The sequence below is a fragment of the Vigna umbellata genome, chromosome 1 (genome assembly GCF_029865625.1).
Source record: "Vigna umbellata cultivar VRB3 chromosome 1, Vumbellata_1.0, whole genome shotgun sequence".
Classification (NCBI taxonomy): Eukaryota; Viridiplantae; Streptophyta; class Magnoliopsida; order Fabales; family Fabaceae; genus Vigna; species Vigna umbellata.
The window spans coordinates 61275874-61420052 of record NC_142165.1 but is presented as its reverse complement, the minus strand read 5'-3'; the positions used below and the strand labels follow the sequence as shown (position 1 = coordinate 61420052).

The 144179-nt window shown below is 34.0% G+C and overlaps 6 protein-coding genes and 2 pseudogenes across 21 annotated transcripts; 3 read left to right on the top strand and 5 right to left on the bottom strand.

The window, feature by feature from the left end:
- Positions 1-12510: 12510 nt before the first annotated feature.
- Positions 12511-14521, bottom strand: LOC148205969 (uncharacterized; annotated as a pseudogene).
- An 11727-nt stretch (positions 14522-26248) lies between these two features.
- On the bottom strand, positions 26249-34557 carry LOC124826976 (Endomembrane protein 70 protein family). Its single transcript, XM_047299948.2, has 7 exons — positions 34337-34557; positions 34077-34117; positions 33090-33678; positions 32837-32974; positions 32556-32712; positions 31960-32444; positions 26249-26769 (listed from the first exon to the last, which is right to left on the bottom strand). Exons 1-7 carry the CDS (start codon positions 34486-34488, stop codon positions 26550-26552), a joined length of 1782 nt encoding a protein of 593 aa, XP_047155904.1. The 5' UTR covers positions 34489-34557; the 3' UTR covers positions 26249-26549.
- A 4590-nt stretch (positions 34558-39147) lies between these two features.
- On the bottom strand, positions 39148-40841 carry LOC148205968 (uncharacterized). Its single transcript, XM_088105916.1, has 3 exons — positions 40166-40841; positions 39940-40121; positions 39148-39699 (listed from the first exon to the last, which is right to left on the bottom strand). The coding sequence occupies exons 1-3, from the start codon at positions 40839-40841 to the stop codon at positions 39148-39150; spliced, it is 1410 nt and encodes a 469-aa protein (XP_087962042.1).
- An 8739-nt stretch (positions 40842-49580) lies between these two features.
- Positions 49581-50030, top strand: LOC148205967 (uncharacterized). Its single transcript, XM_088105906.1, has one exon. The coding sequence runs from the start codon at positions 49581-49583 to the stop codon at positions 50028-50030; it is 450 nt and encodes a 149-aa protein (XP_087962032.1).
- An 11297-nt stretch (positions 50031-61327) lies between these two features.
- LOC124826977 (uncharacterized) lies at positions 61328-68344 on the top strand. Of its 11 annotated transcripts, XM_088103997.1 has the most exons (7): positions 61328-61624; positions 61753-61823; positions 62128-62241; positions 62654-62760; positions 63197-63272; positions 63522-63584; positions 67976-68344. In XM_088103997.1, exons 3-7 carry the CDS (start codon positions 62128-62130, stop codon positions 68102-68104), a joined length of 489 nt encoding a protein of 162 aa, XP_087960123.1. In that variant the 5' UTR covers positions 61328-61624; positions 61753-61823; the 3' UTR covers positions 68105-68344. The 11 variants fall into 11 exon arrangements, 8 of the variants coding, with proteins under 8 accessions (XP_087960123.1, XP_087960121.1, XP_087960122.1 ...); XM_088103995.1 differs by lacking the exons at positions 63197-63272; positions 67976-68344 and adding an exon at positions 63771-65379 and having other exon boundaries at positions 61765-61819; XM_088103996.1 differs by lacking the exons at positions 63197-63272; positions 67976-68344 and adding an exon at positions 63771-65379 and having other exon boundaries at positions 61765-61819; positions 62116-62241.
- Positions 68345-75002: 6658 nt separating this feature from the next.
- Positions 75003-111584, bottom strand: SOS1 (sodium proton exchanger, putative (NHX7) (SOS1)). 5 transcript variants are annotated; one of them, XM_047299949.2, is made up of 23 exons: positions 110895-111510; positions 109664-109714; positions 109379-109470; positions 108902-108979; positions 108674-108831; positions 108408-108509; positions 108214-108331; positions 108048-108100; positions 107911-107976; positions 100148-100192; positions 99920-99972; positions 99399-99583; positions 89122-89169; positions 88851-88958; positions 88060-88291; positions 86714-87016; positions 84987-85084; positions 84657-84788; positions 84362-84571; positions 84072-84278; positions 83471-83738; positions 75762-76066; positions 75003-75529 (listed from the first exon to the last, which is right to left on the bottom strand). In XM_047299949.2, exons 1-23 carry the CDS (start codon positions 111130-111132, stop codon positions 75248-75250), a joined length of 3432 nt encoding a protein of 1143 aa, XP_047155905.2. In that variant the 5' UTR covers positions 111133-111510; the 3' UTR covers positions 75003-75247. The 5 variants fall into 5 exon arrangements, with proteins under 5 accessions (XP_047155905.2, XP_087960113.1, XP_087960112.1 ...); XM_088103986.1 differs by lacking the exons at positions 75003-75529; positions 75762-76066 and adding an exon at positions 76073-80990 and having other exon boundaries at positions 110895-111584; XM_088103988.1 differs by lacking the exons at positions 75003-75529; positions 75762-76066 and adding an exon at positions 80788-80973 and having other exon boundaries at positions 110895-111578.
- LOC148205966 (uncharacterized) lies at positions 100687-101917 on the top strand (annotated as a pseudogene).
- A 24052-nt stretch (positions 111585-135636) lies between the features above and the next one.
- On the bottom strand, positions 135637-140232 carry LOC124826980 (putative potassium transporter 17). 2 transcript variants are annotated; one of them, XM_047299950.1, is made up of 8 exons: positions 139971-140232; positions 139648-139879; positions 139136-139357; positions 138977-139027; positions 138232-138492; positions 137504-137556; positions 137033-137402; positions 135637-136665 (listed from the first exon to the last, which is right to left on the bottom strand). In XM_047299950.1, exons 1-8 carry the CDS (start codon positions 140100-140102, stop codon positions 135809-135811), a joined length of 2178 nt encoding a protein of 725 aa, XP_047155906.1. In that variant the 5' UTR covers positions 140103-140232; the 3' UTR covers positions 135637-135808. The 2 variants fall into 2 exon arrangements, with proteins under 2 accessions (XP_047155906.1, XP_087960111.1); XM_088103985.1 differs by having other exon boundaries at positions 139648-139873.
- Between the last annotated feature and the right edge of the window lie 3947 nt (positions 140233-144179).

Below are 144179 nucleotides of genomic sequence, written 5' to 3'. Positions count from 1 at the left end.
AGCCGGTGAATGACGATGAGGGCGTTCCTGGTGGGAATGCACAAACTAAAGAGTACTACTCTGATTCGAGTTCTAGGAGGAGGAAGAGTCTTGATAGGTCTAATTCGGTTAGGAAGAGTGTTAGTTTGGAGGTGGATGAGTTGACTAACAATGGAAGTGGTGGTGCGAATGGGAATGGGAATTTGAATGTCAATGTGAATGTGAATGCTAAGGTGGCTCCTTCTGGAGTGGATTATGTGCAGGGGTGTGAGAATGGGGTTTAATGAAAGGGAATTCGGGTCAAATTCAATGCGAGAATAAAAAGATTATGTGCTTGGTGGAGGAGTGCTTATTAATCTGATTTCAATCAACAACTCGTGCCACTTAATCTCATCAATAAAAAGAAAACTAACATGGCAGAGAGTGTAGAGCGCAGTTGGAATCAAACCTGGCTTTGCCGTTTGCCACATCTACTAAAACTTAACGTCATCCATTTTTAAGGATTAATACTAAGAGTTTCAAAACTACGAAGACTAAAAATCATCAAAGTTTTGAGTAGGGACTAAAACCAAAATCGTGTGATACTTAAAGGACGAAAAACATATTTAACCCTAAAATATATTGTGGATAATTAATATTTGTAAGTATTAATATCTATCTATAAACGGGTCAAGTATGTGTATCATATTATTCGTATATAGTATCATTCTTCGTAAAAAATAAAAATAAATATTTAATTTATATCGCATTAAGTTAAACTTAATTAAAATTAAAATTAATTTATATTTTATTAGGTTAAATTTAATTTATATTATATTTTATATTTTTTTTTGTAATTTTATTTATATTTTATTTTAAAATATTTATTGGTATCTACCCTATCCATAAATTTTAAAATACTCGTAAATATCTTTTAAACTGATATTTGAGGAATGATAACTGAATTTTTCGCCAATATTTTTTAAACTGATATTTGAGGAGTGATAGCTGAATTTTTCGCAAATATTTTTTAAACTGATATTTGAGGACTGATAGCTGAATTTTCAAAATAAGTAGACACTGTTTGTATCCGTTTCCACGTATCATCATATTTTTCAAGAACAAAAATATACAACATTCAAATTTTCTTGTTCTTCCTTAAGACTATTAGAGAAAGAAAGGAAAATTTTGACAACCATTTTACTATTTAGTTGTTAAATGGAAATTCACAAACATTTTCAAATAATCGCAATTATTTCGGAAATTTAAGGGCAAAGGGTAACGTAATTTAGGATTGTATATTAAGGGAGACTTATATTTAAGATATGTCTGGGGAACATTTCCAAAAGAAAAAAGAAAATTAGTTTTTTATAAGCTCAAGTATAGCTTTTGCATGAACTAAAAAATATTTTTTTATAAATTAGTTAAAAATAATTTTTATAAATTAATTAAAAATATTTTTTATAAATTAATTAAAAATAATTTTTATAAATTAATTAAAAATAATTTTTATAAATTAATTGATAAACATAAACTAATTTTCACTTATGAATAAACTATTTTTCCAAAAGTAGCTATAAAATACTTTATCTAAACCATTCTTATTATATTAACATTTTGGACCACTTTACTTACCAAATTATTGTCGTGGTCTTAATTAATATTTTCCATCAGTTTGTCTTTGAAGAGGAATTTAAATTTTTTTGGTTGAGATTCTAAAAATATATATGTTGTCATTACAACTCCACGCTGTTTGGAGAATTTCCTCAAAGGTTAATGGAGCCACCACGATATTATCATTTTGAAAATATTTGCCTCAACCTAATCCAGTTATTCTTTAGCAGCAAGATTTAAGAGATCAGCAATATGATTACTGTGTGCTCCTGTAGGGTAATGCAACTATGAATTGTTCATACCAAGACAAGGTCAATTAATACTATATTGAGAATGTTTTCAGCTATTCAGTAGAGACCTAGGAAAGGAAACATTATTGTCTTTCTCTTTTTTTTTTCTTCAATTTTGAACAGTTTTGTATAACAAAAAGTGAATAGTGTAAAGTAGCATGATATTTTAACAATTTTTTGACAACAGACTATGTATTTCCATTTTATTGGTCCATATATTTGAAATGAATTGTTTCGGTTATGGGGATGAGTCACCAAACTCCTTCACAATTTGCCTTCTTGTCGTCCGGTCACGCTCCAAGCTCTGTTGTCTTGCTCTTCCGTTCGGGAGGGAACCTGTCAAAGATCCTCCAATGCCAAAGTCAGTATTCGAACCGTTCGACAATTCAATAGAACAGTAATAAATGTGCATTAAATGCAACCTATTTATCACTTACCTTTGACTTGTATTTATAGTTTTCGCCATGGGTTTGGGAATAGTGAAAAGTTAATCACGGTGCAATTCTAGTCCAATGGCTCTAATCACTATTTACTTTAATCATGGTTTTAATGACCCAGTTCACCTACCGGCCGATGTTGTACAACCGTCCAGTTAAATCCATTCAGCACTGCTCCCTTTGGACTGCTCGGTCCGCACGGTTCATGGTTATTACTCACCTGAGTGGAAGGATGAATGATCGAGTAGAACCGTACGCAGTGAGTGTTTATGCAAGTTGTCTAGCAATGCTATGAGAGAACCAAACTCGAAGAAAAAAGAAATTTGAGTGTCGTGAGTGAGAGACAGAGAGCGCAGTAAAAAAGATTGAAGAAACGCTGGCGGTTAGGTTGATGTCGGCGCTGCTCTCTGGACCGCCCAGTCCGTACAGTACACGAACCAATCACAAACTATCACGTAGATTATTGTAAAGATGTTGTTAAAACAAGTTGTTAAAAACACATACTAAAGAAAGAGAGACTATGAAAGAGAGAGAAAGTTTTAGTCTTACCGTGATATTGATGTTAAAGGATTGCTTTTTGACCAAGAGAAGTTTATGCTACGGAAAACTGCGTGATATTTCTACGTATAAGACATAACTTTGGTATGTAGAAGTGAATTATCTTCAGCAATTCCATAAAGACCAATGTAGAAGTGTGAAACTCCTTCACATGCACCACATAAGTTCCTTTATCCTACATCTTCTCTACTATAGTGTAATCTCATTCTAATCTCTTAATTTTTTTAAAGAATTTTGATGATAATAAGTATTCAACTAATTATATACAGTTTACTTTTACATAAATTTTATATTATGTGTTTTGTACAAATTGAAACTCACGGGAACTATTTAATATTCTATACCAGTGTTAGACTATATGGTCTAATAGAGACAAAAGTAGGCGAAGGACTTTTTTTGAAAGAGCAAAAGATGGCCAAATATGTAGATGTGGTGTGAAAAAATATTTTGAAAGTCGTGTTTATGACGACATATACCCAAAATCAAAATTATAGTGTGTAGTACCTGACTTTCTTTTGAAGTCTTGGTTATTGGAAATGACTTCCAATATTTAATCTGGCTTAAGATAGCCTCACTTCCGTGGGCGTGTGTGAAGTTGATTTTCATTTTCAAAGAGTATTTCGGTAAGGTCTTTTTTGAAAAAAAAAAAATTAATAACACCATGTCATGGGTCAATATGTGGTTCTTTTGAAATAAAAAATAATTAATTCTTTTGTAAAAATTCTATTGTCATGTATCAAGTCCATGGTGTGACACACATCACTCTCAATGCTATGTGGTATAGTACTCTTAGATGTTAGTGTTAGTATCAAATGTCATTATCTTTGATTTCAATTTAGTTTTGATTCAATTTAGTCTCTTTAATTCTCTCCTTGATTCAATTTAATTCTAATTTTTTTGAAGAACATTATTCTCTCCAAATTGAAACAAAATTTATTATTTGTATAAATATTATACTGGTATTTTTATTTAAAATAATTTTTTAACATTTTACATTATTATAAATAATACATGTTTTGTTAATCTACGTTTTTTATAAGATTAAAATTGATTAAGTATAAATATTTTTATATAAAAACAAGTATTTAAAACTAATATATTATTAATCCATTTGTTTTTATAAAAATAAATTAATTAATATCATTGATATAAATAAATATCTATTCTTCTTTTAATTATGACCAAATTTATTATTTGTATAAATGTTATATTAATATTTGTACTAAAGTTTCGTAGTAACAATCATTATCAATAAATAATTGGTTAGTAAAAATATCAGTATAACATTTATATAAATAATATTTTTTTTTAATTTCAAGAGGAACAATATTATTTCATTTTAAGAAAAATAGATTAAATTAAATCGATGAGACAAAAATAGGGATACTAAAAAAAATTGGATTTACCTACAAAAGGTATTTTTGTAATGGCAACAATATGTTGATAATGTAAGTTTTTTGACGGATTTTTGACAAGTAAAAATTTGATGGTAATGGTCTTGCTGATAAGAATTACTAACGAATAATGACGGTCAATAATTATCGACGGATATAGGTCATCAATAATTATTGACAGATTAGATTTGTCGGTAATTATAAAGATCATTATGAGTTAGTAAAAATATCAGTATAATATTTATAAAAATAATAATTTTTTTCTTAATTTAAAAAGGGACAATATTATTTCATTTTAAGAAAAATTGAGATTAAATTGAATCAGTGAGACAAAAATAAGGACACCTAAAAAAAGTAAATTTACCTACGAAAGGTATCCGTCGATAATGGTAACAATATGTTGATAATGTAATTTTTCTGACGTATTTTTGACAGGTAAAATTTTGTTGGTAATGGTCTTGTCGGAAACAATTATCAAAGAATAATGACAGTTAGTAATTAGTGATGGATATATACAGGTTTTTACCAACAGGCTACCAATGCATAAAGTTTAGAAAGAAATTTGTTTCCAAGATAAACTACCATAAATAGTATTGAAACTAAAACATGGTACTGGTTTAATCAAAACAATTTTTCAATCAAAACAAACAAATTAAAATTATTCAACAGAACCAAACACAACTCCACACTAAATAAATTAAGTGTTTGTTTATAAAATATAATCTAAGGAAGTTTCAAAGTCCACCCTTTTGTTATCACAACCAGTAACTAGTAATTAATTAAAGTCAAATCAAAATTAAGGATATATATTAAACAATAAAGGACTAGGTTTTGTGTTTTCTTTGTTTTATGACAAGTAAAGGAAGATAGTATTGAGGACACGTAGTTGAGGACACGTAGTAGTGGCCAAAACCTGACATTACAATATGTTAAAGTCTAAAAGGCCAAAATGAAGTAGAGACAGTATTAAGATCCAAAGTAGGAGACCCTTCTTTGGACCTTATTCTAATATGGTCTTTAATTACAAAATGAAGGTTACTTAAGTCTTTAATTTTACAAAAAAGATACTTTTTCTCTCATATGTGTTTGCTGCTTTAATTAATAACATATACACACACCTTCATATACATTAGGCACATTCATGTCTTACCTAATTGCTTTCATGCACACCTGTAACCAATAATGGACACATTTTCTTTTATTCCTTTTATATGTATGATGATATGTAAAATATAAATAGCTATAATATAGTACACAATCTATAGAATAACTAAACATGACTCAAATTATGAAGCAATTATTGCAAAGTTCAAGCTTCTTCGTTATGTACATAAATGTGTGTACTCTAAATTTGAAAATGGTAATTGTGTCATTATGTGCTTGTTTGTGGATGACATGTTAATTTTTGGTACATGCAATGAGATTGTCACTATAACTAAATTGTTTCTAGGATTCAATTTTGAAATGAAAGACATGGGTGAAGCCAATGTAATTTTAGGTGTTAGAATCATAAGGAAGGAAGATAGCATATTATTATCCCAAGAACAACACATTCAGAAACTTCTTAAGAAGTTTGGATATTCTGACTTTAAACCAATGAGTACCTCTTATGATGTTAACTCTTAATTAATGAAAAATAAAGGAGAATCTATCTCTCAACCTCAATATGTCTAGATAATTAGGAGTTTAGTGCATTTGATGAGTTTTTCTAGACCTTGTATTGTTTAAGTAGTGGGTACGTAGAGTGAGTAGGTACACTCAATGTCCAAATTAGAAACATTAGGATGCATTTGTAAGACTTATAAGATACTTAATAAGTTCAATGAATTATGCCATTACATATAGTGGATTTTTCATTGCACTAGAAGGGTGCAATGATGTTAATTGGATCTCTGATTCATATGAGAAAAAATCCACTAGTGGTTATGTATTCACACTTGGGGATGGTGCAATTCCATGAAGATCAATCAAACAAACAATTATTGCAATATCAATTATGGAATCTAAGTTTGTTTCTCGTGAGATGGTTCGTAGTGAGGTTGAGTGGTTGAAAAACTTCGTAGCGAACATTCCACTAAGAATGAAACCATCCACATCAGTGTCAATACATTGTGATTGTCAATTAACAATAACTATAGTTAAAAACAAGAATTACAATGGAAAGAGCAGACATACACAATTGAGACACAATTTAGTGAAGTAGTTGCTAAAGAGTGGAACTATTTTCATTGATTATGTGAAGTCAAAATGAAATTTAGCAGATCCTTTGACAAAACTCTTGGGAAGAAATATAATTTTAGAAACATCGATGGGAATGAGACTTAAGCCAATGTAGACAAACAAGTTATGGTAACTCAACCTTTATGATTGGAGATCTCATGAATAAGGTTCACATGGATAAAACAAGTCACTTGTTATTTTTGATAGTATTAAATTGATTTTTAATCAATTATGTTCATTCTTATGGTGTGTGTGAAAGTGCTAGAGACTATATTATGAGAGGTTAAACTTTCTAATTAAAATTTTGTATGGTGTAAGAATTTTAGTTTAAACAAAGTTTTAATGGTTTTGAGTGAGGCCACTTGTATAAGATCATGGCATGACCTTTAAAGCACATATGAATACAGGGCGTGTGCATGGCTTAGTGACCGCAACACAACGATAACAACAAGAATTTTGAAGGTGTATTGGGATTAACAAACCTCTAACACACACAAGTGTCCTTTGTTCATATAGCTTGTTATACCAACTATACTGTGTGCTAAACTTCACAATATAGAACTGGTTCATATAACTTGTTATACTAGCTCTGATACATTACATCTTATAAAACCCAGAAAAATTCTTCTTTTTTTTCTTTCAATCTTTCTTTCTCGTCTTTTGCAATATGTGGGGGATTGTTGTAAAACCTATGTATTGCAAAAGTCTTCTTCAAAAAGCAGCGGATGAACGTTGCTTAATGAACATTATTGGTCAAGTTTCGTGTCCAAGGCTCAGATTGATGAACTTTGTTGGTCAAGCTCCGTTTGCAAGGCTCAGATTGATGAATGTTGTTGTTCAAGCTTCGACTACAAGACTCAAGTTTTCTTCCAATGTCTATTTTTAGTGGAACCGTTTTCGCCAGCAGCAAGATGAGGATTCTTCTGTAAGTCTTGGAGCTTGGGTTGGTTTCACATCTCTCTCCAAACTCTATAAATATAGTGTGGTGCTTTCTCCAAAAGACATAGAAAATATTGACAAGCTCTCTCATTCTTGGAATACTTTCAAGAGAACGACATACACTTTCTAGTTCTCACTCTCACTACTTAATTATGTTTGAGCTCTCCCACATAGAAACATTGTCCGCGTAGAAATTGGTATCACTCACAGAATGTTTAAGCGTGTCCGGATAAAAACCAAGAGGGGACGGGTGAATTGGTTCTATTTAAAATTTTGATTTCCTTTAAATATTTCTTCGAAGTGAATAAGTAAAATAGAGAAGGGATGAGAAGATTCACACAAGCAATTTTTATACTGGTTAGGATCAACAGACCGTACGTCCAATTTTTAATCTCTCCAAAAGAGGGATTAACCTTTCCACTAAAATAAGTCAATTTACAATAAAGAAATAAAGATTGAGATTAGAAACCACCTCTCTTAACAGATAAGAGATTAAAGGCACCTCCTTTTGACGGACAAAAAGATTAACAACTTGACTTTGCTTTGTAGGTATACTCCACCACTTAGACACACTAAGAAAGAGCACTTCCTCATACAAGCACCAAGTAAAACAAGCTCCATTTTCACAAACAAACAATTTCCCTTAGGAACATAACTCTAATACTCTATATGAAAAGTTGTTTTAAAGTTACGTTTAAGTTAATTATTTATAGACTCTTGCATTTGAAAATTAGGTCAGAAAACTAAGAGTCAGGTTCGTAATTGCCACTAATAATCGATTATCATAAGTGATAATCGATTATCTGCGAACCTTGGTAATTTATGCTTTCGGGGATAATCGATTATCCTAAGTGATAATCGATTATCACATAGACTTTTATGAAAAATAAAAGTTTTTCTGAGTGCTTTACTTCTTGGGTTCTACCTATTGAATATTGAACTACTAAATTAATTACAATACATAGATTACAAGTCTTTAACAACTAAGTTATTGAGTCTTCATAATATTTTTAAAACCAAGCACTTCTTTAATTCTTCAACACTTCTCCATGAAACATCATCATCAAAATCCTTTATTGAAGCAAGATGTCCATCTTCTTCTTTTTGCTAATAATTCAAGCTTGTTTCCTCTCATCACCTTTGAAATGGGATAGCATGCTTAGTTAGAAATAAGCCTAAGACTAAGCAAGACAAATAAGCAATGAAATTAAAAAAGATTAAAAATGGAAGAGAGAAAGGATGGGAAACTTAGGAATTTGAAGGCACGCCACTTGAAATGATCCAAGATAAATGCCAAGGAGGATCGTCACTTGTTCTTCACAAGATAAGACCCAAAAGGAGACTAAGAGACAGAATTCTATCTCAAAGAAGTAATGCAATTGAATGCAAAACACTCTTTATATTCCAATTGGAAGGTGTTCAAGGTGTATACAAAGGAGACCTTAGGTTGCTTATATAGCCTTAAGAGATGAAGTAAGTGGAGAGAACTAAAGGATGTGGGACTTGAATGGCCTTCAAGTCTGGACAGCAACACCTAAAGGTGTTCTAAGTCTCACATCTCTCAATTCTTTAACATATTAAGGGTTTATAAGCTACCTAACTAGTCTAGAAATCAAAACTAAAACTATACATGAGCTAACTTGCATTACAAGCAATTAAAATGATAAAAGACTTATTTATTCTTTTTTCTTTTAAGTCCAAACTATGAGAAGTCCCACATTGCTTGCACTTTCAAGAAAAGAAGAGTATATAAGCTATTTTACAATCAAAATAGACGAAAAGAAATAAAAGAGGCAAAATACAAGCCTGGAAACCTGCTCTACTCTTTTTGTACAAAGGTATAAAGGAGCCAAGAAATAAGATTATTTCCTTTAGTCATGCTTCTTGTCATCCTTTTATTCTCTTCATCCTTTGCCCTATCTATGATCACATCATCCCCCTAGGTTGGAGAGGATTCGACCATGAATCTGGAAAATCTACAAAAGGAGAAATATCAAACACATTGAAAGTAGAATGAACATTATAAGTAGGACTTGAAAAGGACCATCTCCTTGAGGATTGAGTTTGGATTTCCTTTGTGAAGGAAATCTAACCTTTCTCAAATAAATCCATACCCAATCACCAAGGGAGAAAGTGACTTTTTTCCTATGGTTATTGACATTAGATGCATGCTCTTGATTGGTGTGCTCAATGCAAGTCTTGACTCTATTATGCAAATATTTAACAAATTGAGCTTTGGACACACCATCTAACCACATTGACTCAAAATCAGGAAGGGGAAGAAGGTCTAATGGAGTGAGGGGGTTGAAACCATAGACAATTGGAAAAGGAGAGTGAGAGGAGGTAGATTTGACAACCCTCTTATAAGTAAACTCAATATGGGGTAGCAACTCTTTCCACTAGTGTGGATTGCCCTCAAGACATCTCAATAATTGGCCCAAAGTTCTATTAGTCACCTCAGTCTGACGATCAGTTTGTGGATGACAAGTGGTAGAGAAAAGGAGTTTAGTACCCAACTTGTTCCACAAAGATCTCCAGAAATGATTAAGGAACTTTAAATCTCTATTAGAAACTATTGTCTTCGGCAAACCATGCAGACGCACAACCTCTCTAAAGAATAAATTAGCAATTTGGACAACACCATCTACTTTGTGGCATGGAATCAAATGAGCCACTTTGAAAATCGGTCCATTACCACAAAGATAAAGTCCATCCCTCGATGTGTCCTAGGTAAGCCCAAAACAAAATCCATAGAAATATCAACCTAAGGACTACTAGGTACAGGAAGAGGAGTGTATAAGCCATGAGGATGGGTGGTGGACTTAGCATGCTTACATGGAATGCATTGGCTACAAAACTTAGCTACATGTTTATGCATGTGAGGCCAATAGAAATGCTCATGAAGAATAGCTGAAGTTTTTGCAATCCCGAAGTGTCCCATCAATCCCCCCTCGTGTGCTTCTTTAATTAAGAGAAAGTGCAATGAACTCTTGGGTACACAATTTTTTAAAAGAAATCCATTTGCTAGAAAAAAAATCCTTGTGGGGCCCATGAGCACATTGTTCAATTAAGGAGGAGAAATCACTATCTTCTGGATACAATTCCATTATGTGATCAAACCCAAGAAACTTGGTTTCAAGAGTAGTCAAAAGAGTATGTCTTCTTGATAGAGCATCGACTACTATGTTAGAAGAACCCTTCTTGTGTTTGATAACATAAGGAAATTGCTCCAAGAATTCTACTCACTTAGCATGTCTCTTATTGAGTTTGCCTTGGATTTTCAAATGTTGCAAAGTTTCATGATCACTATGGATCACAAACTCTTTTGAAAGTAAGTAGTGTTAATTGCCAAGTTTGCAAGGATCGAATAAGAGCATATAATTCCTTGTCATAGGTAGAATAATTTAGGTGACTCCCTATTAACCCATTGGCAAATGTACCAAATCGTATCAAGTAATATAAAACTGGTAAGACCAAGTATCGTTTCCCAAGAGACTCGTGTTTACTTAACAGTTGTGTAATACCTTAATTAATCAAGACTTAAAAGCAATTTTGTTGGTGTTTATATGCAAATGCAACAAAAGTAAATATGAATGCAAATTGATCATTTGAGGCTTGACACAAGAATGAATGGATGAGATTGATAATATGAGATGATGATGTTGTTGGGGTTAGATTTCACCTAGTTCACTTTCATGCATATTAGAATTCATCTTTTTCATTAGAATGTTGATGTCACTTTCTAAATTACTTAGAACCCGATTTCTCGGCGTAAAAAGCCTAGTCTTGATTATTAGACAACAATCCCTTGAAAACCCTAACAATCAATTCCGCATTAAGAAAAGAAGCTTAAGACAACCAAACGTCCTATCCCTATCCCTAGGCAATATTCCCTTTGGGTGAAATCCTCCAAATCATGATTCATAAGATATTTCCCAATACTCAAATAAATCAAACATCAAGTCATGAGTGGCTAAAACATAGCAAGCATTAAGAAGAGGAGAAAATCACTAACATTCAATGAAAGAAGCATAACATGTTTAAATCATATTCAAATACATGAATGTTTAGAGGTTACATCATCCCCAACAACAAATGAGTTTAGTTCTCCATTGTCATGGAGAACCTTGGCTTACAATGGAAGAATGAATGAATGAAAACCCTAGAAAGTGAGAAGCAAAGCTCTCGCATGCCCAATCTCCTCCAAAGGGTCGAAATTAGCTTTTTTGTTCTTCAGTCGTCCAAAGATGTGAACCCTACAGTGTAGAAACCCTTAAATAGAACCAAATTAGATCATGGGTCAACGTTGTTGGCGCTCAACGCCCCAACTAAGGGCGTTCGGGCGTGATTGGGAAGAGACTGACCCTCAGCGTCCTATTAAGGGCAGCCAAGCGTCCTACGGTGTGGCTGGCTGGCGCTCCACGCCCCTAGAGGGGGCGCCTAGGCATGCTTACGAGGAGAGTGGCGCTCATCGCCCTAAATAGGGGCAGCCAAGCGCCCTTGCGAGACTTGTGACGTTGAGGGCCCCTAAAAAGGGCAACCAGGCGTCCTACGGTCCTTCTTCAGCCTTCTTTCCCAGTGCTTATGTTGTCCCTCCTAGGTTCCAACTCCTTGATACTTTTACTTCTTTTCCAATCATACCAATAACCTACAAAATTGAGGGAATTAGTGATCAAATTCATAAAGTATAACCTCTATTCACTTGTTTATCAAATTCAACTAAAACAAGAGTTTAAGACAACTTCAAAGTCAAAAAGGGTTAATTTATTATAAAATAGCATCACAAATAACGGTAAATTCAACCGTTATCATTCCCCTTAAGCTTCTCACTAAAGTAAGCAATAGGATGACCTTCTTGAAGAAGCACACCCTAATGCCTACATTAAAAGCATCACACTCAACTTCAAATGACTTAGAAAAGTTAGGTAAGGCTAAACTGGGAGCATGAGTTAAGTTGTTTTAAGGACCCTGAAACTCTTTTGTTGCTCACCCCCCACTTGAAACCCACATCCTTCTTTACTATGTCACTTAAAGTAGCAGCGAGAGAAGAGAAATTAGGCACAAAGCGATGGTGAAAACTAGCTAGGCCATGAAAGCTCCTCACATCCTTGATGTTTTGAGGAACAGGTCAATCCCTAATGCATCCATTTTGGAGGAGTCAACTTGAACTCTTTGGGAGCTAATGACAAAGCCTAGAAAAACTACTTGCTCCATGCCAAAAATGCACTTCTCTATATTGGCAAATAATGATGCATCCCTTAAAGCCTGAAGAACACTCCTAACATGCATGCAATGGTCATCTAAAGATAAACTATAAATGAGAATGTCATCAAAGTAGACCACTACAAACTTACCTATGAAAGGTCTTAAAACATGATGCATGAGATGCATGAAAGTACTAAGAGCATTAGTCAAACCAAAAGGCATGACAAGCCACTCATATAGTCCAAATTTGGTCTTAAAGGTGGTCTTCCATTCATCTCCTTCTTTGATTCTAATTTGATTATAACTGCTCTGAAGATCAATCTTGGAGAAGATGGTTGAACCATGAAGCTTACCTATTAAATATTCTAATCTAGGAATGGGATGTCTATACTTAATGGTTATATTATTAATGGTCTTGTAGTCAGTACACATACGCCATGAACCATCTTTTTAGGGACAAGTATTACAGGCATAGCACACAGACTCATGTTATCTCTAACCCACCCTTTAGATAACAAACCCTCTACTTGCCTTTGGAGCTCTTGAGTTTCCATGGGATTTGTTCTATAAACTGGACGGTTTGGAAGAAAAGATCCTGGTATAAAATCAATTTGGTGCTTAATCCCTCTAATAGGTGGTAAACCTTTTGGAGGTTAGACACTGGGAAGGAAAAACACAAAAAATAGACTCTCTTTTTTTAAGTACCTTTTTATGAGAAATGAGACAATTATGCTTGACCTTCTCCTTTTCTTCACTTCTCTTGGACTTTACTATGAGGTGGTCCTCATGTATTTCCTTTGGAGTTACAGGTTTCAATATAACTTTGCACCCTTGGAAAGTAAAGGACATCCTATTGGTAAGACCATCATGTTGAACATTTCTATCAAATTGCCAAGGTCGACCTAATAGGATTTGAGTTGCTTCCATGGGTACAACATCACAAAGAACCTCATCTTAGTACTTTTCTATGGAAAAGGAAATATGGACTTGTTTATTGACCATAATTTCACCCTCCTCACTTAACCATTGAAGCTTGTAAGGCTTGGCAGACGTGATAGTAGGCAACTTAAGTTTGTCCACTACATGTGTGCTAGCCACATTGGTGCAACTTCCCGCATCTATTATCATTGAGCAAACCTTGCTAGCTATAAGACATCTAGTGTGAAAAATATTCTCTTTGAGTTTGATCAAAGTCCTTGTGGACTTATCCCAATAGATGTCTTATAACTAGTAGGTCTCCATCAAATGGAACCTTGTATTCATCTTCACTAGAGGAAGAAGAGGAGTGAGAAGTGTGTGAAGGTAAAGAAGGAGGAGAGTCATCGGTGACAACCTCTTCTCCTCTAATGCACATTGCCCTTTTGTTTAGGCATGTAAATGGAATATGGCCATGACCTAAGCACTTGAAACATTTAATTTGACTAGAGCGTGAAGGTGACTTAGGCTTAGAAGAAGGCGCATTGTTAGTAGAAGAAGGGCGAGATTTATTAGTGTTCTCCCTAGAAATATCTTTATCCTTCTCCCTTGATAATGAACTTTTGTAAAAAAATTCTTTAGAAGAGTTTGAAAACTTGTTGCTGTAGGACTTTTTTCTTAAAATTTGTTTTTCCACTTTCATAACCCTATGTACCACAACATCTAAAATCTCATCATCATGGAGTTCCATAACATCTTGTATGTTTCTATTAAGACCACTAATAAATTTAGTTATCTTTGCTTGATCGCTCTCAATTGTGTTAGTACGATGTAGGAGCACTTCGAGCTCACGAGCATACTCCTCCACACTTCGTCTACCTTGAGTAAGTCGTTGGAGCTTAACCAAGAGGTCCCTAAGGTAGTGTGGAGGTACAAAGCGTTGGAACAAAATGTCCTTAAAATGTTCCCACGAGCTCGTGTGTGAGCCCATGGTGGTAATGTTCATCCTAGTTAGCCATTGCATGACCTATCCCTCTAAAGCTAATGTAACTAATTTTACATGCAAATAATTATCTATCCTATACAAATCAAAAACTTGTTCTACTTTAGCTAGCCAATCTGGAAAAATTGAAGGATATTTTTCTCCTTTGAAATGTGGAAAGTTCCATTTCGGCAATTGAAGGCATTGGTCAAAAGCTCTATTTTCTTGATGCTTTTTGAAAGGACCATGACCATGAGGAATGGACTTGCGCTCTTGATGTCCATATGCTTGCTTTCCTTTCCTCTTAATCTCATTGTCCATCCTTCTACTAAGATAGTCAAGTTGATGCTGAATTTGTTGAAGTGCTTTTGCCAAGTCCAATTTGCTAAAAGCACTTCCTTGATAGCTATCTCCATTGGAAGAGAATTGTCGTGAACCTACAAACATGTTACTAACACCAAACAGCAGCAAAAACTCACAAAAAACATATTAGAAACAACAGCAAAATCACATAAAAAATAGCAGCACTCTCCTTAGTGTTTACTTTCGGTTTAGGCTAGAAGAAAGGAAGGAACACTCCAACTCACTTGTAATCTTCACTCAAGATAGAATGGTGTCTCAAAGTCATAATTTAGAGCACTTAATTAGTGAAAAATACAAGTGAAAGGATGTACAATCAACCTCAACAAATACAAGGACACAAGAAGCCAAAAAAATCAAGTGAAACTACTAGACAAGTAATGTAAAAGGAACCTAGGAAAGCAGGAAAAATTGGCACAAAAAAATGGAAGAAAACTAGAGGACTACAAGAGACAAAATAGCAATGAAGGAATCAAAACAAAGGCACATGTGAGAGTACTGCAGCAAAAAAATATACACAAACAAGAGGCAATCACACCAAAAACTCTATGCATACATGAAGAGAAAGATCTAAAAATGAGTGGAAATAATTAGGCATGCTTCCAACCTATATGTTTTGTAAATTGATGATAAGAGAGGCTCAATTGAAGATGTCAAACACACAAAAATAATGAGCAAAAGTTTCGACCAGATCAGCAAACTTAAGCAAACATATTTGGTTTTTTTTTTTTTGGATCATGCAAATTTTTTTATCTAGCCAGTCTTGGCCAAGCATTGATAATTTGAGTATGTGTGTTTGACCAAGCTGTCGTTTGGTTTGTTTAATACCTCTACTGGTGCAAAACATACAAGCAAAGCATACACACTTAAATTCGAAGGTGATCCATCTCAATTCAGCATACAAGAGCAATGATGCAAAGGACTCTAGCAAGTGTAATTCAAGAAGAAATTTCTAGAAAACTCTTAAAGAGGAATCAAATATGACTTAAATAAAAGGCTAAACAATCAAGAAGGACTCCAAACAGATCAACCAAGACAAGAATTAATAACTGGAAAGGAAACCAAAAAGAAGTTAGAAGCCTACTTGTTGAAGACTTCCAAGAAATGCATGTTGCTTGTGTTGGAAAGTGTTGTTTGTAGCCTTTGGACAGCAGCATTTGAACCACTTCTAAACACTTGATTGGAGTTTTTTGATTAACCTTAAGAGTGTCTTGATGGTATATAACATCCAAGAGAGAAAATTCAGCTACCAAATACACAAAAACAGCAAGGAAGTCCAACGAAAAGGTTAGAAATAAGGACTGGATATTGTTCCTAACATGTAAACGAAACTATAGAAAAAAATTTCACGAAATTGGAGTTGAAATGCGCAATATATGAAACAAACAATTTGGACCTGCTACCAACGTGCGCGCTAGGTGTTGGCAGTAGCGTTGGGCGTTGGCGGAATGAAAACAAAGGCTTTTTCTAGCTAACATGCATTCCTAAATTGATCAAACCAAAGGCTCTAGATAGCACATGATATGGGATAACATGCTTAGTTAGAAATAAGCCTAAGACTAAGCAAGACAAATAAGAAATGGAATTAAAAAAATTAAAAATGGAAGACAGAAAGGATAGGAAACTTAGGAAAAATAGACGAAAAAAAAATAAAAGAGGCAAAATACAAGCCTAGAAACCTACTCTACTCTTTTTGTACAAAGGTATAAAGGAGTCAAGAAATAAGATGATTTCCTTTAGTCATGCTTTTTGTCATCCTTTTATTCTCTTCATCATTTGCCCTATCTATGATCACATCAACCTTGATCTCCTTTTTATTCTTTTCTACAAATACCCTCGGTTTTATTGTTTGGAAGATTCTTGTTAGTTTTGTTATCCTTAAAATTTTCGGAAAATTCTTGTTGTATCTTGGAAGATTTACGCAACACATCACGGATAAGTCCTTAAAGATAAATGGATTTACACACCTCGGGATGTTTGTAATTATTATTAGTATATTACAACAATGATTAGGTCATCTTTAATCAAAGGCTTATCACGAAAATTATATATATGTCCAAGGTAGTTGATTATGCATTTTATTACAACATTTATTATCCTAGCAACAAACCTGACTTAACTTGTGAAACGTGAAATAATATAATTAACCTTTCATAGTGATCGATTCTACCTACAGAAACATATTATCTACACCTATATATTCATTTATAAGTAATAACTAATGTGTGGTGTATAGTTTTAGACTTTATCATTCAGATTCCATATTTGGCTTGTGGTGAGTTTTCCTTTCTCACTTGAAGCTATTTTGGCGCTTGAAGATAAGGAAATAATTAACTTCATTCAGCTAACTAGTTCAAGTTGGTTTCTTGTTGGTATAGCTATAATCAATATGTTTCGAACGGTTGTTACCGAGAAAACTACGTATATATTTGATATAGACCCCCGAGGCATCACCAGAAGTTTTGATGATAAGGGAATTATCCAAAGGCAAAATCACAGCAAAAAAAATCCAATAGAACCACTTCTTCGGTAGTTCATGAGAGGCATGGTAAACAAATTTTACATGAAGATTACCCTAAAAGAAAATACGCACAATAAAGAAACAAATTTTACAGGAACTTTTAAAGGGTTTCCGTGAATAAACAAGTGAACTTTATTATAAAGAAAAGTAAATAGGAAAAAGTCAAGACTTAATTTCAGAATTCACTTTGCTTTCTCTTTTACCTTATTGCAACATGGAAAAAATTGGCATGGAATAGTCGGGGAAACTTAATTGATTGAACGGTTGGTGCCAATTTGCCACCAAGTTAAAAATCTTCGTTAACTTTTTGAACTCTTCATGTATGTCTATGTATACTTGATTACAAGTATGGTGATGAATTTGAATTCATTTAATGCAACCCCACATAGTACTATTAAAAGAAAATAGATATATAAATAAAAAACATATATTTTATGATTGAGAGAATAGGTGTGGAAAATGCATGAAAAACATATAATTTTTTTTGAAAAATCCTATTTGAGAGGGTATCCAAAGAGGTGGGGCTTTTGATGTATGTTAAGGAATAGTTGTAAGATGAGGAAGCTGTCGTCTATGGCACGCCGAGGACCAACTCACATATCAGTTCCCACTAATGGGATTTTTCTCAAAGAAAAGAAACGAAATCATTGATTGTGAGCAAAAAGCCATATCCTCTTTTGTCTCTCCAATCCCAATATTTTCTCCCATTTTGTGAATCTTTGCAAAGAAAATATTGTGACCATGAATGGCCTTTTCAACTCATAAAGTGATAAAAAGATAATTCCCTTGGCGTGTAAGACTTACTCCCTTGTTGGTTAGGGTTTGCACTCTCTTTGGCTTTTCCATTCATATATCACATTATAAGTTTGTCATTCTCAACGATGGTACAGTAATATCTTTGATTTTCGACATCATTAACATCGGTTCATGTATACTTCCTTTTTCTTCCTTCAATTATTGAATACATTCTAATTCGTAAGCTGTCGTTTTTATGTGTTTCAAACCTTTCTTGCCTAGAAAATAGATTGCTGTAAACTAAGTTAAAAATCACTTTGGCCAAAATTATTCATGGGGAGATCGTTGTGATTTATTGGGTATCTTGAAGTTATAAATTAACTAAAATTTTAAAAGTTTCGAACTGTACATTTGAAAAGTATTATCTTAAAAGTTATTTTTTTATTGTAATTATTATCTTGAACAAAATTTTTTTAACTTTTATATTATAAAGGATGGTCATATTTATCATTTTGTTTTATACTGATAGAAATATTATTAAACCGGTTAAAACTCATTAGTAAAAAAATATTTTATATTGGTTTTCTCTTTTTCGACAATATATATAACATTTTCTTACTTTATTCTTAAAGTTTTATATAACTTAAAGGCTTAAGAAAATCATGCAAATAAGAATTTCACATGTTTGACATGTAATTGATTTATATATCTACATTAATATAAATACGAATTACTAAGAGTAGGGCTGGACAAAAATAATTTAATTGTACTAAGTTTAAGCTATAGTTAACTTTATTGTTTTATACTACAAAAAACTAATCCATTTTAACCAAAACTATTTATACTATTATCTAGTTCTATTTATACTATTATCTAGTTCAAGTTAGAAAAACTATTAATATTTTAGTTAACTGAAAATTTGTTCTTTGCTTTTTGTTGACCCCATTCCCCTCTCTCTCACCACTTGTTTAATTGATTTCTGCTTCGATTTCGCTGCATGGCTCCATTGTATACGTTACAGACAGGAAGAGAGAGAAAGATTAATGGGTTTTAAGTGCTAAAATGTCCAAGTTGTTCAGTAATCTTGAAAACAAAAATCCTCCATCAAGTAACTTTATGAATAATAAACCATATAAAATACAGATAAACATGGATTATTTGACACTAATGTTTTATATTCAATTTTGAGTTTTGGTTTTCATAATTGACATCAGTTTGTAGATAATTTTTACATGATTGATGTGAAATTTTAATTTTGATTAAATAATCATTTATCCAATAAAATATTGTATTTGTATATATATATATATATATATATATATATATATATGTTTTATAAAAGTTGGTAAAAAAAATACACCTGAGCAATATAAATGTTAGTTGAGATGGTAAAGGAAGTGTTATAAAAAGTATTATGAAATAGTGTTAATTTAAAAGTTTTTGTTTTATGAATTACCTGAAGAACTTTTGTAGTGGAGAACTGCGTCACTTTTGATCTAATTTCATAAATTAATTGAAATGGTGATAGTTAATTTGACCTGATTTGTTAACTTGTGGGTAATATATGATCATTGTACATACATTAACTTGAGTAAAACCTGCAGTACAGAAACTTGAGTAAAACTCGCAGTATAGAAACTCGCAGCTGAAAAGACTACCTGTTCCAAGTTCAGTTATTACTTAATTGATATAAGTTCAGATTTTTAAAACTGAATTTTTAAACAGTACAATTAGTTATCATAATAAGTAATTCAGTTTTCTTTAGTTTGTTAAAAATATAATTAACTATAGTTTAGTACAGTTTAATTAATTATGTCCAATCCTAACTAAGTTTCTTTTATGAAACTTAAGTTCGATAAACAACGTAAACTACTTACAAAACTTATAATTGTATAATTGTAATGTTTAAAATATCATTATCTTAGATTATTTCAAAAGATATCCTGGAAATTTATATAAAATGGTACATTACTATTGTTAATGTCAAAGATCATTACATCCTAAAGAAATAAGTCATCCAAAATCTTAGCCAACTCATGAATTAACATTTTGATCAAGGCTAACATCTGATGCGACTATTTCTTTTTGTCTCCTCCTAGGATCCTATACGTACATATGTCCATAAAGAGAAATTTATCAAATATACCTAAGCTTTTCTTAATCTTAAACAACAAATTAATGTTCACTTGCAGTGTATTACATAAATTTAACGAAATTTTGGTAGCACAAAATCGAAATATTAACTTCTAAAAGTTGCTGTATCGAGGTCAAACAACCCCAGTAGCAATACGCTATACACCAAATATGAAAAAAAAAACAAATAAACATTTACAACATATAAATCAATAATGATCAAATAAAAATTTTAAAAACCATCTCCAAAAGGTACAAATCATATCCTATTTGAAGGAGATTTCTCTCTCTCAATGCAAAAAACAAAGGAATACATATCTTTAAAGTGAAGAAAATTTGAATAAGATCATAAAAAATATAGGCAAAATTTGACTATATACTAATAAAAAAAATTATTTTATTTTTTAATTTGAAACTACCTTATCTTTTAGTTTAAATTTAGAAACTTATCTATGAATGACTAATGAAATCACACATATTTTTTAAAGAATAAAAGAAGTAGAATTGAAACTATTTGGCCTACAATAATTTCTTCTTGACCTAAAGGTGTGAAATTGAGAATTAACTTAGGATTAGTTTAACTTTTGTTGCATTAGAAATACTAACTAGCATATCTTGTTATGAGTGACTCTACGTCACCATTATTGGGAATGTAAAATACCAAAAGTTTTTCAATTGGTATCCTTCTCTTGTTACAAAAAGCCAAAGATCTTCATTCTTGACCAGAAAAAGGTAACAGATTTTTTTCCTCTTTGTATTATCCTTTTGTCAGCAATTGTTGACTATGAAGAGATAGTGAAATTCAAATTATTAAAGTTGGCTACAATCATTATTTGGTGTCTCAATTATAATCTGATTTTCTAGCTAAATAAAATAAAAATTGTCACTTTTAAAAAGTGGATTAAAGAAATCGATTTATACAAACAAGATTGATCATTTCTAGATATTTAATCACACTGCAAATTTCAATATAATGACTAGAGATTTAATAAACGCTTATTAAATTGACAACGATTGCAATTATAAGGTTTTACTTGAATACAAAATTGGTTATCGAATTAAAACTATTTCACTTTAAATAGATTCATTTCTTTTAATTATATATCCTTTTATTCTCCTCGAGTAAGGGGTCCTGTGTAATTTGAAATTCTTGGATATCTCATGTCTATAGAAAAATCAGAATAGAAAAGATCATGAGTAGTTGATGATGTAATAATATAATACGATATAAGGGACAAATAAAGGAAATTAAAAAAAAATGTTGACAGTTTGTGTCAAAATAATATATGCTAATAACGATTTCAAAACTGGTGAAATGTAATTTTAAAATTTACTTATCTGAATTCAAATATATATATAAAAAAGAGTCATGTTTAATAGACTTATAAACATAAACAAAATTCAGCTTTATTTTATGTTACTATCTTAAAATTACATTTATTTTTTAAGTCAAGCACCATCTCCAGTAAATATAACAGAAGATAGTTTAGAAAAATATTAAAGCAACTTATCTATTATTCTTAACGATAAAATTTAAGCATGTTCTTTAATTGAATTTGAAATTTTATTTTAAAAATGAAACACTAAATTTAATTAGGGAAGAACAACAATTTATATACTTATATATATATAATATCATGTTTAAGTTTCATCATTTTCATAATTAGATTTAAAATAGTGAACTTAAGTTTAGATAAAAGATTTATAATAGTGTATGAACATTTTGTTAATTAGTCCACGTAGGAGTCCAGAGTAAAGTGAAAGTAATAAAATTTGAAGGAAACCCTAAATCATATCTGGAATAGGATTAAGGGACACTTTAAAATCTCAAACGGGATTCTGTCTTATAACAAAAGATAAGGGACTACATGATTGCAATAGGGTTCAGAATCTCTACATGTAACGTGGAAAAAGAAGAATTTTGAACTTTTTTATTAAATTTTCAGTGTTATTAACTGATTATGTGTTTAAAATATATTGGTGTATGTATATATACTGATTTTAATATTTTAAAATATATTTAAAAATATTCTTAATATTTTGAAGAAAATAATAAAAAAAAAATGAGTGTTTTAGTTTAATGGGTTGCAAAAGTTAGGCCAATAAAGTTGAGATACCCCACTTTCTTTACTAAGTGACGAAGAAGAATCATTAATTTGTTTTTCTTATCTTAAAGCTTATACTTTTTGTCAAATCGTCTTCTCCTTCACCATGCTTTAAACAAATATTACTTACTCATGCACCATAAAAGACATCAATAGCTTTACATATACATAAACATATATATGCAAATAATAAAGAATAGTGACAACTTCACAAAAAAAAAAAGTAGGGTGGCAGGGATATCATTAATCGGAGCTTTACAAATCCTAGAGTTGATGCTTATTCGAAGTTAATTATTTACTTACAGTCAATTAGAAAATTCTTCAACTTTATTAAAAAAACACATTATACATTGGTTCAACTTATTAATATGATTTTTTTTATTTAGTATACTTTTTCACATATTTATTATCGTTATTAGACTTGTATTCATTTTATTTCTTCAACTAGACCCTTTTTATTATTGGCACAGTTTTATAACTTTTTTTATTTTTAAAAATATATTTTTTATTCTAAAAAATATTAAAATATATTTAAAACTATAGAAATATAAAATTTTGTATAGAAAAAAATTTAATTAGAAAAAATATAAAATAGAAATTTAAAAATATAACAAAATATCAAATTTTTAATTGAAATTTATAAAGTTTGTAAAATAGAAAAGTATCAAAATTTATTAAAAGAAATTATTTAGAAAAATATATATAAAAATAGAAGTTGGAACTATTCTATGCAATTTTTTTTTTTAATTTTAAGAAGTTTGAGTATTATAAAATTTGTCTTTCCTTTTATTAAATAATTTGAATAACAAAAAAATATTTAAAAATCTAGCTTAGAATTTTGTTTCTTAGAAACAAAATTTTGACTGGTTTTTTAATCTAGAATGACATTAAAGTATGAATTCGACTTTCGAAAGACCGAGTTCTAATGTAAAGATAAAGTCATGTATGTCATGTTATCCTGCAAATACTGGACATACTGTGCTATGTGAAAAAAAAATAAAAAGCAAACCTCCAACTATTTTATGTCAATAAAAATAAAAAACAATTGCAGAAAAAAATTCAAATAAAAAACATCTTCACATTTAAATAATTAAATATAAAAGCACTAAATTCTTACAAATATTTCTTTACATTTACATATTTAAATACAATAAAATAATCAAATTTATTTCAAATATCTTAAATTTCTATTTTTATATTTCTTCTAAAATAAAACTTCTTAAATACATTTCTGTACTTTTTCTATTTTCAAAATTTTATGAATTTCAATTAAAAATTCTATATTTTACTATATTTTTAAATTTCTAATTTTCTATTTTTTTCTAAATATTGAATAAATTTTAATATTTTTTCTATTTTAAAAATTTTAATTAAGAATTTTGATATTTTGTTATATTTTAAATTTTCTATTTTATATTTTTTTTGAAATAAAAATATTTTCTAAAACAAAGTTTTTTATATTTCTATAATTTTAAATATTGTTTTTATATTTTTTCAAATAGAAATTTATATTTTTTTCAAACAAACAATAATTAAACTGCATATACAATAAAAATGTCTAATGAAATAAAATACATGTGAATCTAGTAGGGTAATAAAGATGTGAAAGAATATATTTTAGAAAAAAAAATTCTTTTAATATAACTTTAACTCAAAAAGTTAAAATAATAGATTTATAAATTTTATTTCTTATATATATTTTATTATTTTTATCGCTTTTTAATAATATGGAAACTTACTCTTATATTTAGATTCACAATAATAATTTTCTGGAAATTCAAAATCACGTGTAATATTTATTTATTTATTTACCTAATTTGACAAACTAATTAAAAATTGTATGTGAGTGATTTTTTTTAAAAGTAGTAGTTGCATTTGTCAACTTGGATTCAATAAGGACATTCGATGTTAGGAGAAAATAATACGACCCAAAATTGTATTATTGTGGAAGTTCTTCCACCTTTATCTTAATATATTATGCAATTTTATTCTCATTTACTCTAAGTTTTACATGGTTTTAGTCTTTTAAAATGTATAAGTGGAAGTTCATTTTTAAGTGAAATATTATTTACGTTTTTGAAAAATATCAATATAATTCAATTAATTTTCAGAAGAATTTTAGTTGCACTGAAGTATTTCGATTTCATGGATAAACGTTTTTATTATGCTATATTCTCTAAATAGACTTGTTAGGCATCATTCTCATTACATGAAAATGTTATTAAAAAAGTTTTAATAAAAACATTAAAAAATCATACTAAATTTAGGATAAAATTATATCATACACATAAACAAAATAAAAAATCTATTATAAATAAGTTAAGTAAAAACATAAATATTAATTTCATAATTTTCTTTACGAAAATCATTTTATAATTCCAAATTCCATATATATTTAAAAGTCATTTTTTAAAAATCCTTACTTTGTAAGATAAGATATAGTAACAACTTTTTTTTTCTATTCTTAACAAGTTTTCTTAAAGTTTGAATTGGCTAATCATTCTTTTTAATATTATAATCTTCTTTATCATTAATATTATTAACCCATTTAAAAGTTAATTTCAATTCTTTAAAAAATAAAATTTCTTAGACATCAAATAATTAAGAAATATGTTTCAAAACTTCTAAAATGAATATAATTGTTATAAACCTTACCGACTATTAACAATGAAAATAACATTATCTAAATAAGGCATATCAGTCTTTTTATTACTCTTGTTATCTAAATTTATAATGCCTTTTTAAGTATATTTAGAAAAAAACATATGACTCTTATTATCTAAATTTATAATGTCTTTAAAGAGACAAGTAAATTAAAAAAAAAAAAAGTCTTGAAAAATTTGTTTTGGTATGGAAGTTTATGTAGTATTGTATGCTTTAGTTGTGATATGCCCTTATTCTCTCATCCAACGTTAGTAACTTTGCTAACAAATAAACAATGACAGTGTTAATTGTTATTCATCGCTAAATAATACATATGAAAATAATGTTGTAAATAACATGTTGATGAGAAATAATACCCGAGATGTGATCTTATAGGACACAATAAGAGGACATGTCATTCTGGTAGATTTACAAAATATCGAATTTTGAAGAAGAAAAATGAAGCTTAAGCAACAATTACATGACTCTTACTTGAAGATGTTTGAAATTATGAAACATGTTTGAAATTATGAAAACAATAAAAACAGTTGAACACCAATTACTTGACAGTGAACTTATATATGTGAAGTAGAAATGTGTTTTCTTTAATGTGCATAAAACTTATCTTATCTGAATTACTGTGGTTCTTATTTGATATGGGCTAAACTATTAAGCTTACTATATTTGTAAGTTGAACTATGATTTCATTTTAAAAATTTATTTTAATTATAATATAATAAAGTCCAAATTTATTGAAGAATTAAATTTAAGTATTAACAAATGTCTTTTACATTTTAAAAAATTATTTTTTACTTGACTAAATTTTTCTTTAGGAATTTCAGTTTGTCAGTAATTCCTTTATTTCAAAACCTTAACTGGCATGAAAAAAAAACATAACCCTGTGTACAATGATAAAACACTATCTTAAAATTCAAATGCATCCTTCTATATAGCAAGCAATTTTAACACTGGTGTGCTAACTAGGAACTGTCAATTGGTGTAGAACTTTGGCATTATCCATGAATCAAAGTGACCATAATGACTAAAATGAAAGTGAAAAAGAGTTAGAAGTGTCTACTCTATGTATAGCAGTTTTAAAAACAGCAAGGTTACTTAATAAAAATCAAGTTCTTTTGCAAACAATCTTTTAGGTGGTATAACCAGTCATGTATTGGCTGACAAGAATATATTTCCACAACCTTATAAACCAGTAAAGAATATATCTTAGCTAGGTCTGTATAATCATACTAATTGTAAATGGTCATTTTCAGATTAAATAATACAAGCTACTTCAAATAAAATTAAGTGACTACAGCAATGAAAGATTAAATCCCATGGTCCAAAAACTTCCTTAGGTGCAAGCCTGTGTAGTAATAGAGAAAGCATGACACCAATTCATGAAAAGGGTCTAAGCTTCTCTAGTTCTCAGGTACACACTATAATACCTACCTTATGACAGAAAAAGAGAAAAAAAATCATGGACCTTTTTCGTCTTCACCTAACAGATAATATAAACTTTACGAACACGTTCAGCCACCAGCTACTCACACTTGATGGACCTGTATATGTGACGAACAAAGAGCAGGGAGGCACGGAAACCTACACTACCAAGCATTAGGAAGAAACCATAGCAGATGCAGGCCATGTAACCGAAGAAGAACGATGTTTGCATAAAACCAGACATATCTGATCTTGCATAGTAGTAATACAAGCAATAGCCGTAGATGAACAACCCAGTTGATCCACCGCAGAGGAAAGACCTATGAAACACAGCAGCATGTCATCAAGTTGAAAGTAAAATGGCCACTCAAGTTTAAACTGCCTCTACCTTAAAAACATTCATGGCATGGTTTGAATAATAACTACTATTGGCTAAAAAACACATTTCACAAAAAAGGGAAGAATATTGTTGCAAAAAATGCCACGATACAGTACTAAACCCCACTTAATGTTTTCTTAATTTTGAGCCAAGAAAATACTGTTTACGCAAGTTAAGCTAAATTGATGCACTGATATTCCTTCCCTGCCAAATTTGAACAAAAATGTCTATGCATAGGCCATGTTTTGCATTGCCAGTGCTCAGGTAAATCTTTTATGACAGGAAAATTTAGATAATTTTGGATCTGGTCTCAACCTAGTCAGGCCATGAATGCAACAGATACTCAGAATCTCTTCCAAAAGAAAAATAGAAAACAAAATTGTTGAAATATGGGTGTAAATATTGCACATTTACTGTGCAAAAAATATGGATTGATTTGTAAGAAATCTCTAAAATTAAGGGAGCGGGATAACAAGTTTATTTGGCAGATTTACTCCTGATTTAGAATCTTTATTTCTGAAGATTTACTTCCTTTTTTCCTTTAAACAACCTTGTAAGTTGTATCGTTTCTTTTTGAGATCAAGAAAAGTAATTCCATAGTTATTGCTTACTACATACACAACTTCACAAAATATTGTGTACTTGCATTTTTATATGAAATTATTTTCACAAAGAGGTAAAGCTCAACCTACAAAATTCACCTCTTTCCTCCTATGCTCTCCTTTTTTCCTATTTATATCTCAGTAACACCTCAAGTAACTGATTCATGAATACTATAACTACCTTAAATAAATTCTCTTCTCCATGTGTCCTAACAGAAACCCTAAATCAATCCCACTAATGCCCCGTTTAAGTTAACCAAAGTCATTATGCAATATTTATAGTCATTTTACAGAAAATTAGTATTTCAATTATCTATGGTAAGAATGTCAAAATCTCAAAGTAAATTGTAGCCAGCTCATGAATTAAACTACTGATTCAAATGGATAATGGAAAGGGAGAAATGGGGGAAACAAGGACAGGGAAAAAAATGCGAATAGAAACTGGTAAATTAGCTCCGAAACTGAGATCAAATTCAAAGTACAGGAACTTTTGTAAAGAGCCCGATAAATGACCATGTTTTAAAATTGCAAGCAGAATAACCAACATAACAAAATTCCAGAGTTTAGACCTTAATATAATTTTAAAGATTCGTTCGCAGGCTTATGAATATGAACATGTCTTCACTCCTTGTTAGGGTAACCATATCACCTATTTTCACTAACTAAAACTGAATATTATTTTTGAAGAGGGCCAATGACAGAGAAGGGGTGGTATTATGAACCAAGGATTGAAAAGAAAAAGAAAAGAAATATTTTACTGAATAGTATGAAAAGAACAATGAATAAGAGAGAAATCTAACTATTAAGCTGATTATGGTTTCTCCTTAACAAAGGATTTCTCCTTTCCCAAAAGTGCCAAGTACAATTTACAACAACAAATCTGCTTCTCCCATCCTTCTCCCCCTATTTATATCTAACCCCTTAATATGCTATCTATCTTAACAAACTTCTCGTTCTCCTTGTGTCCTAACAAATGGGAATGTGAGATGGAAGGAAATGACGCGCTCCCCTCCCAAATACCATTGTTAGCCGCCAAATTTGAGGTGACGGAGAGATAACCAATCCGACATATATACGTTACTCTCATTACACACTTTAAAATTGTAACATGACAAAGTATTGCTTTTTCTAGAACCAGGATTGTCATGAACATACACTCTGCCAAGTGGGATGAAGGCCACCGGAACTTAAATAATAGAATATATTAAAAGTATTAAAAATTTAATGTCTCTGAGATTATAAATTAAGACTAGTTTCTGTGAAAGTTTGAGAGAGAAAATCTAATGGTAAAAATATTATTACTGTGTGTTAAAGTTTCTATTACACAAAAAGGTCCTATATCTAAAAGCCCAAAACTAAAAGTCCAATTATACAATACAATATATTTCAACACTCCCCCTCAAGCTAGAGCATATAGATCATATGCACCAAGCTTGGAACATATAAATTGAATCCTAGGCCCCCTTAGAGATTTGGGTTCGAGATCATCAGATTTCGAAACATGAGCGACTTTGTCTGGATATCCATGTAAGGCATAACATTTCTCTCGAGTATGGCTTATCCTCTTACAATATGTGCACTGAGGACGCATACCACGACCACCACGTCCTCCTCGGTTGCCTCTGCCTCCTCCTCTTCCTTGTGGTGCTACCACAGCTGATGTTTCAATACCACCAATTGAACTTTCGTCTTTACCTAATGAAGGTACCCGAAGAAGTCGAGTAACTAAGTTGTCCATTGATGGAACTTGATCACCAGCTAACATTTGATCACCAGCTAACATTTGATCACAAACATGATCAAAATCTGAATGTAGACCTCTTAAAATTAAGACCATGTAAAACTTACCAAGCTTCTTGTTTAGGCCTTCTAAAGAATCAGCCACAAAGAAATTCTTCAATTCTTCTACAGCAACACGGGCCGTTCCTATGTAAGTAACCATATCATGATTGTTTTGTTTGAGGGAAGTCACTCTTTGATTTGCATCAAAGAGACGTTGCACATCGTTAGCAAAGATATCCTGAGCTTTTCTCCAAAAGGAGGAGCACGTTTTGTAAGGTCTCAAAATTTCTAAGACTTCTTGTTCAACAGATTGCCATAGGACAGCACAGTTGAAAATCAAGCGTCTGCCATTGAGATTTCTCTTCTTCAGGAACGGTGCAAACATCTTGTTCAAGATGATCATGGTATCCTTGACCAAGAAACCATAACTCCATGGAAGAAGACCAAGATAGATAGTTTTTCCAATTGAGTTTTGCAGAAGTAATGGTTGGAGTAGCAGAGAGAGACGGTGTTCCAAGACCAGCCATTATAAAGCCAAACAAGAAAAGAGGGGAAAAAAAGATTGTGGGAAGAAACCCTAAACGGAGCAACCCTCAACGGAACAGCAAATCAGAGACCACAATACACTCAGGAGACGGAGGCGAAACGACCGGCAGTGGCGCAGTGAAGATCCGACACGGGAGAGGCGGCGCGTGAAGCCCACGCACCCGAGAGAGGTCAGAAAGAAACGACGCGTGACGGCGCGTCGAGAGAAGGATGAGGCGGCGACCACGAGGGATGGGTTGCGCTCGTCGAGGCGCACCGAACCCTTAACTTCGCCGGAGAAAAGGCTGCAACGGCTGCGACGACGGACGGCGGCGGAAGCGACGGTGAACGACGGCGGATGCGGAGGCAGGCAATGAGTAGTGGCGAACGGCAAACCCTAACCTGCTCTGATACCATGTGAAAGTTTGAGAGAGAAAATCTAATGGTAAAAATATTATTACTGTGTGTGTTAAAGTTTCTATTACACAAAAATGTCCTATATAAGGAACAATGGACCAGCACCTAAAAGCCCAAAACTAAAAGTCCAATTATACAATACAATATATTTCAACAGTTTCCACAATTCTTTATTATCTCTTTGGATCAGCATCTTTCTTTACTTATATTTAATGATTAGTTTCTGTATATATAACTAGTAGTTTCCTTACTTAATAGGGATTACAATCTAATTTTAGTATAGATTAGTATCTCATTGCTTTAATTTTTGCAACATGAATATTATCAAGTCTTAATCAATTTCAGAGCATTCAGTCTCAATTATCTCCTTTTGCTCCATCAGTACTAAAAGGCTAAAACCCTACAATTTTGAATATGGTATTAGATTGGTACCATCCTCCACCATGATCAGTATCACCACAACTCTTTTGCTGCCACCATCAGTGAAACCTGCCATCATGATCTACAAGCACCCAATGTCTCAAGTCCAGGAAATGCAATGCATGCATAGACTAGATTTGGCAAACATTGTATGTTGCACATCTCTCCCTGCACAGATGACCAGCATCAGATGACAGTGTATGGGATCTCTGACTGCACCGGTGTCTCCCATACCAATCACCTAAGCATTCTTTACCCATATAAGACCTCATTTGATCCAACTAACCACTAAAAGATCTTGGCAAAATCAGATACTTTTTTGGATATTGAGGTGGCACAATCCAACGATAATATTGTTATATCTCAGGAAATATGCATTAGATATTTTGGAGAAAACTAGGTTGATGAATTCAAAATTTGTTGACACACTCATGGATCCAGATACTAAACATCTACCAAATCAGGAGGTGCCTATGCCAGATCTTGAGCAGTATAAAAGACTAGGTGAAAAATTAAATGATCTTACAGTTACTCGTCCTCACATTTCCTTTGCAATTAGTGTGGTAAGCCAATTTCTTAATTTCCCATGTAAAAATCATTGGAATTCAACTATCCGTATATTAAAGTACATTAAAGGAGCTCTTGGAAAAGAGTTGTTATATGGTTCCAATAATCATATAAGAGTTATTTGTTATTCAGATATTGATTGAACAAGATCTCTTTTCGATAGAAGGTCTACATCCGAATATTGTGTCTCCATTGGTGGTAACTTGATCTCTTGGAAAAACAAGAAACAAAATGTTGTGGGAAGATCTAGTACATAAACATAATATAGAGTTATGGCCTCAGCTACTTGTGAACTTGTTTGGCTTAAGCAACTATTTAGAGAGTTACAAATTTGAAAATATCACTCAAATGACACTTATATGTGACAATCAACCTACTTTTCATATTAGTCATAATTTTGTCTTTCATGAGATGACCAAACACATTGAAATTGTCTATCATTTCATTTAAGAGAAGATTGTATCTAGAGACATCAAAATTGAGTTCGTTAACTCAAGTGATCAGTTAGCAGATATTTTTACTAAGTCTTTACAAAGACTGAGAATTGATTATATTTGTAACAAGCTTGGTACAGACGATTTGTATGCACCAACTTGAGGAAAAGTGTTAGATATTATATTATTAGATATCTTTAATATATATCTTATCTTTATCTTTTATCTTCCGTTTCTTTGTTATTATTCTATATTTGTATTTTGGGTTTCGCCCATATTTTCTTTATTATAAATACAGTATCTTATGTGTATTTTTTACACAAGGGAGATTAATCCATACAGTTTTTACTATATTCAATAATCGCAATAATATAAGTTGCATACCTCCACCACCATTCATGATCCTCGGCAGCAAGTTGGAAGTATGTCAGAGCCACAGTGATGAAAGCAGTGACAATCAGCAAAATAATAAAAACAATGAAGAGTATGCTGTAGATGGTATAAATTCTGTGGCCCCATACACTTGCAAAAATGTAGTACAGCTCTATGTAGATGGCACTAAATGGGAGAAATCCCGCCATTGCCATCTGGGGAAGGGTACTCCTGTACCAAGGCAGAGGTGGAATTTCTCGAGGATATTTTGTAGTGCGGACAGGTGCTTGGAACTCAGATTTGCTATTTTTACCTGCAATACCACCCAACACAAGCAATGGTGAAGTTACCAATGTCCATATTAGGACTATCACCAAAATTGTGCCAAATGGCAGGGCAGCAGTTGCACTATAAACAATTGCAACTGTGTTAAGGAAGCAGAACATAAGGAAAAGGGGGCCACAAAAGAGGCATCCTGTGAGCAATAAGTTCCTAACCTGCCAACAAGAAAATAAGTGTATAAATCATTTAATTTCATTTCTTGAAAACTATTCAAATTAATACAGTCAAACCATTAACAACAATCAAAGCAAGGAGTTCATATTTACCCAATTAGACCCTTCAAGTTGAATGTAGAAGGAAGTAGCAGTGTAGCCAGCAATGCCAGAAGTGAGAGCATATATGACCACCAGTGCAGTAAATAAAGCACCTCGGTTATATGGATAAAACACACCAACCAATGCAAGCATAAAAATGAAGATTGTACTGCACAAGCATAAATAAACAGAGAATGAGTCCATTGATGCATATGATATAGAAAATGAAAAGAGGAAAAACAAGAATTGAAAAACTTCAACACAGAGGAGAAAGAGCCTTAGAAGATTCTTACAGTGTGAATAACTGAGTACCAGAACCAAGGGAAGCTGCGAACAAAGACTTATGTTTTGGAAACCGAAAAACATCACCATGAATGTACTTCCACCCTGTCTCCTCTTGATCATCAGCAGCTTCCTCGTCTTGAGCATATCTGAAGAAAATTACAGCAGATGAAAACAAGAAATAAGGAGGGTACGGGAAGAACGAAACAATGTTACAAGTAAACAAGATGACCATCTGATAATAGATGGGTAAGCAAGTCGTACTTCATAAAGTCATTCTTCAATACACGCATGAGAATGGTTGCCAGAAAACCAGTCAAAAGAAGCACTGTTACACAGGAGTTTATGATCGAGAACCAGTGAATCTCAAGGTGATGAGGCAAAGAAGAAGATTGAGAGTACTTTTCCATTCTCTTCTCAAAAGAAGTATCAGTTTCCTTCCATTTTGCTGTGTACCTAAAATCAACATCAACAACATCTTTATCCTCAGTCAGGTCCACCACAGAGTGAGGATCCATCCGGGCACTGATCTCAACCACTCGATCTTTGTTGTACAGAATATCAAACTGAATGTGCTTGTAAAGAAAATACTTGTACTCGCTAGGATCAGTTTTCCCTTCCTTGTCAACCGTCCCAATAAATCCCCAAATTGGCAAGTCATCATAATACATCTGGAAATAATAGTCCTTCTTAACTGCTTCTCGAAACTGAGCAACTTGCTCCTTTGTGAGCTTCCGACTGCATACAAGCTTAGCATCTTTCTCTGTTCGGAAATTAAGTTCATAAGGAGTACTAACAAGGCGATCGCCATTCAAAACCTCCCCAAGAGCTTCGGTCTTTTCTTTCTCCTTGCCTGACATTTAAATGTATTCATTCTTCCGGATTGCACATTAAGAAACCATAAAAGTACAGAAAAATGCATTAAAAATAGCTACATCCAAACTCCCATTTATTTTGTCCAGTTGGTTCAATTCAACAACTACATATTCTACTTAACCAAGAACACAATAGAATAATAGCAACATGCCATGTTTAACAGGGAGAAAGTAATCCAGCATCATATCCCTTGCTAAAACTGGAACACCAAAACTAAACTACAATATGTCACACGTTAAAACTCCATCATGAGCCATCACACTTGTATTAACAATTGGGTGAATAGCTTTGACTAAATCAAAAAACAAAAATGTCAATTAAGGAAGTGTAAATAATAAAAAGCTGAAAAATAAATAAATTCAGATTGTTAGTTACCTGTCACACAGAAAGGCAGGTCAAAGTACCGATATGTTTCACTGAAACCAGCCAAATAAATGAATAAATAACCGAGAAATCAGAACAATAACACGACAACCTCGTATAATACTAACGTTGCAAAGAAAGCACGAAATTGAAAAGATCAGATTTTGACGACGACCCAGACTCTGAAAGGGTGGAAAGAAAGTGTTGGAGGAGGAACGGGTTGATGGGGATAGTTGAGAAATGGGATCGAGCGAAAGAACTAAGGAACGAACCTGGGGTTGTGAAAGGGACCGACTTTGTTGGCGTAAAGGGGAACGGGGTCTCCTTCCTTGTAACGGTGATCGGAGCCATCGGATCTGACGAGGATTGTTCCTTGGAAAGAGATCAGAATCGCGAGAACCAAAGCCAACCCGCTCCTTCCCATTGCTCTTGGTCTGCACTCACAATCAGATCAGATAGACGGACAGAGAAACAAATAAGGACAACCAGCAAGCAATTTATCACTACGATTTTCACGCAAATTACCGCATTTATTTTAAGAAATACAAAACAATGTCTGTACTTTTTCTTTTTCTTTTTCCCACTTTAAATTAACTTTTCTCCCTTTCATTTTGCAGGCAATGCTTGGTGTTATATGGTCCGAGATAACTATTATTTAATCTTAATTTCAATCCACATTTTCTTGTGGAGAATTCAATTTATAAAATAACATTACTTTGAAAATTTAAATTTTAAATTTCTTAATATTAATAAGGTTTTAATATGTTATAGTGTGTGAACTTAATTTAATTATTGTTTAACTCTTTTAAAAATACGTAGAAATTAGTTTTACAAAAAAACAAAATTATTTTTTTACAATAATCCTTTAGAAAATTCTATTCCAAAAAGATAGTGATGGTATTTTTCTACTTACCTGATTAATATTGTGTAGTAAATGGAGAACACTTACGTGTGATTAATGAATTTCATTTGTAAAATAAAACATGTTTAATTAGATATATCAATTTTTTAAAATTTTATGAATTCTTATTAAATCTTTAATGTTGATGAGAAAAGATACACAAGTTTGTTTCTTTTTATTAATAGAATTAGTTAGGTCGGTGAAAGAGTGCGAAAATTATGTTTTCTGTTGGTTAGGCCCTGTTTATTCAAGGAACAATGAGTTTTATTTTCTCTAAGGAATGAAATTGATTTGGTAAGTCAGGAAGTGTGTGCAATTGTACGTTAATTACAAATGATATTTGGGTTTACCACGTAGGGCCATCTCCAATTGTGGTTCTGCGATGTTTTCTTATGCGAAGAACTTCTCTCTTTTTTTCATGGACAAAAGTGGAAGAAGCCAACAAAAATATTGGAAATGAACAAATGAAAATTAGACCGTACAATACAAGGATATGCTCACCTCGAGAGTTGCATTATAGAATGGGATAAAAAGGAGCACATTGTGTAAAATTGGTGGTTGTGATAACAAGAGTGTGGTGTGGAGTTACTTTGTATGAATAGATGAAAAGCAAGTCGTTTTCCATGCTGAGTGTCACAACCAGATCGTGACGGGACAACGAACCGAAAACAAACGAATTTGGGAAAAGATTTTGGAATCGCCACCATAATTTATTATGAAAAAACTATGGAAAACCAAAAAATAAGACATGGCCTGCGAAAAGTAGATTTTAGGTTCGGGAATCGGTTACGAGTAAGGAAGATATTAATTAAATGTATAAAGTTGACGTGGGTTTGATAAATGTTTAATTTTCCCTTAAAAAAATAAAGAAACTATTAATAAACAAAAATATATCTTTTGTTTTATGGACCCGACAAGGATTGACCTTACTCCTACGTATATCCATTCATGATGGACAATCAGAAATTGCGTAGTTCTTTATGTAGAAAAAGGTTTGTGAGTTTGTTTTAAAAATTATTATAGATTGATTTAGATTTTTGAAAAGCGAACCCAACAAAGATTTGATTTAACAAGATTGACATTTTTTTTTGTTTTAAAGATACCTTTAGAAAAACTTCAAGAGTACACTAAACAGAAAAAGAATCGTGTAGAGGTGACATACCTTTTCAGCTTTCAGTACTCTCGTATCTCTTCTTTGATGATTGTCTTTGACAGAACCCTTACGGGTGAGAATTTTTCTGTATACTCTCTTTCTCTCTTTTTATTATTTTTGCATGTTTTTCCTTCTTTTTTTTGTTTCCTTTTCTATGACAGAGTGCGTATTTATATACACACTGTAATATTATGACAATCTTGCCTTAATTGTGAATTAAATGACAATAAAACAAAATAGGAAAAGAAATGGTCTTGGTTGTCAAAAAACAAATTAAATAATATTCAAAACATTGATTATCAATATTGTCAAAAAATCATATTTTCCTTTTAAAAGCAACTGACACAGGAAATTATATTAATATACTATTTTAATTACTGTTTATAATTATTAGCATAATATTGATTTAAATAATTACCATATTAAACTAACATTTCAAAAAATAGTGTGTCCGGTATTATAGTTATTATTTTATCCCTTTTTACCCACCATTAATTATTATTCTCTTATTCTTCATTTTTTAATTATTTACTTACCCGGACGAAATTGGGTGTTGACAGCTGCCCCTCTTTATTTGGATTTTGCTAGATAATATGAACCTTAGAGTTTTTGTGTTATCATAGTAAAAGCTAAATAAAGATAAAGACATTAATTTCGTTTGGGTCTAAAGAAAAGGAAAGAGATTACCTCGAAGCGTACCTGGTAGAGAATGTAGCAACCTTGTGGACTTTGCTGAATAGCCGTGACACTTGTGGAGGGTGTGTCATACCCTATGAACTTTGTTGGAGAGGTGTATGAACCTCGTGAACTAAAACCTTTTTATTTTTATTTTTATTTTTATTTTTTTTAGAGGCGCAAGAACCTCAAAAAACTTACTGGAGAGGCGCACAAATCTCGTAATACTAGATGGTGAGGCGCACGAACCTTGTAAAACTAAATGGAGAGGCGCACGAACCTCGTATAACTTGATGGTGAGACGCACGAACCTCGTAAAACTTGATGGGGAGGCGCACAAATCTCGTATAATTTTTTTTTTTTTGGGTTCTAGGATGAAAACTGGGCTTTGGTGCTAGGATGAAAACTGGACTTTGGTGCCAAGATGAAAATTGGGCTTAGGTGCCAAGATGAAAACTGGGCTTAGGTGTCAGGATGAAAACTAGGGCTTTGGTGCCAGGATGAAAACTGGGCTTTGGTGCCAGGATGAAAACTGGGCTTAGGTGCCGGGATGAAAACTGGGCTTAGGTGCTAGGATGAAAACTAGGCTTTGGTGCCATAATGAAAACTAGGCTTTGACAATCTTGAAATAAGTATTTTTTTTCTTTTGTTCTTTTTTTTTTTTGAAAATTCTGAATTTTGTCACTGATGTATTTTCCTTGAATTGTATTCTATCGAATTCACGAATTCTTGTTGAATGTTGGCGATGCATGGTGTGCCATGCTTTCCCTACGATGATGCCTTCACTATGATGACTGCATGAATGTATGGGTGAAAATTCATGTGAGACCCAAATACTTCCCGTTTTGTTTTAATTCCACGACATCCTTTAAGAATACACTCGCACCCAGTGAATCTGCTTGTGATGCTTATTATTTTCGGGAGGCATTTTGAAAGTTAAGAACGACCTTATGAAAGAGATGAAAAAAGATTTATTAAATAAAACAATATAATATTGTTAATTCCACTTTAAAAGCATTCCCTATCATGGAATCATTAGAAATTTGTTTTGACTGCGTCAGAATTAACTGGCAAAGGCAACCCCTCTCCATCCATTATGGTGAGAATAAGTGCACCACCACCAAAAGTCTTCTTTACCACATACGGGCCTTCATAATTTGGAGTCCACTTACCCCTGTGATCCTTTGGTATTGGCAAAATCTTTTTTTAGGACCAATTCACCTTCTTGGAATTCCCTTTGCTGGTATAGTTGCCCATGGCATGTTGCAGTCAATCTTTTTTCTCAATGAGATTGAGTTTATCAAACCGGGTTTGAACTCAATCTGCTTCTTCTAACTGGTTTCCACTAACACTGGTAGGGATGGGATTTCTACCTCGAAGTGTAGTACTGCTTCTGTTCCATATACCAAAGAAAAAGGTGTTGCCCCAGTCAACATGCGTACCGATGTGTAGTAACCGAGTAAATCAAAGGTACAATCCTCTTGATATTTTTTATTAACGACCTTGACTGCCCCTTCATTTTTGGGTGACGATGTGAAGTTTGATTGTTCAGGTTTGCGGCGATTATCTTTAAATCACAATAGTCGACACACATTTGCTCATTATCATCCTTCTTCGACATGATACTTGCCATCCATTGGGAGTATTTTTCCCCGGCTAAGAATCTCACATTGAACTGCTTTCGTACTTCATCATTGATTCTGAAGACATTCTAGCTTGAGTAGTAACTCGTGTTGAATTGTTTCTTCATGCTAGTGTCGACTTTTACCTTTGTTCTCTCGCTTTCTTTTCTTACACTAAAGATTTCAACCTCTCCTTGATGGGGTTTTATTTCTTTAAAATCCTGCTTCACAAATATCATTAACTCTGGAGAGGGTTCCGGGTCAATCATAATCATCTTCCATGTTATTGATAGGGTGCTCAAAATTAGGAAAAACAACATTATTGTTTTCAAAGCATTCATTGTCATATCCATGTTATTCGATAAAAAAAAATTTAAGACACGAGATGATGATAAACAAACAAAACAAACATGATTTAATGTTAAACCAACTGCAAAAGAGAGTGTCAACCCATAAAACACGAACCCCAAGGCTCCGGGCAAAGCAATGAGGTTAATTAGAAATGATTACATTTCAATAAGCATCACAGGCAAATTCTTTATCTTCCACTTCTTGGGTTTGCAGATACTTCTTCTTCTTTATTCTCGTAGTATATTTGTAGGAAACTTCTGTCAATCAGATCTTGGAGAAAGCTCCTAAACCTGGTACACTCATTAATGATATGTTCGGCTCCTGGACAGATTCCACATGCCTCACCGAGGCCATCTCCACCCGTTAACAAACCCAATCTTATCAGTGTTTCAAAAATGACCTTTTTAGAACTACAATTTTACTAACATCCCGCACTAGCCTGTGTCGTCCAACCTCGATGGCATTTGTTGAGGTATTTCCATGCTCGGCAAGGGGATTGACTTCAACACTAGGTTTATCCTCTTGGAACTTCAACCATCCTGCATCAATTAGAGATTGTACTTTGAATTTAAGGGACGTGCATTTTTCCGTTGAATGCCCAATGTTTTCCCCGTGAAAATCACATCTCACATTTGCATCAAAACTTTTGGAGTATGGAGGTCGTAAGGGTTTCATGGGACGAACACTGGCCAGACCTTTCTTAAGGAGATGGGGTAATAGTTCTGTATATGTCATAGGAATGGGAGTGAAATTTTTCTCTAGGTTCATCCTAGGATGAGCCCTTTGGTCAACGTTATGATCGGAACCCAAGCCGGCTCTAGTGCCCCAAGCATTATTCGAAGCCTGTTGTGGTTGATAATATCCTAGCGGATGAGATATTGTTTGGGGACCAGACACTGTATTGTTCACATAAGGAGGGTAGCTCAGACTTGGCTAATAAACATGAGTGGGCGCATGACCTTCCCATATGGGTGTTGTTGACGTTGCATGTACTCCCCCTTCTTTCTCTTTTTCCGGATTAAAAATGGATTTTTTTGGAGTGGTGACTTGAGATGTAATTTTCCCATTCTTCAGCCCGATCTCGATTCTTTTGCCTATGATGATAATATCAACGAAATTGAAAGTCACATTTCCAATCATATGCTCATAAAAAGGTGGTTGTAGTATACTCACAAACATTGCGACCATCTCTTTGTCGTATAGAGGTGGCTCAACCTGCACTGCCAATTCTCTCCATCGTTGCGCGTGCTCCTTAAAAGACTCCTCTTCTTTCTTTGCCATGTGGTGTAATTGTAACCTGTCTGGCGCGACGTGCACATTGTATTTGTACTGCCTTACAAAGGCGTCTGCCAAATCTGCCAAGAACAAATAAAAGAGGATTCCATATGTGTATACCAACTCAATGTTGCTTCGGCCAAGCTGTCTTGAAACAAATGGATAAGTAATTTTTCATCATGAGCGTAAGCAACCATTTTTCGACAATACATGGTCAAGTGGTTCTTGGGGCATGTGTTACCCTTGTACTTCTTGAATTCTGGCACCTTGAACTTGTGTGGAATTGTCACTCCTGGGGCCAAACTCAACTTCGCCACGTCACCAAACCCATAACTTTCAAACCCCTCTATGGCTTTTAGCCTGTCTTCCAGTACTTCAAGTTTACTTTTCTCTTCTTCTATGTCCGTGTGTATGGTGGCCTTAGTCGAAACATCATGTGCAACAACTGTGTGAGGGGACTTGGACGTTTCATTCATCTTCGTCTCTGTCGTGAGGATAGGCCCTTGAGTACTAATAGGAAGTAAACCATTTGTTATGGGAAATGCCAAAGAAGTGTGCTCTGCCTCTGAATGATCTCCAATGGGTGGTGTGTAACCTAGTGGCAAACCATACACTGGAAGCGTGAATTGTGTGCCTACAACGTTATGTATTGGAGGGTGAGCATTATCCTCGACCTTTACAGACAAAGTCTCTCCTACATTCTTCATGGTTTTCAAAGCCTCCAAGATTTGACCGACTTGATCTTTTAGTTGGCTAATATCGGCCCTTATGGCTTCACGTTCTTCTTCCCAAACTTCCATAGCCTCAGAGTTCGCTTGAGTCCTATAAGGATGTCGTGGAAGTCCCGCCGTTGTTTTTTATTTAACTTTTTTACCTTTTTATTAATTTGAATTAGATGAAAAATAAATATGCGAAAATGTAAACATGATGCATGATAAAAATAGGTGAAAATCACAAGTCCTTAATATCTTTATGATAGAAATTGAAAATGAAGAAAGTTTTATAAGTTTACACTATTTATTTATTCTAAATGGTTTTTATTTTGCCTTATTTATTTATTCATTAAAGCATGAAATTTTCGTTTTTGCTTTTTAATTTAAATAAAAACATGCACATTTATTGTTATGTAAAAAAAATGAATGGGAAATGATAAAAATGTTGTTAATGCATACGATGCATGAAGATGCATGTGCCAACTAATGATTAAAGGACAACATGTTTTTTTTTATGCTTTTAAGGTAGGTCCAATGTCTTAAGGTCTAAGCATTGTATGGAATCTCAAAAGGATGGCTTCCTAAACCTAAAATCAAGGTCATCAGAGCTATGGTCCTTTTCACAGCTTTTCCACAACAGTTGAAACGCAACTAGGTGTGAAATTGCATGTAAAGAGAACAGACACTGGCTGGGGTTCTCACGATAGCCAAACTGGAAATAGTCCAGACGTGACACTGCTACACAACCCCTCTAATTCTATGTTACACTCAGACCCGGGTATAGGGTCCCACTCATAATATGCAAAGTAATAATAATAATAATAATAAAAACGAATATAAATAAATTACCAAAATAAATAAAGACAATCATATATAATAAATAAAGGGAAAATAAATAAGATAAAATAAAATAAAGAAAAACCACATCAATTTTGCACATTTAATTAAGAAGGCCTGATTCTCTAGCGTCCTCAGCGAAGTCGCTATCTGTCGCAACCAGGATCACGACGGGACGATGAACCGAAAACAAACGGATTTGGGAAAAAGATTTTGGAGTCGCTACCATAATTTATTATGGAAAAACTATGGAAAACCAAAAAATAAGACATGGTCTGCGAAAAGTAGATTTTAGGTTCGGGAATCGGTTACGAGTAAGGAAGGTATTAGCACCCTACTACGCCTGCCTAAAAGCAGTACCTTTAATTAAATGTATAAAGTTGACGTGGTTTTGATAAATGTTTAATTTTCCCTTAAAAAAATAAAGAAACTATTAATAAACAAAAATATATTTTTTGTTTTATGAACCCGACAAGGATTGACCTTGCTCCTACGTATATCCATTCATGATGGACAATCAGGGATCGTGTAGTTCTTTATGTAGAAAAAGGTTTGAGTTTGTTTTAAAAATTATTATAGATTGATTTAGATTTTTGAAAAGCGAACCCAACAAAGATTTGATTTAACAAGATTGACATTTTTTTTGTTTTAAAGATCTCGTATTTTTTTATTATTTAAGAATGGTGGGAAAAAAAAGAAACTGGCCATAAGGCGACACATACTTATAAAAAAAAATTATGATTTAAAAAAACATTATTTGTGTATAGGAAAAATGATACCTTTAGGAAAAACTTCAGAGTACAATAAACAGAAAAAGAATGGTGTAGAGGTGACATACCTTTTTAGCTTTCAGTACTCTCGTATTTCTTCTTTGATGATTGTCGTTGACAGAACCCTTATGGGTGAGAACCTATTTTTCTCTATACTCTTTTTCTCTCTTTTTATTATTTCTGCATATTTTTCCTCCTCTTTTTTTTTCGTTTCCTTTTCTATGACAGAGTGCGTATTTATATACACACTGTAACATTATGACAATCTTGCCTTAATTGTGAATTAAATGACAATAAAACAAAATAGGAAAAGAAATGGTCTTGGTTTCCAGAAAACAAATTAAATAATATTCAAAACATTGATTATCAATATTGTCAAAAAATCATATTTTCCTCTTTAAAAGGAACTGACGCAGCAAATTATATTAATATACTATTTGAATTACTGTTTATAATTATTAGCATAATATTGATTCAAATAATTACCATATTAAACTAAGATTTCAAAAATATTGTGTCCGGTATTATATTTATTATTTTATCCCTTTTTACCCACCATTAATTATTATTCTCTTATTCTTCATTTTTTAATTATTTACTTACCCGGACGAAATTGGGTGTTGACACTGAGAATAAAGGAAAACTTTTTGTTAATTAAAAGCAATTACATTTCCATATTTTTGTAGTATTTTTCTGTTAGAAGAAATGGTTTTGAATAGTAGAAGGTTTAACTTAAATAAATTTGGATAAATTGATAATAATTGGATTGGAGTTAAGGAGGAGTTGAAATTTCATACGGTTAGAAATTAAAGAAAAAATGAAAATGTAAACAAAATATTATGTATAATATTAAGAGGAAGGATGAATTGGTATTTTAAAATTGGCTTATATACTATTTTGGTTCTTTTTTTTTTATTTAATTTGGTTTCTTTATTTTTTTAGTTCAAGTTTCACTTTTTACTAAAATGATTCAATTAGGTCGTTCATGTTAAATTTATATAAACAACCTTGAGGGAGTGGTGGTGAGTTAATAATATGTAACGAATACGCATTAGTCTTTAAATTGTATTAGAATTTTAGGATTGAAGTGGCAAGTTTATTCTCTTTGGGGAGAATATGTTGTCTGCCCTAATTAAATCTCTCCATCCTATGTATCTTCTCTTCTCTCTTTTTTCATTGTTCACATCATCTATGTCTTTATGTCAATCATCTTCATCTTACACATGAAATGCTTATGGGATGTAAAAACCATAATCGTTTATTTGATTGTGTAACACCCATTTGCAATTGTGGAGAGATTATAGTTTTGAAAACAACTAGAACGGCTAAAAATGGTGAGAAACAATTTTGGGATTGTCCTAATTACAAGATTAGATTCATGAAATTATTTTTTTGTTTAGTTTTTCTTTTTCAAAACATAAATTATTGTTGCTAATAAATATTGGTTGTGTTATGGCTGTTTTGAAGAACATAATGGTAGTGAAGATTTGATGGGGTGTAACTATTTCAAATGGTACAATGAAGATGGATATAATGAAAGAGATGTTACTATTGTGAGACAAAGGATGAAGATATCTAATCTAGATAAATCTCTTAAGGTTTTGAAAAACATGGATGAAGTTGTTAGTAAGGATGATTTGTTTTGTTGGTCAAATTAACATAATCCTAGTGTCATTGTTGTTGCAGATTTCCTAATTTGTTGTAAAACGTAGATGGATTGTAATCAACATGATATGTGGTAAGTGTGTTGATTGACAACATTTGGTCATTATTATATCTTTCAATTGTTAATAATTCACCTCTTTACTCACCTTTCAAAAAGTAACCATCTAAACCAATTATAGCCGACATAACATAAATTATCTTTGCATGACTTCAAACATTATCTCTTAAATATTAGTTTACCATCATTTTCTTCAACTTTTACTTTGATTATAGAACCAAGATTTAATCCTCCTTATCACTCAAACCTTAACCCTCAAACTCAACCCAACTCTCAATCTCAAACTCAACATGGCCCTTCACTTATTCTCCACCTCATACTCATCCTAATACCCACTTCCCACCCCATCCTTACCAAGATAGTAACCCTCATCATGCATCTTAGCCTTAGCCTCCACCTCATCCTCATCCAAGTAGTCACCCTCAACCTTAGTCTTAAGTTCAACATCCACCTCATTAAAAGCCCTACAATCAACCTAATCCTTAGCCTCAACCTTTCATCCTCACCATCACACACACCATCAATGTCAGCCTTATTCTTATTGTCCACATCCATAGTATACCCACTATGTACAAGTGCATCACCCTCGTTAGGAAAATATGTCAATCGATTGTCCACTAACTAAGGTTAAGAAATTGTGTATGCCATAAATAAGTGAATTTCACCATTTATGATGAAAATGTTCACCATATGAATTACACCATTATCATAAGAGAATTAATCGGTAGAATTGAATGGTAAATGTTTATTAATTGAAGCTTTAGTACTTACAACAAATGTATTCGGTAAAAACGAATGAACTCACACATAAATTAAAAAAAATTGGTGCCATAGCCTTTTAACCAAGTGATCTCCAAGTGTAAAATAAGATGAAGAAAACTAAAAGAATGACTATATTCATGTTTTTGTGTGTAGTGTTAGAATGCGTGGTGTGGTGAATGGTATGAATGAATAGTGTTTTGTGTGAGTAATGATGGTGTGTTCAACAAGCTTTTTAGTAGCTTATATGCATCAAATTTGTTCTCCATTTATGCCTATCACAAATAATTATTAACTATCCTAAACTAATACAACTAAACTAACTATATTAACTAATTAAGCTAGTCTTAATCGAAAATCCAAGTAACAGGTCAGTCAATCACTCTTCCTCTACCACTAGTTAACACAAGTTCCTCTAGCTCTTCAATTGTGTCTTTTTGAGCTCCTTGACCTGTCATAATGGATGGCAATCCTAACTAGCTCGTGACAACTATAAAAGTAGCTTCCATCGTGGCATTCTGAGTGAGAATCCAACTTGACAGCTTTTCAAACATCTTCATCTTGTTAAGTTCATTTTGACAACTTTTTTCATGATAATTGTCGCTCTTATACATCAGCACAAGCATTAATTAATGACCTTGTAAGCTTCCATAATCTGAATCAATAACTGGATACCAAATTCAAAAAGTTAACTCTTTCTCAACTCTCTTGTCAAGTCTGGTCAATTATGAAGAATAAGTGACGCTAATGTTGATTTACAAGTGTTAGTTGATTTTAATCACCATTTTTTTTGTTGAACATGTTTCTTTTAGCTTACTCAAAATCACAAAAAACAAATTATAACTACTATGCTATTTAAACTACCTAACTTAGTATGGGGTAAGCTATTGATAAAATAATCATAACAATAAGATACATACATACTGATTATATCAACCATAATCAAATACCCAACAAGATACATACCTTCTTATTATACCAACCATAATTAAACACACAACAAGATACATGCCTTCTGATTATACTAACTATAATCAAACACCTCATACATAGTGGTAATAACAATGTGATTCATAGTCCTCTAACAAAAACAATTCAATCATGTTGAATTAGTCGATCCTTGATCCCTAATCCTTGAACTTGATCATCGATACTTAATCTCTAACCCTTGATGTCATCACTAACATCTCACACATAGACCCTTGGTTTATCCACTCATTAGACGCATGTTAACTACTTACTATAACCATTATAGAAACACCACTATCAACATAATATAACCTGGAGCATCTCACGTATCATGATAATCATCATAGATACTCCACCATCATGAATATCCCAATCATGAACAACACCACGAGCATCCCCGTACCATAATATCATAGCGGAAAGAGTTCATCTCACTCTTGTGTCCTACCTCACTGACTGTACTCGCTCCTACAGCCCACCTGTAGCCTCCCCTATATGATATGTGTAACCTCCCCTACAGATAATCTCCTTCCAAGGCACACAAAGAAAAAGGTAGTACCTATCCGCAGATAGAACCAGGATTTACGAGGTATAACAAGTAGACATATCCTTCACACTTATGCTCATCAATCACATATTCAGGTACATCCCATCACTCATTCATGCTCCACTCTCAACCACAAGTCAAACTGACCGTAAACATAATTGTTAACCTCAATCTCTGATTATCATCATGTTCCACAACTCTTCAGGCTTAATTCACTCCATTCTTCATCAAATTCGTCATTTTTCATGCAAATGCATTATGATAATCGATTATCACTTAAGATAATTTATTATCTTAGTGAAATTTACCCAAAACCATCATGTAGGAAAGGATAATCGATTATCATCCCAAATAATCGATTATTCCTAAAACCACACTTAAAACTAACGCACAAATAATCGATTATAACTAATGATAGTCGATTATTATTGAATTGAAAACATCCTAGACATGATTCAAGCATTCAAACATACATACATCAATCCTATAAATGTATGAATATATGATGAATTATGTTTAATGAATATATGAATGCATGATTTTAATTATAATATGTATATTTGTTTGAGTAAAAATAGATGAAAGAAGAATTAGATTTGTCTTATTTGGACGGTGAAGCTATAGATGATGATGTGATTGGTGTGGACTTTAATATAGTCTCAATGCTACATTGACAATTACAAATAACCACCTCATTGGCCGCACTAACAATGTTATGCATTGTTGGACATGCGTTGAGTATATTGAATATGTACTCGAGTGATGCAAGTAGTGTTAGCAATTTCGTACCAGATAGAGATCGTCGCAGCGACCGATTAATGTCGTACCTTGTGCATACTAATCGATGTCGCGACATAATTCGAATGGGTCCAGAAACATTTATTAATCTTTTTGAGAGACTAAGAACAACTGAGTTAGTTAAGGACGCCATTTGGTCGACAATGGAGGAACAAGTAGCTCAATTTCTTCATATAATTAGCCATAATGTTAAGAATCAAAGTGCCACATTTTTGTTTGGAATCTGAATTTTTAATTCAACCCTCACGAAATGAGGTTCATCATCTTGAACAACAATTGATTTTACCCGTACTTTAAGGTACTCATTTGAACATATTTGAATATGTTATTTTATCAACGGATGATAAAAAAATTTTGAGTTTTATGATGACTTTTTAATTGTACGTTTAGGATTATTTAGGGGCCATAGACGATACTCATGTTCGTGTAAAGTTGCCAAGATTAGATGCTCCGAGATTTCGAGAAAGAAAAGATCGGCCAACTCAAAATGTGTTTGCGGCGTGTGATTTTGATATGAAATTCACATACATTCTAGCTGGGTGGGAATGCATTGCATCTGATTCAAGAATTTTAAAAAAATGCTCTTGATCGAGATGATCCATGGGTTATCCCCCAAGGTCAGTGTCTACATTGTGATCTTGAAGATTTTATTTATTAGTGACTAAATACCGCTATGTCTACAACATTGTAGGAAAATACTATCTTGGAGATGCTGGGTTTATCTTGAAAAGCACAATTTTGACTCCATATAGAGGCGTCAAATATCACCTTAAGAAATATACACGTAGAGGGCCACAGAATCCACGCAAGTTGTTTAATAATCGACATTCATCGTTAAGAAATGTTATTGAAAGAACATTTGGTGTGTTTAAAAAATGATTCCCTATCATTGCAAGTGGCATTGAAGCACATTATGGATTGGAGATTGTTGAGATTGTTGATAGGGGCACTGGTTTAGCTGAACCCATAATCTCAGTAATATCTGAGTTTTTTATGATGACAACGCATAATTAATAACACATGTGAATTATGTGTTACATGTTCTATGCTTACATGTTATATGTGTATATGAGAACATGATTGTGTTGTTGTTGTGTTGTTCATTCCATTTCACTGCATTTCATTGTGATATATATATGTGATTTTATACATGAATGCATGAAACATGTTTCTAGATGAGAAAAACCACAAGCACTAATGTTGAATTTTAATTGTGTGGCAAAACAACAGTTTTAAGTCAATTTCATTATGGGGTGAGTCGATTAAAACTCCTGTCTTTGCACAAACCTTTTTCAAAGTGTGCTATGAGATTTTTCCAAAGAGAAAGTTTTTCAAAACTATGATTTACACTGCTACATAGTCGATTATATGCGTGTTGCATATGACTAAGTCTGTTATTGTTTTGAAATTATGTTAATGCTTGATATAAATGTCTAACGGTCATATTTTTAAATATGTTGACCAAGCATTAGATGTCATTCGACTGCATTAATTGCGAATTCAATTAATTGGTTTGACTACTGCTAACTGCTATAACAAAATTGTTATATTCGACTGCATTAGTAGCTTAGTCGATTAAAATGCGTCAGAGATGTGTTATACTATAAATTGACGCGAATTTGATTTCTGTAAGGACTTTTGTGATTCTGACATTTTCATATTATTTTGCAGAAAGTTTGATTCTTATAGAAAAAGAGGAAACGCTCCAAGAAAATAAGATTGACCGGGGTCATCAACTGCTTGTGATTTCTTGAAGAGCAAGGTTGTTGTGTTTTCAAAGTCTGATCTATTTGCACATTTGGGTGTCTACTGCAAGATCAGGTTCTACAATCTGTTGAAGATTGAGTTGTGTTCCCTATTTTGATTACAGGAAGAACAACAATGGTGTTCTTGACTTTGCAGATGGCTCAAAGGGGATAGACTGCAGGAGAGATGATTCTTACTACTAGTCTAGGTGTATATTGCCTATATTTTGATTAGAGGGTTAGAGAGGTGTTTTATATTTTTGACGTGAGGTCTTTATAAAAACCTTGTTGTAAAAACCTTGATCATTATAGTGCATTGGCTTCCTATGGTTGGAAGGACACTGGATTTAGGCTTGGCCGAACCAGTATAAAAACACAACGTTTGATCTTTCTTATCTATACTCTTTCACATTGAATCGATTGCGCTCTGCATTCATTCGATTAAATTTCCGCGGCACTGAAAATCTTTTAAGTTGCGTTTCAAGAAAAGTTTAAAGGCATCTCTTTTGGTGAAAAAGATTTTGAAAGTTTTATTTTTTATACTTCACCAATTCATCCCCCTCTTGGTGTAAGAAATTGAGTCATTCTATTTTAATAATTGGCACCAGAGCTGGTTTTCATAAAATATTTGAAAAACTAGTCGATTATTATTTTCATTAAATCGACTGATCCTGGAAAATGGCTTTCAATTCTCAAACCTTTGATGAAGGTGCTTCGACAAATAGACCACAACTATTTGCTGGAGAAAATTATGCTTTTTGGAAAATAAGGATGCAAATCTTTGTTGAATCAGTAGATAAAGGAGTTTGGGATGTAACTCTAAACGGTCCATATGAGCCCACTCATGTTTTAAATGGAAAAAATATTTTGAAAATTTTTTCTAAGTGGACTCAAAATGAGAACCGCAAAGCTCAATCTGATGTTAAGGCTAGAAATGTGATTGCATCAACACTAACAATAGATGAATTTTTCAGGATATCACAATGCAAGACGACCAAAGAGATGTGGGAAGTTCTTGAAGTCACACATGAAAGAACGAATGAAGTAAAGACAGCCAGAAAGAATTCTCTCATACAGGAATATGAGTTGTTCAGAATGAGAGCGGGAGAGACTATCTATGAAGAATAGAAGCGATTCACACACGTAGTAAATCACCTCATGGCTCTTGGAAAAGTGTTTGACAAGGAGGAAATCAACATCAAAATATTGAAAAGCCTCAACAGAAGCTGGCAGCCGAAAGTCATTGCTATATCTGAATCAAGAGACTTGACCAGCATGAACATGGCCACCTTATTTGGAAAATTCAAAGAACATGAATTGGAGCTTGGAAGGCTAAAGGAGGAAGAAGAAATTGAAGAAAAGAAATCAATTTCTCTAAAGGCCACAAGCAAGAAAGCTGCAAAGAATCTTGAATCTGAAGTTGACTTAGAAACAGAACTGCATGACAAAGAGATAATGAACATGGTGGTAAGGGAGTTTAATCGGTTTATGAAAAATAAAAGTTCCACCGCTGACTCTGCAGGTCCTGTAAAAGGAAAGAAAAGTTCAAGAAATAGTGTTGTCCAATGCTACGAGTGTGGAAGAGAAAGACACATCAAACTAGATTGTCCATACTTGAAGATCAAACAAAAGGGAAGTAGAAATTTTCCACAGGACAAAGGAAGGAAGCAAATGAGTGCATACATTGTCTGGGAAAATAGTGATACTGATTCTTCAAGCGATAAAGACTGCAGCATTGAAGAAGAGTCAAACATTTGCTTCATGGCTGGATCTGCACGAACAGATTATGACAGTGATGAGGAATTTGAAAATGAGCTGATAGAAGTAAAGTATGACATGCTGCTAGATGCGTTTCAGGAAATACACGCAGAGGCTATGTGACTCCAATATAAGGTAAATCGATTAACCTCTGATAGAAGGGATTATGAGCATAGAATTAATAATCTGGTAGAGGATAATGAAAAATTGAAAGAGGAGTTAAAAAATGCCTTAGAGTTTGCGAAGATATTCAAAACTGAAACAAAGATAGTTGAAAAAGAATGTGAAAAATGTCTTGTTCATATTGAAAAATATATTACTTGACTAGCACTCTAGCAAAATTCACACAAGGAAAAGAAAACTTAGATCTTGTTCTAAGAGCTTCTTGTAGAGCTATCTATAGACAAGGAATTGGTTATAAGGCTCAAAGTAATAGGTCTAGTTCAAAGAAATTTGTTGATCTTAGTAAACCTGTTACTCATGCATGCTTTTATTGTAACAATATTTGTCATAATGTTAGAAATTGTTACTATAGAAAAGTTGGTGCTCCAAAAGGAAAGTACAGGTGGATCCCTAAGGAACAACTCTCTTAAACTAACAAGACAGGACCCAAATTCAAATGGGTACCAGCGTAAAAAAACGTTTAACAGTTTTGCAGGGTAGTAGTTACTTCTGAAGTAGTATTCAACTCAAGGATGAACTACCATGATGAAATCAAAAATTCTTGAGATTCTAGAAGTGGTAACTGTTGTATTTTCATTGCATCATACATAATAATTGTTTGTATGATTGATTGATGAATGCATGTTTGTTGAATGATTGATTGAGTGATTGTATTATGTGAAAAACAACTCGCTCGAGTTTCAACCGATTGTATTAAATATAAAGTCGAATATGTTTGAAGTATGTATGTCTCTGTTTCTTAATCATTGGATACATGTAATCGATTTTGGACTTAATTAAACCAATTAAAAATATCTGTTATGGACTTTTTGTTTTTGAAAATCTAATTGGGCAAAATTAAATGGTTGTTGTTCATGCCTTCATGAATGTCTCATTTATTTCATTATATTAGCATTTAGGGTGTTTTGTGCTTATAATCTTATAACTCTAGACTGAAGAAGAGTGTCCAAGAAATTTGTATCACATGGCATCTTCAAATCGTCCATCAGGGGAAAGCAAAGGCAAAGAAGTAGCAACTGCAAGAGGTTATGATCCCTCAGGTTGGATAAGTGATGATGAGGCTAGAGAAAGATTTCTAGATGGAAGAGTCAGGATTGTTGTTCTACCCAAGTATCTGAATCTAAGTATGTTTGAAAGAGAGGACTTTCAGTTTCCAAGATGGCTTGAAACTCTAGAACTCTCTACTTTTGTTCAAATGAAGGGTGACTGGTATCCTGACCTGGTAAGGGTGTTTCACAAGTTCTTGAGGATAACAAATGGTGTTATTCAGTCAAGAGTGAAAGGTGTTAATATTTACATTAACAATGATGTATGGCAACAAATTGCGGGATTGAAAGCAGAAGGCATCTTCTCTCATTTACCAAATTCTGAGACAAATCGGTGGCTGAAAAAGAGAGATATTTACATAAACTAGCTGAGATTTCTGGGAAGATATACTATTGAAAGACTCTATGCGCATGAAGGATTGAACATGGAAGAAAGGATTGCAGCTTACCTTCTTGCATGGGTAATTCTACCTGGAAGATTGTTACAAGATAGAATGACTACCGAAGATGTTTATTTGTTATATGCAATAAAAAATTATGTTTCCACCAACTAGGTGGAGGTATTAAAAGATCATATGACAAATGCTGCACTTAGGCAATCTTATTATCTGTCCTATGTTATTTTTGTAAGTCGAATACGTGTGCTTCAAGGAGTGGATATTAGTGGAGAGCAAAAGTGTTCTTGCAATTGCACAAACATGATAAACAAAAATATTATTGCATCTCTTGGATTGGTAAAGACAATAAAAGGTTGGTGCTTCAAAGGTGAAGAAGACTCGGTTAATAGTTCAGGAAGTACACTAGCTGTAAATGAAGAACGCACAAACTTCTTCCCTAAAACTAATTTTGAGAGATTTGCAACTGATCAGTTCAGAATTCTGATTGAAAAAGTTAATCATCTTGAAAGAAAATTTGACGATGCTTAACAACAAAGGGAAAATAGTTCATTTAATGAGGATTCTATGAAGACATCTGAATTAGAATAGGGTTACTAGGAGTGCTTGTTTTAGTTTGTTTTGGTTGTAGTGATTTATTTTTTGTGTTGACTGTATTGTCTTGTTTTCTTTTCTAATAGATGGCTTTATATGCTATTCTTGTCTTGGCTTTATCTGATTGTACTCTATGGTTGATTTTAATGAAATCAGAAGTTATTAAAATCGATTATGTTATGCTTGTATGCGAATGAACTATTGATTAATGTTACATTCAAACATTTGCATACTTATATTATACCTGTGTTAATTCCTGTATCATATTGATTCTAAAATCTTTGATCTAGAAAGATCTTGAAAGGTTTTCAGGAACATTGCGTACTGGATGGATAAAACTGGCAAATCAATTCACGGGGAAGCAATGAAGTCAATTATGACTGGGGACAAATCGACTGTATATCAACAGGTGTTAAAGATTCCAATATTTGAATATCTGATATCTTTAACTATTGATATACGTGCTATTAATTATTTTCTTTCAATATATCTCTTTGCTATAGATGACTTGAGATGGTTAAGAGATTATATTGCTTTTGATGAATGATATTGTATCATTGTTGCATTGATGTTTTTGTACTGATTTTGATCTGATACAATTTTGACATATGCTGATATATGCTCTGATATATACTGTGAATACTATTTTGTGCATCTGTGTTTTGAGATTAAAACATGCATAATGACAGGAGGAACATTGCATATACTTTGAGATGTTTCACATGCCTACATTTAAGGGGGAGAATATATATTATATCATGTGAATATCTTTAATAAGGGGAGCATCATTATTTGTTTTTTGATGATTATCTGATGCATCTCTGTATGATTGATTATCTGTATATCAATACCATTGTGCTTACCTTTTTTGCAAATGCCCAAAGGGGGAGAATTATGTTGATTGGTAATTGATTGATAATCTATATGGTTGATTATTAATCATGGTTGTGCATCATAGAAAAAGGGGGAGATTGTTGAGATTGTTGATAGGGGGAGCACTGATAACGGTTGAAATATCATTATTTTTATACTTAATTTTGATATTAAAAACACCCTTTATGATTTAGAAACCAGCTTGAACTCATGTTTTTGCTTTAGTTTTGTGAATTAGAGAGTTGATGTTATACTTGATGATTTTATCACTAAATTCTCTTGATTTTGTAGGCTATTGGAATTATTTGAAAGAAGAGTTAAAGTACCAAATAGTTGGAATGCAGAAAAGTCAACCAGAATGCAGAAAAGTTAACTAGAATGCAAAAAGTCAACCTGAATGAAAAGTCAACCAGAGTGCAGAAAAGGGACGCTGAGCGCAGAAAAAGGGCGTTGAGCGCCAATTTCTTCTGTCTCATGCCTGAGCGCCACTTTTGAGCGTTGGTTTAGTGCCGCACCTACCATTGGGTGCCCTTTTGGGGCGTTGAGAACCGACGACGTGGGCTTGGACCTGTTTTCTGTTATTTTTATAAACTATTTAAGGTTTTGGAGGGCCTAGAGACGAGATCTTTTGACAGAAAGAGGCGTAGAAACACTCAATTCATCCCTCGGAGGCAGATTTTGGATGCGGAAGCTCCGATCTTCAAATTTTAGGGTTTTATCTTTCATTCTTTTCCATATTTTCATCTAGTTTCACCAGGTCCATTGTGAACTAAACCTCCAGTGTTGTTGGGAAAACAATGTAATCCTTTGAATTGATTTATATTATAAATGTTTTACTTCATTAATTGTTAGGGTTTTTCGCTTATGCTCTATGCATGCTTTGTTTAACTCATTCAATTGCATGATTATTGATTTTGTCGATATGGACACATGAGAAAATCTAGAAATGGGGAAATTCTCCCAAAAGCAATATTACCTAGATATATGGATAGGAGGGTTGGTTTCCTTTAAGCTTCTGTGTGAATGTAATGCATAATTAATTTCTGGGGATACAAGACATTGTGATCTAGTAATTAAGAGTAGGCTTTCTTCACCGAGACATCGGGTTTGAGGTAAATTAGAAAGTGACATTAACATTAATGAAGAAGATGAATTCATAAATACATCAGAGTGGATAGGATAAGTCGGAAACCCCAACAACATAATCATTCTATATTTTATACAACAATCACCTGTGAATTCTTCAAGTCAATTGATCAACACTTGCATTCATATTTATTTTATGCATTATAAACACCATGATTTTGTTTACGAGTCTTAATTAATCAAGAAACCACATGAATGTCTAGGTCGTGAGTCTCTTGGGAAACGATACTTGGTCTTACCATTTATTATTACTTGATACGATTCGGTATACTTGCCGGAGTGTTAACAAGCACTAGTTTAGATGAACCCAATATCTTAGTAATATCTGAGTTTTTTGATGATGACAAAGCATAATTAATAACACATGTGAATTATGTGTTACATGTTCTATGCTTACATGTTATATGTGTATATGAGAACATGATTATGTTGTTATTGTGTTGTTCATTGCATTTCACTGCATTTCACTGTGATATATATGTGATTTTATACATGAATGCTTGACACATGTTTTTGGATGGGAAAAACCACAAGCACTAATGTTGAATTTTAATTGTGTGGCAAAACAACAGTTTTAAGTCGATTTCATTATGGGGTGAGTCGATTAAAACTCCTGTCTTTACACAAACCTTTTTCAAAGTGTGCTATGAGATTTTTCCAAAGAGAAAGTTTTCCAAAACTATGATTTACACTGTTACATTCGACTAAGTCTGTTATTGTTTTGAAATTCTCTTAATGCTTGATATAAATGTCTAACGGTCATATTTTTAAATATGTTGACCAAGCATTAAATGTCATTCGACTTTGGTGATTCTGACATTTTTATATTCTTTTGCAGAAAGTTTGATTCTTACAGAAAGAGGAAAAGCTCCAAGAAAACAAGATTGATCGGGGTGATCAACTGCTTGTGATTTCTTGAAGAGCAAGGTTGTTGTGTTTTCAAAGTCAGATCTATTTGCACATTTGGGTGTCTACTGCAAGATCAGGTTCTACATTTGGGTGTCTGTTAAAGGTTGGGTTGTGTACCCTGTTGTGATTACAGGAGGAAGAACAATGGTGTTCTTAACTTTGAGGGTAGCTAAAAGGGGATAGATTGTAGGAGAGGGGATTCTTGCTGCTAGTCTAGGTGTATACTGCCTATATTTTTATTAGAGGGTTAGAGAGGTGTTTTATATTTTTGACGTGAGGTCTCTATAAAAATCTTGTTGTAAAAACCTTGATCATTATAGTGCATTGGCTTCCTATGGTTGGAAGGACACTGGATGTAGGCTTGGCCGAACCAATATAAAAACACAGCGTTTGATCTTTCTTATCCCTACTCTTTTACATTGAATCGATTACACTATTCATTCATTCGATTAAATTTCCACTACACGGAAAATCTTTTAACTTGCATTTCAAGAAAATTTTAAAGGCATCTCTTTTGGTGAAAAAGATTTTGAAAGTTGTATTTTTTAAACTTCACCAATTCATTCTATTTTAACATAGACAATGACAAACATTATATTAGGTTGTTGTATCTTACACAACTTCCTTCGTGGCATAGATAATGATGACTCATTACTTTATGAAGTTGATAATGAGTTGAATGAAAGGGAAGACCATAATGTTTCATCATCTCAAGTTCGTGAAGAGGATCATAGGCTAGGTAGTAGTATCAGGGATTCCATAACTGATCAAATGTGGCAAGATTATCAAAACTCGTAGTTATTGTATTTGATTGTGTTGTATGACTATGTTGTTTGAAAATGACAAGAACTTTGTTGAATGGCTGTTTAAACTTAACTTCTTACCATTTTGTTTATCAATTAGGTTTAAAATGAACAGAGGGAAGGGAGTTGCCATTGAGTCTTCTGGTCCTACTAGAGAGTTCATAAAATTGACAGAGGACATGGACGCACGACTTCTACACACCATGATTGAGGAATCACGGCTGGGTAATAGGGTTGATGGAAGTTGTACATCCCAAGCTTATAGTAACATTGTTAATAATCTTCATAATTGTGGGTATGTAGCAATTACGAAAAATAATGTCAAAAATCGACAGAAGGTGTGGAAAGACAAATGGCATGAGGTACATGACCTCTTATCTGGTTGAGTGGATTTTCCTGGAACGGCATAACTATGAGATTTGAAGATGAGGACGAAGTTTGGGAGGACCTCATTTAGGTATTTATTAAATACAATTCATTTCGTGGATTTGTAGAATACATTATATGAACCACATTATGTTTAATGTATGTTGTTTCAGGCGAGGCCCACTACGGCAAAGTGGAGGGTTAACAGTATCAGACACTATGATCTCATGGTGTGGAGTTATGGGCGGCGAATCGAGCTACTGGGAGTGGTGTTCGGACTCTTCCTCAAGCACGTCGACAACGGGTTAGGCCTCATGTACAGGTTGATCTTAATCAGAATATAGAGTACATTCCAGATGAGCCCATCTATCCAGGGTTTACAGACCCAACTCCACCATCCCCTCCATTTGTGGATGAGTATAGTCCAGGGCAGACTCAATATGTGCCTTCTGTCCCATCCGGAGGAACTTCATCCTCACAAGGTTTTAAGAGGAAGGCACCTATGGTCGATGTAATTGATGCTCAATTTGATAAATTGACGACCAACCTGGATGGATTCACAGATGTACTTGGATCTACAAATGTTCATTTGAAAAGATTTCAAATGCAGCCGAACGTCAAATTCATGCAATGGAAAATAGAAATGAAATACTACGTTCCCAAACCGAGATCCTATGTCGCACCCCGACATTCACATACACAGAGGACGACATATATGACATGTTGAGTGCAATGAATATTTCTGATGAAAACTTGTAGGAGCAATGTTATGATTTCCTATGTGGAAATTTGACATGTATGAAGAGGTTGATGGGACTTCCACCACACAAAAAGTGGAATAAGTTATGTAAAATGATAGCGGGTGGTGAATGATCGCAACTGTTAAAATGCCATAGTGTTAGTTGTATTACTATTACATTATTATATGTACTTGTTTTGTAATTATGACTTGTTGGATCTTAACCATCGACAAATTTTAAGTTATGGTTATCACTCATTAATGGTATTGTCAATGTGCCTATTAACATTAATATTGAATATGTTGTTATGAATTAACTTGTTATTGTCTTTATTTTTGGTTTTGTTGAAGTAATTGCTAAATGGCCTCATCATCAACCAAAAGGCCTAGGTCAAATCGTAAGGGAAAAGAAACCACAACTAAGCCAGAAGCAGGCACCTATGTCAGACCATCTATTGCAGAACAATTAGATCAACGTCATTTATTCAGTGATCGCCATCAAATGGAACACTATGTAGCTGATTTCTACACAAGAAATATTGTTGTTCTGAAAATCATGAATTTCGAATCATTTGCCGATTCAGGCTTGTATTTTCAACAACATCTTGTATTTCGAGGAGTGGTAGAATTTCTGACATTGCAGGTACCCTAATATCCGAATTTGATAAAAGTTTTTTATTCAAATCTGAAGATTTCTGCAAATGGATATCTTCTCAGTAAGGTTAACAAGAGAAGAATTAGATTGAAACCGGCTGATTGGTTGAATGTTGCTAATATGAAGTATGAGGGTCAAAAATTGTGTTATGCAAATATCCCAGATGACTTTCCCTATGATCAGAACATGACATTAGCTACTATGGTTAGACCAGAAATGCAGGTTCAACGTGTTAAAACGATTGGTTGTTCTAATATTAATGATAGACTTTTGCATTATGTTATTGTGCACATGTTGACTCCACGACTTGGAAATTTTGCAAAGTTATTGTAGGAGGATATCTTTATGTTATGGGTGCTTAAAAATAACATAACTATCAATTGGCCTCATTACATCATGCAACATATGCTTAAATGCAAGGCTGGTGACACACCCCTACCATACGGTGTCCTTATCACCCAAATCATGCAATATTGTGGAGTACATGTTGATGCCGATGCCAACACTCGGATTGGGACCAAACATCATTTTTCAACTAATTCTTTGAAGAGGTTGAATATTATTAATGTCAACGGTGTTTGGCAACACGACGTCGGTGACGATGAAGACGAAGAGCAACCACACCATCATGAGAACCCTGTGCAACCTCCTCCACATCTTTCAAATCCTAATATGATGACTCAAATGTGGGAGGGGTACAAGACCTGCAACACAGAATGTAGGGTATGAAATAAATGTAGGTGCGGGTTCAGCATATTGAAGATAACTTGGCAAACTTATCCCTCGACATGAACCGACAATTTGCTCACATGAATCAGAATGTTAACTTAATTCTTCACCATTTAGATGATTAAGTTCTTAAATATTCTGTGACTGTATTACATGACTTATTTTCTTAAATTGACTTATGTGTTTGATTTCTTACATTACCTATTTTGGAATTGTACTGGATTTGATATCAGTTTTCATACTTTTATTTATTGTCAACTAAATGAACTGCAAATTAGATGGATTCTCGAATTATTGATGAATTGGAAAAGCAAATTACTCAACTACGTGCAATTCTTGAACGACAAATACAGGCCATGGAGCGTCGAAATTCCCTGTTAACGGCTAGGATTTAGTCATCTAATCCAACTTCAGAAGAAATTCATAACTTATTATGGACTATGAACATTCAAGATGATAATTTATTGAGACAGTGCTTCGACTTTCTATCTTCACATCCATCCCATACAAGACGTCTAATAGGGATGCCAATACAATATCATTTCAATAGATTGCTTACATACCTTACTGAAGCAACTTCATCATAAACTATTACAAGTATATTTGTATGTTGTTATATTCATACATTTTTTTATGTCATGTAATATTCTATCTTCGTTTAATTATTTGTTTCTTCAAGAGTATTCAATCTCACTTCCATAACAAATAAAATCATACTAATTGGTAGTATATTATATTAGGGTTAAATATGTTTTTCATCCCTTAAGTATCATTGATTTTTGGTTTTAGTCCCTACTCAAAACATTTATGGCATTTAGTCCTCGTAGTATTAAAACATGTAAAAAATAGTCCTTAAAAGTGGACGACGTCAACTTTTAATTGATCTGGCAAACGACAATGTTATAGCTTCACTATTCTCTATCTGCCACGTTGCTTATATCGTGAAAACCCCTATGGCCATCTTCCTACGAGAGAAATGCCCAACTCAATCTTTGCCTCTGTTCACCTCAAGCCACCAACAAACGGGTTAACCCTCTAAGCAATAGATATAGAACGAAAATCATAAAGACACTCCAACGTTTTCAATCATAGTGAACAATGAGATAGAAGAATTAAACAATAAAAGGCATGATAAAAAAAAACAAAGAATGCGCTTTCGTATTCGACACTAGCAATGAGTGTTGTTGGGGACGTTTGGCGTTTGAGAAAAAAACCCTCGCATTGAGAGGGAGGAGAGCAGCGCTCGTGGCGCCGTTGAGGGAGCGATTTCGGCGAGAACAACGGTAGCCAACTTTATCGACGGTGGCTGGTTTCATTCGTGGTGGTGGAGACTCGTCACAGAGAAGCAACGGTTCTCCTCTCTCACACGCAGACGGGTCCTGTTGATGATGGGTTTCGCCGGCGACGCCTTAGATCGGGTGGCGACGGCTCCGACAGCAAGCCGCATCACCGGTGCGACCTTGACTCATGGTCCGAGAGGCGGCGACTAGGTGCGGCGTGAATGGCTTGGATGCACTGCAGAGGGTGAATGCGTCTTCCTCTCACGCGAAGGAGAAGGGGCAAAGTGGTGGTGGTCCCCCGTGAAGGGCGGCGACTTTTTCGGCGCAAGTACCGGCAACACCGTGGACAGCGGCGTGGTGGCTGTTCGAGTGGTGGCTGAGGCGGCAACGTCCATGCGGTGGCGACCCGTATCTCCGACAGCACCTCCAATCGGGTTCGAACGACGTCATGTGTTGGTGACTTGATCTGACAGACAGAGAACAGTGAAGCTGGCAGAGGACGTGGCATTGCCGTTTGCCAGATCAACCAAAAGTTGACGTTGTCCATTTTTAAAGTTTTACATGTTTTAATACTACGAGGACTAAATGCCATCAATGTTTTGAGTAGAGACTAAAATAAAAAATCAATGATAATTATGGGACGAAAAACATATTTAACCCATTATATTATAAACAAATACTATATATAAAATTAAATTCATTTTACTAAATTATAATTTTTTAAAAGTTTACAAAATTAATTTCAATAATTATTTTTAACTTTTTACTCTTTAACAACATTTTTACAATTAAATATAATATTAACAATTATCATTTTATATTACTTTAATAACTAGATCACTTTAGTAATCTTTCACTTCTACCAATTAAACATATTTTTTAAATCTGTCACATAAAATAAATCTTATACTAAGATAAAATCTATTCTCAATTAATCTCATTCCTCAAATCCATCCATGACTTTCAAATATTCCTTGTACGTGATTAGTACCAACGCCAGGACCGACAACTGTCCGCACCGCCGCAGTCTAAGGCCTCAACTGGCAACCCGATTGCTGTCAGAGCAGTCTCCGACGTCTCTCGAAACCTCTTTCTTCTTCTCGTTCTACAGATCGCGTGGTTGAGCCGCTTACCCACCACCGGTTTGATTCCTCAGACGTACACTGCGACCAGCGTCGTCGTTTGCCATCGCCCCCGTGACTGGAAACTTTGTCGCCACCGTCTACATCTGAAAACTCCGTTGGAGGTATAATAAAATCATTAAGAAAAGTCTATAAATGTTTTACAGCTTCTGTTTTATTTTGGATTTTTTTTACCCTTGATCTGTTCACCCTTATTCAAGCAATTGATGACACACTATATATGATCGTGTAGTGTATGCCACAGGTGTTGCTTTAGCAAATTGTCGTGAGCCTTTCCAAAGAGACCAAGTATATTTAGTGTAGGTACTGTTCATTGTGCTGCCCAAGAAAATGCCTGAATTCATGATAATTTTTTTGCCACAAGATAGTTTGGAGTTTAATTTCCGCTGCGTTTTCTTCTAGACATTATTTTAGAGTTGCATATTTATTTGGCAAAGCAAATCCCCTTTAAGTTCATTATTTTGTTATATTATTACATGACCTTCTTTTGCTTTCATGACAATTGATTACTGAGAATGAAGTGAAGTGGTTTTAGTGTGTTGGTTGTTTGAGAAACTTGAATGAAGATGTAATTGTGGATTTGATTTATTGTTAGTGTGTTGTGCAGATGAGTAATTTCACGAAGAAGAAATTTGTACACATTTTGCATCGACAGAGTTTTTTCAAGGGGAAGCTCAAAATGCAAGGGAATTATTGCATAAGTGCTGGCGATAGTAAGCTCGTAAGTGAAATTGTTAGCTCTCTTTCATTAGATGGTACCTCCCCTTAGAGTGTAGCTACTTTTATCCTGCTCGTTCTCGTGCTTTAGTACTATCAGTCCACTTTTCTTGATTCTTGGTTTGTTTGATTTTATTTCATCTTCAATTCAGAGTTTCCTTGCATCATTAAGTCGAAAGTTTGCTAAGTAGTTTCATATAATTTTTTACTATTTGAAATATTTATAAGCTTCTATAGGTTTTCATTAAGTGGAAAGTTTGCTAAAGTAGTTATCATGTACTAACAATGTGCCTGAGGTTCGTGAATCAGTAGGCTTAACATTCAGAACTTTATATAAGGTTGCACTTTTTACTGTATTTTTTTTTGTTTTTGCCAAACTATTTTCCCATACCTTATCTCTCAAATTTGGAATGTAGAGTGTTGAAATGCTAGTTATTGATGAGATTGTGCCAACACTTTTACATGCATTGGAGGATGATGAAACTTCTGATACTGTACTCGATGGTCTTAAGCAAATTTTAAGGTGTGCATTAGCATAAAAGTCATGTTTTGAACTTATTATTTGTGTTGATTTCCTGTTTTATTAAACTAAACTCATTATTATAGTGTGACTACACAAAGATAAGTGATTTTATATTGACTAAGAGGACTAATCACATATTCATGCTATCCAGTCGTTATTTAAGTTGTTTATGTTTACAGGGTACAATATAGATGAATGGTTATATGTTGACTATATGATGTGATTTCATGTTGTCATGAAATTATTCAAATTGTTTATAGGAAATACCTTAGAAGTATTTTCTTTATATTAGAATTTGTTGCTTTACTTTCTTTTCACCCTGGGCGTTGTGTCACACTTTATGATAATAGTTTATTTATGAATTTACTTAATTAATTGAATGCTGAAGAAAATTGGCTTAGAATTTTGGTGGCTATGAATGGGGAGTGGGTGGAAGGATTGGTTATGTAGGTGAGAAGTCTTATGGCAGGTTTGCACATCGATTTTTCAGGGGATATCATAATGGAATGTCGGTATGTTAATTTTTATTTTTATTACCCTTTTGTTTTTCCTTGCATAGTGTAGATAGTATTTGTAGGGTCTGTTTAGGTAAATTTCACTATAAGCATTTTCGTAAGAAGATGATTAAATTTGGCTTATGAAGTAACTCCTTTTATTTTTTTTTCTCTAGAGATGTTTATGGAGAAGTTTATTCAAATAAAACCTTTTTACTTGACACTACTTTAATCAGAAATATGATATGATTATTATACAATCTGCAGGGAGCTTATATTTCATATGGTAATGAAGATTGCATTGAAGAATCATTTGGCATGGAGTTTCAGGTTATTCGTCTTTGATTTTTTTTCATCCATTTCTTGATTTTGGCGTGGATCTATTGTTTCTAAGTGCAGTTACAATGTTCCAATCATTTTTTGCTTTGTTTAGTTTATGAGTTGTGTGATTGGTTTTGTGTGACTCTTTCTTCCTAACCAATTTTCTTCCAAATTGGTTTTGTCCCGCAAAGTCAGAGGAAAATGGAAGGGTGGCTTTATCTCTAGTGATCCTGTACTGTATCTTCTACTGAATCAAGAAGAAAGGTTGTTGAAGGTGTTGAAAGAGCTAAGAAGGCACTTGGCTGGTCTTTAGACGACATCAGTGGGATCAACCCAACATTATGCGTGCATCGGATCTTGTTGGAGGATAATTGCCGACCTGTGAGACAACCACAACAAAGGATGAATCCTACAATCCTTGATGTGGTGAAGAAGGAGGTGACCAAGCTACTGAAGGTTGACATCATGTATCCCATCTTAGATAGAACTTGGATATCTCCTGTCCAAGTTGTTCCCAAGAAGAGTGAGGTAACTGTTGTACAAAATGAAGACTAGGAGTTAATTGCTACTTAACTACCAAATAAATGGAGAGTTTGCATGGATTACCAGAGGCTTAACTAGGTTACTCAGAAGGATCACTTTCCACTTCCATTCATTGATCAAGTAGTTGAGAGATTGATAGGAAAATCACACTATCGTTTCTTGGATGGCTAATTGGGATCCATGCAAATCCACATTGCACCGGAGGATCAATGTAAGATCACCTTCACCTGCCCCTTTGATACTTTCACTTATAGGAAGATGTCATTCAGATTGTGTAATGCACCAACCACTTATCAGAGGTACATGATGAGTATTTTTTCTGATCCCATTGAAAGTTGCATGGAGGCATTCATGGATGACTTCACAGTCTACGAATCAACCTTTGATGAATGCCTAGTCAACATGACGAAGGTGTTGGACATATGTATCGAGACGAACCTAGTGTTGAATTTTGGGAAGTGTCACTTCATGGTTAGAGAAGGTATAGTTCTTGGTCATCTTATATCCGAGAGATGCATTGAAGTGGACAAGGCCAAAGTTGATGTTATTTCTTCATTGGACTATCCCAAGTTACTAAAAGAAGTAAGATCATTGCTAGGGCATGAATGTTTCTACTGGAGGTTCATTCAAGACTTCTGCAAGGTGGCATTGGCTCTATCCAGCTTACTACAAAAGGATTATGTTTGTTTTTTTATAATAATTGTAAGAAAGCTTTTGACACGTTGAAGAGGAAGCTGATTACACCTCCAAACATGCAACCACCAAGGTTGTGTGATGCATCAGATTATGCATTAGGAATTGTTGTATCCCAAAGAAAGAAAAAATTCCCACAGGTGGTGGCATATGCATCAAGGACTTTAGATTAGGCCCAAGCCAACTACACTGCTACTAAGAAATTGTTGGCCGTTGTGTTTGTATGGGATAAATTCACATCATACCTTCTCATATCCAAGATTGTAGTATACATAGATCATGCAACAATCAAGTTCCTCTTGAAGAAGTAGGATGCAAAGCTGAGACTTATGAGATGGTATGGATGTGGTAATATGTTTGTGGTGTATGCTATAGCAAATGAAACATGATAGCTTGATGGCTGAGTTGTGTGTTTGGCATTCAAGGGAAAGGGGTTCAAACCTATGCCATGGTTTTAGGAGGGGTTTTATTTTCTTAAACTTTGCTCTTTAGTTTTTTTTTAATTGCTTCAGAAAAACCTAGGTACTTTGAACCTAGAGTAATGCATGAGGCCATAACTTTAATGTTCCATATTTTTTATGCCACGTGCTTCCCTTTGGATAGGAGGAGAATCCGTATTGTTAGGGGTTTGAGAGGGTTTGTGGGAACGGTTAGGATGAGTGGTTGGGCAGGAGAGTGGAGGTTGGGGGAAGTTTTTAAATGCTTGCTAACGTGAAAGAAAACTGGGGGAAAGAACAAAGAAAAAAAAAACAGAGCAGGTTACTGTAAGAGAATTGTGGGAAAAATAGAGACTGAAGTGTGAGCTGCTCGGTGCAAGGGCAAGAGAAGTAGAAGACTCATGTTGGTGCTGGGTTTGGCCGTTAGAAGAGCTAGGATAAACCAAGGTAAGGGGATGCTAACCTGTTTCTCTTTCTACAAAATTAGAATATGCGTGCTGTGGTTGAATGGTTGTTTTGCTACTGTTTGCTAACTCTGAAACACTGCACTTCAATCTATGGAGTGAACACACAATGTCCTTTGTTGTGACATGAAATTTGGCTGTCTATGTATTGAATTGGGGTTATCTGAACATTAATTGGTGAAGCAACTATTTTTGGAATGCGCACTATGAGTGCAGGGGCAGTAGCTAGGTCTGTATTTTCTTTTCTTAGTTTAACACAATCTGAGTTCCCATGTATAGGAGGTTTGGTCTGTAATTTTGGTATGATGATTATATTGTGACTGCTGTTTCTGGTGCTGGAAATTGGGTGATTGACTGCCTTAGTGCAGAATTAAATGTGTTTTGGTGAAGTATACGCCAATTTTATGGGTGCAAAGGTCAAATGTCTAGGCTAGTCAATTTCAACGCTGAGGCTTACCATGGCATGAGCGAATCACTGTTTTATTGAAATACAATCTGTTTTGATGGGTATATGTCTGGTTAAAGTGTTAATGTCTTTGAGAATGAATGTTTACAATGTAGGATAGGCCTTAATAGATGATACATCCTTGCTGGTTGGAGCCATTCACGAATGTATGCTGTTGGGATTAAGATGTTGGCTTCTTACCTGGTTTTATGTTAATGAGGTGAACATGGCGTGATACATGGTCTTGGCTGAGTGAGTTCTTTTTTTAGCTTGAATTGGTTGGGATATAGTCTTAAATCTGGTTGATACAAATAAATTGGCTTTTGGTCCTATGCAAGTGGTTTTGATGTGATTAAATTATTCACGTAAATTGTATGTATAAGGTGTTGAGATGCAAGGTTCTGAGGAGAGTTTATGCAGAGCAGTAGCTACGTAATTTTCTACTGACAGAGGTTGGCTAGAGGTGTTCCTGGACCTAAGTTGAAGGTATAAAGGGGAGAGTAGTAGAGGTTCTATCTGGAGAGTAAACCGTGAGCTAATTATAGTCTTAAGGTCCAGAGTGGTAGCTATTATAAGGGTGTTGTTCTGCAGTATATTCTGTCCAGGTTAGGAGCGAATCGGCCCGTGGTAGGAAATGGTCGAGTGGCTGGACTGCAGAGGTAAATTACTCAGTCTGGTAAGTTTTAGGGATCCAATGCGGTGAAATTTCTGTTTCCCGTGACTAAGCTTAGGTCTGGCCAGAGTAGCATCATCTTTTTAGACCATTGCAGGGGGGTTTTCAGTGGCTATTCTGCATTCTTTTATTGTCCAAATTAGCTTCAACCAGTGGTCCAAAATGGTCACGTCAAATGTTGGTTTCTGCAGTATTAAATTAGCAGTTTAAGTTTCCTAAAGTAGCCAAGATTGGTGTAACCTGGTGTGCATTCCTTGCTTGTTCCTGCAACTTTCCATACTGCCAGTTTAACACCTTAGTGGTCCAATATGGTAGGGTTGTAGGCAAGTTGTTGCAGCGTTGAATCAGTCCAGATTAGCTCTAAACTGCTCTGTTGTGGTGAGTGTTTTAGGCTGTTAATGCAGTCTTAAATCTGTCCAGTTAGAGTGGGAGGTGGTTTTTGGGGTTTAAGATGCTAGATTAGGTCCTATTATTATTTGTTTAAGATGACTGGTGGTTTCCTAAACTGGTGCGTGTTGACTGCCACACTTTAAGGAGTTTAAGCTGTTTGGATAAACTGTAGGTGCTGCTTTGGCATGTAATTGGCTTTCATATAATTTTGGTAATAATTTTATCCTGTCATATACGTTTCTGACACTGATTTAGGTGCTGTGGCAGCCAAATTGCTGTCATATCCTGTCAAAATTAATGCTTTTTTTCGATTACCAATAGTTGTGTGAGTCTCAAGCGAATTAGAGACTTTTACATGTTGTTTCCGTGGATTCTGGCAGCAAAGAATTGCTGCAGCTGGACCAGCTTTGAGTGAAGGTGCCTGACTGCCAGTGCTATAATGTTCTCCAGTCTGTTGTTAGACTTTTTGGTTCTGTTTTGATGCATTTTGGCAGCAACATTGCTGCAGTAATGTACCTCAAGAATTGCTTGACAATGCTGCTCTTTTATGGGTTGAGATTCAACCTATTAGTCAATTGTGTGCACTGGTTTACATTTGTATTGCTGCAACTAGCCTTTGGTTAAGGTTGTTAGTCAAGAGGTCGTTATAGTTGCCTTGCTTGTTTCCCTAAGTGAGATTAGAAGACAGGTTGTTAGTGGTGTCTTCTCGTCGTATCTAGTAAACCAGAGATGTCTCTTTTTCTTGTGCAAGGTAGTGGAAAGGAGTTCTCTTCGCCTGTGCAAGGCTGTGGAAGACGATGGGTTCGAGTGTTGTATCCTTTTGCCTTTGTGAGGCAGTGGAGAGGGTAATGATGTTTCGCTCATGTGTTCTAGCTCGTTGTTGAGTATAGTGCCGGTATAAAATGCACCAAAGTTGTTACTCGTAAGTCCTTGAGAAACGCGGGAGACAGGTCCTTGCTACGATGATAGGTAGACTCGAACCACCCTATTCTAGTGAATAGGTCTGTACAGTGGGGTATAGGAGAAAGACAACTAAAATTCCTGTTGCAGTGGTAATTTTGCGTAAATTATTTGATGACAGTGATGATATGATTAATGCTTTTCGTTTTGAGTTTCTTTATTAATTAATGGCGTTTTTTAGTTTAAATCTTTTAATAAAAACATAGCATAATTTAATTTTAGTAAATTTATTGCATTTTGCATAATTTTAACATTGAGGCATACATTCATCCATCCAAGTTGCATAATATTTTATATTACATTCAACATCGCTGATTAAAGCATCACCCACTATTTGTCGAATATCTCTAGTAGAACAAGAACTTTGGTGCCAGAAGGGCCTCTATTTCACGTGTGACAAAAAGTATACATGGAATCACAAATGCCCTAATAAATAGTTGATGTTGTTTGAGGTTGAAGAAGACCCACCCTCACCTCCTTTTGTGGAGTCATCCATTGTTGATGTTCCATTTTTGATGTCTTTTCTCAAGCAACCCTCCTTCATTTATCCCTTAATGATTTTCGTGGGTCTTCAAGTCATGCTACCATATATTCTCAAGTGTTTATTTGAGGCAAATTGGTTTGCATTTTTCTTGATGGGGTAGTCTTTGATAACTTCATCCAACCTCGGCTCGCCAAACTGCTTTGCCTCCCAGTTCAGCATTTCCCATGCCTCAAAGTGATGATAGGTGACGAGTATTGTATGCAAACTTATTTGTCTCTATTAATGGTCATACCATTACTTTCCTTGCTTACGTCCTATATGTGAGTGTCTCTTTGATGGTGATGGGTACATCTTAGTTGGCTATGTTGTGTCCCCATATTGCAAATTATAGTGCAGTGCGAATCAAATTTGGCATGAGCACAAACTTTGTTACGTTGCAAGGGGAAAATTCACATGTTGCTCAAGTCTCACAATGTAGTCCTTCACCATTGTGTTTCAGTGTTTCAAGTTCCAATGGGTCTTCCTCCATCCCATCACCATGATCATGCTATTCCATTACAAAAGGGTGTTTCATCAGTTTTTGTTAAGCTATGTCACTATTCTTTCATTAAAAAATATGAAACTGAACATATGGTTGCTGAAATATTATAGTAAAGCCTAATTCAACCAACAACTCATTTTTCAACCCCAATGCTTTTGGTGAAAAAGCAAGATAGACTTTGGCATTTTTGTAACAATTATCATGCATTTAATGTTGTTACCATCAAGGATTCCTTTTTCATATTGACTGTCAATGAACTCTTTATGGGGTTCTATTTATTTTCAAATTAGATCTTCAAGTGGGCTATAAACATATCCTTGTTTTTCCTGAGGATTGTTTTAGGATTTCTTTCTACACTCATAATGGCCACTATGGGTGGGTAGGTCATTTTGTCATCTACCCCCAACTACTTTTCAGGTGATTACGAATTATCTTTTTCATCCTTTTCCATGAAAGTTTGTCTTAGTGTTCTTCGATGACATTCTTATTTATAGCTCTGTTTGGTCCCGACAATTTGAGCAGTTATCTTTGGTCCTCCACATGTTACATCATGATCAATTTTATGTAAAGATATCAAAATGTTCTTTTGGTCAATTGCAATTGAGTATCTACATATATTGTTTCAAGTTGTGGAGTAGAAATGGAACCCACAAAGCATCAAGCAGTGTGTGATTGGCTTAACCCTTCTTTAGTCATGTAATTGCATGCTTTCTCCTTGGGCTCACTGGTTACTATATCGTTGTTTTATTAAGCAATATGCTAGTATTGTCGAACCCTTGGTTAATCTTCTATAACTTAATGGATTTCGTTAGTTTCTAGATGTGCAAGTTACTTTTGAGCAATTGAAAATAACGTTACTATTAACTCTTGTGTTAGCTCTCCTGAATTTTTCCAATTCTTTTGTCTTAGAAATAAATGTCTCAAACTTTAGGATTGGTAGGGGCATCCTATTGCCTATTTTTCAAAGAAACTATCTTGTCGAATACAAAAGAATCTCCATACGTTTGAAAGCTTTATGCCATCATTGAGGCTATGATAACATGTTGTCAATATTTAACTTGCCATCATTTTGTTATTCAAATGGATCAACGCACTTGAAACATATACATGATTCAAACCCTAGAACAAAAAGCTTGGCTTCCAAAGGTTATTGACTTTATTTACAAATGCAACAACTGGGCTTTAGCTTTAGCTTTGATCATCCTCACAATTGGGCTCATTTCCTACATTGGGCAAAAATTTGTATAATTCTTCATTTCACACCTCCATGAGGATGACCCCTTTATGGTTGCATAACTATTATAGTCAAAATCTGATCAAGAATAATGAAATAATGAGTGCAATGCTGGTTACGAAACACTTCATAGAGACAACAATAAAGAACGTATGCCATGTAAAAGTTTACATTTACCGATATTACCAAAGATAACACAACCATTGTTATAAGAAGCAATGAGTTAATTAAAAGCACTAAAGAACTTCTACCTAATTGTACAAAATAGTTGAACAAACAGAAGACTAAGATAAGAATAAATATTATTAGATAGTTTAAGCCAACAGGTGTTATTGATAAACAATATGCTCTATTGAATTATCCAAGTGATTAGATTGATTGAGATTATAATCAATGTTCAACAAGTACAAATAATGCATGAGCTTACTCTTGGAAACTATATAAAGAAAACAACACTAACCTCTTTTGTTTTGATCTTCACCTTGATCCTCTCTTCAATATGAAGAAAATCATATTTAATATCAATATGTTTTGTCCCATTGTGCTGCACATGATCTCTACCAACACGTTGCACCCAGACTATCGTAGAAGATTATATATCACCATTAGACCTTTCAACAATATATCCTTATTTCTCATACTATTACAAAATAAGCTTTTTAAGTATGTTATTTCAGGATTTTTAAGTCTGTTTTACGACAGACTTAGATTCGATAGACTTAAATTTTAAGACTGTTGTTGACTGACAAACTTAAATTTTAAGTGTGTTGTTAACCGAAACACTTAAATGTTAAATCTATTATTATCCACTAGGCTTAGACCTTTGTATATTTATAAATAAAAATGAGTGAATTATATTTGTTACTTTTGTAAATTTTATTTGTTTAATCATGAAACAAAAATCTAAAATACAACAAAATTTTCACAATATAATATATATTTCAAATTGTGCAATTCAAGTACATAATATGGTTTCAAAATCAAAATAAGCAATAAGATGTCTAAATTAAAATTTGTAGTCTAAACAAAGTCTAACTTAATCTTTTAAGTTTAAATATAACCTAAACAAAACTTAAATAATAACTAATCAAAACCTAATATTCGCGTTGGAGGAAATAACTTGCCCATTGCCTGTAGACTTCATGCACTAGTTATAAGTGTTTACAATTAATATGTCTACTACCTTGTAAGAAAAAAAAGAAAATTAAATATAATAAATAATAAAATAAAATGAAGAAATATACAATAAAAAAATTAAGATATTTATTTATATGTTTTTTCTTCACAATTATCTTCTTTAGTACTAAAGCTCATATTGTTTTTTCTCATTACTCATTTACCAAGTATTATGTTTCATCTATGAAGAAATAAAAGAAAGGAAAATAAAATAAAAATCCATTGCCTATTATGAATTATGTTTCAAAAGTCATTCCTTTAATGTTGGTACACGAAAGTTGGTTGACAATGTTCTGTCAACGCGTCACCGTTGGTGAGCTGTCGGAGGTCGTTGTTGCCGACTGGATGAGAGATTGAGAGTAAATCATTGGTGCGGAGATGGGCAGAGAGAGAAATGGGAGGACGATAGCACTCTAAAACCTAAAAGAAATTAAAAAGATAAATTTAATTTTTTATTGGGTTAAATATGTTTTTAGTCCCTAAACTATTGGCCGTTTCTGGTTTTCGTTCCTCTTTCAAAGTAAGGTACAATTTGGTCCTCATTCTTTTCGAAACGTTCGTTTTAGTCCTCGGAATTTTGGTTTTAGTCCTCATTTGTTGCTAAATGAGGACCAAATTTTTAAACAGTGTTTAGTTTTCGAGGACTAAAACGAACGTTTTCGAAAAGAATGAGGACCAAATTGTACCTTACTTTGAAACAGGGACGAAAACCAGAAACGACCAATAGTTTAGGGACTAAAAACATATTTAATCCTTTTTTATTTTAAAATTAACATAAATTTAAGTTTGTTAGAAATTTGAACATATGTAAAATTGTAAAATTTAAGTCTGATTCTTTTAAAACCGACTTAAAAGATAAATTTAAATATGCTATTAGATTAACAAATTTAGAATAGTACTTTTTATTTACAAAATTGTCACTGCATATTTTGAGTTTAGTTTTTTTTCTAATAGACTTAAAGGGACACACTTAAAAACCTAGTTTTGCACTAGTGTTACCTTCGCCAATCCGGTGTATTATGCAACCATCATTGGCACGGTGTCCCTGTTAGTTGGATAATAACTTCCCAACTAACCAATGACCCACTTATGATGGTTATATAACCAGTAATGGACTATCTAATGTTCAGGTTCATCACATAGTCTACCTCCGATTAATCATTATATTACATTGGGAGTCACTCTCGAATTCCAATTTCTTTAGTCCCCTTCGAGCATCTTAAGATACTTTTCATTGTCTACTAATGTTCTTTTTCAAGCTTGCTCACATATATGCTTACTAGACAACTACTGACGAAAGGTCTGATCTAGTAAAGTCATGAAATACATCAAACTTGTCACTACACTCGCATAAGGAAGACAAGTCATGTATCATCGATCTGAGCAACATTGAGCTCAGAAAGATGCGCAAATATTGTCAAAGGTATGTCCATGGCTTTAGTATGTTTTTCCTGAAACCTCTTAACACCTTTTGGGTATACTTTCTTTTACACAAAAATAATAGACAACTTGGAGAAATCTTGTATACTTGGATAGCTAGGCATTACTTTTGTGTGCTCGTCTATAAGTCATTAGTGAAAATGATAATATTTATAATTTATCTTTAATAATAGAACCTATTTATGTTTAGTATCAAGTTGTTTTATTTAGGTGAACAAAAACTAAGACAAAAAACGTTGTATTAGTTGACACAAGAAAACTAATACAACGTTGTATTCCTTTGACACAAAACGTTGTATTGTCGTTTTGTTTCTATTACTCTAATAGTAATAGTTGGTTATCTCTTTATAAAAGAAATTATGAACAAGACTTATAAAATCACAAAAAATACACGTACTTGCATCTAATAGACTCTTGCAGAATGTTTTCTAAAATTCATTTTTAAAATTAACTCTATCTTATCCCCTTTTAGAGCAAACTTCTATCTGAACAATGAAATTTGATATCTTCATTTTTGGAATAATGAATATAGTTCAAAATAGGTTTCAAATCCATAATTCCTTCAAGCATGAGTCATCATGGATCCATGAGCAAACAAACATAATGTGAAACAAGTAATAAAACTAAAAAATGGAGTAGAAGAAACGATGAATGCACCACTTGAGTTGAATTTAAGATAAGCTCAAGATAAGAATCACTGCTTGAATTTTTGAAAATCAAGATAAGAATAAAAGAGAAAGCTCTACACTCTTTAAAATTAGAGAAAAAAAAGGTACCATGGTTCTTTATGCAGGGAGTTAGATGTCCAAGCTAATAATAGGTGTTGGAAAACATTTTCTGGATCTGAAAATAACTTTTAAAACACTGGTTTTGAATTTTTTTTATTAGATCCTTTTTATTTCAAAATATATTTTTGAGTTTAAAATATATTTTCAGATCTAAAAATACATTCCAAAATAATAATTCTAGAGGAAGAATGATGGAGATTAGGCAATTAGGGTTTTTAATATAATTTAATCATAGATAGAACAAGATATATGATTTGTTGGGGTCGAAGAAGAAAAACTAGGAGGTGCAGAAGAAGCACACGCATATTTTAATATATTTTACTTTTCCTGTTGGTCATGAACTGGCCCGTTTCCAATTTTTCATAATTTCTAGTTCCTTTTTCCCTTTAGTTTATCCTTGTTGCTTACCAGTTTAGTTTATGTTACCTTAATTTACATTCTTTTAACTGATTTGATAGCTTGTCTTGCTTTTTGACAAACTATTTTTCATTCTTTCACTAAAACCCTCCTAAAAACAAGCTCTTTTGCATTTAATCTATTCATGGCATTGACCTTCTCCCGGACTTGACTTAATCCCTATATTACATTAGTAAAGAGATTAGTTTTGTTTAAGATAATTTATACGACAAAACTTTCACCACTTAATTAATTAATGACAAGGTTAGACAAGTTCATGCATTTAACCATCTCATTAGGAGGAAGTTAACTTTCTTACTATGTGTCAACATCATAAACTCAAAAACATAAAAGAAGGTCTGCACTTACATTAATTTGTTTTTCTTTCTTTAAACTCTTAGATGATATTTGAACTCCTTTTTACTAATAAATAAAGGGGGGTTTCCTATGACTATACACATTTGAATTTGAATGAGAATTAATAATTTGTGAGAATTTTAGTGTCTCTCATGTTCTGAACTTGGGTAAATAGTTCTTGCACTTATCCTTGAAAAGTTTAGGAAGTGTGCTCTATGCCTTTTCTTTTCTTAATCCACTATTTTTCCATTTTACTTTGATATTTTTTTCGTGCTTTGGCTGATCACATGTTAATGTGGAAATGACTTTCGTTCAATTTGATAAATTAGAACAACTTTTTTAATAAACCGAAATTATTTGTCTTTCTTCCATGCTACACAACAAACCAAAAAAACAAGATTGCCACTAATGAAAACACCTCAAAGATGTCATTATTTTTCTAAATTTATTTCTATAATGACATTTTTTAGTACAACTTAAAAACCTTAATGTAACAAAACCCAGTTTCAAACAAGTTTATTGCTAACAAAATACAGCCTCAAGGGTCCATTATCACTATTTGTTCTATTACTAAAATACTACTGGTGATATAGAGAGGCACCATATAACACTGACATACAAATAATTACCTAAGACTCTTGACCCTCAAGACTAGCGAAAAGATAGAGTGCTCGGTGAATCAATCCTTACAATAACATCTTCATCATCGCTTGAATTTACTGCATGACCATGATGATGTTTTCTTTGTTCTGTGCTTTGTGAAGGTGGATTTGTAACTTGTCTTGTGACCTCATGGACCTTCTTAGCAGTTGCAGCTCCTTCTGATTTCACTGAGACAAGTGGACGGTGGGACTCCATGGTTGGATAGGATAGACTATGAGGTTCTCTACCATGATGGCTTGACAAACTTCTACTCCGCCGAGGGATGCGCACCTTCAAAATGACAATTAATTAATGGAAAAATAAAATAAACTAGACCATGTACTGTTGGGGCATAAATAGACAGCTAAAGCATTTAGGATGAATGTTAGCAAGAAAAATAAAGGAGAATGTAGATTCTTCTTGATATTCTTTGTAGAATTGATCCATCAATTTAGAATGTAGAACTGGAAAAACTAAAAAGAGTTATGTTGTAAGAAGCTAATATTATTCTATATTGACATACCATACTCCCATAAATGCTCAGATGCACTGCCCTTGCAGACAAACTATAGGTTTGTCGCTCAATCCCTTCAGATATCTGCTCATTGTTTTTGTGTTTGTAGAAATGTTCGGGCCAACTCATAAGACCACTATGTTTTCGACGGAAAGATCTATGAGGATGATCCCCGGCATGCAGTAACAGTGAACTTGACCTTCTCACAAGAGAAGCATCGGTCTCAGATGCTGGAATGTCAAAAAGAATTACCCTTGCTGTAGTTTCAACTAGATAAATAGATCCTTGATGAGTAAAACTATCTCCCTTGGAACCTGTATCAATTGAAAGTAAAAGTTATTTTCATCCACAATAGTCTATTCAGTTTTTCAGAAGGGAACTGAAACAAAAAAGTGGAGGTGGGGATGGTAATAGCAGCTAGCCTAAGAAAAGGTGTTTCTAGACAACAAACTTCTCGTGTGAAAAACCTTGATTCACCTCTTGTTATTTTATTCATGGAATCAACAATACAATTTATAAACTTATAACCATTGTACTCAAAGCAGACAATAATGGCTATAAACGACTAACTCATTAACTACCTAGACTCCAAGGGCTAGTATATTAACTACCATTGTCCACAAACTTTCTTTACATGCTCCTCCGAGCTACCATCAAGCTTTTTGAGTTGTTCACCTGCTCCACCGAGCTATCTGGTCTGTTCACCTACTCCAACGAGCTATCCTAGCACTCCATTTTCTCCATTGACTTAATTGAGCTATGTAGACACCGCACCAAGCTAATTAAGCTGGCCTCATGTTCCATTGAGTTGTCCAGGCTATCTACATGCTCCACCATGTTGTCTAAGCTATCTACATGTCTTGATGACCTCTCTAACCTACTTGATTGTCTTGTCGAGTTCGTTAGTTTCATGTGCTCGACCTCCGAGCTACATGCCATCATCAACAATGTTGCTTCTTAACATCTTTTGCAAAATGTTTTGACCTTACCACAATCGAAACAGTTGTTTAAGTAACAATACTTTGCATAATGGCCATACTTGCCACACTTGAAGCACTCAACATTTGAGTTTCTCAACTGACCTCCTTTCCATTGACCTTGTCCTCTTTTGAGCCAGTTTTGTTGTGTAGGTTGTTCTTTCTTTTTCAGCTTCAACCACTAGGACCACTTTGTCTACTGCCTCACTATTATCCTCTTACTTGAGTGTTATGAGCCTCTCCCTTCATTTATAGTTGATTAAGTGGCTCTGCCGTCTTCTTCTTTCGCTGCTCATGTGCCTCAAGGGACCGACAAACTCTTCAATTGTGAGAGTTGATATGTCCTTGGGCTCCTTGTGCATTCTCGAAATCGTTTGTCAATGACCTCAAAATCTTCTCCACAACTCGGTTGGCGGGTAGAGTCTCTTTAATTCTACTGTTCGCCATGATTTCAACCCGAGTTATGTACTCAATTACTCCTTCTATCTCCTCCATTGTCATGCTCTCCAACTCACCCCTGAGTGTTTGCAGCTGCACTTGCTTCATTCATCTCCTTTGTACGCCTTCTCTGAAATGTCCAATGCTTCTTTTGAAGATTTTGCACCTGTAATCTTCTTAAAGCTAGACTCATACACAACTTGGTATAGGATGTACAAAGTTGCCTTGTCCTTTGTATGCACTTTTTGCAACACAATCATCTTGGCATTAGACCAATTTGTGGTGTTTTCTAGTTATACATGACCATTTTCCACCACCTCCCAATTTTCTTAAAGAAGAGTCTTCATTTTAAGACTCCAATTGTCATAGTTGACCGACTTTGTCAACTTCAGCAAGGGCACATGTTTGTAAGACTAACTATCTCGTTCTCTCCTTTTCAAACACTCAAACACTCTAGCTCTCTCTAGCTAACTCAAGCTAACTAGCTCTTGATACCACTTTGTAGACAACAAACTTCTCTTGTGAAAAAAGTCGATTCACCTCTTGTTGTTATGTTATTCATACAATCAACAATACAATTTATAGACCTACAATCTTTAACTCTTGTACTTAAAACAGACAAAAATGGCTATAAACGACTAACTCATTAATTACCTAGACTCTAACAACTAGTACATTAACTACCCACAATGACTAATTACCCACAACAGCTAATACATTTAAGTTTATAACAAACCCAACAATGTTGATCATATACGAGTTGAAAATAAGACTTATTTTATTATTTGTAATAATCTAGTTTTTCTAAAACAGGAAATAGGGAAACTAGGAAAACTAGGAAAAATAAAATAAAATAAAAGATTATGTATCTATTTCTTCTAATTAGGAAGATTCTAAAGATATTATCTCAAATTACAACACTCCCCCTCAACTTGGTAAATGAATATCAATTATTCCCAACTTGCCTACAAGATCTTGAAATCTACCCGGAGGAAGCCCTTTTGTAAAAATATCTGCTATTTGAAGTTTTGTAGGAACATGAGTTGTAATCACAAAGCCTCTGTCAAGATTATCTTTGATGAATCTGTTAATTTCAATGTGTTTGGTTCTGTCATGCTGTACTGAATTATGGGCTATGCTCATAGCAGACTTATTATCATAGTGTAGTTGCACCGGGTTCTCCACTTTGACTTTAAGATCATCCAAAATTATTTTCATCCAGAGTCCTTCACACATTCCTTGAGTAAGGGCTCGAAATTCAGCTTCTGCACTAGAACAAGATTCTCTATCTTGCTTTTTGCTTCTCCATGTTACCAAACTATCTCCAAGAAATACACAATACCTAGAAGTAGATTTTCTGTCAGTAATAGAACCTGCATAGTCAACATCAGTATATATCTTCATAGTCAATGTGTCTTCTCTTTTGAATAATAGTCCCTTTCCTGGACTTGACTTCAAGTATTGGAGAATTTTGTCAACTGCTTGCATATGTGATTGACTCACTACACTAACTGCATAAGCAATGTCTGGTCTTGTGTGATAGATAAATCAATTTTCCCACCAATCTCTGATATTGGGCCTTTTCTACAGGAGCACTTTCTTCACTTCCTATTTTATGATTCTGTTCTATAGGAACTGTTGAGGTTCTGCATCCCAGCTTTCCTGTTTGTTTGAGGAGATCAAGTACATATTTCCTTTGGGAGATGAAAATTACATTCTTGGTGTAGGCAACCTCTATTCCAATAAAATATTTGAGTTTTCGTAGGTCTTTCATTTCAAATAGAGCTGCCAATTTTTCTGTTTCATCATCTCCTGCAATAATCATGTCATCCACATAGACAAGCAATAGAGTGAGTTTACCTGTAGAAGAGTGCTTTATGAATAGAGTATGATCTCCTTGGCTTTGTCTGTATCTCAAGGAAACCATTGCTTTTGTAAATCTTCCAAATCATGCTCTAGGAGATTGCTTAAGACCATACAATGCTTTCTTCAAGAGGCATACCTTGTTTCTTTCATTTTTCACTTCAAAACCTGGGGGAATCTCCATGTACACTTCCTCATCTAGATTTCCATGAAGAAAGGCATTCTTCACATCCAGCTGGTGTAAGTCCCATCCAAAATGGGCAGCCAAAGCGAGAATAACTCGAACTGTATTCATCTTTGCCACTAGGGCAAATGTCTCCTCATAATCAATCCCATATGTTTGGGTATATCCTTTTGCCACCAAGCTAGCTTTATATCTTTCTATTGTACCATCTGCCTTATGTTTCACTGTGAATATCCATCTACACCCTACTGCCTTCTTGTCTCTTGGCTTATCAACAATCTCCCAAGTTGAATTTCTTTCTAATGCATTCATCTCTTCTTTCATGGCTTGATTCCAATGTTCAAGTTTCATGGCCTCCTAGATTGAGGTAGGAATTTTTGTGACATCAATGGCAACAATAAAACTTCTGTGCTTATCAGAGACATTGTTAGTGCAAACATACTGAGAAATAGGATATTTAGCACATGATCTTCTTCCCTTTCTCAATGCAATGGGTAAATTCTCAGTAATACTTACGGGATAATCCTCAGTAATACTTACCTCCTCCTCATTGATATCTTCAGGGATCCTCACCTCCGGAGTAGACAATTTTTCTTCCTCGAGAGTCGAAGTGGGTTGTTCTCTTCTTTCATATTTTTTGCCAAAAAATTTGTCTTCTTCCTCACTGTGGATTATGGTAGCTTCATTGCTCAAGTCTTGGGCATCCTAGAAAGACAAACATGGTAATGACAAGAAGGAGAGTTCATCCACTTCAAGTGGTTTCTCCCCCTGAAGTGGTGGACTGACATAAAAGGATTGTGTTTCATGAAAGGTGACATCCATGGTGATAAAGACGCGACGACTCTGAGGATGATAACATTTGTACCCTTTTTTATTAGAAGGATACCCAATAAAGACACATTTAAGAGCTCTCGGATCTAATTTACCACGGTTAGGATGATGAGAGTGAACAAAAACAACATATCTAAAGACTCGACTAGGTAGACTCGTTAGTAGGGAACAAGAAGGAAGAAAAGACAATAGAGACTCTATAGGACTAATGCCATTTAAGATAAGAGTGGGTAACCTGTTGATGAGATATGTGGCAGTTAACACAGCTTCTCCCCAGTAATTTTTTGGAACAGACATTTGAGAAAGAAGAGCTCTAGTTATTTCTAGAAGATGACGATTCTTTCTTTCTGCAACCCCATTTTGTTGAGGGGTGTTAACACAAGTTGAGAAATTCATGATTCACATATTCAGTACCATTATCAGACCTGATTCTTTTGATATTTTTTCTAAATTGATTTTGGACAAGACGGAAAAAATTAACAAAAATTCAAAAAACTTCGGATTTATTTTTCATAAGGTATGTCCACGTGACACGGGTACAATCGTCAATAAAGGTAACAAACCATTTGGCTCCGGAAATAGAATTTATGACAGGACCCCAAACATCAGAGTGAATTAAATCAAATGGAGAAATACTCTTTGTGTGACTAATATGATAAGATGCACGATGATGTTTTGACAATTGACAAATATCACATTTAAAAGACTCAACAGACTCTTTGGTAAACAAGTGGGGAAACAAAGACTTGATAAGACTAAATGAAGGATGCCCAAGCCTTTGATGATGTAACCATATTTGAGTCTTTGCCCACGTCTTAGATGTAGCTTGTTGACTCATGATTTTTGTGTTGCTTTGGTCATTAAGCACTAAAAAATACAACCCACTCTGCTCCTTAGCCGTTAAAATTGTCTTTCCCGTGGCAAGGTCCTGAAAAACACAATAAGCTGGAAAAAATGTTACTGAACAATTTAAATGCTGTGAGTTTTTGCATAGAGATAAGACTATTAGCTAATTGAGGAACATGTAAAACATCCTTTAATACAATAGATGAGTCCAAAATTATATTCCTAGAGCTACATATAGGTATACCCTGACCATTCGCAACTATAATAAGTTGTTCTTTATTTCTTTTACCATATGAGTCAAGGACACACTGAAAGGTGTCATATGATCAGTTGCTCCCGAATCAAGGATCCAAATACCTTGAGACACATGATCAACAGTATTGAGGCAAATCTTACCTTTTATGGACAGAGTACATGATCCAAAAGACTTACTCATTGATTCATCCATTACTTTCAAAGGAATAATTTTTACTTCAGACATCCCGTAAAACGCAACCAGAAGTCTCCAAGACGATGACGGCGTATGAGTCATTGAGAAAAAAAGGAGCAGAACTTAAAACTCAAATCTACTCAAATATAGGCCAAACGGGTCGTCATCGACCCTAGGAATAGACTCAGGGGGCTCCGATGACGGCGAGTGGGTCTCGCCAAAGGTGGGCGCATGGGCTACACGAGCCGGCGACGGTGGCAGCGCGTGGCGGCGCGTGGAGGCTCCTCTCACGGAGTGACTTCCGGCGTTGTGATCGCCGGTGTTGGGCGCACATTTCTGCCTTATCAACGACCCCAACCGGCGACAGCGGCAGCAGTGGTGGTCGGACAGCGGCGGCGGTGCGACTTGTTGCAGCGAAATTGAGCCCCAAGTTCAGGAGCTTTGACATCAAGTTGAAAATAAGACTTATTTTATTATTCTCAAATCATAAAAAATACATTCTCATACCCTCTATTTGTAATAATCTAGTTCTCCTAAAAAGGGAAATAGGGAAACTAGGAAAACTAGAAAAAATAAAATAAAATAAAAGATTATGTATCTATTTCCTCTAATTAGGAAGATTCTAAAGATATTATCTCAAATTACAACATTATGAATAAATATTACATGATGAAATGCTAGCAAACATAAATTTAAAAAGTTCAGAGTTCTAGAATAAATATATCTTTTTATGAGGCTTCTTTGATGAAATTTACAGTGGATTTTCTTGATTCTGGTCTTGAATGAGCTAGCATTCTTAATTGAGAGCTGTGCATGGGAAATTACTCAACGTTTCATATTTCCAGTCATCAACTTGACTTGTTATCAAGAAGAATGTTGGTGATAATTGAAAATTCTCCTCGGCATATTGGTGATGGTCAAAGGGTCATTTACGCAGGAAGTTGGAGGCTAAGGTAGCAGACTTTATATCAAATAGATTGTGGCCCATACCTGATGATATTAGTTCTAAAGATCTGGCTCTCACTGTTGCAATCTATGATTTAGTCTTACCTACGTTTGATATTGAGGATGAGCTTAAATGGAATGTTTCTGTGGATGGTACTCTTGGTCTTAAAATTGCTTGGAATTTTCTTTTGCATCAGCTTAATACAATGAATGGGCTATCACGGTTTGGAGCAAATTTATTCTTCCCACCTGCATCTTTTCTTGGTTAGCGTATTTTTCATAATTGGTTGTCATCAGATGATAACTTGATCATGTGTTGCATGACCATTGTTTCTTGCTGTCGTCTTTGTAGTGCTGCTGTTGAAACTGCAAAGCACCTGTTTTTTTAATGCATTTTTGCAAGATGTCTCTGCGCCTGACTTAAGATCTTTTCAGTCACATTGTTGCTGATTCTATCTCTTCAATTCTTCATGTCATGCAAAGATCCTGGAGCACTCGGGCCAAAACAATACATGCTTCTTTACTTGGTGTTACGAAAATTTATGGACAATTAGGAACTTCTGTTTTGATAATCATACAAGAGAAATAAAAACATGATTTATGTTGAGGTCAATCAAACTGGGAATTTTTGTATGGTAGTAAAACCAGAAAATCAGCATCTTCTTAGATGAAAATAGATTTATCATCCAGCTTAGTTATGCTATATGCACGTGAATTCTGCCTCCATGTGATAGGATAGGATATGTAATTAGACAGTTTGCAGACAGATTTTAGATAGTTTGGCAGAAATAAAACGTTGAAGTTAGTATGAAGTGGTTAAGGGGTAGTTAGGAGGAGTTTAAACAGCAATTAGGGGAAGGTTTAATTAGTAGTTAGACAGTTTTTGTCTTTTAAGGAGGGGGGTGATCTTGTTCTGGTTGTTGAGTGTTTTATTTCTGAACAGGGACTGTCCTGTGTAGAAGGGAATGTTTTCCCTTGGATGTTGTTGAATGTTTTCTGTATTTTTCATTCAATAAACTGCTGACTCACAGTGAGGTTTCTTGTCTCTGTTTGCGATTGTTTATTTTGTGATAGAATTTAGGTTTCTTGTCACCAAGAAAGCTAACAGTTTCCTTGTTCACTGACCTTCTGTCCAATGGAAACTCAAGTAAAAAGTATTTGAAACAAAATATTTTACAGACAGCTTTAACTTGAGATAAAATACCTGATCCTGCCAAATTTTGGAAGCTTAGATTCCCGGATGAAGGAAGCAGCGCTGCTGGTGCTGTTATGAGTTCTTGACGACCTTGAGCTTTTACATATCCTTCTAGTAAGAGGGCAACTGAATGATGAGGGATTTCTATTGTTTCCCCTCTTATGAATATGGTCATCCTAGATCTCTCTGGATCTGCAATAAGAGCTCTTAAATCTTGCATAGCCAGTTTCCCAAATATCTGAGGAACCAATAGTTTGGAAAGGAAAATAGCACTTTCCTGCAAATCAAGATGAGCACAGTGTTTGATTATGACAACAACTCTCAAACATATCCATTTTCAATGCAAGTAATTACACCATCCACCATTTTCTATGTCTTAATAGGCACCAAGCATATCTAATATCTTTATGAACTATGATACTGTTAATAAACAGCATATCTTAAAAATACATATTTGAAACTGAAAAACTGAATTCCTGTAAGGCTGAAGGGATTTAATGAAATTTATACACAATGCTAGCCGGAGTTTTAGAATGTAGTCACCAAAGCACTCAGAAGTCATCAATGTCAAAGCAGAAGTTGCAACAATGAACTATTAGTGTAACCATACCTCCCACAGGAAGTTTTCTGTTGAAGGATCTGATTTGAGACATGATATTATCTTGCCAGCTTCAAGAAAAATGCAGAATACTACAGAATCTGTGATGACATCACAGATATATGGTCTTCCAGTCAGCACTTCATAAAGACCCAATGTACTCCCATGAGTAAAAGTAGGATAAAATGAGTGTTTGGTTGGTGTCACCTTGCTTTCCCACTAGAAAAAAGCAATTTTTAAAATATAAATCTTTTGTGTACAAAAGGAGATGTGTTAACCTTGATGATGAGAGAATTTAATACCTTCACTACTCCATTACAAATTAACCAAATACCATTTGACTTTGCACCTTCCTTGTAAAGTGTCACACCACGGAATTTCATCATTTCCTTGGTACAGTTGGCAAGTGATTCACGAACCGAAGATGGGAGAGCACCCAACATAGGATGTATGCTACTTATTTTAGGAAGCTTAACCAAAGGAGGATTTCTAAGTAATTTCTTCAAATCAGTCTGAAAAATAAAGGGAATTAATTAGTGCCAATTATACTTCATGCAAAAGCAAACCATTAGATAACAAATGAATATCACAAGACACCTGGACAGCATCATGGAGATGTAGCATCTCTTTCTCTTCCAATATCCCAGTCTTCTCAAGGTTTTGAACATATTCAATTAAATTATGTAGCACTGCATATGTAACTTGCCTTGTTTTTACAACACGCAGAACCTAATAATTTGACATTCAGAGTACAAAATAAAGAGTATTTAGAAAAAAACACATTTGAACACCATAACCACAAAATGATGCTCAACAAACTGATTAACAGATAAAATAGCAATTAATTTGACACTGACAGACTGAAACCAAGCAGTCCATTAAAACAAAATTAGAAAAAAAACTAGAGTACAAGTTTAGCTAGCAAACCTGAGGGTATGTCACATTAACATCTTCTAGGAACTTCCGTGCTTCTTCTCCTTCTACAACACTTTCATTGATGACAGCAGAAGCAATATCGCTGTCACCTAGAGAAGAGTATACGCAGAGGAAATAAATATAAATGATCCTAAGTACAATTAAAAATGTTATCTGACCAACACAAAAGCTTAAGATAGAAACAAGTAAATAACTATAAAATTGTGCCAACTGAGGACATAAAATATGACATCATGAGGTAGGAAGCACTGAATCATTGATAAGGGAAAAACATTAAGTATTAAAGGAGTATCTGAAAATCACTATAAAACATCAAGTCCAGTGCATTTGGATACCTATATCCAATGAGTATCAAATCATGTTATTTTTAAATCAGACAACTTTTGATACACATGGAGTAGGGCTTGAGTTGGCATGATATGGCTTTGATATTCAGCCAACACGACATAGGCTGATGGAGCACCTAAGAGCACCTAAAACCAGACTGTTTATTTCAATTCTAGTGTAAAACAGTTAGAAAAGGAAGCATAAAACAGCTCTGCAAGGATTTAGCACTATTGACAAAGGAAGGATTTAGCACTATTAACAGCTTTGTATGGGAACATGATGTTTTCAGCACTATTATGTTATTTTGTTCATATTTCCTACATTTATTTAACTTACAATGGTAATTTCTAAAATAAATTTGTTGGTAGGACAACTTAGTATGACAATATTCTGGTGATTGTGACATTATGTTTTTTTAGATTGTTTATACATATATTCTATTTATTTATTTGGTTTATGTATCATCCATACGTCCACACACGGATGTGTATGCACATAACAATCAAAGGAAGGATTGGTTGTCATAAGGAGTATAAGGGAGTGATTGAGAAACATGTTGGTGATGGGATTGGAAGAATGGATTATGCCCTGATAGTGATGAAGCTTTCTGAGGAAAATGGTATGGCGAAGATGGTGAAACACAACATGGCCATATTCCTTCCTAAGGTTGTCACCTTGGAACGTATAACAAAGAGTGTCACACACATAAGAATAAGTGCCCCTAGAGACTGCAAGGCCTTAATAGCATGATACCAAAAAGGAGAAACATTTGGATAGACAAAAGTGGCGGAGCTTCAACTAAAATAGTGAGGGAACCAAAATATAATTTAATACTTCATAAAATTTATATCAAAATAAATGATAAAAAGAATAATTTCATAGTAAGTTATTTTGTTATAGGAGAAAGAGATGATTAAATAAAGGATATATATAGTTTGTTATATCTGTTATTGTTAGTTGGAAATCTTTTATATTTTTACTATAGTTTATTAAGGAAATATATTCCTTTATATAGTGTCTTGGTGATACCAGGTAGGGGTTAAAAAATTTGATTGTGCAAACTTGTGATTCTACTGTAGAAAAGGAGAGGGATCCTTTAAGGGTAAAATTGATTACCATGTTCGCTTAGCTTGTTTCTTGAAGAAATAAAGAAGTATTTCAGTGTAATTGTTTTAAGAAAAGGAAGGGTGTTCTTATTTTCAAGCTATAGTTTGGCAAATCAAGAAGTGAATCCTAACAGTTTTCAACATTTCTCTTTAAGAAATAAGTTAACACAGCTACTAAGGACAAAAAACAAAATGGAAAAGACATGAAGTAAAAAGAAAGAAAAGTTGAAAACTGGCAATAATAGTATTAGGATAAATAGACAAATTAATGAGGTAGAGTTGTACCTATGAAGTCATGTAATTGTTGTCGAGCAATTCTGTGAGCACGAAGAAATGCAGCACAAATATAACATGCAGATTCCAACCTTTGTACAGTGAAGTATGTCACTAGCTTCGGTGGGAACATATTGGACTGTAGAAACTTGTAGTAACTTGGGAAGTGAACGTTAGATTTTAAACCTTTCCAGTCGCATAGAGACTCAGATGAAGCCAAATCTATGGCTTCCTCTACGGATAACATTAGGACATTAGCTGTTGTTTGAGAAATCCTTCCTTCCTCAAGCATCTCCCAGTAAGCAGCTTGTACACCTAATGAGTAATAAGTTCTAAAATTAGGCATGATATTGGCAAAATCGAACAAGCCAAAATCAATAGTAAAATCAGGGCTCATCAGAGGACTTAGCCAACAAGAGACTACCAAAGATTAACTTATTTTAGAATGTATTTCTCTGCAAATGCACATGCCTGTCAAAGATTTACTAAGTCACTATGAGTTAAAGCAACCTTTGTAAAGAAATTGCATATACATACACCATCAAGAAAACAATAGTTGCATCTTCTTAACTTAGGCCTCTAGGCGAACACACAATCAGCATCAATAATTGTAAATGCTATCACATCATAACAAATACAGTAGTTATAACAAATAATGTAATGCGTGTCAGCTACATGGATGATGGATCACACATTGTCATTAAACTCAGTTAAAAACTGAATTCTCATAGACATCGATTTTATTATAATATTTTCCTTCAATGCCTTTCTTGATCTCTCCACCCGTTCCCACAGGTTTAAAAATCACGTCATCTACTCTCTTGATGACAAATCCATCCAGCAAAATTGAAGTTGATCATATTCAGGCTTTTATTTGCAGAGACTTGTTGCTAGAAAATTAAATATTAACCAAAAGGTGATTTCTAATAGAAAAAACGTCCACGAATATGGATCAAGCTCTAACCCTAACCTTCACTGCATCTGTACATGCCACTAAACTGAAAGTAAAAAAGTAACACAAGACGAGCTGCTGAAAAGCTAATAGCAAGCATAGAATTGAACAAGTTTGAAAAAAATTCTTACATATAATGTGCAACATAAATCTATAAAAATCTTTAAAAATTGAAAAGGCTTCAAGCATGATCCCCCCAAAAGAATACTTGTCCTTACAGACACAAGATGTCTTATAATTATGTGTCTTTTACTTTTAACTTAAAAATTAATGGATTGTAAGAATTTAAGATGTTTGAAGCAGTTAAACAAACAGAAAAATAAGGTACAGACCTTATAAAGTTTCTATTGTAAAAGATGTAACAAACAATGAAATACTATCATTTTCATTGTAAATGTTCCCATACCATTCAGTAGTCGTACTCGTATATCTTTCAAGTTCATAGGATCTAGGTGACTATCATTTTCAGTTGCACCATGAGGGTGAACACGTTCACCTTCAATGTCATTTAAGCAAGAGATGTATCTCTTCACTGTGGGCCAGTCAGCAGGCCCAAGTTCCTCATCATCTCCAAGTTCACTGAAAGCCTCCAATGCCTTGTCCAACATTTCATGCTTTGTAAAGTCAAGGATACGTCTCTGTTATTAAATGTGTAAAGTATGAGGATCATACAAAATATAAGTTAGAAGAAGAGAAGAGGTGATATAGAGATATTTTTCATTTGGAATCAATTTATACAAATTTAAAAGCTTTCCTCTGTTCCTCACAATTTACATTTATTTGTGTTTGTAGTTATGTAACCTTCCAATAGTGGCTATGAAGCCCATTTACTCTAAAAACCATTAGGAGATAATATTTACCTGCAAAATAAACTTGACAGCACTGCTTCAGTTTATAAGCTTCCTTCGCTCACTAGTTTATTTTTAATGTTTCTTATTGATACTTTCTATGTTATTGGAACAACAAATGCAAATAAATCTTCACTGCTATGTATCTAACCAAAGTATATGGATAAGATATTTTTCAAGGTACTTTCTTAGATTTGTGTGTGTGTGTGTGAGAGAGAGAGAGAGAGAGACCAACAATTAGGATAAAACCTGAGACATTAGTGAATTACATAAAGTACGAGATATCAAAACATTTCATCTCTCAAAACTAGTACATAAGTTGAACATAGAAGATGAGGAAAATTCTAACCTTAGCTGCTGATAAACTATCCATGCCAAGGTAACGTAACATGAGTTGTGTGGTTGACCCATTTACTATAAGGGTTAAAAACACAGTTCCACCAGTGAAGAAAACAAACTATACAATAAAAAAAAAAAATTGAGTCAATTCACAAAGACAATTAAGTTATCAAGGATTTCTGGTTGTGATGACCTAGAAAAATCTTAGAAGAGTCATGCATTTGAAACTTGAACGCTAAACCAATAAAAAATTTACATTAATCATAAATTGGAAATCATACCAGTGTTCCTGTCTCCGGAGTCAACTCAATTGATTTTCCACTTGAACGCTAAACCAATAAAAAATTTAATAAATAGAAAGTTTAATTTCAAACATATGGACATGCATGTTGATGATAGCCACATATAGAATGCTTTTTCCTTAACTTTCTTAACACACATTATTAAGCATAACAATTTCTGTAGAATTTGTTCTGGAGAATAGATAGATATGTATCCTTAAGTTGGTAATTAACTACCATGCATCTTTAAATAGAAAATTTCATTTTGAATTACATTTTGTTAAGAATAATTCCAAGATACTATCTGTGAGGTTTCCGATTGAGAAACCTAACTTTCTCACAATATCCAAACACCCAACACAGAAACAAGAAATAACAAAGGAATAATATGAATTTCACTGTGAATGTATATACTGTAACGTATAACAAACTACCGGAACGGGAGCCTAATCCCCTTTAACAAGGTCCAAGACCTGTTTACACAAAAGTATATGGCTAGCTGCTTTCTAACAATGAATAGAACTTTATTTATATAAGCTCTCCCATCCCGCCTTTCCTAACCGCTCTCTCATTTTACCGCCTTCTATCCTCTTGCCTTAGATCCTATCATTACACTCCGTTGCAAAACAACCTTGTCCTCAAGGTTGGAACCGAAAAGCTTGGTCTCTTGGCTCCTCTTCATCATCTTGTTATCATATGAAGTGAATCAACTGGCTACTGCCCACCAATTCAGGTCTAGAGCCTTAGGTGGTGGCAATTCCTCCTCCACTATCTTCCATTCTTCCTCTTTCCTTCCTATCACCCCCATCTCCCACACCAAGGTCCACGGTTCTACTTCCTTTATTTTTAACAAAGCTTCTGGCTCCCCCCACCTTCTAACTAGTGTTGGATCCCCCTTGCTGAATACCTTATTCCCTCCTTGATTGAACAGCCTAGTCAATACCGTTTGGTTCCATCCTATATTGGTTAACACCGTTCGTTTTCGTCCTATAATGGGCAACACCGTTCGGTTTCATCCTTTAATGGTCAATACCGTTCGGTCCCCTATCGAACCGTGCAACTTCATCAATTTTGGCTGAATAGGGCCTCCCGATCGGCCTCGGACTGCTCGGCTAATCCCGATCGGTCTGGTCTACAGTACTTGGCCTCGTACCGCTCGATAACCGCTCCTCGCGTTCGTCGCCCAGATGAATCGTCTTCTATCCCGCTCCCTTTCCTTACCTTTTCGCCTCCTTGTACATACACTTCCACGTCCCCATCTGTTTCGATGCTTCCAAACGCTCAACAATGGTTCCAAACCTTATCACCAGGGCTTCCTTCAAGCCATCCCAGGAACGATTCTTGGCTTTCTCCTTCCATGCTCTGAACCAATAGCTAGCGCTCCCTCCATACTGATATCGGCTAGGCGCACCTTTTCCTCCTCCAATACCCTTCGTAACTCGAACAATTTCACGATTGATCCAGTTCAGCGGATCGATCCCCTCGAAGACGGGTAGCGCCACCCGTTTCCGCCAGCTGTTTTGCCCCTCAGTATGTTCGCCTTCCCTTCCTCCTTCGTCTTTCATCCTCACCCTCTAATTCTCACTGACGGACGCTTGGCCCCCATCTACGTGTCCATCCTGGTTCCTGTTTCGTCCACCCAGCCTTTGCATGATTTCTTGTAAGTCTTGACGCATCGCGGCCGTTTCTTGTCGTATTTCTTCCATATTTCTTTTGTATTCTGCCATGCTCCTTTCACTGGTCCTCCTCTCCCAGGTATTGTCTCTTCCTTCCATCACAATTATCCTCCCTTCGATTCTATTCTCCCAAGCGGTAGCTTGCCCACCGTCTTGCTCCGCCTTTAATTGGATCCGGCAGGTCGGACCAATTGTTAGGTTTCCGATTGAGAAACCTAACTTTCTCACAATATCCAAACACCCAACAGCACAGAAACAAGAAATAACAAAGGAATAGTATGAATTTCACTGTGAATGTATATACTGTAACGTATAACGAAATACAGAAACGGGAGCCTAATCCCCCTCAACAAGGTCCAAGACCTGTTTATACAAAAGTATATGACTAACTGCTTTCTAATAATGAATAGAACTCTATTTATATAAGCTCTCCCATCCTGCCTTTCCTAACCGCTCTCTCATTTTCCCGCCTTCTATCCTCTTGCCTTAGATCCTATCACTATCCTATGTGTTTGAACTTGTTTCAATAAACAAGTAAAGATAGGAAAAGAAAAGGAAAAAATATATAAAGGCTTAATTGCAGTTTTTTCCCTTTTGGTGACATAAATGTGAGATTTTGATTTCTTAGGTTTTATTGTGCCAATCTAGTCCCTCAAGATTCTTCAATTAACAATCAAGTTCCTCTATCATGATTTGAAATTATCTATTTGCTCAAAATTAAAAGAAATTCAGTTTGCATATCATTGTTATCATATATATATTAATTTATCCACGATAATGGTCAATACAACAATTTAGTGAATACAATTGAAAAAACCTTTCTATGTTAATTTAGTTTAAATATTGTGTGTTTTAAGGTTATACATTGTATTTAGTACAATCATGCATGCGTAGTAAAAGAAGGTGGATCTATAGCTAAAGTGGGATCTTCAACCCACCCTCTCATGTTAAGGACTATACATCTTAAGCATGAGAATAAATATTTATGGGTAGTTTGATAATGGCCCAATAGTAGGTGGGAGAATTGGCCCAACAATCCTTGCTAAGATAAACTTCGATACCATCTTAGGAAATAAGTTTTAAGTCTAAATCAACCGCACAAAAACTTACTAGCAAGATGAGGTTTGCACTCTGTAACATCACAAAAATACAGTCTTAAAACTATATAATAGAATAATCACATTAAATAATAACCCAGATCAGTCTTACACTAAAGTAGAGCGTACGCTCATGGCCGAACGGCCTTACAGTAAGAGTTACAAATTTAAACTGTACAGGATAAGCAAATCTGACCGAACGGTTTACAGAAGAAAATACCGAACGGTCATACTTAACAAAAGGGAAGGTGATCGAACGACCACCTTACTATTACTAGATTACTGACCGAATGTCCTACTGTTCGGTCTTCACTTCAACCTTGACCAGGTTTTCTTCTTCCAACGCCTCTTCCAGCAGCTCGTCTCCTTCTGCTCACATCCACACGGACGATCATTGCAATGACAAGACGAACGTACAAAACAAGACAAGCCAGGAAAACACAGGGTAAGCTTATGTAATTTAATTCATGTAAAAACATTCACACAATCAAACACAAAGATATATTTCATCATACGTTCATACAAAGCTTAATACTAGACTGACTGTCCGGACTGTATGAAATCTGTGTAGCTTAAGGCGTTCGTGCAACCGGGTGATGTAGTAACTGGGATACCCTCAACAGCTGTCACCCGAGGTTAGTCCTATCTGTCCAAAGTAACCCTAAGGACTAGGACCTCCTGCCGTTCCCACACGTGACCTACCCTCCTCTACGTGAGGACAAGTACTCATGGAACATCAGGATGAACCGCCAGCTTAGCATGCCCACATTCATACTTTACCAATTCCAATATTCATTCATGAGTCGTTCCTCTCCAGAACGCTCGTCCAATAATCCAAACATTTCAATCCACATCACATTCTCTTCATCTTTCATTCATAATCATCTCACTTAACCACCTCGTACAAAGATTCATAAGGATCCCAAATACCGAACGTTCAACACTGATTCAGAACGAGATCGAACGCTTTGAGCGAGACCGAGAGATCTCCAGTTCCAGAACAAAATTAAGACCAAGAGGATTACTATCGGTTTGAGAAAGAAACCGAGTACAATCATATATAACAAGAACGACTAGAACGAACGTTACTTAAAAAGTGAGCCAATTAGATGAACTGACTCTTGAGAGTTCCAACCGAACCCCGAAAAGACCATGCCAAGTACTAAGGCTCTAGGCCGGAACCAATGGATGTAGACACTTCAAGACATTCAAAGAATAATACTTAGAAGAATTCACATTAAGAAACCGAACGCTTATGAAAACTTAGCTTATTTGAGTTTAGTATCAAGAAAACCGAATGTCAGTCAATGACCGAGCACGGTAGAGAGAACTCTATTAAATTTGGACGAACGCTATTTTCATCAATATGTATATTATAGGAAAGAGAATGTGCGCTTGGTGTAAGACCGAGAACTACTCGGTACGAGCACTTGGTGTAAGACCGAGCACTACTAAACATATATTAGAAAGCTTGATAAATAGAATAAGATACTATTGGAGTAGTGTTTAAGAATAACTAAAATATACAAATATATATATATATATATATATTTAAGTTTATCACAGAATACCCAGATACAACTATGCTTGGCCGAACGCTCAAGCATAGTATTACAACGCGAAGACGCTCATTCTCAACAAGGATTCTTCCCGAATGAAAGAATCCAATTCTAACCAAGTTTATTAGCATTACCGAACGATCAATGACCGTTCAGTGACGAACGTACACTATCATAGGGAAATTTCATATGCAGAATTCATATATATTCAACTCATTTTCTTAACATATAGTTTCATAACTTTATACATTCATATCATAATCAATTTTCATACTTCATACAATCCAAACATATCAACCATCATATATTAATTCATTCAAGTCAATGAACGTTCATGCGACACACACACAATCATACAAATTAAATTAATAAGCTTCCCTTACCTCTGAGCGTGACTACAATTCCTTCTACCCTTACGTTCCAAAATTCTTCAAACTACACCAAATAACAGAATACCAACAATGGCTCAGACAAGATGAAATCATGCAACCAAAACTTGGTTTGCATGTACCAGATAACGAACGGCTAAGGACAAGAAGAACTTACCAGTTCAGAACTCGAAACCGTTCGGTTCAAACTGAAGCTCTGGACGCCAGAAAAGCTTCTACGGTGCCTGAACGTGATCGGAGAAACGAAAAGGTGAGATTTGGTAGAGAGAAGGGAGAGCTTTTTAGTGAGAAGAAGGAGAATTTGAGAATATCAGAGTTTGGAGAAGAAGGTGCATGCAGAGAGAGTGTGACGTAAACTTTCCAAAACTCAGTTTTGCTTCCCACGTCAAACGAACGTCCGCTCATCTGCCGACACCTGCATTCCACTATCTGAATTTTCGGATTCCCTCCGCTTGACACCTGGCGTCCGTTCAGAGGGTTTTTGGGTGCGTTTTTAATGATTCTGACACACTCACTCATATATTTTTGTTTGAACATATCTCTAGCCAATATGGGATGCCTACCAATTGTTTGATTAAAAGGGTACCAATAAGCCAAAAGCTATAGCTGATAAGCATGACAAAACTTTTTCTACTTAAGAGCATAGCAGCCTAGCAACATTATTTGATTATGAGTTGGTTTATTTTGAATATAGTGAAAACTAGGTATAGGGTTAATATCCATTGTATCGAAAAAACGCATAGGGTAATTTATTTATAAAGAAGAAAATATGGGTTAAGCCAAAATACACATATTTATGTAAAATAACACAAGACACAATACTGTTGATAAGCCAAAATTGAATTTTTCAACTAATCTTCTATACTGGTGATAACATCCATTTTTACCTAGTTTTATGTGTCTATTGTCGTCAATAAATCAACTTTTTCCTAGCTTCAATCTTGTTTTATCCTTAAGTTTAGTGTGTTTTGTATTTTAGTTGTTTTATGCTTGTTTCACCACTAATCTCTTCGTTTAAGTGTGTGAAATAAATGAACAGGGAGCAATTCTAGTGGAGGAAAACAAGCAAGAACTCAAGTGAGCATGTTTTGGACAAGAAAACATCAATTTGAAGCAAATACGCGTTGGGCGCCATTGGGATCACACCCAATGCTTCAATTACAGAGTATTGTCAAACTATCTAGGTTGAACGACACATTCGTGGGGCTAAGCGCCACCAGTCCCTTCACAAGTAGCACACAACGGTTGAAAATAGCGTTGAACAGTGGTTTGACAAAGAGCTCCTTTTACGTTTTAATAGATGGTGCTGATATGGCCCTGAGCGGTGGCATCGGTGACATATTAAAAAGGGGTATATAAATATGTTTCTCGCGAGGCTTTGGGAGATTCCCTCCTCCCACACTTCATTCTTCACCTATAGTGACTGGGAGAGGCCCTTGGAGGCTATTTGGGGTGCTAAGAAGCTCTCCCTTCTCCTCCTTGGGCTTCAATCTTCATCAGTGGTGATTTTGCTCCTTTTGGATTGAGGAGGAAGATGGGTCACGAATTGGAGATGGAAATGCAAAGAGGAAGCGCGATTGGAGCACGGAGTAGAGGCAAAGAACCTTGGGGAAGGGCGTGCATCATTCTTTGGTTTCAATTTCTTCCTTATCTCTTCAATTTGTAAACTCTAGGTTCTCCACCTTAGAGAGCTAACCTTATTTGTTGAGACTAGATGTAATAAACTGAATCTTGTGTATTTTGTGATGTTAATACATATGTTTTTCCATTTCAAAGTGAGTATTGGATTTTTATGCTTAATGTTTGTTGGGGCTTGATCATCCATTGCTTCATTATTGGTTCTTGAGGTGCTCGAAAATGTCTTTTGAACCTAGAATTGAAATTGAATACCAAATGGAGCTTTTATCTAGGGATAAAACGCGATTCATTAGTAATTGAATACCAAATGTACTTAATGCATAATTTCACTTGTTGAGGATTCAAGGAATTGAAACTTGATGAGTGATCATAGATTGGCAGAAGATTGGTATTTAGAATCCATGGGTGTGTCAACAGATTTGGAATTCATCAACTCAGTTTCCCCCCAAAATATCTAATGTATACTTCCTTTGAGATATAACAATACCATTTTTTGGATTGTGCTACCTCATTACACAAGAAATATTTGAGTTTGCCAAGATCTTTGGTCTAAAAATGGTGACGAAGATGTTGTTTCAACTAAGAGATGCCATGGTGGTCACTGCTTGCTTATAAGAACAATACCATCAACATATATTATCAAATAGACACATCCAACACTTGAGTGATGATAAAAGACTAAATGATCTGTCTTAGTACAACACATACCATATTGTTGAACAACACTACTAAATTTTCCAAACACTGCAAGACATACCAAATTGTGAAGACTACATACCAATCCAGAAGATTCCCCCTGAACAACAAAACTTGGAGGTTCCTCCATATAAATTTCTTCGTGCAAATCTGTTGTAATTAGAGAAAATATCTTTAGAATCTTTCTAATTAGAAGATATAGATATATAATCTTTTATTTTATTTTGTTTTCCTAGTTTCCCTATTTCTCTTTTTTGGAGAATTAGATTATTAAAAATAGAGGATATGAGAATGTATTTTTCATGATTGAGAATAATAAATCAGTCTTATTTTTAACTAAATCTCCATTCAGAAAAACATTTTTCACATCCAGTTGGTAAAAAGGCCATTGTTGAAGAGCTACAATGGCTATAAATAAGTGAAAAGAACCCATCTTTGCCACTGGAGAAAAAGTATCACCATAATCTACACCAAAACTTTGTGTTTAACCTTTGGCCACAAGATGGATTTGAGACGGTCAATAGTACCATCAGGACCAACTTTGGTAGCAAAAACCATTCTGCAACCAACAATATATTTCCTAGACGATAATGAGATGAGCTCTCAAAGTTCCACTGTTCTGAAGAGTACTTAGTTCATCAATTATGGCCTGATGGGCTAAGACATGACCTATAGATTTGGGAATTGACACAAAAGAAATAGATGAAAGGCAAGTATAAAAAGGTGGAGATAATTTATGGTAACTTAAAGTTATATAATGAGGAAAGGGATCACGGGTAGAATACCTTTAGAGAGGGCAATTGGATGGTCATATTCAGTTGTCGAAATTAGAGGACACAAAGGAGTTGACACTAGAAGTGAGTCATTTGGTGGTTGTTAGGAATGTAGTCTTCGACTATAAACCTAAAGTGGTGGAGGAGGAAGAAAATCTAACAATAGACTAGGTACAACAAGAGGATAACAAACAATAGGAATACTGGTTGTAATAGATGAAGATACACAAGGAGTATAAAGACACAAGTAAAAGGAAGACTTATTGAAGGTAACATTTGTACAATTAAAATAGCGGTTAAGAGGATGATAGAAACACTTATATCCCTTTTATGATGGGTAAATCCTAAAAAAACACTTTTGTGTAATTTAGGAGATAACTTATTAAGACCAGGACTAAAATTATGAACAAAACATGTAAACCCAAAATCTTTAAGAGGTAAGGGATGTAGAGGTTCATGAGAAAATAAAATATAATGAGAAATTTTGTTATTTAAAACTGAAGATGGAATGCGATTAATAAGATAAAATGTAGTAAGAATAACATTACACCAAAATTGTTGAGGAACCTCACCATGAATTAAAAGCGGGTGATTAATAAGATAAAATGCAATAAGAATAGCATCTCATTTTGTTGAGGTGTGTAGGCACATGAAGTTTGATGAGGCCATAAAGTGTTTAAAAGAATAAGAAAGGAACAAGTGGAGGTGAATCAAATTCCTCAATCTGCAGGACCAACAACTAAACCAAATGGTAGTACAAAGTTTGGGAAAAATCTGGTGTACACACTAAAAGGAAAGGCCATTCCACGATCTACTCGTGTTCAAGAAACCAACCCTACAACATTACCCAAGGTAATTCCTTTTGATCCTATAAATTCTAACTCTATTGCTTGTGATGAATTTCCTTCTGAAAAACCAGTTGAATAGGTAGATCATAATTTAAACCTCCTAATTACTCTTAGAAAAGGAACCAGAACATGCACCAAACAACATAGCTACCCCTTGACAAATTATTTATCCTTTGAAAAATTCTCACCTACCCATAAAACCACAACTACAACTTCTGTATCTAAGGCATTAATTGACAAAAAAATGGAAACAAGCCATAGACTTGAAGATGAAGGCATTCGAGAAAAACAATACTTGGTAGCTAGTCACCCTACCCCTTGGAAAAAGGGTTGTTGGGTGCAAGTGGGTTTATACTATGAAGTACAAGGCCGATGGAAATATTGAGAGGTATAAGGCAAGGTTGGTGGCCAATGGGTTCACCCAAACATATGGAGTGGATTATTTAGAGACTTTTGCACCAGTTGTAAAATGAACACGATTCGAGTAGTTTTGTCATTGGCAGCAAACTACGATTGGGAACTGCAACAATTTGATATAAAAAATGAATTCCTAATAGGGATCTTGAAGAAGAAATATACATGGAGATACCACCTCGGTATAGGGGACAGATTAAGGCCAACATAGCTTGCAAACTAAAAAAGGCATTATACGGGTTGAAACAGTCACCTAGAGCATGGTTTGGGAGATTTACAAATGTTATGATAGGTCTTAAATACAAACAAAGCCAAGGGGACCATACTTTATTCATCAAACATTCTGATTCAGGGGGAGTAACAATACTATTGGTCTATGTGGATGATATCATTATTACTAGGAATGGTAAAAAGGAAAAACATAGGTTGAGCCAATGCCTTGCTAAGGAATTCGAAATCAAGACTTTAGGTAAGCTAAAATATTTTCTGAGGATTGAAGTAGTCCATTCCAAGAAAGGAATCTTCATATCCAACAAAAATATATCACTGATTTGCTACAGGAAACAGGTAAAACAGCCTGCAAACGAGTAAGTACAGCCTGTAAACCCTTGAATTGTGGGATTGTTATACTAGTAATAATATTAGGATACAAAAAATATAACAAATTAAATACATGGAAATAATATCTAAATTTTTGTAAAATATATTTTGACACTCCCCCTCAAGCTACACCAACTATATTGGTTTTCAACATTTTGTCATTTAAACAATGACACTAAATAGGAATAACAGTAATGAATTGCTGATTAGCACACCATAATAACCCGGTCTATTGTCAGGCACAAGAACAACTACTAATTTTTACAATTTCTAGTAGCAAGTATGCATTTCTTCTTCTACAAATCTTAATGTTTTGGGATGAGGAATATATCTCAATATTGCTATTCATGCACTGTTATTATTCCTATTCCATAATCAACTCCGTTTTTATAATTGTTCCATGTGCACTTTTGCTTTGTTAAAGAACTTTACCTATTTCCCTCTCTCTTTTTAACTTCCCTTAAAGTAAGTTCTTCATTTCACCGGAAAAAAAAAATCCAAAAAGAACCTAGCTCACTTGTAAACAATCATAAGTACAGATAATAAGGAGCTCTCTAAATATGCATTATTAGTCAAAGAATACTTGCCTTAACTGATAATGAAAGTGCCAAGGCAACTGCCCCTCGCAATCCTGACCAGATGAGAATAATAGCTTCTTTCCAATCCAAACCATATCCAAAATATTTAAGAAAGGGAAACAATACTCCAACAACAATGCATCGAGACACTTGTACATAAACATAGAGAAGCAAGAGGTGGGTCCATGATGTTCCTGAAACAGACCCAATAATTTGTAGTCACTCTTCTTGGCATAACAACAACATTAAGATGATAGCAAGAGCAATGCAAAACATAGTGCTTAGATATATGATTTAAAGGTAACAATTTAAAGAAATTATAGTCTATCTATGGACTTGCCAAACGCCCCCACTAACTCAGAGTACATAAAAACTATGAAATACAGATTCATCAGCACATTCACCCAAGATTGTTATTAAACTCCCATTTATTTAACACGATTTTCATGTATTTGCATTCAATATACTTCATCATGGTACACATTTTCCCAATATGAGAATATATGAGTTGATTCTTCAAGTAATACTACCATGATAGAAAACATTGTTGTCACCAAGTATTCCTTCAGCTATGACAACTCCACTACAAAAAGAGATGAAATGAAAATATTAAGGGAAGTGATATACCAGTAAGAATGTCCTACATTGTTAAACCAGAAAAAAACATATTTTCTATCTTTTCAATCCAACACCATTAAAATCCTGTTTCACAAGTTATATCAATTGATTATAATTTAAGATTCCAACCAAGCCCTTACCTCAAAATGAAAATTAAGGTATTAGCTATATAAGCAATCATTTCCCTGGACAAAATAAATAAAAGGATTAAAACAAAATTACATTTGGCTACAAACTATAAATAGAGAAAATAAGAGGATATCATATGACAATATTAGGTGGGACCTTGCTGCTCCAGCAGGCATATAGTAATTAACTGTTTTAGCTTCAAGTTAGAATTTTATTTTCTTGTGTCTATAGATATAGATTACTAAGACGGACAAAAAATCAATACATAAAAGAGGACAGGAAATCTACTTAATTAAACAGAACACTAATTTATTATTGAAGAGGACAGAAAATCTACATCAAAAAGTAGATCCAGACTATCTCTCCGCATGTCAGATCCCCAAAAGTGTATTAATAATAATTTGTTCAAGCAGATGGATTGTGGGGCTGTGGGGCTGAGAAATTGTTCGTGTAGTCTCGACATTTCATACTATGGAGATTCCACATCGACTAGCATTATATAAGTGGAACATAATGATAGGTTTAGTGGCCAAGTTTATGTGAGAAGAAATAGAGGAGGCAGGTAGTTATAACTTCCTAGTAGGTAGTTATAACCTCCTACAGTTGTGTGTGTCATTATCTTTTATATTTTCTTTATGTTAGATGATAGTAAGTAGTTTTTTAGTGGGTTGTAAAAGGAAAATTAGGGAGAGACCGGTCCTCTCGAAAGACCTGGAGCATTGTATGTTGAAGTTCTTCTGTTTTTATCACTTGGGTATAACAGTTGTGATTTTCTAATTAAGTTCTTTTGAGTAATTATTTATTCATCTATCTAGTGAATTCTGGATACCTATCAAATTGGTATCAAGAGCCTCTTTCTTGGTACTGTGAGGGCGTGTGGGGAGTATGGTGAATACAAGAATGGAATCTAGATTAGATGTTGTGGACAAGATGCTGCAGGAATTAATCCAAGATAAGGAGAGACAGGAAAATCAGTCTCATGAGCGCTTCTAGCGTTTGGAGGACATGATTAGAGGCTTAACAGCCGTGGTTGAATCGCTGTCTTGTAGTGCTACAAAGGGTGAAACTGCTTCAGTGGTGAATGTTGGTCAAGGGTCACGTTGGGAAGAAGAGACAAGTCATCATTTGTCTTCCTCAAAATGGAGGAAACTGGACATTCCAGTTTTTGCAGGGGAGGAGGCGTATGGTTGGACTCACCGTCTTGAACATTATTTTCGATTGAAGGAAGTCAGTGAGGAGGAACGCATGCAGGCGGTCATAGTTGCTTTGGAAGGGAGGGTCTTAAATTGGTTTCAGTGGTGGAAACTTGCAATCCAAATCCTACGTGGGAAGCATTCAGGGTGGCAGTTGTCCGCCGTTTTCAACCCACGATGCTTCAGAATCCTTTTGAAATTCTGGTTGGCTTGCGGCAATCGGGGTTGGTGGAGGAGTATATAGAGCAATTTGAACAATATGCTGGGTTTTTGAAGGGAATTCATCAAGATTATTTGGTTGGCATTTTTTTGAATGGGTTGAAAGAGGAAATCAAGGCTGAAGTTAAGTTGTATGAACCTAGCACTCTTCCAGAGTTAATGATGAAGGCTCAAATGGTTGAGGAAAAGGTTCGAATCATCTCAAAAGGTGGCCCTTTCAATGTTCAACGCAATAACAATGTCTCCAAACCTATTTCAATGACTCGCAGTTATTCAAAGGATGGGGGCAGTTCACTAGGCTATAATAATTCCAGCAGAGGTCGGGGGGACAGCAGCGCTTCTGGAGGAATGTTTCGTAGTGTCAATTAGTCAAATCGAGCGCCTTTTCGAAAATTGTCTCAAGAGGAAATACAGGATAAGATTAAGAAGGGCTTATGTTTTAGGTGTGATAAGAAGTTTGGTCCAAGTCATATTTGTCGAAATAAACAATTGCACATGTTGCTTATGTCTGAGGAGGACTTATCTGGACTATATACCCTTCAACCTCCTATTGATACTCAAGAGGAAGGGACAAAAGAGATAGGTCAGATTTTACAACTATCTCAATGTACCATGGCGGGACTTACAACCAGGAACTCCTGGAAACTTTGGGGGACGATTGGGCATGAGAAAGTAGTGGTTTTGCTGGATTGTAGAGCCTCACACAATTTTATTTCACCAGATCTGATTGCCAGATGTGGGTTACATCAAGAACCCACTCTTCCATTTGTGGTAGAGGTGGGTGATGGACATAAGGTGCATTGTCAGGGGAAGTGTCATGGTTTTATTCTAGAAGTCCAGGGCCTGAAAATTCAACAAGAATTTTTTTGTTTTCACATTGGGGGGTGCAGATGTTATCTTGGGCTTAGAATGGTTGGCTTCTCTAGGTGAGGTAAGGGCTGATTTTGGTAATTTACGATTAACAATTGGTAAGGGGAACGACGAGCACATCCTTGTGGGTGATCCCACTCTTTCCTAATCAGAATCTTCTTTGAAAAAGCTGGTGCGTGATTTTAAGAACAATGGCTCATGTTATGTAATTAAATGGGACCAAGAGAAGGAAGAGAATGGTAGTACTGTTCCTGTACAACTTCTTCCCATTTTGGAGTCCCATAATGACCTTTTTCAAGATCCAGTTGGCCTTCCTCCCAGTCGCCCTTATGATCATGCTATACATCTTCATGAGGGAGTATCTATTCCTAATCTTAGGCCCTACAAATACTCTCATCAACAAAAGAATGAGATTGAACACTTAGTTAACGAAATGTTGCAGGCGAGAATCATCAAACCAAGCATCAGTCCTTATTCAAGCCCCATCATATTGGTCAAGAAGAAAGATGGAGGGTGGCGGTTTTGTGTACACTATCGGGCTCTCAATAAGATCACTATTCCCAACAAATTTCCTATTCTTGTCCTAGAGGAATTGTTGGATGAGTTGGCTGGTGCAACCACATTTTCAAAATTGGATTTAAAATCTGGTTATCATCAAATTCTCATGAAAGAGGAGGACATTGAAAAGACTGCTTTTCGCACCCATGAAGGCCATTATGAGTTTTTGGTTATGCCTTTTGGCTTACTAATGCTCCAGCCACTTTTCAGGCTTTAATGAATCAGATTCTTAAACCATTTTTAAGGAAGTTTGTCCTTGTTTTTTTTTATGACATACTGGTTTATAGCCCTACTATGGCTACTCATGTGACTCATCTACAAGAGGTTTTAAAGTTGTTGCAGTGTCATCATTTAAAACTTAATCGTAAGAAGTGTATATTTGGCCAACTACAATTGGAGTATTTGGGTCACATTGTTTCCAAGGATGGTGTGGCTGCAGATCCAACTAAAGTGGAAGCTATGACCAATTGGCCAGTTCCAAAAAATGCCAAGGCTTTGAGGGGAGTTTTGGGGTTAACCGGATATTATAGAAGATTTGCAAAAGGGTTTGTCAAGTTGCCAAACCTCTCACACAGTTATTAACTAAGGATGGATTTTGCTGGACGTATGAGGCCCAACGGACATTTGACGCATTAAAGGGTGCTGTTCCTAAATTTCCAGTATTGGTTGTTCCAGATTTTTCCAAATCTTTCACCTTGGAAACAAATGCTTCTAGCAAAGGATTGTGGGTTGTTTTATTGCAGGAGGGTCGGCCTTTCTCAAACCTTGTCTCACAGGGGTCAGCAAAAATCAGTTTATGAGCGGGAGTTGATGGCTATAGTCCAAGCAGTTCAGAAATGGAAACATTATCTCATGGGCAGTCATTTTGTTATCGTTACAGACCAAAAGATCTTGAAATTTCTCACTGACCAGCGCTTACTAACAGAACAACAATTTAAGTGGGCTCCCAAGCTAATTGGCTATGATTTTGAGATACGTTTCTGCCCTGGCAAGGAGAATCATGTGGCTGATGCTTTGTCCAGGAGACAATATTTTATGGTTGTATCTTTGTTTCAAACGGATGAATGGGAGACTTGGGAAGCTGAAGTCCAACATGATCCTAAGTTGGTTGCTCTCATCCAAGAATTATTGTTAAATCCAAAAGCTCGTGAGGGGTATGAGTTGAAGAAAGGAAGGTTGTTCTACCATGGGACATTGGTGTTACCTAGGAACTTTTCTTGCATTCCTAGTATCATCAAGGAGCTGCATGAGTCTCCTATAGGAGGCCACAGTGGGTATTTTAGGACTTTTAAAAGGGTAGCAGGGGTATTGTACTGGGAAGGGATGAAGCGAGATATCGAGGAGTTTGTGATGCAGTGTGCAGTATGTCAATGCAATAAAACAGAGACATTGGCCCCTGCAGGTCCGTTACAACCACTACCCATTCCTACACAGGTCTGGTCAGATATTTCTATGGACTTTATTGGGGGTCTACCCAAGGTACAGGGCATGGATACTATCTTGGTTGTGGTAGATCGGCTTACCAAATATGCCCACTTTTTGGCACTTGCTCATCCTTTTACAGCAGTTCAAGTGGCTAACTTATTCATCAAAGAAGTGGTAAAACTACATGGGTTCCCTTCCACAATAGTTTCTGACCGTGACAAGCTTTTTCTAAGCACTTTTTGGCGTGAATTATTTAGACAGGCTGGCACCAAGCTGAAGTTTAGCACAGCCTACCATCCCCAATCAGACGGCCAAACAGAGGTTGTTAATCGTTGTTTGGAGATTTATCTAAGGTGTATGACAGGGTCTCAACCCAGAAAATGGCCATAGTGGTTGTCCTGGGCTGAATTCTGGTTTAATACTAATTATAGTGCCTCTACAAAAATGAACCCTTTCAAAGCTCTCTATGGCTGTGACCCTCCGCTAATTTTCAACGGCAATACTATTCCATCTAAAGTTCAAAGTGTTAATCAACTCCAACAGGAACGTGATGCACTCTTACAGGAGTTACGGGCAAATCTATGCAAAGCACAACAGTAGAATCGGGTTCAAGCTAATAAGCATAGGAGGGATGTGGAGTTTCAAATTGGCGATGGGGTTTATCTTAAATTGCAGCCTTATAGATTAAAGTCCTTGGCCAGACGACCAAATGAAAAATTAAGTCCAAGGTTCTATGGCCCCTACAAGGTGCTAGAATGTATAGGGGTAGTTGCTTACAAGTTAGAACTTCTTGCTCACTCCAAAATCCATCCAGTCTTCCATGTGTCTCTCCTCAAGCGCGCAATCCACCCAACAACTCCTATTCAGGCCCTCCCATCTGCCCTAACAGAGGAATTAATCCTTGATGTTTATCCGCAAGCTCTTTTGGATACCCGATTCAATAAGGATGGTGACTTGGAGGTTTTAGTCCAGTGGCAACATCTCTCTTTTGAAAATAGTTGGGAAACAGCAGCTACCATCAGCAAAGAGTTTACTTCTTTTCACCTTGAGGACAAGGTGAAACTTCATGGAAGGGGTATTGATAGGTTTAGTGGCCAAGTTTATGTGAGAAGAAATAGAGGAGGCAGGTAGTTATAACTTCCTAGTAGGTAGTTATAACCTCCTGCAGTTGTGTGTGTAATTATCTTTTATATTTTCTTTATGTTAGATGATAGTAAGTAGTTTTTTAGTGGGTTGTAAAAGGAAAATTAGGGAGAGATCGGTCCTCTCGAAAGACCTGGAGCATTGTATGTTGAAGTTCTTTTGTTTTTATCACTTAGGTATAACAATTGTGATTTTCTAATTAAGTTCTTCTGAGTAATTATTTATTCATCTATCTAGTGAATTCTGGATACCTTCCGCATAACCCTCATCTCACAAGCTCATTTTATGGAGTTGAGTTAGACTCTAAAAATCTAAGATAGTATCAAAGTCTATCTTAGCAGTTTTTGTTAGGCCTAACAAGTCACCCACTATTTGAATGATACCAAACAAGTCATAGATATCAAGTATTGCAAAGTTCATGTTCAAGATTGTTAGAATAGGTCTTAAATAGGCTTTATGGAAAAGTTGTTGTCTACTCTAGATATGACCTTTCTTATTCTTTTCTCTTCTCTCTCATCAATTGTATTTGAACTAAAAATGTCATCATAATATAAGGACCTAAGAAAGGGAAATCAAGCTTTCTAATACATTTTCTCCTTTTTTTGTATTATCCCAAGTTGGTATCAAAGCAAGCTTTTCCATATTCTGGCATTAATTGCCAACTTGAATTAATAGAACTATCCACTAGTTTACAATCAATCACACATGTCTCTTCTAGGAAGACTAGAGAAAATTTCCTTTGAGAAATTACAACACCTTCTTCTGATTAGGCTATTTCAATGCCCATAAAAAATATTTGAGACTTCCAAAATCTTTGGACTAAAACTTATGCATAGTTGTTTCTTTAACCAGAGAGATTCTAGCAACATCATTTCTTGCAATGACCATAACATCAACATACACTATTAAGTACACATTGTACAACAATAGAAAAAAATGGTTTGTCTTGTGTTTTAACCCAAAGGTTTGAACAATGTACTTGAACCTTCTAAACTAAGCATGTGGAGATTGCTCGAAACCATAGAGAATGTCGCAAAGCATATTAGACTCCCCTTAAGCAACAAACCTAAGAGATTGCTTTATAAAGACCTCTTCTTCTAGATCACCATGCAGGAAAACATTTTTAATATCAAATTGATGAAGAGGCTAATAACAAATGGTAGAGAAGGATGTGGTGGAAAAGGTTATCCTCAATGTATTGTAAAAAAATGGGTCATATCCAAGAAAATTGCTACTACCCCATGGTTTCCCTGAAAAAACAACCAATGTCTCCAAATTTGAGGTTGTTGAACCAAAATTGTTTTTTATGAGGAATGTCAAGAATATTTGTGGTGCAAATCCAACTGCCTAGCACAATCATCTACAATTCCGAATTTGTCAAGAGCTTTCATTTCACAATCAGTGAAGAATCAAAGTCCATGGATAATTGAAGTGCTTCTTATCATATTTATGGTAATACCTCTTTGTTTTCTTCTCTCTCCTTTCCTAAAAAGCCTCATTCATAACCCTAGCCAATGAATCTAAAGTAGCTTCCCAAAAATTTGGTCTAGCTTTCCTTTATCCTTCTTTAAACTCAAAACATGTTCTCTGTGTTCATGTATGTCCTTTCAATCTCTTTTATTTAAGTCAATCAACCAAAACCATTGAATTGTTCAATAACCTTTGATGCCAACTCTTTTTTTTTTTTATACAGGAATGTGGTAAAAGTTGACTAATTGGAGAAGGACATGAATCTAGAGGCTTATACTACTTTGACACAAGCTCATTTGTGTCTTGTTTTGCATCCCCATCTCCTAAAGTTTTACATGAATGCTTAGATCATTCTCACTTGTTAAAATTAAAGAGATGGTTCTTGAACTTCGTAGACTTCAAACTTTAAAATGTGAATCATGTTAACAAGGAAAACACGTTCGGTCTTCTTTTCCTAGACATTTTGAATCTTGATGTAACTGCTTTTTTGATCATCCATTATAATATTTTTGGGTCAAGCTGTGTCTCAACTTTTGGTTCTAGATATTATTAGTTTTATTGATGAGTATTATAGATGTACTTGGATTTATTTAATGAAAGACTATCTTGAACTTTTGTCTATCTTTATGTCTTTTTTTAATGATATAAAAAATCAGTTTGGCAAAGTAATAAAAGTTCAAAGTAGCGGTAATGCTAAAGAAAACTTCACAAAATCTAAAGTTGAGTGATAGTGTTTAGAAAATTAATATACTTCACAAATAATTTGTTTTCATTGCTTTTGTATCAAAGGTACACAGAAAATTCTTGTTCACAAAAAGTGTACACAGAAAATTAGAAGAAAAAAAACTCTTATAGATGAATTTAATTTCTACTCACGAGGAAAGTGAAAGGCCTACCAAAAGTGATGTAAGCTTTGTTGACTTTCACCCTTAAAAGCTGTCCTTGCAAATGCAGCATAAAACCTGTAGAAAGATTTCAATAATCAGGTTTCAAAAAAGAGATATTAGTCATTGCATACTAAAGGTCAACTTACATTCCCAAAGACATCACCGTCAAAACACCTGAGACACCTGAACCCTCCTGGGCCTGTAATAGATTTTGATCATTAATTTCTTCATGCACAAGATTGAAGTAACTTAAGATAACACCAATACATCCAAGAATAAAAGATGAATCCAGATTTTTTAAAGGGTACTTACAGTGAAATAAGCAATGTAGCTAACAGCAAATGTTAGAGCAATTTCAATCACTGTATCATTAAAAATAAACCCTAGCCACAAAACAGATGCAATCCCAAAAGCAAGACCCATCCCTACACTGGACCGAGCAAACAGTCAAATGAGTGAAGATATCTTTTGACATTAGTGCAACAAAAAAGTAGGTGAAAACCTACGCTCCAAGTGAAACTTGTGCTAGAAATTTGATTATAGCAGCCCAATTGAAGGTCTCTCCAAGAACCATCCGATAGAAAAGAGTATAAACTACAATAGCCGTCCTGGACAAGAATGAAGATTAAGCTTTTGGCAAATGCAAATACAAAAAGAAACATACATTTAAAAACCATCTGTCACTTCTTACAATATAGACTCACTTGGAAAAACACAAATTCATTTGAAGAGTAGATGTTAGTTAAAGCAGTGCAAAGAGTACTAAAAATACCCATCATTCATCAAGGATTCCCCTTCAATTATGGTGCTTAGTTTTTTGCTGGCACCAAGATCTTTCAATAAAGCCACAACAGCAACAGGATCTGTTGCACTCAGAAGTCCCCCAAGCAACAGTGATGTTTTCCAACCCCAGTTGTATGGAAAAGTAAGCTGTATCATGTCAAATGATCTATAATTATATAAGAGAAATGATGAAATCTAAACACATGAGCTCACATACCTTCATGACAACTCCAAGACAAACAGTTGAAAGCGCAACACCAGGACCAGCTAGTATGATCATTTGTGCAAGACACCTCTGCATTCAGCCCAAAGTGCATCTTGTGTTGGTAACATTTAGCAATTGACTTATATTATTACAAAAATAATATCTAGTCTGCTCCCTGTTTAGCAGCATTTAATGCTAGCTATGTCTAACCTCGTGGATTTAATTTTTTCATCTTCCATCGTGATAATTATGAAATAGTTATTTGGTCTCATTTTGTGCATTAAAGTTTTCAGAGTAATTGAATTAGAAATAGTTAGTTTCTTGCTCAGCTTTTAAGTTCATCATCTTCTTTAGTTTATATACCTTTTCTTAGAATATTTATATCTCAGTTTTCTTACATATATAATATAGGAAATTATCATGACAGAGAGAAACCATCACTTATAAACCACTACAAAATTGTACTCAGAAGAATCCAAGAAAAGAAACCTTAATTTGGTGAACTTCCATTAAGAATGAGCTTTCAAACAGGAGAGCAGGAAGAAAAACAGCTAACAGAAGGTCTGGATCAATCTCTGACCCTGCATATAAAAAATATCAATTACTTCAATTATTTTTAAACAAGAAGCTGAAGAATGAAGCTTATTAAATTGGAAATATTCTAAAATTCCAGTATACTCAAATGCTCCAAGGCTGTACATTGAAAAGCCTTTTCTTTTTAATGCTAAGCACACAAGTTTCAAACTGACTAGAATAAAAACATAACTAACTTACAAAGACGAATTCCATCTCCAATCTTTCCCAGCCGATGATGAGTACCATATTCTGTTTAGAGATGCACCATTAATCAGCCAAGTTATTAACATTAAATAAAATAAAAAATATATATTATACGAGAATGCCAAAAAGGAGTAAGCTTAAATGAAAACAACAGTTAAGAATACTGTTCAAAGGGAAAAAGTTAAACAGTGAAGAAGGCCTATCTTTCAGCAGTCATATAGACTGGCAGAAAATAGTTTTCCATCTCTAAGAAACCTCGGAAAGGACCATTTTCTTAGGAATAATTTCCATAGCCAGGATTTGAATTGAGAAATGCAACATTTTCCAATATAGCAGGAAAGTTTTCAGAGAAACAGGTAACCTCTGATGAGGCAAAGAACGGACCAAAATTATAAAAAGAAATGATAATCAACATAGAATAAGTTTAATACTTTCTACTAAATATAAACCTAAAGAAAAAATTTTGACAACATTTTCTAAGTCTTTCAAGTCTCTTTTAGAATGTCATCAAACCTGGTGAGCTAGGTGACGTTTCTAAGTTTTGTACCTTAGATTAGATGGTTATGATTGAATATAACTAGTTACAACAATATGAGTCAGTAATTTACAAAAGAATTCCATGAAAAGATCTTGTCTGATCTATATTGAATTCCCATGATTTTCTGCATATGTTTAAATGTCTACATGTCCTCAGTTGGAGCTTCAAATAAGAAGCTCAAAAAGATCAAATCAGAATTAAATAAGTAATGTATATAGAATCAAGAAAAAGTAAAAGTTCAACTATTAGCAGTTTATTTCCCATTCACTTCCTTTGCTTGCAGGTACTCTCTTTTTCTTCTCCAAACATGGTGAACAATACCATCTCGGCCCGATGTTCTTACAAGTCTATGATTGGGATCTAAAGATTAAAAATGAACATTTTTCAACATCCTACCCGATTCGTTTAAATTCTATTCAGTGTTTGACTAAAACAGGAAAAGGACAAGTTCAAAGGGTGTGTCCCAATTTTTCTGCAGTGAGTTATCGCCCTCTATAGAAAGTCAACACCCTCAGATGAAGCCATTGGACACTAAAAGTTCTGTCTTTTTCTTTGCTCTTTAACCGTAATCACACCAAACCCAGCCAAAGAAATCCAAGATTAAGTGGTTCATTCTAGAAAGTAAACTATTATAACAACAACAACATCAACAGTAAAAAACGATGATAAAAAAGCGAAGGGTAGGACCTATAGATCCAAGTATAATGCCAATTATGAGCAAGGCAACGGTGTAAGGAACTCTAGTCCCACGCAAGAGGTGCCTACAAGCAATCCCCAGAGCCAAACTGAGACCAAAGAAGATTACTGCATCTGCTGGACTGGACTGTTCCGATGAAGAGGAAGGAGCAGAAGCATCAGAGACAACAGAAAGGGAAAAGGAAAGGGAAAGCGAAACGGGTTGTTGCTCTTGGTGTAGTAGCTCCATTTGCGGCAGTGGTGATGATGAGAGATGAGCTGGGAAGTCCCTATTATCAGGTTCCTGAATTTGGATCAACCAGAAACAGAGACACGTGCAAAAGAGAGAGAAGGTTGCATTTTGTTTTTTTTTCCTGTGAAATCTAGCCGCTGAATGAAGAGTGATGATGTTCTACACGACAAAACAATGTGGCGGAGATTATAGTTTGTTGACTAATGACTACCTCAGCACAATCAAATCCTTCTGAAAAAAACATGAAGTTAGAGAAAAATTGTACTACTGATATTGTTGCTTAGAGAAGAAGATTTCACGTTCCAATTTTGAAATGAAATGACATAAGTTGGGAAAGTATACTTTATTAAAAATAATTAGTTAGATTTTACTATAAAGATGAGTTATCAAGAGAACCAATAGAAAACTTATGAACAGTCTATTCTACTGGTACTCTGAAATACGGAATCTTTTTCCATTTCCATCTGTTAGCATCGTGCACAGTAAATTAATGGGTAGAGCATCTCTATGGGCACTAATGAGATACTATGTTTTTTTTCTATAAATTTGAAATATCGTTTTCTTCGATCTTGAAAATTAAAAATTTATTTATTCTAAAATTAAATGTTTTTTTTTATTTTTAAATTATTATAAAATATTGTGTCTTGTTTTAAAAAAAATCATTTTATCATTTAAAACATTTTCCTATAAAATTCATATTTTATATATATCATTTGTTAAAAAAAACATCTTTAAATTTTTCTATCCGAACACAAGCCGTCCTACCTTTAAATGCTTATGTTTGAACACAGGTCGTCCTATATGATTACTTTTACTCGATTACAAGTCTACATATTTGAATGTTTCTATCCGATCACAAATCGATCTTATAAAAACAACGATTGACTGCTTCTACCTGGATATAAGGCGACTTAAATGACCACCACTACTTAGGCATAAGTCAATCGGTTCAACTATTTTATAACTTAGCAAAATATAGATCGAACAACTGGCTTATGAGATAAATGGGTTATTAGGTCCACCCAAGCCCATAGAGGTGGAGCCTACAAACATCATAATTATTTTATAAATAGTACAATCATTGAAGTCAATGATTTACATTCATCATTACAAACATCATAACTATTATGTGTCACATTCAACTAACTTGAGTGTCAGAGTGTCTTCTATTAGGCCTTAATAATTCTTGGTCATGTTAGACCTCAACACATCTTGATCTTGTTTGACCTCTCATCTCTTGATCTTGTTTGACCTCATTGGCTTTTGAGCTTGTCTTGACGGTTCTCAACCTTGCTTAGCCTCAACTACCCTCAATCGTGTCTTTAACATGTCTTCACCTTATTTTACCTCTTCAACTCTCATTCTTGTTTAGCCTCAACTGTATTCGACCATATTTGACCCTGATAACTTTCGTCGACCTCAACCATACTTGTTTTTCCTTTCTAGCTCTGGATCTTGTTCAGCATAAGCAATATCATATATGGGTAAAATGTCTAGATTAAAAATGTTGTAAATAATCAAAGTATTTGGTTTATGCTTTTAGACAATTAGTTTTGTTCCATTCATTGTTTTCTGTACTGATACATGTACACTCGCATTAACGAGAAAAGAGCCCTAATTTTCTCTGCATTACCTGTGTCTGTATATCCTGTGTTTGCTCGTTTTATCCAACAGGAAATAAATTGAACTCTGGGGAATTTTAAAAGTTGGTTGAAAAGTTTATTTTGAATTAGAGATATCAGAACTCATATTTTGGAAAAGGTGGAGATTTTCAAAGAAAGGAGGCAACAGATAGGGTTCTCCATGGCAGAAAGGGAAAAACGAGAAGAGAACGAAATTGAAGCAAAACAGGTGAGTAAACTCTAGATCTATGTTTTATTGTATGCTCTGTGTGTTGATTTCTTACAGTACTGATGAAAAATATGAAACCCCATATATATAGGGTTTACCTGGTAGAGGGAAAAAGGGAAAACATTAAAACTCTAACTGATTCTAACGGTCCCAATAGCCTCCTCTCAAGCGGGATGGTGTATGCTCACTAATCTGAGCTTAGGAACGATGGATCGAAACCTAACTCGATGAGAAAACTTAGTGAAAATGTCGGTTAATTGTTCATCTGAGCGAATGGGGAGAAGGCACAAGAGATTTGCCTTAATCTTTTCACGTACAACATGACAATCCAGATCTATATGTTTTGTCCTTTCATGGAAGCTCTAGAATCAAATTTACCTCTGTTGATCTCAAGTGTAGAAGCAAAACATAAACATCCAAAAGTTTCTAAATTGAGATAAGTGGGAGGTGTACCATACATTATATCATGAGGGGTTTTTCCATTTAAAAGATGAGAAGGAAGCCTATTTATGAGATATATAGCATGAGTCATAGCATAAGACCAATATGCATTAGGAATATTTGATTGAAAAATAAGGCTACGGGTTGTATTTATACTATGTCATCCAATTGTGAGAATGTCTCCGACAAGCAAAAGTAGGTACTAGTAGGCAGTATCCTGACCCAGCGAAGAACGTGATTATCAAATGATGGATGCAGGTTTTGATATGGGAAACATAGTATTTGATACCCGATATTCAGTACCGACTAATGAACATTGAACTTACCCCTTCAATAGTACAATCGTTGGTATTCGGTGGGTAAACCATCCTTTGGAGAGTATCTAGTGGTTATCTTGTCAGTTGTACTAATTATAAGTTATATGTTACTAGGTACCCGGTAAACGGTATCCTATTAGTGTCTTATGTAACTTGTTTAAAGGTTGTAATTGGTAGGACCGAGGGGTCTTCAACCACATACAATACACCAACTCCCTAGTCTTTTCATGTCTTGAAGGCATGCAAAAAGTGTTAGTATCCGATTGAGGTAAGGTGTCAGTGCTTGATAGTCGGAGTGTGAGATTTTGCAAAGAAAATTTGTTATCTTTGGCGACAACCCTATGCGTATAATAGCCCCCTAGCCTCGAGAAGCGTAGCGACGAAAAAGTTTGAATGATGGGCGGTCAAATATGAGGGGATGTGACTGATAGGAGTAGGTATAGTGTGAAAACCAAAGTAATGGATGTTGGAAACGTTTTGAAGGTTTGAGAATTCCTTGGAGGGGAAGGAATAGTTTGGAAACCGAAGGATTGCATTCAATGAGATGTTTTGTGGGTTGTTTTATGATGGGTTTGACCTATTAGGTCAGAACATGAACTGTCACCATCACATTATAAATAGGAGGTGAGGTTGACCATATTTCGTCACCAAGTTATTTAAGAGCTTTGTTGTTTTCGTGATTGTGAGAGAGGTGCATTGCTTCTGAAGTGTGAAGTAGTCATCCATTGCAAAAGGTATGTGGGGATCTAATAATGGCAATAAGGCAGGTAGTCAAGCGTCAGTCATCAAATGCAACATCCTCCTTAGGTTTGGGAGTAAGCATAGAGGTAATCGGCTATAACATAGTGGACCCCTTAAAAGAACACGCCGAATCTGAGTGGAAGAGGAGGGAGGGGTAAGATTGAGTCGATGTCTAGGTCCAAATATAATTTTTGCAATGTGTTTATTTGAACTGGATGCATCAATTTGTTGTTTCATTTTAATTGGCTGATATTTTGACGGGTGTTATTGAATTACGTTCTCAAGACACCAATTTGATGGTAGATTAAAATTAATTGGTATGTATGATTCACAGTCTTTGGTTTTAACTTGCTGAATAGTCTTTGTTTGCTTGGTTTTAACTTGCTTCAAAACCTTAGTTTCCTTTTTTGACCTTCTATATTGTTTTTTGAATTTAATTGTCTTGTGTAGAATAAAATTTACCTTAGTTTATCATCCTAAGTTCGCTATTAAAGGGTGTTGTTCTTTACATAGTATGACTATTTGATTTTACTTTCATTTTTGTTTTACCCAAGTTCCCCTACTAGGTACAAGGTGTACAAAACATGGCCGAAGTTCCCAACCATCGTGGGTGGATGTATGACTATTGTTATAGTGGAAGGAGAGATTTGAAGGAAACTTTTGTTGATGGAGTTGAAGAGTTTGTCCAGATGGTGGTTGGATATGCACGAGTTGACTTAAATTGACAGATGGTGCAGAATTGATGGGTTGAATATGATTGTTATAGTCTTATTATGAATTGATGTTGTTTGGTGTGATGGAATTGTAATAAGGACTTAACTACTATGATATAAATGTTATATTGATGATTTGGTGTTTATTTTGGTATTATTTTGAATACATTGATCAATTTATGATGATGTTGTAAGGAGAGTTAAATCTCTATGGTTATGATTGTAGATGTTGTGTATTTCCTAGATCACGTTATTTGGTTTAAACGATGTGGTTTTTAGTGGTGTAATTCATGCATGAGGGGTAGAGTTCTCTACTGGTGTAGGTGTGGTTCTTGGGATATGTTGCTTTGATTATACTCATGGATGGTTTGGGTAGTAACGATTTAGAACTGCAAATAGGATTGCATAAGGAGAAAACCTATGAATATAGGGTTTGCAAGGGGTGTTTTCTTTTGGGTGCATTGTTGTTGTAGAGTAAGTTCATTTAGTTCAGATGGGTTCATGTGAAGCTAATAGTATAAAATGTATGGTTTTGATCATTAATGTGCGTGAGTGCATTAGTTTGGGTACTAGCCTGAAGCTACCATATTATAAACAGTGTTTGTTATGATGTGAGAACAGTACATGATGTTTTACAAAATGTTAGGTTATACGTTTGGTTGTTGTGTTATTTTTAAAAAAGGTACATATGGATATGCGTCACTGTTGATGTGTTGGAAGATTCTAGGTTATTGTATGGTTTTTTGTGATGTCCCCAAGTAGTGAAAAAGTGTTAACCAAATGATGTGATGGTTATGTTGTTTTCTTTGATGCACTTTATGTTGTAAATAATTATAATTGGATTAGTTTCTTTGCTACATATTAGTAAATGACTACAATGTATTTGAATAGTGTGTTCTTTGTGAAATTATAATACTTTGGATGAAAGATTGTGTTAGTGAGTATGATGAGTTGATATTGATGGTTGTACTAGATTCATTATGCATTATGGGTGATTCATGCTAGTATGAGTTATGGAAGTTAAGAATGATGTATTTTTTCTATTGAATATGATTTAAAAAGTTGGAGCATGATAGTGTGTCTTGGGTTACAAATGGATGTTTGAAATATTGTTTGGATGAATAATGTAAGCATGATCAATTTGTAATTAGGTGCTAAAACTTGTACTTGATGTCATGTCGATGAATATTTTTTTTTTATAAATTATAGATGGTTGTTAAGTAGGCATATTTATTTGAGGATCTATATGTAAATTGTCTTAGAATTGATTTAGTTTTATGGTGAATCTTTGTAGCTTATTGTTTGCATGATGAGAATATACATAGAGTTTTCTTGCTATTTATAGTTGTGCATAAATTATGGTTTTGTTGTGTATGATGTAAAATATATTAAGTAGTTTGTTGTGATGTTCTTTTGATCTGTTCAAAAATTATTGTTGTTATTGTATTATGAAAATTAGGTGCTTAAAAGTTTATGTAATTTTAGGGGAGTTTATGAAGCAATTTTCGGGGACGAAAATTCTTTTCAGATGTGGCGAATGTAAGATCCGGGGAAAATAGGAGAATAATTTTGGTGCGCTTATATATTTAAAAGAGATAATAATATTAGATATTGTAGATATTTTAAATGATATATTGAGATATTATTATATATAATTAGATATTTATGGCTAGATAATAATAATATATATATTATTGATAGATTCATTATAATAAATTAGAATAAAAAGTATTAATGTAAGTGAGAAAATAATAGAGATAGAGTTGGGTGGATTCATAAATACGAAGATATAGAGAAATTGGTGATTTTGTGTTTAGAAACCCTAAAAACTCTAAATCATAGAGAGAAAACAGAGGAAGAAAGGAGATTGACGTTCTGGGAGAAAAAGAGAGATAGTGACAGGAAACTCTTAGTGTAAAGGAAGATTGATGGTGTTTTAGGGTTGTAGACAAAGCCTTATGATTGGCCAAGGTATGGGGAAGCTTAACTTTTTTTGTTTGTTGTTGTATGCCATGAATTATTGATTATCTTGATTGTTTCATTCTAGTTTTGATGCATATGTACATAATTATGATTATGATTATGTGTGGTTATTATTGGGTAAGAGTTTGTGTATGCATGGGCATAGGGTTTATGTAATTTTTGTGATGGGTTTTCCCTTTGAATGTAATATGTATGTTTTGTTGGGTTATCCCAACATAGGGTTTGATACTAAGGGAGAACAAAATTATGATGCTTGGGAGTTTTCATGTAAATATATGTTGTAAGTGTTGGGTTATTGGGTTCTCTTCCTATGTGGAGAATAGGCCAAATAATGTGGACCATTAGGTCTCACTTTGTTTTAGTGGAGATGGGTCAGATCAGTAGAGCATATTAGAGTCATTTGAAGAGAGGGAAAAACCAAGTGAGAGAGAAATGAAGAGAAGAAGTCATTCCCGCATAACATAAAACCTACACTAGTGTTTTCGTTGTTGTGAAGTCTTTCACTGTTGGATTAGGCTGATATTAAGTGATAACCGATTATCACAATGCATTTGGGTAAAAAATGGCAAAGTTGATGAAAAATGGATGTGAACCAAGCCTGAGGAGTTGTGGAGCATGATGATAATCAAAGATTAAGTTAGTGGTTATGTTTAGGGTCAATTTGACTTGTGGTTGAGAGTCAAGAATGAGTGAGTGTTGGGATGTACTTGAGTATGTGATTGATGAGCATGAAAGTGGAGGATAAGTCTACTTGTTATACCTCGTAAATCCTATTTTTATCTGCTGATAGTTACTTCCTTTTGCTTTGTGTGCATTGGAAGGAAATGATCTGTAGGGGAGGCAACAAATGTCCTATAGAGGAGGCTACAGGTGGGCTATAGGAGCGGCTATAGTTGGTGAGGTAGGGTACAAGAGTGAGATGGACTATTCCCACTATGATATTATGGTACGGTGATGCTCATAGTGTTGTTTATGATTAGGATAATCATGATGATGGTGTATCTATGATGATGATCATGGTACTTGAGATGCTCGAGGTTATGGTATGTTGGTAGTGGTGTTACTATAATGGTTATAGTAAGTAGTTAGCATGGGTGCTAATGAGTGGATAGACCAAGGGTCTATGTGTGAGATGTTAGTGATGACATCAAGGGTTAGAGATCAAGGATCGATGATCGAAGTTCAAGGATCGGGGATGAATGATCGAAGTACAAGGATCGGGGATGGAGGATCGAGTAATACAATATGATTGAATTGTTTATGTTAGAGGATTAGGAATCCTATTGTTACTACTACTATGTATGAGGTGTTTGATTATGATTGATATAATCAGAATGTATGTATATTGTTGTGTGTTTGATTATGGTTGGTATAATAAGAAGGTATGTATCTTATTATGTGTTTGATTATGGTTGATATAATTAGTATGTATGTATCTTGTTGTTATCATTGTTTTATCGGTAGCTTACCCCATACATGATTGTGTTTGTGTGTTATACGTGACCAAACAATGTTACAGATGTTCCAAAGGCGTGATTGACTTGAGAGAAGATGGGAAATAACCTTGAGATTCATTTAAAGCTATTTGTTGTACAAGTTAAAACAATATAATTGGAGTATTTTCTTCATTATTTTATTACTTGAAATAAAGTAACTGGATAAGATTTTCTTTAAGTACGTTTCCACGCAATGATAAATTTTGAATTTTACCGATTTTTATTAACCTGACATCTCAGCAATCGGGGCATTACACAAATTGTGTCTCCTCTGAAATCACAAGCAGCCATGAGCACCACCACATGTGTTACCTAAATAATAAAAACCAAAAAAAAAGTTTTAGATTCAAATAGTTCTAGCGACAACGAGGGCGAATGATGGTCAAGCATGGTAGATATGATTTCTAGTGTCTTGATTCATTTGTGGGTTTATTCTATTTTGGAATGAAAATAGAAAACCATGGAAAGGGATGAATTGGAAATCACTTTCTATATTAGTTATACTTTAAACAACTATAGAAAGTTTTCTTGTTTATTACAAAAAATGTCATCACATCACCTTTTTTTACTAGTTATAATTAGAATTAGTATAAAAAGTTTTCGTTTTACTAAAAAAATGTCACCGCGTTTACTTTCTATACTTGTTAATTATAACTATAATCGGTATAAAAAATTTTCTTCTTTGTTACAAAAATGTCATGATGCCCACTTTCTATACATGTTATAACTATTACTAGTATAAAAGGTGTTATCTTATTTATAGTTATGTCACTACACAAGTTTTTATATTTTGTGGGTTATAATCAGTATAAATAGTCACTATAATATTTTTTTGGACTAGTGCAATATTCACAATAGCAAAGGTCTTGCCTAATATGTGAACGTCATTTAGACTTTCCTCGAGCTTTTAAGCAGAGCCCTCGAGTAACTCACCTCAACTACTGTATGGGACAGAGTCTTTGAGCAATCCACCCTGCCACCACTAACCTTTCTTTTCTTAAACCTCTAGAAATCAACAAAGAGGCCTTCCCCAAGTTCGAGTGCTCATATTTTCGTATAGACTAGGTTTAGATCAAAGTCTTTTCCCATTATATCTGTATAGAAAACAAAATGAGTAGCAAGGATAAGTTTAAAACATTAAGATTAGGATATATTTCCTTAACCAGGAACAAACAACGAGATTACTTGGCATAGGGAACACATATGTAATATTAGCTTCTTAGTCACCAAGAAAGTTTTTTTAACACCTCTATATCTACCTTATCCTCGACATTGGGGAACTAAGTCACCCTAAATTTGAAATTTTAGGATCTTTGCCATAAATAGGTGTCAACACCCAATTTTGTCTGGATAGATAAAATTCATCACAAAAATAAATAAATAAATAAATAAATAAAGAATAAAAGTAAAAAATACTATTTGTTTTACTGTTTGCACCCCTAAATTAACTTTTTAACCTTTATCCCAATGGCCCAAAATAATCCAACACTTTTTTACTTTCTCACCACCCTATTTTTCTTCTCACACCTCACTCTCCACATCACCTTCCCCATCATCCACCACATCACCCTTGACATCACCTACCTTTTTCATATATTATTACATTTTTTTATAGGCTTAATAACAATTTTGGTCCCTAATTATGTTAGTTGTGTTCAAAGTAGTCCTCCTATTTTTGAGTTGTTCAAAGTAGTCCATGTTTTTTAAAAATGGTTCAAGTTGGTCCTTTTTTGTTGACGGCATTAAAAACATTAACGATATAATGTCCACCTTAGCCAATAATGAAAAACCACAAATTGCCACATCATCACAAGCTAGCACATCATCACATATTTTCACATCATCACCTTCTTTGACCAGAAACCCTAATTCCCCTTGCCTTCCCCTTCCATTTTCACCTACCATCTTCGCTGGCCACCACCTTTGCCACCGTCAGCCTTGCACCACCAACGTTTAACCTCGCACCAGTAACCTCGTGCCATCACCTCCAAGGTAGGGACTCAACTTCTCCACCCATTAGTTGTCAGTCTTCGTCCACTTTTAGACCACCACTAGTTTCACCGCCAGCCACTGTTTCTACCATGGCCATGACCTTAGCGTTCAACAAGCACCATGGTCTCACGTCTTCTTTTCCTTGAGCCACCATCACCAATCTTCTCGCGCAGCCATGGAAAACCCAAAAACTCATCATTCCTTTCATCGTAAGCTCCATCGTAAAACATCCATGGCCACGACTTGCAAACCAGAAACACAACGGCACCCAAAACACCACCGTAGACCACCTTCATCCAAGTTGAGAAATCTCTTCTCGTGCTCCTTCGTCAAACCAAACCTCCATATCAAATCCCTAAAACCACATAAAAACAGAAAATCCCTAATTTGTTCAGAACCCTAATCGCCAAGAACCCTAAAATCGCGAGACTAAAATCGTGAGTTCATCTTCTCCTTCACGAAGAACCCATAAAACCCGACGTTGTCATGTAATTCACTTGAGCTTGCCACGTAATGAATAATTGGACCGGTCATTCAATATTGAGTAAGGTAAACATTACGTCGTTAGCGATTTTAACGGCATCAGCAAAATTGACCAACTTGAACCACTTTTAAAAAAATGGGACCACTTTGAGCAACTCAAAAATAGGAGGACTACTTTGAACACAACTAACGAAACTGAGGACTAAAATTGGTATTAAGCTTTATATATATATATATATATATATATATATATATATATATATATATATATATATATTCATACTAACTTTTCTAATTTTTCCACTTACCTTTTTAAATTATATTTTATCCACCTACCTTTTACATTATTTCTTTTACTTATTTTTCACCTTAATTTTTTCTATTCATTTTTTTATTATATTTTATTTCACCTAATTTTTTCACCAACTTTTAATATTATTTCTTTCACTTATTTTTCACACTAACTTTTACTATTTACTTTATTTTATTATATTTTATTTCACTTAATTTCTACACTCACTTTATTATATTATTTCTTTCACTTATTTTTCACATTAACTTTTTCTATTCACTTTTTTATATTTTATTTCACCTAATTTCTCTGCCCACTTTTTATATTATTCTTTCACTTATTTTTCACATTAACTTTTACTATTTATTATATTTTATTTCATCTAATTTTTTCACTCACTTTTTATATTATTTCTTTCACCTATTTTTCACATTAATTTTTTCTATTAAATTTTTTACTATATTTTATTTCACCTAATTTTCATATTAATTTTTTCTATTAACCATTTTTTATTATATTTTATTTCACCTAATTTCTCCACCAACTTTTATATTATTTTTTTCACTTATTTTTGACACTAAATTTTACCTTTTACTTTTTTTATTATATTTTGTTTCACCTAATTTCTCCACCAAATTTTTATATTATTTCTTTCACTTATTTTCCACACTAACTTTTACTATTTACTTCTTTTTATCATATTTTGTTTCATCTAATTTTTTTCACCCACTTATTATATTATTTTTATTTATCTACTTTTTGTATCCATAACTCTATAAATACTCACATACTCTTCACTCCATTTTTCACACACACACACATCTCTTCTCTCCCACACATATACACATATCTTCATATACATACATCTCTTCTCCCCTACACCATTACTCTTCATCAACATCACATTTGTTCTCCCCTATATCCCCTTTTTCACTTACATCTCGGTTGGACTATCATTGCTTTTTTCCATCTAGGTTCTTATTCCTTCACCTTTTCTTTTAGTTTGAATTATTTTGTTAAAGTTTGTTTTTATTTGAATTTTATTTTTCCATAATTTTTTTACTGTTTTGATTCTATACTTTCATTTATAGGCCATTTTGTTTTTAATAAAAATCATAAATATTGATTTGTCAAGTCTCAGATTTACTTGATAATTCAATTTTTCATAATAATTAAAAATATATATTATCATGTCAAGTATCATGCTTGATAATTAAATAAAAAATTAAAAAATAGTTTTCTTGCAAGTAAGTGTAAACATTCGTGTGATTCTTTTTGTCATCTTAATTTTTTCTCAATCATATCAATTATGTTAAAAATCATAAAAAATACAAAACTTAAAAAAAATTATCTTCCACTTGTTTTGTATCTAGTTCATTGTCTATGTCGTGACACTTTTTTTTAATAATTCAAAAATACCAATAAAAATTATAAAATCTCAAAGCATAAAAAATATCAATCATTTTCAATTGATGACGAGCTAAAACTACATGATCCTTGATTCTCCATCATGAGGGGAGATACAGAGGAGCAAGGACATTCCTTGTCAGGTTCACTTCCCAAAACCCATAATTATCCTTAATCGTTTCCAAACAAATTTTCCAAACAATGTCTCAAACAAATTTTCTAAAACAACTACGTACTCCTGATTTCTCAAATGAGAATACGTAGGAGTAAGGTGAATCGTTGCCGGACTTTCTAAAAAAAAGTTTGTTTCTTTTGTATTATCCTCAATTGTTATTTTCAGGGAAAAATAATCATTTTGAAAACCACATCAATGTTGTACAGTTAATTAAAGGTACTGCGTTCGAGCAGGCGCTATAGGGTGCTCATACCTTCTCTATGCCTAATCGACTCCCAGACCTAAAATCTTATTTTCGTAGACCACGATTTATTTTAAGATTTTTTTCGTAGTTTTCCAAAATAAACTACGGTGGCGACTTCCAAACTCTATATTTTAAAGAATTTGTCTTTGAAACTTTTAAAAGACGAAGTGTATATGGTGAAAAGGGGACCATATGCACCAATATACAGATATCAACCAACCTCAGACCCATGTTTCAAATAATAAAAAAAACATGAATTTATTTACATTAAGGAGGATGTCGAGATGTTTGCACAAAATTTTGAATACCTTTGAAAGGTCTAACTATTCAGATGGAATTGGCTCGAAGCCACATTCATCATTGACAACACACCATGTTCAAAGTGAAATAAAGGAAAAGACAGATTAAGCTCTCTAGGGAAACATTCATTCATAAAAAGTAAATCCTCACCATCCTTGAGGTTTCATATACACCCTATCATTGGCACTACAACACTCAACCATTATGCTATTGGCCAAATCATTCGAGAACACATTATAGCTCGACATGATCTCATCCACAAACTCTTGGGTGGTGAACACATATGGATAATGAGCCACCCCATAGTACCCAAATATACATAGGATCTGAGATATGGTCAAATTTTTATTTCCTTTTTTGTCTACCCGCTACCCTTGACACATAAAAACTGATAATCTATTGATGAATCACTATTTTGTACTATTCACTTAGCTTTTCGCACTGAATTGTGTTAGTAAATTGTGTTTAATTCTCCATTATTGTCTCATTTACACTATTTGGGCTTAATTTGACTAATAATTCTTATTTTAATTAATTTGAATTATTTGAGCCTAATTATTCCAATTATTATTTGTAGGACAATTGTGGAAACATATTTTTGGACTTCGAGAGGGTTGCCACATCATCTAATTTCGTTTTGCAATTTTAATTATTTTAGTTTTGGACCAGATTTGACGTTTGGGCCTATTTTTGGTCAATATTTTGTAAGAAGCCCATATAGAGGGAATTTTCGTCTTTTGTCCTTTTAAAAACCCCAAATCAGTTTCGAAAACCTCCTTCCTCCCCCATTTTCATGTTTTGTTCTTAGGTTTTAGGGTTCATGGGCGTTTTCCACCCCCCATTTTTGGGATTTAGGTTTGATTTTCGTTTTCCTTCTCTTTTATGCATTGAATCATTTTATAATTTCATTGCTATTGGTAATTGTGTTTCAGTTTATTGTTCTCTTTATTGCTGCAATTCCAATCTCTTTTTCCCCTGTTCATTTTAGCAATTACAATTCAATATCGTTTTAATTCTGCACTTCGTTTCGGTGTTAATTTCAATTGCGTTTTTCCGCATTTCCTTCAATGTTTTCAGTTCATTTTGTTGTTTGGATTTCGTTTTAAATGGTAGCTTAAGTGTGCTTGATTGGTCATTAGCGAAATTGCATTGTTTCCTTGAGATTTCTAAGTTGGAATTGTGATTTTACTGCTCTGATTTGGCTCAACATTCAATCTGTTTTGTTCTTGCGATTGGGTATACGCGTAGTTACCTAATTGGTGATTAATCTTCGCTTAGTTGATTGGACTGTATGGTGCAGAATTGATTGAACTGTGCATTGCATTCACTTAGTTTGCAATTATGGAAAAATGGTTAGTCTTCGCTTAGTTGGTTAGCTTGTGTTGGATTAGGAGTTAGAGTAGTGTTTATTTGTTGCTAATCTGTGATTAGAAGAATTGTAATTGAGTTAGTGACTAATCGTTTTTAATCTGTGTTGAATTCGAGTTTTAATTTAGTGCATTTTCATTCATAAATTTGTCCATAAACATCCTCCACCAAGTGTTCGATCTAATTCTTGAACTACAATTGGTCCTTGAGAGACGACCTAGGAGTCACTTCCTAGTATTATACTGCACTTAATTGCACATTAATTTGACTCGAGTACGACCTCAATCATCTATCTCCCCTAAAAAATGATGATTTTCCCTACCGCTACCACAAGCTTAGCAAGAGCTACTACTAGAAATACCATGAGAGTAAAGGAAAAATTATCTCTCCTCTTGAAAGCAATCGACTCAGTATGACTTGAAGAACCACCCTCATCCATAATTATAATTATCTTATCTGCCAAAGCAAGCATATGTGCATATAAATCTGAAAATGAAGAAGACATGGCAAATGTACCTAGAATTTGGGTTACCTGAATCACGAACACGCGAGCCCAGAAGAATGCTTGAATCCTTAAGACTTTAATAGCATGAAGTAACCTTCCATAAGATGGTGAAGTGGAAAATGAAGCAACATTTGAAAAGAAGGAAACTTAAAAGTCTTGACCAAAATCCCTAAGGGCCAAAACGTCACTTAACTTATGTGTCAAAACCACTTTGACGTGGTAATTATGACACCCGTCAAGTAGCGTCATCATCAAGTCTTTCAACAAAACACTGAGATAGCTAATACTTGACCGACATAACTCGACAAACAACATAGTTTTACCTCAGCTAACCAAAAACCATAACAAATCGACCATACTGGTAATGTTTTAAACTCGTTTGTTTGTTTCCGGTTACAAGCTTAGGAGACTTGTGTATGTCCCGTAATAAAAAGTAAATAAACCAAGTAAATAATAATAATATTTCTCCAAATAATTCTCTTTTAATGCATGCAATATTTTTAACACATCACTTAATAATAAATTACACGAGCATAATTTGTCAATCAATAATATTATTAAGACATAATATGTTAATCAATAATATTATCAAAAAATAATCTATCAATCAATGATATATATCAAGACATAATCTATCAATTAGCGATATTAACAATTAATTATCTTAACCGCCTACGTATAAATATGGTGCCTTGTTTGAAAGAGTAGTCACTTAAACTAATACACTAAAACATAGATTGAAAATAGTGTAGAACACAATGTTATTTTAAATAAATTAAACAAAATAAAATTAATATATAAATTATGTATTAAATTAAGAGTATTTTAATAATTTAAAATAATATATATATATATATATATATATATATATATATATTATATACTTATTATCCATATTTAATTTTAAAATTAAATATTTTTCATATCCAATTAATATCTCCTACCAAAATCAAATCAAGTTGGAATATCAGTAATACTAAAATGGGTTAATTTGTGAGCCTCACATGTAAAGTATATATGCTGCCACATTCGAGCAAGTACCTTTGATGCACTCATGCACCGCATGTTAAACATTGCATCAAACTTTATTAATCTTTATGCTGTTTGCCATGGAACAACTCTATGCAAAAGTCACTCATCCCTTAGCCTGAAGTATATATATATTTAAGGAATCAACTTTAGAAAAATATGATTATAAAATAAATTCACATGCATTAGGGTTCTAACAAATTTAATATATATTTTTTATGAGCATAAAAATATATAATTATATTCAATATTAAGAAAGAAAAGATAAAATGATATCATTAAAATCAAATCTTATAATTAAATATAAAATAAAGGTAAAATGTTACGAAGTCCATATTATATTTTATACGTGACATAGGAAATAAACAGTAAAAAGGTAAGGGTGGTAATAGTTTGTGGTATTATAATTTGTCTTGTATAAAAACAATTGCTATTTGATAAATTGACCATTCTTTTTATTCTTTTATATTTGAATAATGAACATGATTGTGTTTTAGTTATTTTTTTTTAAATCTTAAGGATAAAATAAAATAGTGTTTTTATTGAAGCTTTTAGTAATATAAAATAATAATATTATATGATATTCTATTTAGTTATTAATAATATTTTATTACTATTTATTAACATTGATTTTATCGTCATTTTAGCAGTTAAATGGTGGGTTCAGTTTTAGAAGTATTATTAGCTATTTTCTATTTTCCATTTTTTAATTTTCAAATAAAAAAAGTATACAAGATTCTTCTTTTATATAAATGCAATTAATCAAACATGATACTCTGCGCGCATGTTTCTTATGCATCACTTATATATAAGTTTACTTCGAAAAATAAAAATAGTTAAAACAAAGACACTAAGATCATGTTTGATAGATAAAAATACAAACGATGAGAAAAACACTAAAATAAAAATACTTGGGGTTGTTTTTATTATGTTTTATAATAATTAAATTGAAAATTCTTTTACTGAAAACATAATCGTGAGAAGTTTTTAATGATTAAATTATTCTTTCAATCTCTTACATTCATCTAAATTTTCAATTTATGTTTGGCTTTTGTAATTTAATAATCTATATCACATTTATAATTTTACATATTGGTTGTTTTTATTAGGTTCATCGTCACGTGTAATAGAAGACACCTACATGTACTAAAAATACATGTAGTTACATCATGGGTGGCATGAACAAACAAAAGAGTCACTTTTCATTTCAAAGGAACCATTATCTTCGTCCTTTCTTTACTTTTGTCATGCACCGCAAATTCTTCTTTATTTCTGCTTTTGGTTAGTTCTTTCATTAAAAATCTCGAATAGTTCAATCAATATCAAACCTACTAGCTAGATGTAATAGCGTAGGTCAACTTTAATTTAATTTTCTTTTCCGCATAATTAAATTGAATTGAGTTTAGCAAATCAAACATTGGATAAGGTTGAGTAATTGTTTTTTTAAAAATATTACCTGCAATAATTGAAATCAAACATTGAATTGTCTTTCTTGATATTTATAAACTAACTGCAATATTTATATACTATATAAAAAATATAAAATTACTTATGGTAAAATTATTAGAAAATGATAGTTTGTTATGAATTGATTATTGAGTTGGGTTAATTGATTAAAAATTTACAAATATATTACTTAATTAATTTTAAGCAGTGTATTCATGTATCTCTATAATTTTTTTCTGCATTTCCATATGCATAAAACTTCTTTTTTATTATTTTGGATTATAAATTTCAAAAATTATTTTTCAAAGTCAAAAATGGCTTTTGAATTGTACAATTTAGAAACCATCTTTATTAAATATTTTTAAATTATATAATTTGAAAATAAAAAATACTTTTGGAGTGTGTAATTCAAAAGTCAAAAATTACTTTTGAATTATATGATATAGAAGCTATTTTTTTTAACCCTTTCAAATTTTGGAAGTCGTTTTTCATTTGCATATAGTACGACTTAAAAATTATTTTTTACTTTTAAATTGAGTAATTTAAAAGTCATTTTTGACTTTTAGATGGAAATGGTAAAAATGAATTTTCTTTTACACTGGAGGATGAAATTTATGGAGATGCATGAAGAAGCTCCTGATCAATCAAACAAAATTTAGCCTAATCCATTTGGATTAGACGCGGGTTGGATGCAAGATGTTAAACCTGTATATTTGACTATTGATAGCTGCTCCCTGCACCACCACAGACTACTTTCTTCACCTCTCTCATTCCTCTTTTGTCCTTTAGTAATATCTAGTTACTAGGATTAATTTTCACCAACATTCCAATACACCCCCACATCCGTCAACGGATGTCTAGATCCGTTCAACTTGTTCAACTTTCCCCTCTTTCTTTCCACGGGATCCACCATTAACATTCATTCTACTTACTCTTTCCACTACATAGGAAAAACCCATGCTCTTCTCCTTAACTACATACAACCATAAATTTTCTCCCTAACAAGCACACGTAAACCAAGGTCTTCTCTTTATCTAACATCCATGACCCCACACAAGAAACACACCTGCTAATTCACAAATTCAATACCCATATTGTTTATTACAAACACATTGTATGTAAAACACAATTAACCTTATTAGTGTTTAAATCCTCAACAATTCAATTAATGATTCTTATATATGCTTTCATCCCTAACGCACATTTCAACCCTTCAATAAGAATGAGAGAAAGAGAGAGTGGGGGTGGGCCTGTAGAGAAATAACGAAAGGGAGAGTGATGGGGGGTGGGGGGTGGAGGGGTAGTGAAAGAGAGAAAGTGAGAGAAAGAAAGAAAGGGAAAGTGTGTGGAGGTGGGGGTTGCAGAGAAAGAGAAAGAAAGGGAGGGGGAGGGGGTGTGAGAGTATTGCTGCTAATGCTAAGTAAAGTGAAAATGAGATGTTGGAAAGGGATTAGGATTTTAACATCAAAAGTTAAAAAGGTAAATAGTAAATATAAAAAAGAGTAATTTTGAAATAAAAGAAAAATTGAGGAGGTGGAGGAAGCATTAGGGGTGAGAGGGAGCAACTCTCTTGACTATTATACACCATTAATTTTTTGGTTTACCAAAATTACAAAATTAAAATAGACAAATTACACAGTGGTTAAAAGTGGTCTATTTTTGGACCCGTTGATAACCACAATCTAGTAATTATTTTCTTTTATTAGTTGAGCTTTGGTAGAGATTGGTAAGTAGATTGGTTCAATTTGTTGGTAATTTCTTGCTACACTTCTATAATTTCGACTGGAACTTTCATAAATTATATTCTATAATCTATAATGTAATTTTTGTTTTGTATTTTGAAATATATAATTCAAAAAATAATTTTTTATATTTCAGAATTATAATTTTGAAATACAATTTTTTTATGCAATTGTATTTTAAATTATATAATTTGAAATGTATTTTTTGTTTTTATTTTGTATTTTAAAATTACAACTTAAAAGTAAACAAATTATATTTTGGATTGTAGCTTTTAGATCAAGGCATGCATTTAAGGTATAGTGCATGAAATATGTGTTTTAAAAATGGCAGACAACTGCAATGTCTTTTCTATCTACACTCCCATGATTACTAACTACACTCCCATGCTTACTAACTACACTCCTATGCTGTAAGAAAAAAAAATGCTAAAAGTATCCTTCTGGTTACAAAGCAGACAGTTGTTCCAAAAAGTTTACTCTGGAAGGTACCATATATATTTAAGTGACTTGTTCCATAAATCTTGTTTTGGAAGTCTTGTTCCGAAACACATCTCATATTCTGAAAAGTGTCCTCCAAAAAACTTGTTTTAAAAAGTTTGTTCAAGAAAGCATTTCATACGTTTTGGAAAGTTTGTTCGAAAAATTCTATTATAAAAAACTTATTTAGAAATATATTTCATATGCTTTGGAAATCCTGTCTGAAAGTTCTATTCCGAAAATCTTATGAAATCATATTTGAAAAGCTTGTTCAAGAGAATTTTTTAAATACATAATACGGATATATTATCACTTTAAATTATTTTGGAGGTGTAGTTAAAATTATGCAGGATGAAAAAGCCCAAGTTGGGTCTATGAATGAATACACTTTCCTTGGGTCGAAAAAGCCAAGTTCATGGTGAATTTTAGTGATGATTTACGATCTATCTCTGTTGTACACGGAGAGAAAATATACGATATTATTTATGATGATATTGGGTCTTAGACAACCTGAAAATGACACTGATGTGTATATGAAACTTTTAATTAATGATTTGAAAATGTTGTGGTTAGAGGACATCGAAGTCTTCGATTCATATTCTGAAGAAACTTTCCATTTGCGTGTAATGTTGTTTTTGCACCATAAATGAGTTTTCAACATATGGAAACTTGAGTGGTTATAGTGTTAAATGTCATTTTTTTGTATCTCATTTGTGAAAAAAAACATTAGTTATCTTTAATTGAAACATGGTAAGAAGAATGGGTATACAAGACATTGAAAATTACTTCCTCGAAATCATCCTTACCATAGATTGAATAAAACATTTAATGAAAGTTCTGAAGATGATGTTGTGTTGATACCTCATAATAGTGAAGAAGTATATAACTAAGTTTCCTTAGATAACCCTTACCTAAGCTTCTAAGTAAAAATCTTCCAAAACTTTTTTAAATGTAAATGCAAAGAATGCTCCTAAAACCAAAGAAAGGTTTATCTAAGATGATTTCAAACAACCTAAGTACCACAAATACTTAAAAGATAAACAATACAATGTACAAAAGGAAAGTAAAAGGAATTGAATGATATGTAAACAAGTAAACTAACAACCCTATGTGAAGATGCAAATGACACTTAAGAGCCACTCGACACACATTCACTTCTAAGAGTGGAAATTAAACTATTACACAATTTTAGCAATGGAGATAGGATTGTACCATAGACATTTTCCCAAGACACCAAGCAAATAGGCAAATGAAACCAGAAATTAGAAGAACAAAAAGGTTCCGTGATACAAAACAACAAATAAAAGTGCAAAAATAGCTTCGAAATTATTGGTTTCTTGAAGTGTTTATCCTCTCTTTATGTTCACTCCAAATCCATGTAAGAACTCCTTCTTCCCAACTCCAAAGAAACCCAAGAATGACAAGAAAAAAATTAGAGGTATCAATTAGGTAAGTACTAAAAAAGGAATCCCTAAGGAACGATGCTAGAATATATGAATAAAACCAAAATAAAACTAAGAATACAAGACCAACCAAATTAGCTAAGGAAAAACACTTGCTAGAAAAATGCAAACCACACTTCAATTTCAAGTCCAAAATTGAGTTTCTTATTGATGTTGTTATGTCCTTTTCTTTTGGTTGCGCTATTAACATATTGTATAAGGTGTTAGCCTTCACTAGGAGATACCTCATTCTGATCTCTCGACTGTCCCGACCAGCTCTGAACCTCGTTCTAAGGTCCAAGTAACCATATGTGTCCACACTTTCTTTAGAGAACTCGACAATCTTAAGAAAGGTCTTCCAATATAGGACATTGACTAAGCTTCCTTAGTCAGTTAACACTTTGCTCACCCCATACCCGGCTATCTCAACCGTGATAGCAATGGGGTCATCCTGATGGGGATCAAGAGCCTTAAAATCTTCATTTGAGAATGTGATGGATGACATGGACCTTAGTTTCTTATCAATGAGGTAGGCAATCTTCAATGCTCGGATATGTCGTTTACGTGTAGATGCTTAATGAGTGCATATTTATGCCCACATTTATGCTTTAAAATTCAAATTTTTGATGGGATAATTGTGCTTAAATGGTTGATTTTAAGTGAATTTGTGATGATTGGAATTGTTGGGTTTGGGAAATAAAGAGACGTAAAAAGTGAGTTTTAGCGCATAAATTATTCTTGGATGTTCTAATGTTTATTTGTGCAGCTGAGAATATAAGTTTTATTGGTCCAAATGGTAATTCAAGGCCCAAAATCAGATTTTATTTGGAAAATTCAGAAGGGGCTAAAGTGCAGATGGAGGAAATTTCAGGGTATTTGTGCAATTTTGGAAAGTCAGAAAATCTAAAAGATAAAATTCAGTTGTTGAATTTAATTTGGGAATATCAACAGAAAATATCTTCCAAATAATTTTATCATTATCTAAATCTTTTAGTTATTTGGAAGATATAGGATATAAGATAATTTAATATCTATCAAATATTCTTTAAAACTGATTTAATCTAATGAATATTTGAAAGATATAATATATCAACAGAAAATATCTTATCAACAAACTATTCAGAGTCCAAGCCCAATCAAGCCTATATAAAGAGACCTAAGGGAGGCAGAAAGGGGAACTTCACTTCACTTAATTAATTCATTTTCTCATACTCCTCTCACTTTTCTTTCATCTTGTATTCAACTCCATTCATGGAGAGCTAAGCATCTAGGGCTATTCTGCTGTAATTCCATGACGGATTCTGAGGTTACGTTCGATTAATGCAATTGTTTACTTTGATTATTGATTTAAGTTGTTCTCTCTATGTCTTTCATCTCTCTATCTTGTTAAAAGTAAAGATTTTTGCATCATAATGTGTTTGAATCTACATGCATATTGATTATATGAGTTCTAGGGTTTCTAGGTTTAATTGAGAATCTACTTTGATTTAATTTAGAAACTTTCATATAATTAAATGGTTTTTACTATCAATTGAGAATGTACTTTGATTGATTAGCAATAATTTCAACTATAATCAATTGAGAATTTACTTTGATTGATTAGCTTATAATTTGGTTAGGAGATTTAAGAATAAACATGATTAAACACAATAGAATTTGATTGAGAATGTACTTTGGTTGAATTTATTGTGAATAATCTAGAAAGGTTTTGCATTTGATTGAGAATTTACTTTGGTTAAATGCATGATCGCCCTCGAATTAATTAAGAATGTACTTTAATTAATTTGAAACTTAAACAATAATCAATTGAACAATTATCCGTGAATAACGGATGATGAATCTATCTTGGAAAAGCAGTGGAATTAGCCTATTTCATCGTAACTGTTTTTAAGTTTCTTATTTATTCTTTAAACACTCTTCAACCATTACTTTTATTCATAAGCATTGCATAGCATTCGTAAGAGTCACAAATATTCAAAAGCAATTCCGTGTTCGTTGGGAGACGACTCAGGGTTACTTCAACCCTGTCTACTTTCTGAATACTACTTGGCAATACTGAAGTTGCCTTGAAAAGTAGTATTAATTTGATAGCTTCAACGATAGCCTATCAATGCTAAATATACACCTCATACAAACCCTCCTAGGATCGTGTTGATGTGACCTCAAAGTTAGCGGTCTCTACTCTTGCTCTTGCTCCTGCGCCTAGACTCTCGACGACGCTTGGTTGTTGAGGTATGACGAGAACATCTCTAAGGACTACCCCTATGAGCCAGGCACTTGTCCTCCCACTCGGTCTTAACATATCTCTTTAGGTGACCCACTCGGATCAACTTCTTAATTTTGTCACGAAGGGTGGTTCATTTCTTTATGTTATGCCCCATGTTCCTATGGTATAGGTAATGTTTATTACCATTAGCACCTTGGGTAGACTCTTCTTCTCTGAGGAGGTATTAAGTCACTTTCTTCTCTTCTAATCTTTTGCTTGTTGATGCCTCATGCTTCATTTTGCGGTGAAAATCGTGTATATCTTCTACCTACATGAACTTTGCGACTCTCTCCCTTAACTCGTTCATGTTCACAGTCAGCCATATGCAAAGGCTGTTGGCGAATGATCTAGACTGTAAAGCCATAATCATGTGGTGCAAGGCTACCTCGTGGATAAGGTTCCTTATCTACCTTAGAGTCCTCTGAAGTTGCTCCATGAAAGCACATAATGATTCTTCCTTCCTTGCCTGATATTCACCAAGGCAAGGGACGTTAGATGATGTAATCTACTAGTGGCGAACTATAACCTGAACCATGAGCAAATGGCTGCGAAGCTATCAATGGAGTTGGGTGGCAATGAATTGAACCATGCCAAAGCCTCCTCATTCTGAGGGATGAAGAAGGCTCTACACCAAACAGGGTCACTTGAGGTGTAAAACGTCATCTCGTTCATCAACATTCTTAGATGTTCATCGGGATCAGTTGAGCTGTCATACTTCTTAAAGGCTAGAGGGTTCCACCGGTTGGACATGTTGGTTTCCATTATGCCTACTGTGAAGGGAACTAGCCCGACAATGTTGATTGTATGCATAGACGGGTTATCCTTGCTAGCTCTCTGTTGCCCTCATGGACAGTCTTACACGACTCCGTCCTCAGTCTGGTCAAAGCAAGTTGGGTTAGTGCAAGGGGTTCCAATTGTTAGATGCTTTACTCCTTTCGCAAGGATGCATTCTCAACCTTGGGAGACATCAATTCCTCCTCGTACCTACACTACATCTCCTCCATTTGTTGCATGTTCCTAAGCATCTCTAGCTGGTTGTGTTGATTCTGTGACTCCTTTGTTGTTGTGATGCTCGTCATGTTCCTAATGGTCACCATAGGGTTTAGTCACTAATCACTCTACCCCACGGTGGGTGCCAAAATGATTTGAGTATGGGGTCGAGATCAATGATTTAAGTTGTATTGTGTCATCCAAAGTTTGAATGTTGTCTTGAAGTCTAAATGTTGTATCAAGTCATTCATCCAAACCTCTTGAAGGGTACCTGTAGAAGGCACTCTGATGCCAAAATCAACTGAACATTGGCAGTTATCAATTAATGGCACAATAAATACAAGTAACCTGCCTCCTTATCTCAAACCTTTATTTATAAGTTTCAAGGTGGGCTTTTAATTAATGTTGGCTTAATCACGACTCAACTGCGCGTAATCATACTTTACCTTTAAGTTGATCTGCATTAAGATTAATGTGTTCTGATTCATGACTGACCGATTTGTTTGGTAGCCAACCTGATTCAATAGTGACTTGTTAGATAATATGAATTATGATTAATCATCCGATCTGTAGTTTATCGAATGGTTATACGGTAGAATTTGTAAGACAAATATACCTCTATTTATACAAGTGTATTTTGATCCAATTTACCACGATGAATTTTATTTTTGGACGAATTACAATTAAGATATTATTCAATATGTCTTTTTGAAATTAAAGTAACTAGCCCAAAGAGTAATTTTTATATACTTGATTAATCTTTGCTCTCTTTTTTAATTATCTGAAACTGAAATGTGCGTATAATGAAATCACAAACAGTAATTCTCATAAATTTCTTTCTGACAAAACAATAAGTGCTTGAGTAGTTTATACATGGTGTGATTTAGAAACCTACTACTGAAGCCCCTTTGTTCACCACCTGTTTTGTTTTGCCCCTCTACATGTTTGAGTAAATGTTTGATACTGTAAACCTTCAAGCTTCGTATAGCATTCCAACTTCAATCCGTTGCTGCGGTGGAATCCCAAGAGCAGGCAAACCAGATCTACAGTTATTGTGCATAACTTCATAAAAACTAAGCACAAATTTATCAAACCAGCTACAGTTTTGGCCAATGTAAAATCTGGTCTTTCCACGAACATGAACTACCCCAGCAACCCTTGCTTCTTCTAAGTTCGAAGCCTCTTCTTCAGTCTCTTCAGAATCAGAAAGATTCTCTGGAGACTGATGCTTCTGTATATGTTTTGCCAAACTACTAATGACTTGGTCAACAAAATGATCTCCTTCCAAATTTAGAGCATCTGCATAGCCATACTGAATCATACAGCAATACACCCCTTTGAGATTTGATTTCTTGATTACAATCCTATCTTGTGGAGCAACCTTTGGAACTAACAAATATCTAAGAGTAGTGAATACTGTGACCTTATGAAGGGATTTCATGTTCTTTATGTAGTGTCCAAGAATAGGAGTCAACCCGTCTTGAATGTTGGTATAAAAGAAGCATAGCCCAGGAACCCTATTAACACTGCGGTCAGCTAAAAGCTCTTCAAGTCTCTCAAAGGTTATCTTGTGGGTTAATTCGTAATCAGTCTTTTTTTGTCTACCATAAAACCAACCAAACATGATGAAAGCAAGGATGAATGATATGGCAAAAGGAATCCATCCACCTTCAGCAAATTTGGTGAAAACTGCACTAACATAAATCCCTTCCATCACAAAAAATACGACGAAGTAAAGGCAAACTAGCACAGCAGGAGTCCTCCATATCATGATCATGACTAGTGTAAGCAATATAGTGGTGATAAGCATAACTAGGCTCACAACAACACCTGCAATAAATGGCACACCAACATCAGACTACTGCATAGATTACTGTTAGATGCTAAATAGTTTCATATACTAAATAGTCTAAGGTCGGCCTATGGCCATATTACTGTAAGAAACTGTGACAGATTGTTTAAATTTATGATTGAGAATAACTGTCTGAGTCTTGGATGCAGAATAGCTTCTGTCGCCCCATATATTGTATGAATCATACTTTGAACAGAAGCCTTCTGTTAATGTACATCATTGGCTGATTTTAAATTCAACAAGGGTAACCCAAAAACTGTTATAAAATGGATTTTTTTTTTCTTAATCAGGTGGTAACTATTTAAGGTTATCTAAGCAAACATAGGGCTTGAGAAACAGACATACCAAAAGCATTTCCTATATCTTTTCCATCTCCAAAAATAAGAATCACAGCTACGCAAAGGACCATCAGGATGTAGTTCACTTCAGGGGAGTAAACCTCTCCTTCTTTACTTTTAGATGTGTGGACAACCTTTACTCTAGGAAAATAATCCAGGACTACTGATTGCTTGATTACAGAAAAGGTGGCTGATATTAATGATTGGCTAGCAACAACTGCAGCAGAAGTGGCAATGACAAAGATGGGCCAGTAGACTGAAGTTGGTATAAATTTGTAGAAGCCATCATCATGATCATTGGGATGCTTGATCAGGTAAGCTGTCTGTCCCGCATAAGTCAGAACTAAAGATGGGTAGATTGTGAACAGAAAAGCTATCTGTTATCAAATTAACAAAGAAGAAAAGAGTATAAGATCATAATTGGCTGAGAAGGATGCACAACCTTCAAAGAGAGGTAAAAGAAATTATAGATATCAACCTGAATGGACTTCGGATTGAAATGACCAAGATCAGCAAACATTGCCTCAGAACCTAGCAAGATGAAGAAATTAAGAACAGAGAAACAAATGTACTTCAAAGTAATAAATTTTTATGACTAAGAGATCACTGCATTCATATCAGAAGTCAGAACAACAAATGTACTGGCTTGCCCATCTAAACAATTGTCCACAATTAAGTGTTTGGACATGTACTAGTCACCCCCTAAGGTTGTCAAATTCTGAATCACAGAGCTTACTTTGAATCATGAATATCATATTTATTATATTGAATAGTTACTGATAAAATGAAAAATACTTTGAAAATTTATGATAAAAATAGGGGTATTCAGTAGCATTCCTTTTTATTTAATAATTTAAGCTTATTATTATTTTATTATTCAATTTCTCTGATAACAATAGCTGAAGGAAAAGCAAAAGGGAATGATGAAAATTAATTGTGAAATTCATATGAATGATATGAATTGTACTGTTTTATCCATGTGCCTGTTTGCAGCTCATCACCTTATACAAAATGTTGCCTGGTCAAATTTTGCAATTCTAATAACTATTTAAGATTCCCTTTTGCACAATTCTTATATAGCAACATTATTTAGTCCATAGCTTGACCTACCATAAGTACTTAAACGTGTGGATTTGTAATATGATTTGACAGGGATAGAAAAGCGTCTTCCAAAGATATATCATGTAAAAAGGATGAGTTAGATACCTGTAATGCAAAGTACAGTACCACCAAGTAAAAGCCATCCAGATTTTCCATTTCTCCAAAAGAAGTGGAATATATAGTGGGGAGATAAAGCCTTAAATATGCTAGGATAGTGGTGTATGATGCTGTAAACTCCTACAAGTGGGGTACTCAGGGTCCATGCGCCCATTATTGGGGAAAATAGGAAACTAACACGGGATGTACCAAACTTTTGCAACAGAAACAGAACAATGAGAACTACTGCAGAGAGTGCTTCCACTAGCGCTGTGGCAGCATATGCAAAAAAGAAGAGAGAAATTAGAGTTATATAAACCAGAAGACTGAATCGTATACTCAAATCTACTCTAAGCATGCCTTAGGATAAAAAGCTTCCTTTGATGGTTTTATTAGTTTTAAACTACCTTTCTTACTCACCAGACAGCTTCATTATACTGCAATATTCATATGTTTTTGTCTCTGAATTATGCAAGTACTGGTTGATGACGTTACTTGCATCTGATTAAATTAATGGTTTTGTTAACAACATCTTATTAATGTAACAAAAAGTGAAAAAAAAAAATAAGGAAAGGAATCATTCATTACAGATACCAAACTGTAATAAATTTGATTTTTCACAAAGAAAAACTCCCACTTGTTTAAAACAACAAAACCATCAAATTAATCATGCTCAATAAGTTTTGACAGATTCCATTAATGAAAGCTGCAAAATACCAGGTCACAGTAAAACCGTTCGAACTCCAAAACTTACATTTGCTAACTGAAGGAAAAGGTGCTCTAAGTCCATCCATTGCTGATAACACTGAAAACAAATTAAGCAAAGTCAAATCAAAACATTTCAAAGTAACAAAAAGGGAATCTAACCTTTCTGAAACGTGATAAAAAAGAAAAAATACTATTGCCACCAAACCTGAAATTGCTGGCGTAAGTATACCATCACCAATAAGCATGCAAGTACCCAACATAGCAACAAAGAGCAAGAGCCTCCGAGCAACTAAGCTTGTTTGGAAGAACTTGGCAAGCAAAGTTCTCTTCTGAACATCCTTAGTTGTGTTCAAACCCACATGCTTGGGAGGCAGGATCCCAATATTGACATGCCTGCAAAGCAATGAATACAAGGCAAAAGTCCCACCTGCAATTCAAACAGGGTCATCGCCATGAAATAGAAAGCAACAAATTTGCAGCTGTAGAAATGTGCATTTGGGTAGAACAACTGCAAAATTGATTTCAAACGAAAATGACAACAAGTTTGCTTCATATTCGTTGATTTTAAAATGAAGCCATTTGCATTGCAATGTTTTAATCTAAAGCAAGTCAATAACAAAATTTAGTATAAATTTTTCAATTTAAAGTAAAACTTGTCTGAAGTTACTTCAATTAAGTATCAACTTTGAATCCAAAGAAAATGAAAGTAGCCAGTACCTTCACCGTGGTCATCAGCTCTAATGGCTACATTGGCATACTTGACAACCCCTATGAGAGTAAGAGTCCAAAACATAATGCTGTAAATGCCCAAATAATCATCTTCCGTTGGAGACTTGAGAGGCATTGAAGGGTACACGTAGAGGGGTGACGTCACAAGTCCTCCAAACACCACCCCAAGAGTCTTGTACGCAAGAACCAAACTCTTCCTTCTTTCGTTCCCTTCCTGCACCTAACCAACATCATCAACCAAACATGTTATGTTAGTCATCAAATTGCATGTTGGTAGTTGAAACTGAAGTTACAGTGAATACATAACCAACCCGTCGTTGTTGTTGCAGCTGAGAGGAAACTGCATGGTCAGTTGGGTGAAGGCGGCGAGCGTCAGAGTCAGAGTCGCCATTGACGTTGACAACGACGTCGTTTGACGAAGGGTGCTGGTGGTTTTCCATCATCGCCTCCTCGTACTCTGTGAGAAGACACAGCACAAACTCCAACACAACAGAATCTTTTACTAGTTACCAACACCAGCAATTATGCACTACTTTTATAGACAAAGATTCGCCTAATTAGGAACAAGGGGTTATTTAGTTCATGTGATTAACGGAATATTTGGTGTTGAGAATTTCTTAGAATTTTAAGGTTTCATATTTATAATATAGTTATATTATATTGTATGATATATATAACATTGATTTCTTATTTTATTGTTTAAATATAATTGACTTTGGAAGAGTTTGATTCAACAATAATATTTATTTTATTTGTTGAATATCTTTTCTTTTCGGATTACTAATTATTTTAGAATGTTGTCAAATAAATACAATACTAAATTTACAATAATAAAGAACACAAATATAATTATACTTTTTTATGAAACAAAATAATTAAATTATAATTATAAAAACAAATTAAATACTTTTTATAATTTAATTGTAGATAGTATATATTTATTTTGCAGATAATTTTTATTTATTTAAGTTAAAAAATGGTTAAATTAAAAGAAAATAGTTAAATTTAAAAATTGTTATTTAAAGAATAAAATTGGAAAAAATTGATGACAGTAAAAAAAAATATTCTTTATATATAACTATAGGTAATAATTAATTTTTTAAGATGTATGAAATTAAACAATAAATAAAGAACACTCAGTTTAAATCAAATCATACGGTATTAAATTAAATTCAAATTCTAGAAATTCAACGGTCAACTATTATGATAAATAGTTTTATCATTTATAATAATTTTATATCACGTTTTTTCTTATAAATTATCTTATAAGAAACATACATTTAAGGACAAATTTTATATATATCATATAAATATTCTTATAATAATAAAGTTCAGGTTTGAGTTTTGGGACGGAAAATATAAATTAAGAGAATTTTATTAAACAATAAACAAAATCTTTAATTAAAAAGTAAGATACTTCTCATGTATAACTTAATAACATAAAATTCAAAAGAAAAGCATTTTCTCCATGTTTGTTGTGAAAGTTTAAAAAAATAAAAAAAAATGGCTTTTTTCTAAGCTCCCAAACCCCAGTTTACGCCAACCGTTTAAGGAACTTTTTGTGCACGGGTCAAATTAAGACAACTACTGTACTAAAAACTAATCATATAATATGCACAAAACAATCTCTTTCTTGATGTATTACATGCGTAAAATGATAAATTATAAAGTCAATATTTTTGTCCCTCAAAGCTACTGAGAATAGAAGTGAGAACATCATTCATCTTTTCTTTTTTTTGTAACTGAGGAATACAAGATAAATGTAATAAGGAAAAGGCCATCCAGGAATATTTCCAATGATATAAAGAAAAAAATATAGAAATGAGACTCGTTAATAGTCAATAAAACTATTATATTTTCATATTCGTTATATGATATCAAAAGCTTAGTCAAATTATATCTATTAACATTTTTATAGATAAGAAAAAAAATCATTGAAAATTTATTAATTTTCTTTTTTTTTTTATAGTAACCAAAAGGTATAATAGTATAAAAAATTGTGTTTAAAATTGATAATGTTTTTAAAATGGTAAGACTAGATTATTTTAATATTAAAAGTTTAAAATATAAATAGAGTTTTATAAATGATTTTCATTATTTAAAAATACATATTCTCTCCAAAAACATTTCTAAAGAGATCACTCGAGTGATCCTTACGACGAGCTCTCCATTTTTGTTTAATTAGTATTAAATTGGTTTTTTGTCTATATTCTTAGTTTGTTTGTTCTTTCTCTACATGTGATCCTTTTTGGCTCGCATGTAATATTTAAGTTTTCTTTATTAGTTTCTATCGATTAGTGATCATAATGGTGTGCCTTGATCATGTTTGTGTTGTTCATCAGGGTAGATAGAGCTTGCTATGTGTTAGAGGTTGTTATATGGGTTTTTGGACTATTTGATCCATCTTTTAGGTAAGGGAAGCTACTTGCACAGTTTTATGTTATTGATACCTTATAATTGCAAATTGTATGCTTGTATGGTTTTTTGCTTCTATGATTGAGTTGTGTGATTAAGAATTAATGTGAAAAATTGATATTAGGGTTGTAATTTGGTTCACTTGAATCGTTTGATAAAATTAGGAATGTTGCATGATTGATATTGCAGATGGTATTGTTTGAATCATTGAAGATAATGTAATTTGAAATTGGTATGCTTTTGACGTCGATAATAGTTATTGAATCGTTTGGCAGGACTGGAATGACATAAATCTGTAGAACTATGTAGATTCGTTGGGCGAAGCCAAAGTCAGAGAGGTACTAACTTAGTTGTCATTGAGCGAGAATATACTCGTTAGGCGAGGTCAAAGTTAGAAAGCTACTAACTTGGTGGTCGTTGGGTAAGAGTATACTCGCTAGGCAAAGCCAAAGTCAGAGAGCTCACTAACTTGGTAGTGGTTGGGCGAGATAAGTATTTTGTGAGACTTTTAGAAGAATTTTAAGTCATGAGTTCACATGATTATTTCGTTGGGTGAGCTTTCCGGTCTCTTGGTAAGTGGGCTTTGAGAGACTAGTTGTTGAGTGAAATTACAAAGCTTAATTCTAATCATATGTTCTCTTCTGGTATATTTAATGGTTGGTTTTATAAATGTTAAAATGATGGTTGATTTATGATGTTTATCTGAGAATGGTTGGTGCTAATTCAAGAAGGATTGGTTATGGTTTTATTAGCGTACGCATTCACATATGGGAGGTATCCTTAACTTTAATAACTATTCACACTCAAATATAGTAGAATGAATTATGTTGTGAGAGTCATAGAAGGTCTTGGTTCTTTTCTGATTTATTTTCTTAAGGATTCAAATTCAAAGAAAAAATTGTACTATTTTCTGAACAGGATCATATCATCTAGTATCTAGAACAAGGTTCTAGTTTGAATATCCTCTTTTCTCTTATTTTTTATAATATTTTAAAAACAATATTTTATCTAATTCCATTGCGTTTTTACTTTTTCGTCTTCTTCATTTAAATTATGGATTTCTACATTTGATTCATGGAAATTATATTTTCTTATGTTTTTCTAGTAATTACAACCTCAATTAATTATTTCCCTTAATCTTCCATAAGTTTTGGTACTAGAAAATAGGAGTCTTAGAAATAAAGTAGTTGAAAGAAAATGAGATATAATTTTGATGGTTTAGATATTGAAAAGAGATATTATTATATATAATTAGATATTATGGCTAGATAATAGTAATATATATTATTGATAGACTCATTATAATAAATTAGAATAAAATGTATTATTATAAGTGAGAAAATATTAGAGATAGAGTTAGGTTGTTTTATAAATATTAAGATACAGAGAAAGGGGTGGTTTGGTGTTTAGAAACTCTACAAACTCTAAATCAAAAAGAGAAAATAGAGAAAGAGAGGAAATTGACATTTTGGGAGAAGAAGAGAGAGAACAATAGAAAGCCCTTAGTGCAAAGGAAGATTGGTAGTGTTTTTGAAGTATAGATAAAGCCTTAAGATTGGCCAAGGTACGGAGAAGCTTACCTTTGTTTGTTTATTGTTCTATGTTATATGTGTTCTTGGTTATTTTGATTAATAATCCTTGTTTGATATATGTTTATATGATTATGATTATGGTTATATGTTGTTATTGTTCGCCAAAGGGTTTGTGTATGCATGGACATAAAGTTTTTGTAATATTTGTATTAGGTTTTCCTTATGAATATATTATGTATGTTTTGTTGGGTTATTCCAACAAAGGGTTTGATGTTATAGGAGAACAAAGTTATAATGCTTGGGGGTTTCATGGAATTATATGTTATAAGTGTTGAGTTATTGGGTTCCCTTCCTTTGTAGAGAATAGGCCAAATTATGTGGACCATTATGTCTCACTTTGTTTAAGTGGAGACGGGTCAGATTAGTAGGCATATTAGAGTCATTTGAAGAGAGAAAAGTCTAGTGAGAAAGAAAGGAAGAGAAGAAGACATTCTCGCATAACAAAAAACCTACACTGATGTTTTCGTCATTGTGAAGTCATTCATCGTTGGATCAGGCTGATTTTTAGGAAGT

Bases quoted from the DNA above. Each gene is read 5' to 3' on its own strand.
- LOC124826976 (XM_047299948.2), bottom strand. From the start codon at position 34,488: ATGGGAAGGAGCGGGTTGGCTTTGGTTCTCGCGATTCTGATCTCTTTC. The intron at 32,975-33,089 runs GTACGACTTGCT...AATTTTCTTCAG, and splicing joins TTGAAGAATGACTTTATGAA to ATATGCTCAAGACGAGGAAG. The intron at 32,445-32,555 runs GTAAATATGAAC...TCTTGTTGGCAG, and splicing joins AACTTGAAGGGTCTAATTGG to GTTAGGAACTTATTGCTCAC.
- LOC148205968 (XM_088105916.1), bottom strand. From the start codon at position 40,841: ATGGAAGTTTGGGAAGAAGAACGTGAAGCCATAAGGGCCGATATTAGC. The intron at 40,122-40,165 runs GTTGGTATACAC...TGTTCTTGGCAG, and splicing joins CTTGGCCGAAGCAACATTGA to ATTTGGCAGACGCCTTTGTA. The intron at 39,700-39,939 runs GTGAGTATACTA...CATGTTTATTAG, and splicing joins AAGAGATGGTCGCAATGTTT to CCAAGTCTGAGCTACCCTCC.
- LOC148205967 (XM_088105906.1), top strand. From the start codon at position 49,581: ATGGCTTTCAATTCTCAAACCTTTGATGAAGGTGCTTCGACAAATAGA.
- LOC124826977 (XM_088103997.1), top strand. From the start codon at position 62,128: ATGAGTAATTTCACGAAGAAGAAATTTGTACACATTTTGCATCGACAG. The intron at 62,242-62,653 runs GTAAGTGAAATT...TTTGGAATGTAG, and splicing joins GTGCTGGCGATAGTAAGCTC to AGTGTTGAAATGCTAGTTAT. The intron at 62,761-63,196 runs GTGTGCATTAGC...AGTGGGTGGAAG, and splicing joins GGTCTTAAGCAAATTTTAAG to GATTGGTTATGTAGGTGAGA.
- SOS1 (XM_047299949.2), bottom strand. From the start codon at position 111,132: ATGGAGCTACTACACCAAGAGCAACAACCCGTTTCGCTTTCCCTTTCC. The intron at 108,832-108,901 runs GTATGTGAGCTC...GACATGATACAG, and splicing joins GTCTTGGAGTTGTCATGAAG to CTTACTTTTCCATACAACTG. The intron at 108,332-108,407 runs GTAGGTTTTCAC...TGCTCGGTCCAG, and splicing joins GCACAAGTTTCACTTGGAGC to TGTAGGGATGGGTCTTGCTT.
- LOC124826980 (XM_047299950.1), bottom strand. From the start codon at position 140,102: ATGATGGAAAACCACCAGCACCCTTCGTCAAACGACGTCGTTGTCAAC. The intron at 139,358-139,647 runs GTACTGGCTACT...TTTGAATTGCAG, and splicing joins AGCTGATGACCACGGTGAAG to GTGGGACTTTTGCCTTGTAT. The intron at 139,028-139,135 runs GTTTGGTGGCAA...ATTTGTTTTCAG, and splicing joins ACTTACGCCAGCAATTTCAG to TGTTATCAGCAATGGATGGA.